Below are 128,444 nucleotides of genomic sequence, written 5' to 3' on the forward strand. Positions count from 1 at the left end.
CCACAGGCTATTATTGTCTACCCTTTTATCACGATAAATGATGTTTATTGTAGCATCCCTAGTCCAGACTAAGACCAGCTCAAGATCTGGAGATGGGTCCCACTGCTCCTGACAGTTTTAACCCAGAGACACGGAGGGATGGGTCAAATGCAGAGGACAAACTAAACGGGAGGATTAGACACCAAATTGATTAAATAACTTGTAATATAATAATATTAATATAATCAGGTTAACAACTGACAACTAGAAATAAACTAGACATTGCATAACACTGCATTTAGCTCAAAATGGCTGGAGGTCCAACACTTATGTAAACACAGAGTCGCTCATCATTCACGTTAAGAGCAGGGGAGCCCTCAGAGACTGCAGCAGTGACCAACCCAATGACCTCCACATGACAAAGGACTGTGGGCCTGAAGGGTATTAGAAACATGTGAAATATTTCATGCTTGAGTCTACAGTGCAATTACTGATTAAACCATGAAAATTACACCTAAATAAAAAGGGTAAACAATTAGAACTAAAAATATGGATTTGATGGATTTGGATTAAAATAGAAAACGGCCCTATGGAGACACAGGATGGACCTCTGACACACAGGGAGGGCATTTGACATATAGGGCCATTTCAGAACATATTTGTAGAGGGCAAATTACAGGGTTAGTGGCTTTTACACAGAATAAGACCCCATGGAGACACAGACACATTAAGTTCTCAAATAGGACAATATGTTACCTGAAAGACTGCAGCCTAGATTGGTTTATTAAGACGTTACGACCATTTAAACTGCCATTTAAGGTTAATTCAGACCTATAAAGCAGAATTGTAACCAAGTAGGGTTGTCAAAAGTATCAAATAACAGACACTGATCAATTCTGTAACTAGTATCAAAACTAGATCTTCATTTGAGCAGGTATTGCTACTAAAAAAGTCACATTCACAGGACAGAAATGAAGCTTTCATGAATAGCTTTAGAATGATATTGAGCTGTATCAGAACAAGTATAAGAGCACATAGTCTAGTATATGCCCATGATAATATAAAAGAAAGTATGATTCAATGTTGAAAATCATGTTCTGTTGTCTAAAGAAAGATTTTTATTACAACTGTGGTATCAGAATCAGTACTGAATGTCGAGTCTATTCCTTAATATCAAACCCAAGTTGAAATTTACCGGAAATAAACTGCGAGCAAAAGTGCAGCTAAAACCAGGGCTGAAACAGGAGAGATCTATGGACAGAATCAGGTCACTGGGTTAGGAACGTTCAGGGGAATTTTGAACTAAACTGAAGATTGAATCAAGGACTAGAGCTGAAACTAATTACACAGGTATGGTAGAGAACGACATTTGAACAATACGTTACTATGGGAACTACCAACAATAGAGAGAGAAAGTGTTCACAAGGCAGTATAGAGATCGTAGTTGTGCTAAATTAAGTGACTATATCATCTATAATAAGAATAGGCTGCCCTACTAGTAAATTAAAGAAAGGGTATTGACTTTTTGAAGCTTTCTTCCTTGTTGTCAGTCATAAAAAAATATCAAAGGCCATCCATGCATGTTTGAGCAATTTAACGCTCTAATGACGTTACGTGTTAGTTACGTGTTAACAATTAATAACCTAAATAATAACCCCTCTTTAACTAGCTTTTATATTTATGGAGTGAATATTACTCTCAGGTTTTATGATCGTGGAAAAACACAGCAAAGGTACAAAGAGACAGAACATACAGGTAGTACCAGGTGTAATTTTAGTGCTGGTTTAGAAAAAAGGTGACCAACCCTTATGATGACATCGTAAAAATGATGTAAGCGTTGGTCAGAGATTTGAATTACATGAAATACTAAATAGATAAAGGTTGCTTGTGTAACTTTTCCATGAATTGTCCACTATTAGACAGAGTTTTTATTGCTCTGCCTGGAATTTTACACCATATGACATTAATCTGATCCATCTTACATTTATTGAATTACAAGTGGAAGTTTTATTGCTTGGAGATCCCTTGTAAAAGCATGGGGATTCCATCTGCTTCTGTCCATGTAGATGAAAGTTTAATGCCAAACTTTGGAACATTCCAAGCAAACAAGATCCTCCACCAGAAAAGTTACACGGTGCACCTTTAAAAAAAAAATGGAATCATTAAATAAACAAAAATGTCTCAGAACTAAAGGGGGTGCATGAACTGTGAAATGATTAATGGATTTTAACTTTTATACGGAATAGTGATTAATGCTATAGTATATTACATTAACGATCCAGAACAAAACAGGGATCATCTCAACAAAGCCTTATTACCAAACTTTGAAAAGGACCCACCCACTTCTTTACCAGTGTTAAACTACAAAAAAACTGCAGATTTTGATGTTTGTGAAGTCGTTTTATTGCAGAAAACGTTGGGCATTTGTTAAACGAGTTAAACCGCTGCGTAATTTACCCTGGGAGTGAGTAGTTGAGTTGAATGGGGGAGTCGCCTGTAGTTTTAGTTCATTTCACACCTCCACACTTTAACGCTTATTAAACGCTCCGGAACATTAAAATACGCCCGCTACCAGATTAGATCCAACCCGCATTAGCTTCATCTCTCCCCGGGGAACGAAACTCAATCCGACCGGGGCCTGCGGTGGCTCCCTCCGTGAGAAAAATCCCAGCTCTCCGCGGCTCTACCTTTTTCCAATTCCGATTAGCAGCTAGTGTTAGCCGCTAGCCTAGCATTCCCATAGCACTCCGAGCTAAAAAAGACGCGACCAGGGCGTAAAAAGCGCAGAATTCCCGCTTTGATTTGCGTTGTTTTGAGTGGGAATATTGGAGTTTAGGCTGAGAAATAAAGACAAGACTGTTAAAATAGATGCACAATGTCACAGCTCCAGTTCAAACGCATTCCCCAACCCACCTTTTAACATGGTCGCTCCCACAGCCACAATCCACGGAGCGAAGCAGAGCGCATTCCCGTCTCCAAAAACGCACAAAATCCACGCTTACATCCAGTAGCTCCGTGTCTTTAGCGTCTTTTCGTGAGATCCAGGCTGGAGGTAGAGGGTAGAGGCGGGTCTCTCGGTAGTTGTCCCGGGTTTAGGGTGTATTCTGCGGGCTTGGAGTGATCGGACTGGGCTGGTATGCGCTGTAAGCCGAAACCTGGCCGTGTGCGTCGGAGAGAGAGGGGAGAGAGGGGGAGACGAGCGCCCTCCCTCCGCGCAGATCCAGCCGAAATGGCGACACTCCGGTTTAATTTGCCCCCCCTTGGCCAATAGTTTATTTCAACACACTTTCTATGTATAATATGTACTAAATAATGTAAAAAAGTCAAAGTATTACGCATTTATTCCATGCAAAACCATATACAATGGTACATGACGCAATACTTTTTTAAAGTATGTTGTAGTACAGAAAAAAATTCCATCTCTCATCTCAGTAAGACAGTTATTTTTACTAACACAACTTGTAGTGTGAACTGCATTTTTCAAGAATAATTTGTTAATTTTGTAAGTTTTATTAGCATAAAATTAATTATCATAAAAGATATAAGCTATGACAAAATAAAAAATAAGGCATGTATTATAAATAATGTTTTAAAAAATTACTCAAATGAATTAAAAATTTAGGCTACGTATTGGCTGTGGAAGCTTTTTTTTTTTTTAACGTTATAATGTTTCCTCATGACAGTCCCTGGAGTTGTGTTTTAGTTTGTTCACTGTTTTTCACAGCTTCTCTCAAATGAAAAACATCCTGTTCCACCGTGTGATGTCATGGAGTAATACAGGAAGTGCTCCACTGTGTTTTTAAACTCCTTACACCTTCACTAGAATCATTTGGATAATTTTATCCCTGGAATGGCCAGTCTCTACTAAATAAAAGGTAAAAGGAGCTGTTAACTTGAAAACTACTTCATGACATGACAAGGTGGAAAAAAGCATTTTAAGATTTGGAGATGTTAACAAACTAATAATAAAGGGTTACTGAAACATGCGAATGACACAAAACATAACTCCAGGTATGTTTTTGAAGAGGTAACAGCATTATAACATAACTAAAAGCTCACAGGAGTCATTTTTGTGTAATATGAGACCTTTATTAGATATTTTAGAGCTAAAGCTAAAGTTAAAACCTTGGAGAAGTGAATTACGATCCCATTTTATCCGTATTATCCAGAGAAAGTGTATTATTTTTAAACTGTTCACAAAGGGAGGGGGCAGATTTTGGCAGTGGGTAACTTTCATGGCACAACACCAGTCCCTCCCAGCCCCTCACACCCACCCACGCCTCCTCTTCTCCGGCTGTCCATCCTGCCCCTGGTCCCTGCCATGGCTGGATCATATGTCGTTATGTAAATAGTTGCTTCAGGCTTGAATAGCGCATAGACAATAAGGGCACACAGCTAAAGAAGTCACTCATCTCTTGGGTAATGTTATATTCACTGGTTAAAAAAGCTCTGTTACTGTAAACCTACTGAGGACACTATCTGTCAGCTCGGACAAAAGATTACTGTCACAGCTTTTAATTAATAAAGTATTAAGAATGAGCAAGTCTAAACATTTACTATTGTAAAAAATTAGGCTACAGTACACAAGGCTAAATGAGGTATAATAAAAAATTAAAAAATAGGCCCACATTATACATTATAATGGTTTATAAATGTGATATGCATGAGTAGACCCCCAGAATTCATATTAATTTGCACTTTGAGGAAAATTACAAAGAAATAAGATTTACTTGATGTTTTATTAAAGGTCCTATATTACACAAAATGAAATCTTGTGAGTTTTAAGCCATGCCATGTTGTTATCTCATCAAAAACAGACCTGAATTTGTGTTTTGTGTTTGTCTGTCTACATTTCCAAAGCTCAAAATGCTCTGTTCCATTTTGTGATGTCACTAAGCAATACTTTTAGTCCAATGAGATTCAGTTGGTCTTCTGATATTTTATGTTATTAGATTCTTTTTTCGGACCAAGAGTTTGTTTTCATACCTGACAGTTTCGACTGCTCACTAGCGCTCTTCCTCCGAGTGGTCACGTGATGTTGCTGTGACGTGTCCGGTCATCTGATTTATAAAGGTTTTAGCGCTGTCTTCCTAAACAGTACAGAAAACTCAGTCAACTACTCGCCCACCTGAAAGACAAAATAGAACCAGAGCATAAAAGTAATGTCAGATATGAAATACCCTGCATGTCCTGCAACAAAACATACACTGGGGAAACAGGGAGGGCGTTCAGAACACGGAAAAAAGGAGCACAGAACAGAATGCGAGAAGGAAACAGCGAAGGTGTGAACACGAGCAACAAAACACAATGCAGAACAGGAACAACTTAAATTGTTCATCTCTGACCACTGTAAAAGAGAAAACCACATTATGGACTGGCATGGAGCAAACATCACTGGGACAGAGGCAAACAAACATCGCCGCTGGATTAAAGAGGCAATTGAAATACAGAAATGTGCCCACGGGACGATAAACCGGGACGAGGGGCCTTTTTTACTCTCACACACCTGGGATAGTGTCCTGAGGAAGTTGGACTGCAATGGCGCTGTCGTCCTGCCTCCACCGGTAGGAAGATGGCGCCTATTTAAATCAGATGACCGACATGTCACAGCAACATCACATGATCACACTGAGGAAGAGCGCTAGTGAGCAGTTGAAACTGTCAGATGTGAAAACAAACTCTTGGTCTGAAAAAAGCACCTAATAACATAAAATATGCTTTACCTTTCGTTCAGTATAGACTGACAAATCCAGGGCTGAAATGATGATGATTAGTGAAGATGTATAGAGTTTAAAACACAGTGAAGCACTTCCTGTATTACCACATGACATCACAAGATGGAACAGTTTTCAGAGTGTTTTCAGTTTGTGAGAAGAACTCATGTTTAATACACAAACATGCAGGGTTTGTGTGTTAAACATGTGTGACTGAAACAAAACACACCTCCAGGTATGAGTGTGATGAAGAAACAGCATTATAACAGAGATCAGAAAATAGAATAATATGGGACCTTTAAATATAGAATTTAAACATGTTATTGAACCTTTAATACAATTTAGTACTGCATATTCTCCCCTGTTCCATTTCAATTTGAAAACTTCTTGGAACTTCTCAAAAATAAAATGTATTATCCTTCATTGTCTAAGCGCTCGTCTGGTCCCAGTGATTGTGGTGAAGAGGCTGTACTCTCCCATTTTTCTCTGATGAAAATTATGGCAGTGCTCAGTGAGAAGAACGTAATTAAACCGTTTCAAACCTAATTTCACCACTCAGAGCTCAGAGCCAGAAGAGCAGAGTCGGGGGAGCAGACAGAAGCAGAGGAGGGTCAGAGGAGCAGAGGATGAAGAGGAGAGGGTCAGATGGGGCAGAAGAGGATAGGAGAGGAGAAGAAGAGAGGGTCAGATGGAACAGAGGATGTAGAGAAGAGGGTTAATGGAGCAGTGGATACAAAGGAAAGGGTCAGAGGGAGCAGGGGATGAAGAGGAGAGGGTCAGATGGATTAATAAAGCCAAATTTTTTTTCTTTTCCAACATTTTACTTGGAGATCATTAGTGCAAACCCCAGTGCCAAACATGTAACATTTCTGAGCTGTTTAGGAGCTAATTGGAGCTGGTGGTTGGTGTGTGACAGAGGATGCTGAGAAGAGGAAAATCTTGCTCTGTCAGGATTTTAACAGAATCAGAGCGCAACGTGAAAAAGGAGCAAAGTGTGAGCGAGGCAGAAACATGGAGCTGCTGAGGATGCAACGCCCCGGGCTGCAAATCTGAAATACTACAACTCCCACAATGCAACAGGAAACTGGGGCAAGCTCTGCTCCAACTGACCCTCTGCTTTTCATCCTCTGACCCTCGCCTCTGCTCCTCTGCTCCATCTGACCCTCTCCTTTACTCCACTGCTCCATCTGGCTCTCTCATCTTCTCTTCCTCTGACCCTCTCCTCTGCATCTTCTGTTCCATCTGACCCTCTCCTTTTCATCCTCTGACCTTCTCCTCTTCATCCTATGCTCCATCTGACCCTCTCCTCTGCATCTTCTGTTCCATCTGACCCTCTCCTCTGCTTCTCTGGCCCATCTGGCCCTTCTCCTCTGCTCCTCTGCTCCATCTGACCTTCTCCTCTGCTCCTCTGCTCCATCTGACCCTCTCTTCTTCATCATCTGCTCCATCTGGTTCTCTTCTCTGCATTCTCTACTCCTCTAGCCTCTCCTCTTCATCCTCTGCTCCAACTGACCCTCTCCTCCACTCCTCCGCTCCATCTAACCCTCTCCTCTGCTCCTCTGCTCCATCTGACCCTCTCCTCTGCTCCTCTGCTCCATCTGACTGTCTCCTCTCCCTCCTCTGCTCCTCCATCCCAACTAAATATTTTGTGATATCATCTGAAACAATTCTATCTAAATACACAGAATACACATCTGAATGCAATTTAACATTATTTTAACTCTAGAATATGCCCAGATTATTGGTTAAATCTACACCTCAAATGTCCTTTCTCCCAGTCTCCTGTCTTCAGCTGTCTCTTATTCCCCGTGGTGCAGGTTAAATTTAGCCTGAGTCCACTTTCAGAGGCTGCAGGTTTCCTCTCATTAAAATCTCTCTCAGGGGAATCTCCATTGATCCACAACCAAACTGGAAATACAGTGTCCACACCGCGCCAATACTCGCTCCAATTATAACACCGTCTATCAAGACCTGGTTTAGGCCTGTTTAGTCCTGGGTTAGTACTGGTTTAGTCTTAGGTCAGAGCTGGGTTTGTCTGGGGTCGTCCTGTAGTTTTAAGGTAGTTCTTGTTTAGTACAAGTTTAGTCTTGGTTTAGAACTGGTTTAGTCCTGATTTAGTCTTGGTTTGTATTGGTGCCATCCTGGTTTAGTCCTGGTATAATCCTGTTGAGTCCTGCGTCATTAGTATTTTATTTTTCACCCAGTTTAGTCCTGATTTAGTTCTGGATTAGACTGGTTACTACTAGTACGTGGTTTTGTTCTTGGTCTGGGTCAGTTCTTGTTTAATTCTGTTTTAGTCTCTTTTAATTTTAAAAGGCTCTAAAACAATTTAAACAAATATATAAAACTAAAATTATAGAGAAATATAGAGAAATACAGTAAATCATATTTTACCCCATCAAACCTACAGATTAACTGTAACCCCTAATTATATTTATATATTTAAGAGGATAATATAAACCAATAGGTATAAAAATTAACATGTACAGGGTCAGTGTGTGTGTGTGTGTGTGTGTGTGTGTGTGTGTGTGTGTGTGTGTGTATGAACATTAACATATATTTGGATTGTGTTCTGTATTGTGTAAGTGTACACTATAACATTTAGGACATTTTCTTTCCTGCTCTCATAAAAGAGGATTTTTTTTTTTTTTTTTTCTGTAAATAGTTCTGCCATCTTGTATCCTATTCTATACATTAATAGGGTTTGGCAAAACAAGTGTTAAACTTCAGCCTAAACCCCTTTGGTCTACAGAATAACTTTATTTATATGCACTAACTGCATAATTTGTTTTGTTATGTGTTTTTTTGTTTTGTTAAATCATTGTTACATGATGCATGATTATGTTAATTGACCGAAGAAAATAACTACTACTACTACTACTACTACTACTACTACTACTACTACTACTACTACTACTACTAGTCCAGTTTGTTTTCATTCTTGGTTTTCCTGTATTTAGTCCTATGTTAAAATCCTACTTTAGTCCAAATGTAGAGCTAGTTTAGTCCAGTTATTTCTCTTCTGTCCTGTTTTAAGTTTGATCCTGATTTAGACTCCAGATTTTGGTTCTTTACTTGTTGATTTATTTCGTCATGACGGTATTTATGACAACTGGAAATCCAAAAAGGAAACAAAAAACATTTAAGATGATTCATTTGACAAAACAAAAACGAAGAAAAGTAGGACTAAACCAGGACTAAACCAGGACTAAACCAGTGCTAAACCAGCTCTGAACCAGGACAAAATCAGAACTAACTCAGGACTATATAAGACCCCCCAGGCCTGGACTAAACTCGGACTCTCTGATGTTTTTGTTTAGAGCAGAGCCTCAGTTTCCTCTGCAGATAAACTTAATCAGACGATGACAGCGCTAACCTACAAATGAACTTCCTGTTTGAGACCGGCGTCGGCCAATCAGAGAACAGCTTTTCTAAAAACTGCTTCAAAGACGGTTGTTCTGAAACTGTGATGAGAACCAGGCACGTCAACTCTATAAATACTATAAACTACATAAAACCCGCACTGTGTAATTTTTCTGGTTTCTGGATTAATGAGTGGAACATCTGAAGACATTTTGAGTTAACAGTACTCAATAATTTTGGCTATATTTTGGGTTCACAGAGATGTATTTTTTTATGTTAAGAAAATACCATAAAAAACATAAAAAGCATTTTTACTGTGACCAGGGTTGCCTCTCCACAGACCTGACTTGTAGCTTGGTCTGGTGGCATCATCTTCTTCTCCTTCCTCTATAGAGATGGAGGAGTTTAATGAGGAACTTTCCAGGTAAAGCAATAATATGCATAGAGATAAAGAGGTGACAAACCCTAGAAAAGTAATAATGGAGCTTCAGTGAATAATGCTAAAAAAACAAAAAACAAAAACGTTGCTTAGATGGCAGTCACAAGAAAGTCATGGGTTCAACTCTGCCCGGGTCATTCTGTGTGGAGTTACATGTTCTCATTTTATTGTTGTAATTATCCTAATGACATGAGTCATTTATTTATTTATGAGTAATAATTTGTTTTCTTTGTATTTTTTAGCTGAGCTGCCATGTCTTGTGGACCTGGTTTTTGTTGGTAACCCCCTGGAAGAGAAGCCGAAGGAAACTGGATGGAGGAGGTGACAAAGAAACTCCCCAACTTAAAGAAACTGGATGGTAAGAAGAAATTTTGGTAACACTTTATAATAACTACACCTTATTTAGCCTTAATAAAACATGAACAAAGACTTAATTAATAATGATTCATGCTTAGTAACTACTTAATTAGTACCTGAATTAGCACTTAACTTGCACTTAATTTGCCTGTGCTGGAAATAGTTACTCATAAGTATTTCTTACTTAATTACTCATGAACTAACCATTTGTGTGTGCATTTGTAAATGTATACTTAAGTTCAAATTTGAGCATTTATTAATGATTAGTAAGCCATGAGAGAATGATTTACTAGTAATGCATTATTATTTCTCTGGAATTTGACCAACCTTAACAAATGCTTAATAAACATAATCTGTCTTCACTTTAGAAAAGCTCTCAGAAAGACTTAACTAACAGATAACAGCTGCCTGAATGATCATTGCATTGCATTATTAGTAAATCATTCTCTCATAACTTACTAATCATTAATAAATGCTCAAATGTGAACTTAAAAATTACTTAAAGTGAGTAACATAATCTGAATACTTTGGATTACTTGATATTGTCATGTTTTTTTTTTTAAATGACATGAATGTAGCAACCACATCCTGAAAATTCTTGTTTGTTTTCTTCAAATTGGCTGTTGAGCCCAAGTCTCCATGAACAGGCAAGTGTCTGTTGTAGAGAAGCAAAGACAAAGATGTTTTATCTGCTAAACTACACAAAAAGGCCAGTCTTTCCTTAACCAGATTAAAAATATTATTGATAGAGAAATGCTTTCTATATGAGATCACTGCTGCCTTAAATTACTGCCACCCTACTGTTTAGACCTGGTTTAGACCTGGTTTAGACCTGGTTTAGTCCTGGTTTGGACCTGGTTTAGTCCTGGTTTAGACCTGGTTTAGACCTGGTTTAGTCCTGGTTTAGACCTGGTTTAGACCTGGTTTAGTCCTGGTTTAGTCCTGGTTTAGACCTGGTTTAGACCTGGTTTAGACCTGGTTTAGACCTGGTTTAGTCCTGGTTTAGACCTGGTTTTAGTCCTGGTTTTAGTTCTGGTTGAGTCCTGGTTTTAGCCCTGGTTTAGTCCTGTTTTAGTCCTGGTTTTAGACCTGGTTTAGACATGGTTTAGTCCTGGTTTTTGTCCTGGCTTTAGTTCTGGTTTAGTCTTGTTTTAGTCCTGGTTTTAGACCTGGTTTAGACATGGTTTAGTCCTTGTTTTAGTCCTGGTTTTAGTTCTGGTTCAGTCCTGGTTTTAGTCCTGGTTTTAGTCCTGGTTTTAATCCTGGTATTAGTCCTGGTTAAGTCCTGGTTTTAGACCTGGTTTAGTCCTGGTTTAGTCCTGGTTTAGACCTGGTTTAGTCCTGGTTTAGTCCTGGTTTTAGTCCTGGTTTAGTCCTGGTTTAGTCCTGGTTTAGACCTTGTTTAGTCCTGGTTTAGTCCTGGTTTAGTCCTGGTTTTAGTCCTGGTATTAGTCCTGGTTTAGCCCAAAATGTGAAAACAGGAAAATACTGCCGTGTAATCAACTTATTTCAACAAAGTAACTGTAATCCAATTACCACTCACTGAAATGGTAACTGTAACTGAATACAGTTACTCATAAATTGTACTCTGATTACGTAACGCCGGTACACATAATCCGGTACTCCCCAACACTGTCTGCAGATCATTTAGCCCAGTAGCACTGAAAGATGGGTCAAATGCAGAGAATCAATTTCCCTCACAAGAGATGAATAAAATAAACCTTAACCTTATCACCTTACCAACCCTCATATTATCAGTCTGTCTGTTTTGATGACATTTGAGTTTATTAAGTTCAGGCAAGAAAGTGAAACTAGGTCAGACTCAAATTCATGAATATTAATATCTCTGTATTAATCATGACGGTTTTTATCAACTGACTTTAAAATGCAGATCCATGCTGAAGTTTGACGGTAAAGAAACAAGATACAAGATATGTTCCTCCTGTCTCTCACCCACAACCTCCACACTGACACAGGAGACAGGCTAACCACTCTGCCACTGTTGTGATGCTGTAAAAAAAAAAAAAAAAGCATGTTTCAGTAAAAGATGAAGGAGAAAGCTTCAGGCGCCAATTAAACCTGACTGTTTCCATGGAGACACAGGTGGGGCAAAAATCACTTCATGAAATATTACTGAGAATTTATCATTACATACCATATATAGGCTCTATATATGAGTGTGTATGAAAAGAAAAAGAAATACTCCAGTACTTTATTTAAGACTTGGGATAAAAAACATAAATAAAATAACATGGTAGCAAGGTTGAATTTTACACTGAAAATATGAATTCTTTCAGCTTAGATTTAGTTAAAGGTGGACTATGTAACTTTTTGGTTTAGCTCTACCTTAAATACATTAAATTACAGGTGGTTTTATTGCCAGAAAATACCTATAAACAGGCATGAAAATAGAAAGCTTTAATACTATACAATAAAACATTCCAGACAAAGCAATAACGTTTCCATGGAGAAAAGAATGTTGTTGGACCCGCCACCAGAAAAGTTACACAATGCGCCTTTAATAAATTTGTTCCAAAACGCACATTTCACAAACAGAGATGGCAAAAAAGATTTGTACTTTTGTCTCTACACTCAACCCTTTAAGAATAAGTTGAAAGATTTAAGTTTAAGGTTGGCTCTAAAATTGAGGAAGTGAAAAATGAGGTGAAGAAAAATCCAAGCGACTTCTTTTTTATTTCTGTCATAAATAATTCATGCTGCTCCGTCTGTGTCTCTGTCCTCAGGTAAAACTCATGCAAAACGACCACTCGGGAGTTTCACCAATTTCACAAATCTGTTTCCCGCTCATCATTTTTTTGTATTTCTGGATTTTTATTCAAGTTTCATAAAAAAAAATATTCAAGAAGCAAAAGACAAAATACATCAAGGACCTGAAGAGTCAAAATGTTAAGACTGCAACCAAATAATGCTGAGCTCATAAGAAAAACATATTGGATTTATACAGTTCTGTTTAGACACCAAATGTGCTTTACTGTGCAATATTCCTTTACTCCACACTCGGTGGAGTAAGATATAACCATAGCTGCCCTGGGACAGAAGTGAGGCTGCCAGTCCGCAGCATCAGCCCTTCCCACCACCAACACACACGCTACATTCATGCTAGGGTGGATGAAGTGTCTGGTTTAAGGACATAACAACAGTTTGAACATGTCCTGTGTCCATGATACATCACCTGTGACATTACAGACATCACAGGATTCCATAGTGATTCTTGTGGGAGTGAACACAGCTCAGACTTCTTCAGTTTGAAGCAAACCTTTGTCGAAGACGCAGTTCAGAACAAGACAACATTTCAGCAGACACTTTACTCTCTCTATTCCACTGCACGCATGCAGCTTTAACATGACCGCTCAGAGTTACATACCCATCATCAAACGGCTGTACAGTCTGCCCAGTCTGCCACAAAACCTGGATCTGTCTGTGGACTTCTCAGAGTCCACCAGGGCACCGACCCCTGCCCCATCTTCACTATTCGAGCTTCAGTCGGGACCTTCAGCGAAGAAGCACGAGGACCCAAAAGGAAAGAGAGAAGAAAGTGATCAGGGCCTGTGTCACGGTGCTAAAGCAGCTGGAGATGCACGAGGGGAACCGTGGATATGCCGACAGCAGCCTCCCGCCCCACAGCCGTCCGGACTTTGGTTTGGGCAAAGACCATGCACTCACCTGTCCGAGCTGCTCATGACCCGCAAATTCCTGCTTGTCCAGTATCACCTGCTGGAGGCCACGGTGACTGATGCTCAGAGGGCCTTCTCCATGGAGGTGTCCCTGGACCATTATACTGCTGTGGGCAAAGTGGGCTTCAAGAAAGAGGCCAGGAGGAGAGTGACTGCAGCTCTGCTCTTTTTGATGAGATGCACAGTCCCAGAGGAGGAGCTGATCCCATCTGCTCCTTAGATCATGGCAGAACCTGCTCCTGAACCAAAGAACTCTCTGGAGACTCCAAACCAAAGAGCTTCGGTCCAACAGAGCAGAGCTCCGCCTGCTTACAACCCTCCAGATTTTCGTCTGGAGAAGGACCCCAGCACACATCTGTCTGAGCTGCAGATGATCAGCAGACAGAAGGCCCCTGAGTACCACCTGGTGAACAGCAGCTGGGTGTTCACTACGGAGGTGACTCTGGACCAGTACACCTCCTCTGGCTCTGGATGCTCAAAGAAGGAGGCCAAAAGGAATGCATCCACTGCACTGCTCCTCATAACGAGATTTATAGTCCCAGAAATTGACTTTCTCAAGGAGAAACCAGAGGAATCCACTCCAGATGAGCATTCAGAGGGACAGTCCCTTGAAAGAAGATCCAGTGAAGGCAGAAGGTTCAGAGACACAGCAAACTCCAGACCGGGACAACCAAAAGGAGAGACACAGTCCACAGACCATAGCTGAAAACAATGTTTCAGAGCAGACATCAGAGGAGAGTCATAGCTCTCATGGACCTGACAAAGACACTTCAGCTCAGACTGTAATGGAAGAATGAGACAAATATTTCGGAAACAGTTATTTCTGAATGATGTCTTTTCCTCGCATCTAAAAAAAGGAGGAGGACCAGAACCCAGAAAACCTTGGACTTCCAGAGAGCATTCAAAACCTGGAAGTTTCTCAGAGTCCAAGGGAGACGCCAAAGCCAGGAGACCCAGAACATGAGGAGCTCAAAAGTCCAATGGAGATACAAAAATCAGAAGACTGTAACAAAGAGGAACATCTAGAAATTAACGCGACAGCAGAAGATCTTAATTCAACTCAAGAATCCACTGAGGTTCCTGAGACTAGAGCTCCAGAGATGGTTTCTGAGGAGGACCGGGAAGAAGGCATTTTACTGGAAAGTCGAAGTCCAGACTCTGTTCCAGAACTGGTCCAGTTTGAGGTCCTGCAGATATCTGACCAAAGAGCTCCAGAGACAGATGGAACTTCTGGCGAGGAGCAAAATATGACATCAGAAGTTCCAGAAGAATGTCATGAACGATCTAAACATTAATCTAAATGCCTTCATGAACCAGCCCAGAACTGGACTGACACAATACTTTTCACAATGGGACAAGTCCAAAAAGAGGTTCTCTTAGACAGCACCCCGTATCCTTTAAGAGAACTCTGGTAAAGAAGGGTCAAAGGTTATCATCTGGAGACTTTTGGAGTTGAGATGTTTCAACTCCTCTGAAGCTCATCTGAAGTTCGAAGTTCTCCTGCCCTGAGCGGTGTTAGTCCAGCCTAATCCAGGTCCTTCAAATTAAAAATGACAAATGGAAGTTTAAGCATTTCCATTTCAAAAACTGACGAAACCTGCAGCTCCTACCACAGATCATTCAAACGAGGATTACACTGACTCACTTAAGGACACAATGCCTTTATTTAACTGCATTCAAAAAATAATAATTCTTAGTCAAATCATTGTTATTACGTTTTTCTTTCTCTCTCTATTAAAGCCCCCTGCATACATGGTTTTAAGGTACATTTTAAGCACTTGGACTCCTGAATTTAAATAGACGCCAGATAGATTAGTTGACACAGAACTAAGCTAATGCTTCAAAAAATCTAAAATACGTACTTAACCATCACAAGGACTGACAAAGACACGTAATACAGTATTTCTGCTTTAAATGCCAAACTGTGGAACATTCTAATCAAAAAAGTTACTTACCTTTATATGTGCATTGGGTAACTTTTCTGGTGGAGGGTCCTTCAAATGCTTTTCTTCACGAAGGTGTCATTGCTTTGTCTGGAATGTTTCACAGTATAGTATTAAACCTTTTTACCTTCATGGAGACTAAACCAGGGCAAGTTACAGGTCAGATCTGTCTGCATGCCTGTTTTTCTAGGTATTTTTGAGTAGTAAAATCACCTCTAATTGAATCAATGTAAGGTAGAGCTGTTTAATGTCATAGAGAACATTTTAGGCTCTGTATTCACATCAAAATATATTACATTAGCGTGGCACATACTTTGTCACCTCTACCTGTATTTTGTTGTGATTCGACCTAAGAAATAATATTTTTCTCCAAGTACAACTGGCTATACTTCATTTTCTATCCTACTGGCTCGGTATTAGAAAAAAATACTAGGGACATAGCCTATATTTTTTGTACCATTGCACCCTCTGCTGGCGAGTTTGGAACTGCACCACGTCACAAACGGGGTATCAAAATTTGAGTGAAAAAACATGAATTAACATAAATAACCGTGAGTATACAAAATATATAGTTAACAAAGTGTATGAATACTTTAGTACTGTGGTACATGTACAGGTTTTCAGTGTGTGAGTTTGTCGAACTATATCATTTTATCCACTTTTTGTCCTCCTTCGAATCATTTCTTATTTAGAACAACAGTAGAAATAATGTAGTCCACTTTTAAACCTGCTTTAAACCTAGAATAGTCCTGTACTGGTTTAGGACATAGACTTGTTGCCCAGTGAAATAAAAAAAAAAAAGTTAATTCTCTCATGACTATATTTTAAGTCTTTTCACTCAAATAATTTTCAGCAGAGTTTTTGTATTAATAATTTATTTTTTTACACATACTGTAAACAGACAAAGTGGTCTTTTGTGCATCATAGCGGCTGTGTTTCATCTTCATGCTTATTTTTTCATATTTAGTTAAAAATAAAAATAATTAATGAGCTAAGTAAATCAGGGTCATGAATGAAGCTGTTTTAGCCTCTGCACGACAGCAGCTGCCAGCCTCTTATACGCCTCGGCCTGAAACACAAAATGGTGTCATTATTTTAAAACATGTGAGATTTTGTCAACAGAATCTAGGGCTGCAAGATTAACAGCAATCTAGACTTGAAATCACAATTTGAATGGATGCAATGAGGAAATCACAAAGGCTGCATTTTTTAAGTACGATTATTTCCTCCACAGACAACAAACTCTCCTTCTTATTCTGCATAAATCATCTAACCCTGTAGTTTAGATCTGTATAAACATATTCTGAAATGTAAGTCTTGTATTAGTTTGTCAGTTCAGATTTCAGTGTTTTGTCAATTACTCAGGACGTGTTTAAAATGTGAACTTGTGCAACCCTAACAATATCTGATCAATGGTGAGAAAGTACAGATTTATTGATTTTATTTGTTAATATGAGAATGAATCCAAACCTCAGGACTGTCCGGAGCAGACACCACCACAGGTTTTCCACTATCTGAAGTCTCTCTGATGCTCAGATGGAGAGGGACATCACCTGAATGTAAAAATAAAAGATTAACTTGGGTATTTGTCCGATTTGATTTTAAATACAAGATAGAATATAGTAATAATGATAGGCTCCACAAGTGGGTCATTGTTGATTCACTTCACACTAGGTTGTGTTAAGATACTCCTGTAGCCACAGCTGCCCTGGGGCAGACCATCGGCCCCTCAGACAACTGTCAATCACTCACTCCCACATCACTTTCATGCTATGCAAGATGGATTGCCAAAGAACACAACAACAGACAAGCGGGAATTGATCATCCAGTCTTTGGGTATGAGTGGTCTAACCATTGATCCTAGTTCCAATCATGAGCGTGCAAGTGTGGACTGAATGAATAATGACTGTGCACTCTGAGAGGCTTGTCTGGATAATAAAGACCAATACAAATGTTAGAGGCTGTATAATTACCAAGGAAATGCACGCCCATAGACAGAGCGAGGTTCTTGGCTCCGTCTGAACCGAAGATGTGAGTTTGATGGAGACAGTTTGGACACTGGAACACACTCATGTTCTGCACCAAACCAATCACCTGCAGGGGGAGCCAAGGAGGTGTTAAAGCCTTAAAGACTTACTATAAGTGGCAAGCACAAAAGAACTAAATCATGTTTCCCAGGTCAGACATCAGTACATGAAGTCTCACCGGAACATGGACTTTGTTAAACATTTCTGCTCCTCGTCGAGCATCCAACAGTGCGATGTCCTGAGGAGTGGACACAATCACTGCTCCTGAAAAGTAAAAAATATATGCAACATGATCAAATCCAACAAAAATGATCACTTTTACTGTATTTTATTCCCACGGAAAAACTAACCAGCCACAGGCACATTCTGAGAGATGGACAGCTGCACGTCCCCTGTTCCTGGAGGCATGTCCACCACCAGGAAATCCAGCTCCCCCCAGTCCACCTGAACAATGGAACACAAGATTTATTTATAATTAGAACTTCACTTTCAATAGTTTTTACAAGACCAGACAACACAGAGACTTTAAAACCAATTGACAGTACAGTATAGAATAGTTAAATGTGTTGTGGGTACAAAACAGTTTTTGACACACAAACCACACTTGCAAGCTTGGGTCTTATGAGGCAGTTACAACATTTTTTTTTTTTAATCTAAAGGCTGAATGAGGAGAAATGTTATACAGAAAAGGTTTCTTGTGTGCCCAAAAAACATAAAATAATGGTTATAAAAGTGAAATTCTGCTCTTAGAGCTTAGAGCTGTGGTACCCATTATCAAATCCTATAAGGAGGAATTATGTATTTAAAACGTGTCCCTATCTCTCACAAACCCTTAATTCTCATGCATTATTCCCAGATTTAAAGCTTTGATTTTACCTGTAGATGGCAGATTGTGAAACCTTTTCCCCTCCCCTCACCTGGCCCCTCCCCCCTCTCTGGTCTTCTGTCTATCAGAGAGTAGTAGATAGCATCTAGTGGTGATATGTGAGAATGCAAAATGGCTGGGTTGGCTGATCTAATTACAGATGAGTTTCAAAATTTGTACCTGTCTGAGCAGCTTCTCAATGGCTGACATCACCATGAGACCTCTCCACACGATTGGAGCCATTTCATCCACCAGGAAACCCATGGACATACTACAACAGGAGAGAGTCTTATATAAACCAATAATACATTCAATATCTGTATTTTATATCTGAAAGCATGAGCAGAGTGTATTTGAGCATGAATTCATAAAAAATCTCTATAGGTACTTTTATTACAACTTAGTATTACAAAGACGTTTTTATATGACCCGTGCAATTTTCAATATCCGAGTAGAGGTGGGCATTATATCAAATACCCTCAATGTAGCTTTGAAGATATAACATTTTTTAAGAGTATAACATTCATAATAATTAAATCTTTCAAAATGTTACAAAAGAGTTGATTAAATATAAAATGGAACTTGTTTTACGATCTCTTTAAAAATGTGAAAAATTGTTTTTAAGTGTCTAAACTCACCAGGGAATGCCATAGTTCATGAGAGGGATCATCAGATTGTCTGGAAAACAGGATTCACTTGTGTTTTAATCTTCTGATGTATAATCTGTTCAGATGAATTAACTATGAAGCACTTACTGTCTGTGAGGTCTGGGCTCCCCTTCAGATTCATCAGTTTGGGAATTGAGGGGCCGTAAACATCAGCATCCAACAAGCCAACGGATTTAGACTGAAAGATGAAGAGGAAGTGGTTTTGTTGCTCATTAATGAAAATATACAACAGAAAAATGTCAAGATGTGTTATGACAATCCAATGTCCTGATGAACAAAATCTAAAACTTTTAATCCAGTACTTACTTTTTCTGGAAGTTGTGTGGGTGTAATTGCCCTAATTGTGAATCAAATCATAAAAATATTACTTTTAACTTTTGTGACATTAATTACCACAACAAAACTTAGAATATTAATAAAATTTGCTCAAAATCAATCTATTTATTTACTTATTAAGTTATTCAGTTATTTACTATTACTAATACTCATGGACTAGTGAACTTTTGTGTCCAAAAAGTTAATACAGTGCTGCCATTTTAACAAATATTATGTATAAATGTATGTGCCGACTGAAACATGGGGATTTTATTGTACTAATATTGGTTACAGTGCCATCTGCTACACTTCTCAGCTGTGGAAACACTGGCATAGTCGTCTCTTTGTATTTTTATATTGCCTGTCTGTTATTCTTTGATAAAGATATCTATCCATCTGTTACACTCACCGAATCATTTGCAGAAAGTCCCAGTGCCAGATTAACTATAGAAACAAAAAAAATCAAACATTATAAAAAATATTGTACATATGAATAAATAAAACATATCATTTTAGTAACAATAACAGTGTTAACCTGCTGTGGTGGACTTGCCCACTCCTCCCTTCCCTGAAGCCACAAGGATGATCTGTTTGACCCCAGAGATGGGCTTCTGTTTGGGGAGACCTCGAGCCATCTGCTGCCTCTGCCGCTCCTGCAGAGTCTTACTGTCCACAGAACGCTTTAATACAAAAAACAGGAGGGTAAGGGAAGTCTAGGAAGGACAGGCCATGGTGCTATAGGTAGAAGACAAATGAGACACAAATTTCACAAGATAAGATAAGATAAAGCCCACAAGAACAAAACAACTTATAATAAATAAAGCAATAATATAATAATAATATTGTAAATCATCCTGAATAGCTGATAGAGTACAGTCCACTGACTCATAGGTTTGTGGGCTGATCTCTGCACCCTCTAGTGCGGCATGCATTTGTGTCTTTGAGCAAGACTATGTGAAGAACTCCTTAATGTACAGCTCTTTTAATTCCCAATGAAGGCAAATACATAGTTTTTTTTTTTTTTTAATCTAAGCTAATGGCTGACTCGATTCCTATTTTATCTTTAGTCACTACTAGCCTCTTAAGGCTAATGGATTTTTTGCATACTTAGCTTTATATTTTGTCAGAGTAAGTAAGTATTAAGATGAGTAACAGTAAGTATTAAGATGACCACATATAACCAAACAGTACAACTATATGGTCAACATAATCATGTTCATCTCACATTGTTTACATTATTTGCAAGCGCTTTTATTCTGACAACTTCCGTTTTCTCTGTGGCTAACGCTAATGGCTAACTCTGCTCTGAATCTACCGTAAAACCGTGATTTTATCCACATTTAAGCCGTTTTCCCACCTGCCATCGTATCGATTGAACACAGCACCCAGGGACGTGTTGGATTTCAGGTCCAGCTCGTACAACCGAAACTTTATTCACCGATAATTTCAGAAAATGTGACAATCTGCTGTAAGTGAAATGCGCCATGTTTAATCAGGCTCACGGGGATGTCCAATGCGCATGCGTAAGATTTGAGGTTCACGAACAAGCTATAAATATTATATTATATATTAATAATAATGCTTATTATTATTTTACTTATTATTTTTATAGCCCTCAGATAAACTAAACAAAAATATATTATATAAACTATAAATTGTTCAAATAGAATGCAAATGAGTACAACAAATGTACGTGGAGTTCTGTTACACGCAAAACAAAACTATATTACAAAAAATCAAAACAAACCTCACTCAAATAGCATAAATAAATAATAGCAATAATTGGTGACGTAGGGTTTGTTTGGACGTAACGCGGAAGTAAATACGCACTCTTTCTCTTTTTCTCACATGCACCTGAGACAGCGGTCAGATCCTGGTTAAAATCGGACAGAGCTGGAGGTAAAAGTGGAATCATGTCGGAGAAAGAAGCTCCGGTGGCTCGCACGGTGCTGCAGCAGTGTCTCCGGGCGTCGCTGATGGTCAAACCCGCCGAAGAGGGCTCTGAGGCGGAGTACGTGCAGGTCAGAACCGCTCAGGATCCAAGAATGGATGGATCAGGGATGTATTCACATTTGGCACTGGCTCTTCTTTATCATGTAATCAGTGAATAGCGGTCACAAGCCAGATTTAATAGATTTATTACGTTGCCTGTGGCTATTTTGTGTTTAAGTGTTTTGATTATTATGAATTAGGTTTTAGTCCAAACATTAGAAGGAAAAAATGTTTAGATATATGCAATCCTATAATTCAGAGTGATGGTTGAGAATAGATGCATTAAGCATGTCCATATTGTTACGATCATACCAAATCCACTAAAAAACTTCTCACTGTATTGCCATATTATGTAAATTCTTCATATGATTCATATGAAAATTAACAATACACTTTTTGAATTGAATTGAAATGTTCATGTTAAAGAGATTGAGATTAAACTATTATGACATCTCTCCCTCAGATTGACAAAGGAATGGTGATCTACATTTGTTTCTTCAAAGGAGCCACTGATGAAATCCTGCCAAAGATGGGTCAGTAAAAATAATACTATCACTCTGAATCACTCTCTCAGTGTCTAATTTAAAGCAAAGTTATTTGAAAAAATTTTACCAATAGTCTGGATTGACAGTCTAAACAGAGTTTAATAAAATATATAAAATCACACTTATTTATTTCTCCTCTCTCTCAGTGTCGACTCTCCTGAACATACGCCTTAGTGAGTCATCATCGGGGAAGATGGTGTCCATTTTGGATCTTCCTGGGAATTTACTGATCGTCCCCCAGGCGACTTTAGGGGGAAGAGCCAAAGGAAAAGCCATGCAATATCACAACAACATCAACAAAGAGGACGGACTACGACTGTATGAGGCGTTTGTGGCACTGTGCGAAACACAATTTGCCTCAAAAGAAAATGTTCTAGTAAAACATGGGACTTATGGAAACAGACAGGTCCTTAAACTGGACACGAACGGGCCTTACACGCACATCATGGAATTTTGAGTGGAGAGGAGTCTATTTTTAAAAAAAAAATTTACCAGGAAAGTCCCATTGAGATCACTAATCCGTTTTTCAAGTGAGTCCTGGAGAAGAAAGCAGCACAGTACCAGCAGACACGTAGACAATCACAAGAATATGTTGGTTAAAAAAGGGACAATATTTTGCTATTTTCTGATTGGTATAATGTTGTTTCCTCATCACAAGCATACCTGTAGTTGTGTTTTGTGTTATTCACACACTTAACACACAAATTCTGCATTCTCAATTAGCAAAAACTCTGTTCATGCCAACATGTGACCTCATTAAGTGGTAATACAGGAAGTGCACCACTGTGCTTTTAAACCCCATACACCTTCACTAGAATAATTTAGATTATTTCAACCCTGGAATTTCCCATCTCTTCTGAAATGAAGGTAAAAGGAGCTGTTAACTTGAAAACTGCTTCATGACATCACAAGGTAGAACAGAGCATTTTGAGGTTTAGAGATGTAGACAGACTAATAATAAAGGGTTACTCAAACGTGTGTGAATGAAACAAAACAACGCTGGGTATGTTTTTGAAGAGGTAACAACATTCTAACATAGTTTCTTTTACTTGACCAGTTTCTGTATGAATGTACTGTACAAAAAATAGCACTAAATCTTGAGATTGTCTAAAAGAAATGAATGACATGCTTATATCTAATAATAAAATACATGTTTGGTGATTTTTGTAAAATGTTGTGGTTATCTGTCTTTATGGAAATAGTTTTGCATGACACACAGAACTACACCAGAATGGAATCAGAACTAAACCAGGTCCTAACCAGGTCTAAACTAGGATTAAAACCAGTTTTACACCACAGCTTTATAAAGCTGTTATCATTTTTTGGATTGTAATCTTTTAAAATTGAGGACTAAATGTTCACTTGCATCTAATGTCTTCTGCACTAAAGAGCCATTATGAAAAGACAATCTGTCATAATGTACAATCCATAATATTATTTTAATTATCATATCTACTTTGTTTATGGTAGACTCATTTCATGCACAAAGTGGGTCTAAGGTCTATTATTATAATTTTTTTAAAGCTATGCTTACTAATAAAGAAACTACAATATATGAGGTTACGTTAACATCTTTCAGTCAATTTGTCTAAATGATAACAACAATTAATAACTAAAATTACAATGTAAACAACAACTATTTTGGTGCATTTTTCTCCTCTCCTCCGTGTCTGTAGATGGCATCAGTCCCAGTTCAGTCAAAGGAACTGTGCAGACGGAGCTCAGCGTGTTGGGGTTACGTTAGCTTCTGCAACCTGCACCAAACACGACTCTAGTAAAATTAACCCAGATGACAACAGGGCAGGTTCCTGTTTACATATATTTTAGCGCAATTAAAGCACGACAACTGAATTTAACGGCTTAATTCATTTTTATTATCTTTTATTCTTCATTATCATTAGGTTAAATCTTCAAGAAAAAATTACGAAACAGAAAATAAAGTATTTTAATGTATTTTGTTTGAATTAAAGGCACATTTTACTTTTATTTTGATGGCCTCATTTCCGGTTAGTACTTGTTAACCTTTGTTAACTTTACATGCATTTGTAGCTTGATCAACTTTAAGCACAATTTAGCCTCGATTTTCTGTCTAAAAATGCCGCTTTGGACTAGTTTTAGCTAGTTAAAGATGTTGTCCATGAAATTAACCTGGTTGTGTGAATAGTTGAGGTTAAAAAATTGCGCAAATAAAGTCAGTTTTTAGGGGAAAGTTGGCGACGGTGTTACGGAGATTTTTGTGGACCGATCGATCATGTTCTAACGGTGGGAATGGCTTCAACACCTTTTACTCATGATCAATCTGAGCATGTTTACTCTCTAAAATATATGTTTCAAAATACCAAAAAATCTTGACCAAAAAGAAATATTGCTCAGATTCATGTTGTAAACGAAGAGGCTAAATTTTGCTGTAAACACTACTGAAAATCATCTTGGTTCATAACATTTCATTTGGGATGTGAAGTTGGTTAAAATAATGTAAAGTTTTAAATGGGCTTTAGCATTCTCAGACATTTTGAGTGTGAAATTGAACAAATTCTGCAAGTATTTTTTATAGTAAACTGTTTTAAGATTAGAAATTGTGTTTGTAAATCCAAAATTAGATTAAATCTAATTTGAACACAACAACAGAATATAAAATGGAATCAGAATCCAAATTTGTGCATTCTGTGACATAAAAGTAATAATAATGTGGTAAATTAATGTCTATAATTTTGAAAATTAATTTAATTTGTTAAGGAATAGGCTTGATACTCAATACTGATTCCTATACCACATCGATAATAAAAACACTCTTTCTTTAGAAAATAGAATGTGATTTCCAACATTAAATAACAAGAATTTCTTTTATATTTCCAGGTGGTCTTGTATCCATGTAATCCCTCAGTGGTCCAGGTAGGTTCCATATTGGTCCATGGATGTATACTAGTCTATGTGCTCTTATACTTGTTCTGATGCAGCTCAAGATCATTCTAAAGCTATTCAGGAAAGGTTTATTTCTGTCCTGTGAATGTGACTTTTTTAGTATTGATATTTGCTCAAATTAGTATCTAGTTTCCAATACTGGTTTTAGTATCAGTTAGTATTAGATTTTCAATACTTTCAATGTTTTTATGTACCTGAAAAAGCATAAAACCCTAAGCTCAAATGAATATTGTTTGGGTTTATCTTTTTCAGATGCCTTCCTTTGACATTTTAAACCGCGTGGAGCTGTATTTACGAAAAAGAAAATTTCATCCCGAGACCACAGCTGCGCAGCGATATGTGGCCCGGAAAGCCAGCAAGCACTTCATATATAAAGGTTCGTGTTTGAAAAAGGGAAACTGTTAAAGAGTTTTTCAAATGATGTATAGATGCTTCTTTGTATTATTATTATTATTATTATGAAAGAATGAGAGCCTCGCACATCAGTTACTAGAGATGGGTGCGTTGGAGGAGAGGGAGCAGCCCAAGAACATGGAGAAAAATCCCGCACACCGTCTTTTGCAATTTAAATTTAGGACAAATCGTGCAATGTTTCGGCACTAGGCCTTTGTCAGGCAAAACGTTTTGCCTGACAAAGGCCTAGTGTTTGTCCTAATAAATTTCACTATTTGCAAGTAAGACGGTGTGCGGCATTTTTCTCCATATTATTATTATTATTACAAACGGTATTTCTCAAAGTGTATTTCTCACGGGAAAACCAACTCCTTATTAACTGTTATCTTCTGCAAGGACAGTCCTCCCTATGCACATTCCTTCCTACACCTCAGCAGCTGGCACACACAAACACAATACACACTTTTATTCTCTGTGTTTTTCACTGTGATAGAAAAATGTAACCGCCCATTTATTCTTGTAACCTGTGTGATTCAATAAATACATGGCGTTGGACGGTGACTCTTCGGCAGTTAAGAGCTGTAGCAGCGCCTCTGTCCCTCGCCGCAAGTAAAAACCTGAATTCTGCCTTCTGAGTTTCTTTGTGTTAATATCTCTGTTATTTTCTGACAGAAACCCACAACTTCCTTACTAAGAGGAGGAGACAGAATAACCACTCTGCTGCTTGTGTTTCAGATGGGTGCCTGTTGCGTAAGTACAGAGGGCGCCTCCTACAGGCCGTGATGAGTGAGGAGCAGGTGCGGGAAATCATGGTCCAGTTCCACGACAACAATAACCATGCAGGGAGAGTACGCATGGTCCGGGAGATCATGGTGAGGATGGAACTAGAAAAATAAAAAAAGCTTTACTCTAGGTTTACAGTGGTCTAAAATAGTGGTATAAACCATTGCTGTGTTTTTTCTGGGATTTAGAATACTTCTTCAATACTTTACAAGCATGATTGACAGGTGGGTATGCCAGTCAAGGACACACATGGCCAGCTTTATCAAAACAAATATGGCTGCTAATGAGGAAAAAAGAAAATACAAAAAAATCACAGAAAAACATGGCTGATTTCTGCAAAATCCATGAACAAAGTGCTTAACTGTTAATCTCAAGTGAGAGAAATGTGATTTTGTTTGTAAATGATGGTGACCAATGAGCTCCTTTGTTTTACATCCATCACTGAAATAAACAAATCTGATTGGATGATCATGTTTGGTTCGCTGACCAGACTGATATCCCTCTATATAGAAATAGAGAGAGGTAGTCTGGATTTGCCAAGCAAGCTTACATTATGGTGATAATGATACTGATTATCTGTAATGTGTGTTTTGTGTCTGTGTATTAGTCATATTGTTGTCTCTCCTCAGTCCATGTATTACTGGGTGGGGGTGACGGACATGGTTAAAGATTACATAAAGCGCTGTGATGCGTGTAAAGAGAGAAGAGCTCCAGAGGCCTCAGAGGTGGTGCAGTACTGTTTGGCCTATGGCTGCGACGGATCCAGCTACATCTACCCAGAGCTCACCTTCCACAAGTCAGTATATTACTACTACTGCTACTATAACTACTACTATATTATCATTAATATTACTACTACTACTACTACTATTATAACTACTACTATATTATCACGACTACTACTACTACTACTACTATTTCAGTAGCTGACTAGAAAGCCTTGTTTTTTGAAAATGCTAAATGCAAAGCTGTTAGTGTCATTCTTTCATCACGTGAAGCTCAATACTTAACTTTATTTGTTCCAAAATGGGGATATTGCAGTGTTGCAAAGAAAGTACCAGATGATGTGTACAGTGTTTCCCACATTAGACAGTTTGCATCCCCCCCATGGTCATGAAATGAATTCATGTTCTATTTGTAAAATGATGACACAACACAAATGTAAAATTCCAGTGTAGAGTATAAGGCTACAATCTCCTCTCTCCAGGTTCCCTAAACCCGGGGAGCAGAGACAGCGTTGGCTGGTGGTTGCTCAGAGAGACGAGGGCTCGGTCAGAAAAGGCTCCAGACTTTGCTCCAGACACTTTGAACCCGACTGTTTCTTTATGAACGAAGAGGGACACAAGGAGCTGAGGCCAGACGCAGTGCCCACCATCATTGGGGTTTCCAAACAGGTGGGCTTACAGAGAGGGGATTATCTGACTTTTTTTGTGTTTACTCATTGAAAACATGTATAGTTGTAAATAATGAAATAATCCTTTTGTTTGAGTTTTTCTTCCTCCTGTCCCCAGACGTCAGACTCAGAAGAGCCTCTGTTCCACCCCTCGTCTCTGGAGGACCTCTTAACCTGTGCCGCGGCCACAGCAGAGGTGTGTCCGGTGGGCTTCAGCTCGGAGCAGAGTGACCCTCCCCTCCAGGAGCACCAGTACAGCCTCAGAGTCCCAGAACGCCATCCGAGAGAGGCCCCAGACCCAGTGCAGGAGTCCAGGCAGAGTGCTTCATTCACCACATACAACCACATTGCCAGGTAAGGACTGAAGCAGGACAGAACCCAAGACTAAGACCAGGTTTGAAGGACTCTTGTCCTCTTCTATTTTTACTGCACAGAGCACTAATTAAATAAAATGGATATACATAATGAAGTATAAAATATTCAAATCAAAACTGCATCCTTTTCTGCTGCAGGTATCTGAGCCACAGGATTCTTCCTCAACAAAGCAAAAAGAGAAAGGGCTCTTTGAGGAGGATGGCCAAGCGCTTCACTCTCATTGGTCAGTCACTGTTACATCATCATTCTTACATAATAAATCCATTTGAATTTTATTACAGTTATAATATGATGTTTTTCAGATGGAGTCCTCTACTACAACCTGCGCTCTCCTCCGGTCAGGGTCCCCCGCAGCAGAGAGGAGGTCTGGACCAATTCACGCTGAAGATTCTATTAGGCACAGTGTCTTAAATTGGTTCCTCTTGTGTTTTTAGGTTAATGCGATCCTGCAGCAGTTCCACGATAACGGCGGTCACTATGGACACGGCACCTGTTTTAAAGCCATTGTGAGACATTATTACTGGTACTCCATGAGCAGAGACCTGTCGTGTTGGATCTCCCGCTGTCCCACCTGCCTCAGCCGATCTAAGAGGAAGTGGCTCCGCTGCAGCATCATGACCTGCACCAACTGCTGTGGGCCCGTGGAGAGGAAGCTGGGGCTCACCTTCCACAAGTATGAACCTTTGAACTGAAACTTTGAACAGTCTAACAACAGTCTGTACTCGGGCTCAGGTTCTTAAGTATGAAGGTTTAAAGGTGCACTATGTAACTTTGTGGTTAGGAGTCCGTCACCTGAGGATCTAGGTTTGGCTCTGGGTCATCTGTGCTTTATTGCGAGTTTGCTTGTTCTCCCTGTGTCTGGGTGGGGTTCCTCTCGGATCTCTGGTTTCCTCCATCAACCTAAAGCATGCACAATAGGCCAAATGCTCCAGCTAAGGCAGTCCTGAACAAGATTAGCTCAAGATCTGGAGATGGGTCCCACTTTTGATGATCTCAAAATTATTCAAATCAGGAAAGAATAATTGCTGTTGTACCCTTGAGCAAGATACATTTGGTTATCTTCAAGAGACTTTAATACTTGCAGTCTTTGTGACATCCACCCCCCTCTCTCTCTCTGTAGTTTCCCCATGGACAGCCCCCCTCTGCTGGCTCGCTGGCTGAAGGCGGCGGGGCGTCCTCACTGGTACCCTCACCTCTGGTCCTCTGTCTGCTCTGTTCACTTCACTGAGGACTGCTTTGACCGCTCAGGGGGCAGAGAGGTGCTGAAGCCAGACGCAGTGCCCACCATCAAGACCCACGGAGATGAGGCGGTAAGAACCAGATACCGGGACTGAACCAGAACTAGGCAAGGACTGCACCATCATTGAACCAGGACTGAACCAGGATTAAACCAGGACTAAACCAGGACTAGACGTGGACTCAACCAGGTTTTAACTAGAAGCTTAACAAGGACTGGACTGAATTAGGACTCAACCACGACCAAACAAGGGCTAAACCAGAACTAAACTATAACTAAGCAAGGACTAGACCAGGGTTGATGGTTAGACAACTTTTAGATCAAAGTTTGGTTGAAAATTAACTTTGAGACTAAACCCAAACTTGGACTAAACCAGGACTTAAATTAAATGGTTCATGTTGGACTTGGTGAAGAATTAGATTTATTTAACCTGTTGTTGTGTTTTGTGATCAGATCCAGGGTCTGAACGAGAGTCAAAATGCTGCAGAGGCGGACGAGGATCAGGAGGTAAAGTCAAATAAAATGGATGAAAACATTTCCCTGTTGTAAAGCCTGACACAGTTTGGTTTTTTGTTTGAAGGATGCGTTTTTTGCCAAATACGACGCCGTGGAGCTGTACATCTCCACTAGGACCTACCCCCCTGGACTCACCTATGTCGAAAAGAACACCTTCAGGAGGTTCTGCAAGAAGTATTTTGTCAAAGGTTTGGATCAATCATGGAGATGTGTTTGATTTGAACAGAAGAGCTTATAAGAAATGGACCCCATCTCTTCATAGGGGAATTTCACAGTAGCACAGTGGATTGTAGAAGACGTTAGTTGAACAAATTGGGAAAAATATCTAATTACAATATTTTATGATTGCAATTATATTTGCAATTTATGTTTTAATAGTATGATTCTGTTCAAAGTTCACATTGTAAATGCATCCAGAAGAATTGACAAAAATGACTGAAATATGAACTAACAAAAACAAGAATCACAATTCAGAACATATTTGTACAGATCTAAACTACAGGGTCAGCTGTTTTTATGCAAAATAAGACATTGGGTTTTTTTTGTTTGTGAAGGAAATTAAATTAATATACTTAAAAAATTTGCAGCCATTGTAATTTGCTAATTGTGTCCATTCAAATTGCAATTTCAATTTGACTGTCATTAATCTTGCAGCATAATTACCATGTTTTTATTGCTAAAAATGGCCAAACAAGATTTTTTAACCCATGTCTATAACTTAGTCTTCATTTTGGGGGTAAGTGAAAACCAAAGATTCTGAGCACTCAAGTCTCAAATGTAGGAAAATACAGGATTACTCAAACATGCAGGAATCAAATAATAACTTATTAAATAAATTATGAGAGAAGGCAACTATAGCTTGATTAAGGGCTCATAAAAGTGAAATTAATAGTACCTTTTCTGCTGTTCAACTCTGAGAACTGTCACACATGACTTGAGCAGTAAAGTTATATGTTGAATTGTTGTATTTTCAGATGGTGTTCTTCATATTCGGGTGAGAGATCGCGCAGTGCCAGTGCTCAGGAACAGACAACAGGTGAATGAGGCTCTGAGGGAATATCACGATGAACTCAACCACCTGGAGGTCAACAAGTGTCTGAGGCTACTCAACGAGAGGTCAGAGAATACTACTACTATGTCTCTTAATACTACTACTACTATTACTACTGCACCTACTACTGCTGCTGACGCTGCTGCCACTGCTACTGCTACTACTGTTAATACAACTATTACTATTACTGCTATTACTACTGCTACTACTGCTACTACAGGTAATACTGCTAGTATGATAACATGATATACTCAACAACCTGGAGGCCAAAAGTTGTTACTGGCACTACCACTATTACTCCTACTCATAGTACCACTGCTAGTAATGCTGTTATTATTACTTCTACTACCACAATTGCGGATAAAATTGGTAATCAATACAAAAATACTCATTACTTCTACTGCTGAAAGAAAATATACCATAGTGTAAAACATGAAACTGCTACTGCATGTTTATATTTTTAAGCTCTTGTTTCCTCTCTGATATTTTGAGAAACTGGGTTAATAATTAACATGTATACAACACAATAATTGTCTAATATTTTCTTATGATTTCATCTTGTGTGACAGATGTAACTGGAGAACGATGCGCTCAGACATCACTCAGTGGATCAGTAAATGTGTAGTGTGTCGTCTGAAAAACAAACCTAAAATTCCTCCTGTTCAGAAACAAGACGGAGACAAGAAGCTGAGGCCTCAACTCAGCAAACACAGGTACAAAACAGGGTGGTAAAGGTGCACTGTGTAACTTTCTGGTGAGGGAGATATTAAAGCTTTGCCTGCAATGTTACACTGTATGACATTCCACTTATCTGTTTTTCAAGCATTAAATTACAGGTGTTTTTATTGGTCAAAAATACCTTGAAAAATAAAAATTGTTACTGTCACCTCTGCACACATATCACGGTTTGTCTCCATTGAGATATGGAATTGCACCACCATATGAAGACTGCTCTATGTCAAAATCAAATATGGATTTTAATGATAATAACAATTTTGCAACATCTGTATTATTCACAAATACTAAAGGAAGGACCAATATTTTGTGCTGAAAGTTAGATTCTATTGTATAAAAACGTTTGTGCACCATGTAACTTTTCTGCCATTTGTTTCCATGGAAATCGATAAGCTAAATGCCATACTTTGGAACATTCCCGGCAAAACAATAAAGCACTCCTCCAGAAAAGTTACATAGTTCAACTTTAATCATTGTGGTATCAATATTGGTACTGAGAATCGAATTTGAGTTCAAATTTTTGTATAATGACAAAGTTACACCCTTTAGCTGTTTATAAATCAGTGGGAGCTCATGTTACAGTTTAAGATTTAAGATGTTTTATTTAATATCGTTAAAAATTTCCTGTAATCATGTGTTCATAGGGCACACAGTGATTCAGAGGAGGAAGAGGAGGATGAAAACATAAGCGATGGAAGCGAAACTGAGTCTGACACAGAAATAAAAGTGAGTTTCGATGTTTGCTGTAGAAACCTGTCTTCTCTTCTCAGTATACAGTATTTTGATTTATCTTCTGTTTTTGATTCAGGTGCAGAGGGTTCAACCAAAGCCTCAAAAGCAAGTTCAGGTCCAAGTCAAGACCCCAGTCCAGTCTCAAACTAAAGTCAGGGTTCCTGCTCAGAATCAAGTCCCAAACAAAGTCCAAACTCCAATAGAAACTCCAAATTCCAAAGTGCATATTCAGGTCCAGAATCAGGTCCAAACTCAAATCCCAACCCAAATCCTGTCTCAAGTCCAGATTCAGTCACAGACCCAAGTCCCAACCCAAGTTCTGTCTCAAGTCCAGACTCAATCACAGACCCAAGTCCCAACCCAAGTTCTGTCTCAAGTCCAGACTCAATCACAGACCCATGTCCCAACCCAAGTTCTGTCTCAAGTCCAGACTCAATCACAGACCCAAGTCCCAACCCAAGTCCTTTCTCAAGTTCAGACCCAAGTACAGACTCCAGTCCAGGTCCCAATCCTGGTCCACCTTGGCCCTCCTTTAAACCTTCAGTCTGGAGGCCCCATTCTCCTGACCCCGAACACGCTCATGACCCAGATCTGGGGACAGGAGCAGAACCCGACCAGCACCAGCACTAAAGCAGTGACACAGGGGAAACAGGCCAAACAGAGCAAGGTGAGGTTCTCAAAATCTAGTGTCGCCCATAAAATAAGACACTGTTAGACTTGTTGTAAACAATTGAAATTTCAGAGCTTCTAACCATATTTTAACCAACTTTTATTCCATACCGATTGTTTTGAATGTAGAGATGCTAATGAACGATAAGCTCTGATGATATTTATGAGCTGATAAGGAGGGCAAATACTCATTATTTTCTCCAAATGATATAATTAGAATTTTCCACAAACTCATTCACATTGTTTTACTATGAAGTGGACACTGAACAAAATTCTTTCTTATTCAGGTTGTAATTAAAGTTCTTTACATTTTTAGGCAGCTGGTTGACCCATCTAAAACATTGGTAGAGATTTAAAGCAGATAAAATGGCAAACTAGATAATTATATCTCTATATATCTTGACAGACCCAACTGAAGTTACAGTGCTTTCAATGTAACAATAAGGCTGGGTATCATTAGGAAGTTGCTGTGCTATGATACATACCTCTACATACCTATCTCAATACAGTGCACTTTTGATTCGATTCCATATATTTAAAAACTATTTGATACTGTTCAATAAAAATAATAGCTAAATAATGGCTGTGATACTAAAAGTCTGTGCAAAGTGAATATGATAATATATTATAATAATATATAAACACACCCATTTTAATCATCACAGCAGTGAATATGTCAAATGTGTTGCATAAACAAGTTTCTTTCCTATAAACAAGCAACAAAACTGTAGCGTTGTAACAAAATAATTTAGCAAAATATGCCAAAAATTACTCTTGGTGATATATCGATACAGCAGCGCCCGATATCGACACTATATCGTCACATTAAACAATATGATATACCCATATTTTTGCACCCTGCTGTGTAACAAAAGTTACAATGCAAAAATTAACAAAAACATAAATGGAAAAACTTTTCATACTTGTCATACTTTCAAGTCTGTAATGTAAGTGTATGATGTCACATATGACCTTACATTTCTTGTTTTTGTTACAGAAGGAAAAATCGGAAATCCAAATGGTGAATCCGAACACGATGAACTACCAGCACGAGGAGCAGGTGCAGACGAGTCGGGGCAGACAGCAGGTCCTCATGCAGAGGGTGGAAGTGTCCCACACAGAGGTGATCCAGGCCTCTCCCTCTGAGGACACACACAAACAGGTGGGGCAGAAAAAAACAGGTGGGGCAGAAATCAGTAACTCAGGAGGTTTTTAGTTTGATGGTAATCACAATTGATGTGTGAGGATTTTCCTTATATATTTCTTCAAATTGTTAAAGAGGGGGTATTCAGTTTTATAATTACTAAATAACTAGACTTTTCTCTAAAACAACTATCACGTTATCATTCATTTTTTGACACGTCTGATCTCTTATTTATCAGAGCGCCCAGAGTCCGCAGAGACCCACACACAGTAGCAGAGGGCGCCCTCTGAAGAGAAAGTTCTTCCCAGATGAGGAGGTACCAGTGAAAAAGGTGCAGAGGGAGAGTGTGGAGCCTGTGGTCTCCAGTTCCAAACCAGAGTGTGCAACACAGAGTCCACAGAGACAGACAGCGCAGAGGGACAAGAAGAGAGCAGACAGGTACAACCTCCCATAATGTACATTTATGAGAGAAATACTGTGCTGTTTTTATGATTATCAATTACAAAATGAAGTCTTATGTGTTATGTAATAAAAAAAAAAAAAAAATATTTTATTTTATTTTTTTTAGCCTTCTCTGTTAAAACGATATTACCACATCAAAAACATCCCTGAAGAAGTTTTAGATGTCATTCATGTATGTTTGAGTAAATAAGCATTCTCTCCCGGGCCCTATTCAGACCTTCCTTATGATTAGCAGCACGAGCCTGTACAAGGCTCTGCCCACAAGCCTACATCAGCCATGATGTAATGCAGTGTGCAGTAGTTTCATTCATGAACTGTCACTCTGAAAATAATTTTAATTTTCAGAACAATAAATCGTAACATGGTTATCTTATATGTCAGCAGTTAATACCCCCATGGAAGTGTAATACCCTCTTTCATCCATCATTATTCAGGCTTATTGTATTGATTGATTATATGTCATTAAATAACAGAAAAAACATAATATGTTCACTGCATTTGAAACAATTTGAGATGAAACAATCAGAATGAGTTTTATGAAGGTGTCTGGACATAAAACACACAGAGCAGCTTCAGACTTCAACTCTAGGGATTTTTTTTGAGGACAGGATAAAAGTTGGTTTTGCGGAATAAAGAAGGTTTGTCACATATCTGATGTATTTGTGTGACCTGTTCTTGTCTTTCCTTGTATTGCTTGTGCTGCCTCTACTGACAGTGAGCATTCCCTGGAGGCTCGTGTAGTGGTGCAGCAGTGCAGCCGCGCCAGAGTCAAAACCCGAGCTGGAGTCGACGGAACAGAGTCACAGTATGCACAGGTCAGTGGAGGGAGACAGTGAAAAAAGTTTTGAACTGTTTAAGCGCTGTTTAGAACAAAATTACACCCCGCTTATTTGACATTTCATCAAAATATGTACTTCAGAACTACCAAATAATGTGTATAATGTGTGAAATGTGTTCAGATCGGAGAAGGCCTCGTGGTTTACGTGTGTTTCTTTGAAGGAGCCACAGATGACACCACTCAGAGAATAGGTGAGAACTAAAAATATGGTTTTACTGGGGTCACAGAGCAGCACGAGGGTCAGTATTCCATTCAACTGGTTTATATTCAAGTGTCAAGCACCATTCAACTGAGAGCTGACATCCTGAGTTGAGTGGGCGAAACCAGAGTGCCTGCCAGGCAGAACTCCACACAGAATGTCCAGGAGTTAAACCAGAAACTTTCTTGCATGAGTGGCATCTACCTTGCCACAACAAACATCTAGCAGTCATTCCCAACCTTGGGGTTGGGACCCAAATTTAGGCCCCCCCTCGTCAGGATTCGTACGGGGCCCCCTAGGTTTTTTAGAAAAGAGAGCCAAACACACTAAACACAATTATGTGAATGTTAATGAAGAGATAGCATGTTATTTGCTTGTTAAAGTATTTTATGCCAGATGCGTTTGGTTTTATAACATCTGTCAGGTTTAAGCCCACCTAAACATTGTAAAAACAAGAAGAAAGACAAGAGATTAATATCGTTTTCTCATGAGGAGGACGGACAGAGAGTGCATTTACCGTTACAGTCTCTACCCGCTCTGATGCACTCTCTGCGTCTCCTCTTTTTATTGTCATAAGAGGGTCCCTAGTTACAATGGGTGTTTCTCTAAATGGGAGGGGTTGAAAACAGCAAAAAACAGTAGAAACACCAGACATGATTTCATCGTGCAAATATGTATATCAACAGCAGGTGGCGGATAAGGTGTAGCATCTTCAGGAACAGTGCCTCCCCTCCTTTCTGCCAACCTTGAGAGCTGTCCTCTTTCCCAGCAAGAGCTGAATAAGTCATTGTTTTCGCGGTGTGCAGAGTGGGTGACAGGTCACTGCATAGCTATTAAGCACAAAACATTATTCACACAAAAACAATACATAGAAAATATGGGATAACATATACAATTATTCTAACACATCTTTATTAACCGTAAAAGTAATTATATTTTTCTTATCTTTCCTCTCCTTAAGACAGTAGGTTATCAGGAGAATGATGTGGGGGGCACTGGGAGCAAAAGGTTGGGAATCATCAGTCTAGCACATCTGTGCTGATTTTATGCTCAAGTATAAAACAGGTTTTAGTTTTGAAATGGAAAAGTCAATGTAATAATCATAACCATGTAGCCGCTTCTTGTGAAAAATAGTGAATTTGATTGTTCTTCTGTTCCTCTCTCTCTCGCGCTCTCTCTCTCTCTCTCTCTGTCACACTTTCTCTCATAGCGGACTCCATCATGAACACTCGTTTCTTCCGCACTTCACTCCGTCGGCAGATCTGTTCTGTGCTGGACCTGCCTGGCTCTGTGCTGCTGGTGCCTCAGGAGTCTCTGGGGTTTGAACCAGGGCCTCGTCGGAGCATGCAGAGCAGAGGTGTGAGCGAGGCTTGGGTGGGCAAACAGCTCTTCTCCAGCCTCTACCTCCACTGCACCCATCTGCTGTGTGCCAGGGCGACAGGAGGGGGCACCGTGGAGCAGGGGCTGTACGGGCAGAGGCAGGAGATTGAGATAACCTCCACAGAACCAATGAGCCACGTCCTGGAGTTTTAACCACTGCCAACAGCAAGACAACCTGGAGCAGAGTCAAAACCCACAAATGTTTCCCTGATCATTTCTATTAGTGACGACGTCCATTCTCCTGCTGTATAGTTTTTGTATGTATGAAACACACACTGAAGTCTTAATGCCCTCTCATTTCCCCATATCCCTGTGTGTCAGATGCCCTTCCATTCCTATAATCCTGTAGCGTTAGACTAAGATGGGGGCAGGCCAAATATCTTTAGTTAATATTGTGGTGATTCAGATGCCCTCCCAGATGTTGTGGTGTGGTTGGATAAATACAGGACAGGTCATTGTCACTGATAGAAATTATCAGGGGAAAAAAACATTTGTGGATTTTTCTTTTGGAGATTTCTGATGAAAATACCAGAGAAGGTATCTACTTTTTATGGGAGAGAGACTTAGAGCATATTCTACCACACTAATTGGATATTTAGGAGCAGGTGAGCATGTAGTCTTCAAAGTTAATGTGTTTGAAGCAGGAAAAAGCTATAATTTGGTTAAATCTTAAAATAAATGGTTTAAATTATAGTTTGAAAATACTTAATGCATTATTGTTCTGGTCTTTTCTTTAATAATATTGAACTATCATGAAAGTTAATAATATATATTTTTTTACAATAAATTGTATTGATTCAAAAATATTTTCAAGAAAATTATGAAAATGTACTGATGTATTGAGTTCTGTAACTACAACAATAGTCAAATGTAATTTCTCCTTTCAGTTTATTCCAGTACTGCTCTGATACACTTCCCTGGATGTATATTTGTATTGTGTTGTACATTGAAGACACTTAAACATGTAAGATAAAATTACATTTATTTTAAAACGAAAACGGCTATTGAGTGCTTTCAGTTTGACAGAGGCAATGCATTTTTACAGTTACAGTATTATTTTAAATGTTTTTGTTTATGACTGGCATTGTCACATTTACTCTCTACATTTTACATTTGATCGTGTAATTAATCTAAGAGCTACAACTTTACTCCTTTGGAGGTAGCCTTAAATATAGGATTCAACCACCCCAAACCGAAGGTGTCCCACTTTTTGATTTAGAAAATCTGGTCACCCTATCATTACCTAATCAGGCCCATACAGCCTATGATCAGACCTGACAGTTTCAAGCAGCAAAGGAAAGTAAGAACATTCACAACAAGAGCAATACCCACAAACTCAACCAAGTGTGGTCCAGAGGTAACATTAAATATGGATAGATCGAGGTATGGACACGATAACGGAGTTGGGAAGAAACTGAATACATGTACCGAAAGTACGTATTTTGAACACTAATTTTGAGTAACTATTCTGGTACATTTCAGAATACATTGTTCTCATTGGCCCATCTAAAAGAATATGTAAATTAAATTTAAATTTTAAAATTACATTTTAATTTAGGGATTCAGTATTCTGTAACTACATTTTCAAAGTATTCTTCCCATAATTCTTCCCATTCTGAAAGACTCAAAAAATATAAATTGGTAACTGTGAACAATAATCTCATAAATTATTTCATACTTAATATAATGCTTCCTACAGTTAAAGTGCAAAATATTCTGCTCAGTAACCTTGAATGATGAATGCTACTTAGTTTTAGTTTTTAAGACGTCTTCAACCAAACTAACTTTTGTCCAGTCGACAAACTGAATTCTCTCCTCTTGGATTGTATCTCGACGACTGAGGGAGTCTTTATAGTTGGACAATACTAAAAGCTTTACTAAGACTCTCAGAAACTCTCAGCTAGACGCTTGTAGACTGATGTTTTTTGCCTGTGTGTCACTCTTATAGTGAGAATCCATACTGTTGCATCTTTAAAGGAACTGTAGAATGATCTCCGTGCCTCTGCGCCTGTTTTTTTTTTTTTCACTGACTACAATGCTCTTTCGTAGAAATCAACACAACACTGTTATCATTACTATCAGTGTAATAGTTGCTCTCCAGCTCCGCGTGGGTAGGTGGCGGTGTGTCTCCATGTCTCCGGCCCCAGAGCGGAAAGCGTCGGTGCTGTGGCCCGAAGCCCCGGAAAGGCTCGGCCCGGCTCGGCCCCGATGGAGGAGCTGCCGCCTGAAGTAGTGGTTCACATCCTGAGCTTTTTAAATACGGCGGACAAACACTCGGTCCGCTGCTGCTGCCGCTCTCTGCAGCTCCTCTCAGACCACCCGGCTCTGTGGCGCCAGTACACGGTCTTCCTCACCGACCTGCGCCGCTACACCTACGGCTTCTGGGACACGCTGAGCCGCCGCAGGATCACCAGAGTCGCGGTACGGTCCGGAGCTTATGTGCAAATGGGAAAATGTGCTGATTTTTAGGCGTTCTAGACCAAATGCTAAATGAAATATAATTTTAAATAATCTTGGCTCAATTTGAATTGGGAAAGTGAGGGGAAAGAGCTTTTGAAATTCCAGAAGTTTCGCCTCATGTGACGTAAACAACGAGCGATCTGGAGCTGTGCCTGTGCGCACATGGAAATGTGTCGATTCTTTGGGTTCTAGTCTAAATGTTAAATCATAAAATAAATATTTTTTTCTCTTTAAGTTTGTACATGGTTGTTTAATTCAAGTTTATTAACGCTAATGTTAAAGCGGGGATATTTCTATCAGATATGAACTTCTTACACATAATACTTACCAGTATATTACCATGTCACCTTTTAATATTTTGAAAATCCTATATTCGCCGAAAATAATGTATTAACATGTTAATACCTCCCTTTGCTCTCCATCTTACATTACTCCCCCTTCAGAGCACTATTGCAACACAATCAGTGTACATTGCACTAATGAAATAACTTCACATTGCATCAAGTTGTTGTGTACAGTTCTGTATGACTTTTTGTATATTTAATGAGTATTGTCACGTGGAAGAATGGCTGAAATAGGCTTGCGAGCAGAGCCTGGCACAGAATCCTACAGCTAACTGTAAGGAGGGTTCACATAGGGCCCGGGAGAGGTCACTAGATTACACAGACATACATGGATGACATCTAAGACCTCTTCAAGCATGCTTTTGATGAGGGAACAACATTATAACATGGTAGAAAGCTTAAAAGAAATTGATTTTGCATAATACTCCCTCTTGAAATTCTAGGGAGAAGAGGTGGTTTTCCAGTCTAGATTTAAACTGTTCTTGATTGTTCTGTTTTAGGTCCGTCACCTTCGCCGTAAAGAGTGGCGTCGCCTGATCACATTCCTGCCATCTTTAACCGCCATCGTGTTTGTGGACGGAGGGCGGCTCTACAGAGAGAAGTACCTGGTGAATCTGTCGCGTTTCCCGGACCTCCGAGATTTGGGAGTCCGGAACGCCACGTGGGAAGAGCGCATGCTGAGCTGGAGCCTGGCTGACCAGCTAAGAGAGGTACAGGGAGATATATTAATATATTAATGGACATAGCTAACTTGCTGACCACTGCATTTCAAATAGGAAGTGAGCATGGGCGTGCTTCCAGCTCCACTGACTCTGTTACCAATTGACTTTACACTGAAAAATGTTCATCCCTGTCTCTGTAACTGCTACAGTGGTGGTTTGGTCCTAAAAATGCTTCTGTTTACATGCTCTACATGATCCTGGTGTTTTTATTTCACTATTTTGTCCATAAATAATTTCCTATTCCTAATATGGAACTCTGCTCCAAAGTCCCCCTTAACTGCAAGCCTCTGTGAGCTTCATCTGACTGGAGCCGAACACTATGGGTGACACCACACTACCTTAATCATCTTTTTTTTTATAGTCTTATGGGGAAAACTAGAGTGTTAAAAAGGTTCATATTGTACTAAACTTTTTTTGTTTTGTTTTTATCCTATAGCTGGGTTTCTGATGACATCACAACATTCTATTGGCCCATAAAATCTGATGCGCATGTGGGCAGCTACAATTAATATTGTTAAAATGCAGATTTTTTTGTAAAATGGCAAATTGTCAAACATACTCAAACATGCTGTAGATCTAAATACAACTGTGAGTAAGATAATAATAAGAGTCCATCACGCACTCTGCTCTCATCAGCGTGATATGCATTTCAAGTTTGCTGATTAACCAGAACCAGGAGTACCCAAGTTTTGTCTATTTGCCTGCATTAGAATGTCCAAACTAAATAATCTCTCTTGAAACCCCGATCTCTCTCTCTCCCTCAGCGCCTGACCCACTTGAGTGTGTGTAACGTCCGTCTCCCTTGGCCTGTTGAGTTCATCTCTGCTGCATCTCGTCTCATAAACCTGCGCTCGCTGCTGTTCCACCAACATGCCGAAGGGCTAGGGGGCGCCACCATCCGGCCGGTGCCCTGCTTAGCCTTCCATAAATTGCTACAGAATCTGACCCATCTGCAGTACCTGTCCTGGGGCATGAAGGGAGAGCCACCGGAGCCTCTGGAGGAGGACTACTTCTGCCCTCCAGATCCACAGCTTACAGACGGTAGTCCTATACACATGCTTTTACTGTGAATACTTAAAAGGCTGTGTATATAGAAAAAGGCTTTCTAAACATTACACATCTACCCACTGAGAAACAAAAATGTAATGATTTTATAGAATTTGTTTTGGTTCTCAAGCTGGATGAGCTCCTCAGTTTGGGTTGCCAGATCCAACAGCTAGAACCAACTTACAATTATTAAACCCCAGAGAACTTAGAGGGTAAAGAAATGTATGCATCATGTGCTCATAGGATTAACCTGCAGATGGAGGACAGGCTCACATTTTTTGTCTTTCTCAGGCCCTGCCTCATGTGAAAGCTCAGAACCTTGTGAGCTGCAGAGGCTGCAGTAGCTCAGACTCATGACTCATGGCTCCAGGTGCTGGGGTTTAGGGAGAGACATTTTAGGCATAAAACAACTGGATGTCAGCATTGACACCCAAATGAGAGACTCATCTGAAGCTCATTCTGCTTTCTGACTGGATAATTGTCTTAAACCAAAGCACACATTTTTAACATTAACTTTGCATCATGTCCAATGTTTTTGTAACTAAGAATAAATCAGTATTGCCATTGCTAGCAGAAAGAGCTATTTGATTTGAACGCTTTTACTTCATATTTAGGGACACTTTTGAATGTCTATGAAATCAAAAATCCAAATTGTACATACATTTCCTTTTTAAAAAAGTGTCCTCTTTCTGTGTGCATCTCCCTAGAGGATGAGTGGCGTTATGGTGGCCCCGCCCTCACTTCTCTGGAGCTGGTGGATTACCCAGAGGCCATCCTCCCTGAGAGCGCTTTGGAGCATCTGTCATCTCTGAGATCTCTCACCGTCAGATACAAGTCCATCCACCAGGGACTCGAGTGCAGACTCAAGCACTGGCTCTCCCCTCTCACACAGCTGCAGGACCTCACCATCGCAGGTAACGGACCAGGGACCAGGGACCAGGGACCAGGGACCAGGGACCAGGGACCAGGGACGTGTTTTTAATGCTTACAGATGCATTGAAAACTGACAGCAGAAACAGTAGCCACATTTGCAGACTCACCTGTAGTTGTATGCGTAGCCACATCAGCAGTCTGTCTTACCTGTTGCTTGTTCTTTGTTTGCAGGAGGCCATGCAATCTCAAACTACGCGTGCTCCATCCCCCCCACAGTGACCCGGCTCACGCTGCGTTTGAGCCTGACGCTGAAGGACATGGAGATCATCGCGCCCAGAGTCCCAGGCCTCACGCATCTCGACATAGAACAGAACCGCTCCAGTGGCTCCCTCTGCAGGCGGATCCCAGCTCTGTTTCCCCACCTCCGGTCGCTGCGGTTACGGTCAGTGCACACAGGGTTAACATGCAAAGAGTCTGCTGAGTGAATTTATATTCCAGATAAACAAATTTTGTTAGCAATTTACAAAAGCGAAAATTTGTAAACTTCACTATAACTTGACATTAATATGGTCTGTACTATACTTAAAAAGCTTAATACTGGTTATCGGCAACAGCAACAGGCCAGATATTGGTATCGGCCAAGGAAAAAAAAAGTTCTACACTCTCCATCAGGTGCGCGAGGGTTCATTGTTGTGAAATTTAATATAGTCTATGTGAGTAAAACACGTTCTTTGCTGCAGGTTTTTGCGCCGTGAGCCGGAGAAGGATCTGCTGAACCTGCACCGTCTGCAGCACCTGGAGAGACTGGACCTGTTTGTGCACCGTTGTTGTCTGAATGGGAAGTACTGGCCTACACCCTTCGTCAAGACTCTAATTGAACAACTGCAAGAACTCACCCAGAACAGAGTGAAAGTCTGCACCCAGAGGCCCCCGAGAGACATGCTCCGAGACTGTGACTGTGTGTATGAGGACCACTAAGGAGGAGGGGCAAAGTATGCACCTGTACTCAAGGGGAGGGGTCTAAGACTCACCTGTACAGGGGATGAGGGACTAAGACTCCCTTGTCACAGCTGTACTGAGGAGGAGGGGCCTATAGTGTACCTGTAATGAAGGGGCGTGGCCTAAGACTCCCCTATACAGAGGAGGAAGTCACTTAGACTCACCTGCACTGAGAGGGAGGAGCTAAGATGCACTTGTACTAAGGGGGAGGGGCCTAAGACTCCCCTCTACAGAGAGGGCAGGCCAAACACTCTCTTGCCACACCTTGAATGAAGAGGGAGGAGCTTGAAGTGCACCTGTACTTAGTCCGAGGAACTTAAGTTGCATTTGTACAAAGCACTTTTGCTGAACTGGAAAATACTTTATTTTTTTGTAGATATTTAGTTGGCTAAATGGAATTCTCATTTGTTTGATTTTAAGAGAATGTTTGCACTTCACAGCTCTCAAAAGTATAAGTATTTCTTTGGGCTGAATAAAATCACATGCATCTTCTGGCACATCGCCCACTCCTATCTGGACCATTGAAAATCACCAAGTAATTAAAACATTTATTTGCTTTTACTTTAAGTTTTAAAGGTGCTTTTTGGAATAAAGCTGCATTATGGTTATTTAGTTACTGCATAGCTGGTTAGCCTCTGTTGAGCGTTTTTAACATTTTTAATATTTTATTTAGTGAAAATAAATGGGAAATTTACTTCCAGAACCAGTGAAGACTTCGAAGTGGCTGGGTCTGTTTAACTCCATACTTAGAATTGCCTGTCTGTGAACATTTGTCCAGAATCCAATTCTGGATGTAAAATCCCAATTTTTTTTTTTGTAGATTTGTTTGGAAGCTCTGTAATATTGTTTTTGTATAGTTTAAAAAAAAAAAAAAAGCAATGTGAAAATATAAGTTAAGTTGGATCAAGGGTAATTCATTTTAATTTAAAAAGTAAATCTGAAACATAATATTGTGCCCTTTTTTCTATTTTTTTTTGGGAAAATTTATGGGCAAATTTAATTTTTTTTTTTTTTTTTTTACTTTCAGAATCTGAGCTCTGTGGGGCTATAGAGATGCTGTATTGTCACTTTTTGACTGAGAAATTTAATGATAAAGTTCCAAATATCATTGAATGTGGTCAGACTGATTATCTGCTGTTGTCATAATACCAGCTCTATTTTGATACTAATGAATGAATGAATGGACTCCATACTAAATTGGATACTACGATCATAATAAACATTATTTAGATAACAGAATGTAATTTTCAACATTAAATAGTAGTTCTTTTTTATATTTCCATGTGGCCTTATATCCTTCTTGTCCTTGTAGGTTCCATAGTGGTCCATGGGTGTAAACTCGTCTATGTGCTCTATTTGTTCTGATACAAGATCATTCTAAAACTATTCAGGAGAGGTTCAATTCTGTCCTGTGAATGGGACTTGAGTATCAATAGTATCTGATTTGATACTTTTGACAGCCCTACTGTGAATTTGGATTTGTCATAAAATACATGTTTACAAAAGTACTATACATTTCTTATATTTAAGTCATTTTTTTTCTGAAACTACTCAAGGGTAGATTCTTGAAGTACAGCCTGGTGGTTGTAGTCCACACCTCACGGCAAGATGCTCCCTGGTTTGATTCCCAGATTGTTTGGAGTTTGTGTGTTCAAATGCAGGTTTAACCCAGAGACACTGGAGAATGTGATTAAGTGCAGAATGTTTTGCATAAAAACAGAAGCAATTTTGATTTGTTACATTTAATAATTTTATTTAAATCATCATAAATTAAAGTTTATTATTAAACAAACCCGCCCTTCAAACCTAAGCCGTGCTGATTGGTCAGTCCATATGTGAGATTCTGGTCCTTCAAAATTTCTTCGAAAAGGTTTACAAAAATATATCAAATACAGTTGTCCTGCATTAGGGGCCACAGTGGCTCAGTCAGTGCCCTCAGTGAAGAGGGCTGACGATTCAATTCTCACTGTATCCATCTCAGTTTATCTGCATTTATGCCAGATTTTAAAATGTAATTTTCTAATTAATTACTGCATTTAGACTAATTTAACATTTGGTTTGGATTAGCAGACAGGAGCAACGCTAGACACACTTGGTGATGCTTCTAACCTTTTCCATGGGAAAAATCAAATCCAGACTTATCTCTGTATTTTTTCTTGTTTCTATTGGATTTGTTCATTTCGGTGATGCATGTGAGTCATCAGCCACCTATCACTAATAACTTCTCTCACCACAGATTAACAGAGTTTAATGCTTCGTTCTTTGAATCTGCAGAAATCTGTAATGTTTTTAAATTACATTTTTCTTTTTTCCTTGTTAGCAGCCATATTTGCTTTGATACAAACAGACCATGCAGACATTTTATCTGTTTGCCACTTTAGCTTGGCTTTATCATTCATAAAAGAAAGAAATGCTCCTGTCTGCGTCTCCAAATATTTGAATATGAATTAAAACGTCTTCAAGATTACAGCCTCACCCCCTCAGAAAGGAACTTTTAGATTAATAAAACATAAAAATATTGCTATGGAAGACATTCATAACCCTTTTCCCCCATATGTACAATTTTAGACTTTTTATTTTCCACAGTTGTAAACATTCTATCCACCTCCAGCAAAATAGGGCAAACAACAGCGTCCTTTAGTGTTCCATCAGTGTCAGTAGTCATTTTAAAGGCAGATCTGGTAAAGAGCTTTGTTCATAAATCCCATAGTCAGGCCATAATACATGTTTTTGAATGTTTGTAATCCTTCGGTTGACTCCTGCACAAAAACATATTTATTTCAATAGATTGCGTTCATGTTATAGAATTAGATGATGTAATTTCAGATGGAGGGCAGGGGCCTATATAACTCAATGGGAGATTTCCTGTTTTTGAAAGAAATCTGGAAATTTCTGATTCACAAATGTTGAATCTCATTATTTGTTAAAGGTACACTGCGCAACTTTTCTGGTGGGAGGGCCCATCTCCATGGAGATGTTTTTGCATTGCCTGGAATATAACATTAAACTTATCCATCTAGCATTTATTCATTACGGTTGTTTCTATAGCTCAGAAATACAGTAATTCTCTCTGGGAATACGGACGACAGTCCACAGATCTGACCTGTAAATTAGCAAAGTTATTTCCCTTGAAACACGCGGGTTTAATCTCTAGACTTTGATTCTAGACAAAGCAAAAACATCTCCATAAAAACAAAGCAAGTGGCGGACCATCCACCAGAAAAGTTATTCAGTTGACCTAAGGACTTGCTCCACAAACGTATGTCTTAAAGTTCTTTCAACTGAAAATCATGTATGTGGGGTTGAGTAATGGGACCACTTTATGAATCTATTGTGAAAAAAAAAAATCACTTTTGTTTATTTATTCTGACAGTGAAGATGATGAATTTTGTGTCAGTTTTTGTTTGATGTGGATAGCCCCAGTAATTACAGATATGCACCTTATACCAGGTCAACAAATTTGCAATCTGACAGTTACACAACAAACTCCACCTGAGGATCCTGACCCGTCTCCAGCTCAGTTTTAAAATATAGAGATTCTACAATGTGCTGATATCACATGAACGTAATCTATTGAACCGTGGAAATGCCCCTCTTCACTGGAATTTCAACCTCAACAGCAGAATGCGAGATTCCAAGTTATTACCGAAAAGGAGAGGTTTCCAGATTACTGTTGGATATAAAACGTGAAAAATACAATGTTGAAAAAAGCCTAAAATGGGAACTTTATTGTCTTTAGTTTAAATTAGTTTCTATGGCGAAAAAGTTAAGATAATCCATCCAATGACAAAGTAGAAGAGGAAAACGGGGTAGACCACCAGTGCTTTGCGATTGGGAGGTTGGCTGTCTGCAAGGAAAGCAGTTGACGCGAATGTGGACCACCCAAAGGAGGCACCGACCACTAGGAGGCGCACTGCGAAGCTCACGGCGTTGTTGGCCAGGAGGAGGACAAGGCGGCAGACGACTAAAGCTGCAGTGAGGGGCATTATGCAGTAACCAAGGACACACAGGCTCTGGAAGAATGACAGCGTGCCACCGAGGAGCTTTGAGTTTAAGGTGATGACGATGGAGCCGACCCACACAATCACAAACACCTGAGGGGAGGAAAGAGTATGAGAAACAGAGACATATAAAATAACCATAATCCAGGTGGAACAGGTGGGGGGAGGCGGAGGAGGAGATGGGACAGGAGAGGAGAGCCATCCAAAAGGCAAATGTTCAACCTGATAATTTGAATTAGTGACTAGACCCAAGAACTCACTGTATAATAACAAAAATCTGTATTAACTATATTTTAGCTGCCTCCATCTGTATTAAATATTATTGCCCTGACTCTTAATGAAATCATTTTGACTTTTCTCACTGACTTTTTGTGGATAGGAAAGACGTCTCTGATTGTGCTTTTCTCCCAACTGGATTGCAATAAAACATGGCATTAAAACTTAGCTCAGCTGAAAACCAGAATTAAGTCTGGACTAGAACAGAACCAAACCCAGGATCAAACCAAGGCAAGTGATGATGAACCTGTTGGAATCCAGGACTAAACCAGGCTCAGGACCCCATAACTATTTCTTACCTCTGCAAACTGTGGCCCTCCCTGGTCCTGTGTGTCAGATGCCCCTCCCTGCAGCAGTAGAGCAAGAGTCACACAGAGCAGCAGAGGCCCCCACAGGTCCCAGTCTCTGAGCAGCGCCGAGCTTCTCTTCGGATACAACACATGGACGAACTTATTCCCCACAGCTCTTAGGTCTCTCAGAACAGTCTCCTTCACGGGCTCATCCAGAGTCGACAGCTCCTCGTCTCGTCTGGAAGTAAAAAAATATGGAATTTAACACTTCTAAAAAACTGGCAGAGCAGCAGTTAATAGAAGTCTTTTTAGTTTAGTTTAGGACCTTGGGGGGCAGACCCTGTGTCATTGGAAACAGGGAAATATGCAAATTTCCACCTGTTGTCTTTGGGCAGGTTGATGTTTTAGTTCACAAGGGCATAGTTGTCATGGAAAAGGTATACTGTGTAATTTGGGAGTCTGCATTCTGCTTGTTACCATGCCAAGGTTCAGGTCAATTTATTTATTTATTTTTTTAATGAGATTTTTATTAGATACAAAAACACATGCATTATATGCAAGATTTATAAGTTTAATGCCATACAGTGAAAAATTCTGGGCATAGTAAAAACATCACCCTGGTGGCATACTCTCCATTATAAAAGTTACATAGTGCAGCTTTAATAGACATTTAGAAAGAAACGGGTTATGATTCTTCTTGGACAAATACTAGTTTCTGTCTCACATGTTCCAGTTGTGTTTAATTTAGTTTTGAATAAAACAAGATCTGAGTGGTCACATTCCTTGCATAACTATGCAATGTCTGCGTTTCTGACTTGTTGGGTGGGACAATGTTATTAACTGTTATTACAAATACATTACTAGTGACATATTTGGACTGAGGAACTGTACATCAGATAACATGGTTTGTAGACCCTCGTAGCCTTTATTGAATAGTCTTAATTTTTCAACTGTCCCTCCATGTCAGCCAAAATTCTTGCTTAAAATGCATCATTCTTGGCTGTCTTATGTTACTGGGTTGAAACTGTATACTCATTATAGCGTTCCAATATCAGTAAAGACAACAGTTCATGCGTTTGGGGAGGGCTAACACAGTAGATTAGCATTACTCTCTGTAGCTTCTCCCTTTGTTTCTCCACAAATAAACAAGTACAACTTGTCCCGGATTGTTAATACTTTTATAGTTGGTCCTTGATAAGCATAAGACTTTACCTGGATGTCCCCACTGGCACTGAGATGTCCCCTTCCACAGCAATGTCCTCGGATATGGACACATCTGCGAGACCTGCGAACGGCTTGCTAGCATCGTCCGCCATCTTATTTAACAACGTTTAAACCCAGTATTCTGTCAAATCTACGAAATATCAAGCATTTAGTTGAATTATCTTTGGGTAAGTTGTCGATAAATGGACGGAGAGAAGGAAAAAAGGCGGATAAACCCGTAGATCTGGTGCAGAAACTCTATCTCCACGTCAGCGGGGCAGGCTGCTGTTTACTGCCGCAGGAGAGCAACGCACATCCGGATTACAGTTTAAAAGACACATGGGAACAACATGGAAGTATAATCAAATATAATGGATTAATGGACACAACACAGAAACCATAAGTGTTGGAAAGAAATACGTATTTTAAAAGTAAAGTTTGGCTTGTATAAAATTATGTTATTAAAATTATACTTGTAAAATAGAATCTAAACACATTTTCTTCATAAATAAATACATTTAAAGTTGTGACTATCAGTGAACCAGCAAATATTTATTAATTAATAGTTACACTGTATTTTACATGTACTTGGTAATTTACAATATTTATTTGTTTGTTTGTTTTAATAAATACATTTTATTAAGCATAAAACTAATGTTTAGAATGTCATAAATATTTGCCCAAACTTTTATTTAAGCGTTTGAATCTCTCCTCTGTCTCCTTCTGATGACGCAATAATCCAGCGTCTATGGTCGTGAGTCTGTCGTTTGTTTACATCATGCGTTTATCCACTTTTACAAGATAAAACACCACATTTATTGTTTATTGTGTAAAATGTGGTCGTGTGGGGGCTTAAAGTTATTCCGAACGCTTTACTCTGATCGTGTGCTGATTTTAATGTTGTAAATCTGTTAAAAGATGAATCCGTTTCGGAAACTGGTGAGAAAGGATTGTGATGAGCTCCTGAACCGCTTCCAGCAAACGGAGTCCGTGCGCTTCGAGACGTTCACTGAAATCTGGAGGGACATGAAGTTTGAGCAGATTTTCTAGTGAGTTTATTACATTTTATTTTACAGTATCAAAACACTTGACCAGCTTTATAAGATTTGATGTAACACCAAATTATAATAAGGTGAAGAACTTAGAACTACCATACAAAATAACAATAAAGTGATCATATCTTTGAAACCATGTAGAAACCTACAACAAAATCAAACGACGTTGTACCATCTTGAAACTGAAAAGTCTGACAAATTTCTATTTCTAAATGTTCATATCTTTGGACAAAATTTAGTTGTGATTATGATATTGATTATGGCGTAAGTTTATGGAGCCCTTCACTTACAGTGATCAGTTTCAACATTTGTGTAAGTAGTGTCTTTGTCTACTTTGTATTCCTGTCCTCCATCAAAACGTTGATATCAGACAATGGCAAAAGGACAAACTAATTTTGTCAGTCTTACACTGACAAATTGCGGCACTGCAATTTTGTTGCTTATTCATTATCACGTTTTGCCATTTTATCAAATTATCATTATCATATCAAATGCGAGGGACCATGCGATTCCCAGCCCTACAATATATAGATTACTATCATCCTATTGTGATATTATTATATCATGGCATTGATATCAGACATTGACATGGCCCATGCAGCTTCTTAAACTGAGATGAACCCTTTCGTCTTGTTTTCAGTGGTACTGCGAGACACAATAACCGATTATTCACTCGTCTGGTTTTGGACACAGCCTACGAGTTCCTGCTTCCTCCGTTCACTTTTCAGATCCGAGTGGGTGGGCTCTACCTTCTGTATGCTCTGTTCCACTCTCAGACTGCAAGTCCTCCAGAAATGGTTAAAAATATGCACACAATATACCCATCTAACCCTCTCCTCTGCATCCATGCCCTATCAATTTTGATATGTTTTGTTTCAGATCCGTTTGGCTCTGAAGGACTGGGAGGAAATTCTGAAATTTGAGAAAGATTCTTTAGGAGCTAAACATTATGACGTGGTTTATATCCTGAAAAAACTCTTGAAGATGAAAGCATTTGTCTTCACTGCAATGCCCCGACTGGTGAGTTACTCCAATCTATTACATCCACCAAAATCTGTGCTTTCCAAGTGAATAACTCACACAGCTTATTAATGAAACTTTAAAAAGGTCCAATTCTGTTATCAGATTTATTTTTCAGTATTGATACTTGTATAAATGAGTATGTTCTCAATGCTAGTTTTGTTGTTAGTTGTTACAGTACTTTTCTTGCTGTCAGACTCATGTACGAAACTATGTGTATTTGCAGCTTGTGTTTGAGAGGAAGAAGACGACTCAGATGTCTCCAGTCTGTGAGAACTTCATGGAGCGGCCCTCAGCTCCTCAGACTCTCATCAGTAACAACCTGCTTGAGGTAAACATAGTAATGCTATGGTTTTTACTACTTAAATATGTGCATTGAAGTAGCTAGGTGTCACTGTTTCCTGATAGGGCACTGCCTAGTGCTGCAATCATGCAGAGGTCATGTCACATAGTGCACAGTCATCTAATTTTGTCACAAGGAGAGTAAACATTTGTAATTATAGTCCGAATAAACAATAACTCAGTAGCTCCAAATATTGATGTTAGATTAATGTTGTATGATAAAAGATTTAAGGCACTGTGCAAAATTTCATATTCAAATAAAATTAGTAAAGCATTGAGCTTTGAGTTTTTACTTAATCTTTTACTCTCAAAGTCATTGAACCTTCTCACTTACTCCCACAGTCTGCACTGAGGTTGACTTATAGTTACATCAAATTCAAAATACCTCTTATTTCAGCTGTTTAATAATATTTTTTTAATGTTGTTTTTCAGGAGATGTCAAATGTCCACAGGCTTTATGAAAAGCTGAAGTCTTCAGTCTGTCCTCAGTCTGATTCCAGTCTGAGTCTGGTCCATTCAGACTTGACCCAAAACCTCCAAGAGACCGTGCTGGACTTCTACAAGTGGCAAAAGAACAAGGTATAGTTTTAGTCAGCCTCACTCTGACAAATTACAGTGTTCTGTTATGCATAAAAAGTTGTTTAAAAAATGTTTAAAATGTATAATTCACTAGTCTTTATAATTCTTAAGTTTCGCTTGTGTATGGTGTCATCTAGTGGACACCTTTGAAATTGCACGCAGAGCACGTACTAAATCGAACTTTATTGCTGGTAACGGTTGTGAACAGCAGACATGACAGCATGCAGTTGCTTTCTGAGTCGGCAGTTTTTTTTATTTTGAGGTTGCATCACCGTTACCTTTTCAAGCGTCATTAAATCTGCTTAAAGACAACCACGTCTGCAGAGTCGTTGATGTGAGAGAAGAGTTATCACCATAGTTACCGTTACGGCACATACAGCACTGCAATTTTGTTGCTTATTCAATATCATGTTTTGCCATTTTGTGAAATGACTATTATCATATCTTCCATAATGTGAGGGACCATGTAATTCCCAGCCCTGTTGATTACTACCATCATATTGTGATATTATATCATGGGCAATGTATTGAACTGTAAGAGACCTGTGATTTTGAGTTCCATTCTGCAGTACTGTGAGCCTCCACCAATATTATAATCATACTGCAAGGGGAATATGTATTGAACAGAATCTACTTTTTAAATGATTAACCTTTTGTTTTTTTAAATGTAGAATGTTTCTTTTCAGGGTTCAGGGTCGAGTCGAGATGAAGACAGCGGAGAGGGACCTTCCACTCAACAGGAGGTCAGAATTCTTTCTCAGTTTGGAAAAAGCAAAACCAAATTTAAAGATCCTATTTGCATCATTTGGGTTTAACTGCTTTTGAACACATAAGCCATTGTATTTCATATTATGGTCACTACCTAAACCTCAGCACCTGTAGCCTGTGAATCAGAGCTAGTGCAGCCTCTGCAGCTCAGGGAGGGAATTCTGGAGGTTCTGAGCTTCACATGAGGCATGTCCATATACCAAGAATGAGAAAAAGTTGTGTGTGTCCTCTATCTGCAGATTAAGGTTTAAATGTAATTGTAAAACCTATTTTAAATGGGAAGATGTGCAGGATACGCACAGGTCCTTTAATGTTACCCATGTCCTCTGCAGAGTTCCAGAAGAGCAGATCTTTTGGCATCCATCAAGTCCAAAGCATATGGACAGGCAGCAGAGGTGAGAGTGGCCTATTCAAACCTATAAACCCTAACATGACAAAATCACCTTTGTTTTATTTAAAATTTAAAACATTTTATTTCTTTCAGGCATCGAAGTCTCGACGGCATCGTGTGGTAGAGGTAGATCATGTGACCAAACCAGAACCAGGCTCCGCCCCCTCAACTCGTTATGAAAGAATTAAACGGAAAACTCTGAAATACAGGGCCACCAAAAACGTCCAAGTGTCAGGTGAGAGAAACTTTGGATTTACAGTATACTGTCCTAGTGTTGTCTTAGTTTAGTCCCTGGTTCAGTTCTGGTTTAGTCCTACTTTAGTTCTTGGTTTAGTCCTGGTTTACTCATTTATTTACTCCTGGTTTTAGTCCTTAGCTCAGTCCTTAGCTCAGTCCTGGTTCGGTCCTGGTTCAGTCCTGGCTTATTTTTTTCTGTTTTTCAGGGGACGTGTGGAAACATGCTTTTTCTAAAACTAGAATTAATCATCTCACTGCTCGGGATAATGGTAAAAAAAAACAACTACTCTATATATAAAATATGTATCCTTATACCATGTCTTTGCACTTTATTTAAGTAACGTTTTTGTTCCAGAAAAGCCTCCTCGACGCTTCAAGAAATTCAAATGGAAAATCGAAGACGACTGAAATTCAGCTGTTATATTGTATTTAATGCATATAAATGTGGTGTTGTTTTATTTTTTTACCCTGCTTTTATACAGAAAAATAGGCTGTAAAACCACAAATGATGAACACACACAAAAACACACATTGATGTGTAATTTGCATGAAATTAAAAATTTTTAAGCTTGATTCTTATTTTAACATGGTGGGTTTTTTTTTGTTTTTTTGTTTTTTGTTTTTTTTTTTGTTCTGGTTTGCTTTTTAGTCCATGTTAAGATCTGGTTTAGACCTAGTTTAGTCCTGGTTGCCAAATGCTGTAGATTTCTTTTATAATAATAAATCATTTCTCTTTGGTTAGCTATTGGCTCTATTTATGTGTAATTTAACTCAATTCCACAAAGGTAATATTGGTTTATTATGTGTTTAAAAAAATGGAAATGTAGAGGAAATGACCAGGTGCAGCATATTATTGCTTCCATAGGCATGTAATGACTGAATGAAAGAGACTTATTGCAGAAGTTATAGCAAAAAATAAGTAAAAGTATAAGTTATATTGATAAAACTGAGTTCTCAGGTAGATTTTGCTGTGGAACTGTGAAATTCCAGATTTGCTGACCTGGTTTATAGTTATTAATGCATCTGTAATTACTGGGCCTATCCACATGAAACAAAGTCTACAGTCTATAGACTTTTAAACACACAAGCAAGATGGTTGTCAGGTGAAAAAATTTATTTGAAAAACAGTGAATCCCCCACAGAATGAAGTTGAATTATAGAATCTCGTAAATAGAACATTTTTTAACCCAGGCTTAGTCTGATTTTCACAAAGTTTTATTCTGACTTTCAAAATGTAGATGATTGAGTTGATTTGTGGTTTATATCACTGTATTTACTGCAATTACTTGCCATACTGTGGAACAAAGGAACATTTCCATGGAAACATAAGGTTCTCCTCCTTTTGAGTCCTATGAGTCAGGTTTGTGGAGATGCAAACCTGCCCAAACTAAAGACGTTTTACTGCTTTTGTCAGTGCAATGAACACAGCCAAATGAAAGCACGTGCTTTTATTTGATCTATTTATTTGCAAAAAATGACATATTTTGGCTTTAAATATAATATTATTTGAGGGCTTCAACATCAGTGAGTCTGCTCTTCATCTAAAACTGAATTCTAAAATTTGGTGAACAAAAGTTGTTTCTTAGCCCAGTTTGAGTGTGATTTTGCCCCGTTTTTATCCAGTTTAGCCTTATCTCCCCGGTCCTCCCCCGGTCCTTGCCTCTCCCATCCTCGCGTCTCCGGAGCTCCTCTCGCGGACAGGCGGAGGCACCGGAGGCTGCAGCGGGAGACACAGGGATGCTACACCGCTCCAAAGCCGCTGTGTTCGGCCGTGAGAGCAGCCATGGCCTCGGACAGTGAGTACTACCTCCAACACACGGCATACACAGAATTTCAACCATTTTTATCATGATTTATCCAACAAAAATGACCGAAAAATGCGTTTAAATCCGCCGTTCTCTGGCGTTGTTGGTGCGCGATCTCCTGGCCTATTTTATTACGAGCCAATGATGCAGCAGGTTATCGATAAATAATCTGTATGTTAATAAGGATCGCGAGGCTTTGGTAATGATTTAAATAGATGTGTTTGGGAATTGTGCGTAATTATAATGGTATTTCCTCGACGCGTGGTGTAATTCAGGGTATGTTGGGTTTGCAGATAACCCACAACTGATATCTTCCCTTGGCCTAGATTTGAACTTGGCGTTGCAACTGGTTCAGTCCTGGTTTAGTCCCTGGTTTAGTCCCTGGTTTAGACTTGTTCAGTCCTGGTTTAGTCCTGGTTTAGTCCTGGTTTACTCTCAATCTTGGTGCATTGCTGCTTTAGCCTTATTTTAGTCCTGGTTCATTTGTGGCTTAGTGTTGGTTAAAAGGTACACTATGTAACTTTTGCGATCTACCACCTGCTTGTCCTCGTCGATATGCAGCTTTATCTGGAATGTTCCATAGTACAGCATTAAAGCCCCTATTAGGCTTTGTTCTGATCTTTGTTCTGTTATTGTGTATGTCTGTAGACCTGAAGTTGGATTTTGTTTCATTCACACATTTTTAACACACTCTTTTCCACCTTGTGATGTCATGTGGTAATAAAGGAAGTGCTCCACCATGTTTTTAAACACCATACACCTTCATTATTTTTTATTTATTTGGATATCTTCATTTATTTGGATATTTCAACCCTGGAATTGCCAATTGCTACTGAACAAAAGGTAAAAGGAGCTGGTCACTTGAAAACTACAGCTTCATGACATCACAAGGTGGAACAGAGCATTTTGAGCTTTGGAGATGTAGACAGACTAATAATAAAAAGAGTTACTCAAACATGTGTGAATGAAACAAAAGACAACTCCAGATGTTTTGATGAGAGTACAGCATCATAGTGTGGATTAAAGCTCACAAGAATACATTTTGAGTAATATTAGACCTTTCAACTTTTATCTATAATATGATGCTCATGGAGACAAGCAGGTGGTGGACCCTTCGCACAGTCCTTCCACGGTCACATATTCCAGCTGTAAATTAGCGCAATAGTCTAAATTGATCTGAATTGTATATTTTGATTGATTGTATCGAGGATTTTTTTAGTTTCAAATTGTCATTGAAAGTTTAAAATACCATTACAGAGACGCAGCAGGCTTGTAATAATGGTGACCAAAAATAAAAAAGAATGAAAAATCTATCAACTGTGGACATAGTGAGGCCAGATAAACATCAGCCAATAGATAACGAGGCTGCCTCATTTTCTATTGGCTGTTAGGGTGTCAATCAAACTCCCTACGTTTCTAGTGTAACTGACTCGCAGCACCCGGGGATTATGTGGTTTATGCAGCAATTCTGAGAGGCTTTTTCAAACTGTAGCTTCCTTGTAATTCACACAAAGCAGACGAGAATCCATGACCAGTTCGCCGCAAAAGAAAGTCAGTTTTTGAGGTCTCTGAAAGAAGAAGAGAAGGGGAAAAGGAGCAAAGCCAAACTGAGGTGATTCTTGGAGATTGCTTCCAGCGATTGTGTGACTGAAGCAAATTATCGCTAAATTATTTCTAGACATGTCACTTCAACAGTAATTTTGAACTCGCACTGACTGTAAACAAGCGTGATTTCTAGAGTAAGGAGGCAGGAGGAGGTGTTTCTACTGAGGGAGGTGGACAACATTCCCAACATTTGAAAAAAGGACCGTCGCTGTATTTCTATTTCCTTAAAAAATCCTCTATACAACCTTTAAATAAATGCTGCTGGAACATGCACAATAAACTGGGTTACCATGTTTAATCCAGAGACACTGAAGGATGGGTCAAATGCAGAGGAGACATTTTTGTAATAGCTGCAAAGTTTGGGGGAAAAGTGACTGATTAGATTTACGATTTGTTTTAATTTAGGATTCTGTTCAAAGTTCACATTTTAAAGACCAGAATTGACAAAAACACTGAATTCTGAACTGACAAACATACAAACTAATACAAGAATCACATTTCAGAACATGCTTGTACAGATCTAAACTACAGGGTGAACAGTTTTTATGCAGAATAAGACCAGAGATTTTGTTGTTTGTAGAGGAAATTATTCAGAAATTGCAGACGTTGTGATTTGCTGATTGCATCCATTCAAATTGTGATTTCGATTTGATTGTGAATTGACCTTGCAGCCCTATTGTAATGTGATTTTGTACCTTATTTTATGCTAAAAACTAGATCTTATCTTAGCAGTAATCTCATATAAAATGTTATCTTTCGGACTTGCTGAACATTTCTTCCTGTTCCTTCCTCTTTGTTTAAACACAGTCTAATCCAGATCAAACTTCACTGTGTCCTTTGTGTTTTTTACTGGCGTTTGAACCACGCCTCCCTCTCTGGAAGCAGGAAAGACTCAAGCTAATGTTAACAACAACTAAAGCTGAGTGACATGTAAGAGACAACATTCAGACCAGAGACCAGGACTAGGATCTAAACAATGATTCAGGACTGGAGTCGGATCTAAACCATGACTCAGGACTGGAGCACGTCTCCCCTTCTGAAAACAGGAAAGTCTAACGCTAATACAAATAGTGCTGAGTGACACATGAGAGTCAACATCCAAACCACAGACCAGGATCTCAACCAGAGACCAGGACTAGACCAGAGACCAGGACCTCAACCATGTCTTAGAACTGGACCGCATCTCCTCTTCTGAAAACAGGAAAGTGTAAAGTTAAAACAACTAATGCTGAGTGATACCTGAGCGTTAACATCCAGACCAGAGACCAGAACTGGACCAAGATCTAAACCAGATCAGAGACTGGACCAGAAACCAGGTCTGAACCAGAGGCTAGGACCTCTACTGGACCAGGATGTAAACCAGGACCAAAGACCGGGCACGCCTCCTCCTCTGTGAACAGGAAAGTCTGAAGTTAATGAGAAAACAACCAGAGCTGAGTGACAGCTGCAAGAGCCAACATCCAGACCAGAGAGCAGGACTGGACCAGGATCCAGACCAGGATCTAAGACAGGATTACAACTAGGACTCAGGACTAGACCCAGATCTCAACTGGAAACAGAGACCAAGGACTAAAATTTAACTAATAAATTCATTTAAAATGCCCGATCGGTGATGGAGGTTGGAGAGAAAGCTGAAACTCAGTGTAAGTTTTGAAGTTTAAATTTAATCTGTGCTTTAGACCTGTTTTAGTCCTGGTTTAGTTCTGTCCTAGCTAAGTTCTGGTATATTCCTTTGTCTTTGGTCTTGTTTAACTCTCTTCGACTGATTCCTTGGTTAGTTCGAATTGAACTTTTACTTTTTATCACTTATGTTACTCCTGTTAGAGTTGTCAAAAGAAAACATGATACTAAACTATATTAAAACTAGTATCAAAACTAGATACTAATTTGAGTAGGTATTGGTACTAAAGTCACATTCATACATCAAAAATGAACCTTTCCTGAATGTCTTTAGAATGATGTTGAGCTGTATCAGAACAAATATAAGCGAGCATAAACTAGTGTACACCCATGGACCATTGGGGGATTATACACATTATACACAAGACCACATGGGAATAGAAAAGAAACTACTAAGATTTAACATTGGGAATCATATTCTAAGTTTTTGTGGTATCAGAATCAGTCTTGATTATCGAGTCTATTTCTTAGTATCCAAATAAAGTATCTGGACAAGACTAGTTCACATTAGTTTGATCCTGGTTTGATCCTGGTTAGTCTCGGTCACACAGTTCTAGTCTGTTTCCAAGATTCACGTCAATGTTTATTCTCTAAATTCTGTTTGTTTTAAGCAAGATACAGATAAGATCAGATGTAGTCAACTGTAATACTGAGTACAAGCACAAGAGGGCACTCCTGCTTCATGCATGAATGTAACTTGAGTGCCTGTAGTTAAAAGGCTTCCTGTTGCTCTGTGTGTCAGATGCCCTCCCATCCTGCTGTATCCCTGTAGTCTTAGTTTGTTAGGGTTACTGTTAAGGGCAAGTCAAATGTTTCTACAGATGTTGTGGTGAGTCAGATTCCCTCCCAGATGTTATGGTGTGTTTGGATAAATACAGCGAGAGAATGAACCTTGTCACTAATTGTGCTTTAATAATCTTGACATCATACATTCTCATCATACTGTGAGAAGGCTCGCCTTCCCATATATCTGACCTGTAATTTGTCTGGTGATGTTACCTGCTTGTCTTACTAGAGATGGATAAGTTTAATGTCAGACTGTGAAACATTATAGGCACTGCAATAACATCTCCATGGAGACATTCGGCAATAAGACTGGTAGAATTTAGATTTTTTTCTGACAAACATTGCAATTGTGATTAGACTTGTGATTTATGATTGAATAAAAAGGATTTTGTTCGAATTTCACATTTTCCAGAATAACTGACAAAAAAAGACTTGACCAATACAAGAATCACATTTCAGAACATGCTTGTATCTAAACTACAGGGTTAGCATTTTTTATACAGAATAAGACAAGACATTTTCTTAGTGGAGGAAATGATACTTAAAGTTGCATTGTGTAACTTTTCTGATGGAGGGTCTGTCACCTGCTTGTTTCTATGGCTATGTCATTGCTTTGCCTAGAATGTTACACAGTATGTCATTAAACAGTTCAATCTTACATTTATTCAATTACAGGTGGTTTTAAAGCTCAAAAATACCTAGAAAAATAGACATTCTGACTATGAGTGGGGTCGCTGCTCCACAGATCTTATCGCAGGTAACTTGGACTCAAATGCAACACAATCGTGCAGACAAAGGCTTAATTGAATAACAGAAAGTATCCTTTAACAGGTAATGATAAATATGTTTATACAGTATTTAATAAATCAGACTGACAACAACAAAGGAGTATATGATGTCAAACGTGAACAAAAATATCATTTAGAAACTGGGAAATAAACACAGAAGCAGGTATGGCCAACAAGGAAATAAATCAGAATTGCACTAAATGCAAACAACAGGGTATAGAGATACAGAGGTTCAGGGAAAGCTTGACTCCATGTCTTGACAGGTTGACAATCTGGTAAAGACTGAATGAGCAGAGGGAGTATATATAGACTGGCCTGGGCTGATTACGGAATGAGGGGCAGCTGCAGGTAAAGGAGGGAGGTAACAAAAGGAGGACCGGAAGAGACTGAGAAATGGAACTGAACTGGGGAAAACATGTAAACAAAAAGGCAGAACTGTGACAGATCTGACCTGTAACTTTAAGTTTAAGACACAGCAAAAAAGCATTTGATGGACCCTACACCAGAAAAGTTACACAATGCACCTTTAAAAATTGTAATCTTGGTGATTTGCTTTAAATGGTGATTTCAGTCTGATTGCCATTTATCTTGTAGCGCTACTAGTCAGATTAATTATGAAAGTGTAGAAAACTTTATTTATCCCTGAGGGACAATTCTGTTTGCAGTCACAGACTACAACATAAAAAAACACACACATTTCCCACAGGTCAGGTGCTCGTATAATTATGGGCATCAGAGCTGAGCATTAGTGCAAATGAGGCATAAGGTGCAAAAGCCAGATACAAAACAGAACAACAACATTAGAACAGTAAACAACAGGATAAAAACGACACTTGGCTCTGTCTATTTCTCTTCTGTGTTTAGGAGCCGAACGACAGAGGGAATAAAGGAATTTGCAAATCTATTTGTTTTCCTGCTGGGGGCAAGGTCTCCCAGAGTACATAAGGGAGAATCTGTTGACCCAAATGACCTTGACCTCTGTGAACGCTGACCTCTGTAACTGCCTCTGTTTTGTATTTCTTTTGCAGTGTTCTTATGAGTTTTCCTGGTCTCTCCTCGTCCTCTGCGTTCCTCCATCTCTGTTGACGTTTTTGTTGTGGTTTACTTGTTGTTTATCTGTGAGGCTGTCTGCTGGTCTGGTCTGGTCACTGTGTTGTCCTCTGTCCACTCGTGTTGCCAGTCACTCCAGAGGCTCTGGGCTTCCTCTCCGCTGTCGGCATCTTCATCATCGCGCTGGCCCTCCTCTTCCTCTTCATCAACAAGAAGCTCTGTTTCTCTGAGGTGGGGGGACTGCCCTGCCTCGAGCCCCGGGGCCAGAGACGCAAGAGGAATCGAACTGGCAACCGCTCCACACTGGGTAAGAGTCAAGCAAAACATTATTTCTAACACACTTTAAAAAATAACACAGTTGACCAGAGAGCAGTACACAACTAGAATTATAAACAGACACATAAAAACACACCAGACACTAAAAAGTCAACATTTATCACAGTGAAACGCAAAACTGAACAGGTGAGTTTTAAAAGATGATTTAAAAAACGAAAGTGACTTATTGAAAAGTGTGTAATGTACAAAGGCACCTGTGTTCCAGAGTTTTGGATCCATGAAGTATTGGGTGGGTTCATGTGACATCAGCACATGGGAGAATCTGCACTGATTTTGCAGCTGATGTCATCAACGTTCCCTGACGGTGTGATGTTGCCCGCGTGTGAACTTCCTATTCAGAATGCGGCTAGAGCGTCAACTCTGTCCATTCATACAGTGTATATGGTCTATAGTTTTAGTCCAAGCTTCTTTGTCTGTGAAGCAGGTTTTCTTTACAGTGGCCGTCATCATTGTCATAGATCTCTGACGTGGGGATCAGGAGATATGTTTTCTTCTATTCTCCTTTGGACAAACAGTACAAAGACAATCGAACATCTTGTCTGTACGTTTGCACCACAGCCCCCCCCACAGTGTCTGGATACACACAGAACAGTCACAGCAGGATCTGAAGTGGCATTGGCTCTATTATGACAACAGGAGGGTATTTTGGCTTGTGGTTTGGCTTGTGGTTTGGCTTGCGGACTACATGTAAACTTTATTTCTATCTTATTTACTTAGTTACAAAGGCAAGGCAAGTTTATTTATATAGCACAATTAGTACACAAAGTAATTCAAAGTGCTTTACAGAATAAGAACTACATTAAAATCACAATATCAACAAATCAAAACAAAAGTAATCATCAGGAATTTAACATTATGAGAGAAGTGAGAGGAGTGTGGAATAAAAACCTTTCAGTCATATACACAGCTAAAAAGAACCATTTTGAGTCTGGATTTAAACCTTATCAATGCATGTCACATTAATGAAACAGAGAAACAGACTTCTCAAACTTGGATTACTTTTATGATTACACACAGGATTTTAATATATGAGCATTCAACTCTAGAATATGAAAATAAACTTGAAAAAGGTATCAAAAATAATCCTGAGCTCCACGAGAAGGCAGCCTCCACAACAAACTCAATCAAAGACCATTTCCATAGTAAACAAAAAAAGCCCTGATCTTGCCAATGAATACACGTGGATTTAGGAAACACAGAATGCCTGAAAATACCACCTAATGACATCATCTGGTGTAACAGAGTATTGTGAGCTCTGCAAAGGGAGACATAACTGCAGGATTACTGAAACATGTGTGACTGAAACAAAACAACTCCAGGGATGTTTCTGAGTAGAACACTACATTAAAGCCCCACTGTGGAACAATTATTAAGAGAAATTATATATATTTTTAACTTGTGGTCTTTATTTAAACACTGCAGTGACATATGAGGTTTGTGTTTCGTCTTTTTGTTTGACCAAAGTGTGTCCGTAGGAGGGGCCTCATAGTTACAAACATTTCAAAGCAAACATTCACCACTCTGAGCCTAAAAGGTAAGACCTGGTTTAGTCCTGGTTTAAACCTAGTTTAGTCTTTTTTTAGTCACTGTTTAGTCCTGATTTAGACCTGGTTTATTCTTGATTTAGTCCTGGTTTAGGCCTGCTATTGTCCTATTTTACTTTAGACCTGGCTTAGTCCTGATTTAGATCTAGTTTTGTATTATTTTAGACCTGGTTTAGTTCTGGTTTAGTCCTGCTTTAGTCCAGTTTTGAGGATTGTACTTTATATTTACCTGTTTTAGACCACATTAAGTCCTGGTTTAGTCCTGGTTTAGACCTGCTATAGTCCTAGTTTATTTAAGACCTGGGTAAGTCCTGGTTTAGTGCTGTTTTATATTGTTTTAGCCCTGGATAGTTCTTGTTTAGTCGTAAAGATTAACCTGGATTAGACATATATTGTTTGAAAATTTCATCAGTGGACTTGGAGTCCGGATTAGTCCTAATTCACTCCTGGTTTAGTCCTGGTTTAGTCCTGCTTCAGACCTGGTTCAGTCCTTGTTCAGTCCTGATTTAGTCCTGGTTCAGTCCTGGTTTAGTCCTGGTTCAGTCCTGGTTCAGTCCTGGTTTAGTCCTGGTTCAGTCCTGGTTTAGACCTGGTTTAGTCCTAGTTTAGTCCCGGTTTATTCCTGGTTCAGTCCTGGTTTAATCCTGCTTTAGTCCTGTTTTAGTTCTACAAAATAGTCAATTATATTTCAAATCAGCTCCTACAGTCAGTCTCATTTTTGCATTTACAGGAAATCACCTTTTTTCAGTGTCGTTCTTCCTTCAAATGGGTTCATGTTTTTCCTGTTGTAGCGTCCAGTCAGACGAAGATCCTCGTAAGTCTGTCCGAACAGTCTGTGGTTCAATTCCAGTTCTAACCTCTGGACACTGTTGTTGTGTCCTTGGGCAAAACACTTCAGTAGTTCCTGCAGGGTTTGTCTACATGGGTGTGAGAGTGTGTGTTTTAAGGGAGAGAGAGAACGAATGGAAATTGCTGTCATGAAAATAGACAGAAGAAACATAGTCTATTGATAGATTTTAATGCCATACTGTGGAGCATTCCCAATAATATCTCCATGGCGACAAGCAGATTGCAGAGCTCTTAATAGAAAAGTTACACAGTGCAGCTTTAAAGGTTTGAAACACCACAACTATGACGATGATAAATGACCGAAGAAATAAGATAACAATCTAACTAATTGACTGTTTGAGGTGCTTGGTCCCACTGTATGATGTCATAAGGTGGTGCTCCTCTGTGTTTTTAAAGTCCATACACACAAAACAAGGCTAAACAATAGATAAATAAGCACTGATAACATGTAATTTACGTCATAGGGTAGTGTTGCCTATTTCTGATGCATTTCTAACTTGACTTTTTGTTTCATTCCTGATTTTTCCCCAGTTTTTCCTTGTCTTCATCCCTGATTTTTCCCTGATTTTGTCCTGTTTTTCCAGTGAAGACTTTTGGGAACGAGGAGGACGATTATGGCTCCAGTTCGTCAGACAGCGAGGCGGAAATCCTGAAGCAGTTTGAGATCTCTGTGTCCCGATCCCAGAGCTTTAAAAACTCTGCAGCGGCTAACGTGGGGGCTAGCGTAGTGGCTAGCGTGGGAGCTAATGTTGCTAACTCTGAATTAACGCAGTCACAGTCGCAAAAGTCCCTGAACAAAAGACACAGATTCTCCAGACTGTCTGACCACGAAGAGGCAAGCACTGAGCCCTCTGACATGGAAGGTAAGAGACAATACTGGTTTAGCCCTGGTTTAGACCTGGTTTAGACCTGGTTTAGACCTGGTTTAGACCTGGTTTAAACCTGGTTTAGACCTGGTTTAAACCTGGTTTAAACCTGGTTTTTTGACCTGGTTTAGACCTGGTTTTGATCTGATTCAGACCTGGTTTAGATTTGGTTTTGACCTGATTTAGACCTGACTTAGACCTGGTTTTGACTTTGTTTTGACTTGGTTTAGACCTGGTTTTGAGCTGATTTAGATCTGGTTTAGACCTGGTTTAGATCTGGTTTAGACTTGGTTTAGACTTGATTTACATCTGGTTTAGACCTGGTTTAGACCTGGTTTAGATCTGGTTTAGACTTGGTTAAGACTTGGTTTTGACCTGATTTAGTCCTGGTTTTGACTTGGTTTTAGACCTGGTTTTGAGCTGATTTAGATCTGATTTAGACCTGGTTTAGACTTGATTTAGATCTGGTTTAGACTTGGTTTAGACCTGGTTTAGACCTGGTTTAGACTTGGTTTTCACCTGATTTAGACCTGACTTAGACCTGGTTTAGGCCTGATCCAGACCTGGTTTTGACTTAGTTTTGACTTGGTGTAATTCTTGTTTGGTCCTGGTTTAGACCTGTCTCAGTCATGGCTTTACATCTGCTTTAGTCTGTTATCTTGGTTTATTGCTGGTCCAGACTTTGTGTAGTACTTACTTAGTCCAAATAAAGTCCCGGTTGACTCAGTCCTGGTTTAGATCTGGTTTAGTCCTTGTCAGTGTTTGTCTCTTTCAAAACCACTAAACAGTACCTAGAATCCTTCAGGGTCAGTGCGTCCAAACCCATTTTATTCTCAGTGTGATTGTTTCTCACGCGGCGATGAGTCAGGATGCGGTTACCATGGAGATCCCGGGATGCTGTTTCCATGGCGATCTCTGTTCTCAGCGTGCGTTCATATAAACAAAGAAAGGATGGTTTTATTAGAGGAGGATGGAGGCGATTACTGGCTCATTTACCACAAGATTACACCACGAAGAACACATTAAGTCCTGGTTTAGTCTTGAGTTAGATTGATTTAGTCCTCAATTAGTCCAATTTGAGACCAGGTTTCAGTTTAGAAAAAAGATTAACATTTGATAGAGACATCTGAACTTTTACCTAATCCAAGTATCCCATGTATTTCAGAACATGTTTGTAGAGGTCTAAACTACCGGGTTAGCAGCAAAATCATCGATCAAATCTGCCTTCTATGTTTTCATTTAAAACATACATTTTGTCCTTGGTGTTACTGCAATATTTGTTTGAAAATAAGTTTGTTGTTGTTAATTATTACCTAACCAATACTTAGTGATATATTGTGGAGCCCTAATTACAATAAGTTAAAGCCACAGTATGTAACTTTTGCCAAAAATAGACTAAGCTAAAATCAGGTTTTCATTTTGATTGTGTTTTTCACTAAAAATCATAGTAAGCATCTTTACTATGAGCGGGCTTACATCTCCACGAACCAGACATGCATCGATTGTGCCCGGTGTGTGCCCGGTGTATGTCCGGTGTGTGCCCGGTGTATGTCCGGTGTGTGCCCGGTGTATGTCCGGTGTGTGCCCGTATGTCCGGTGTATGTCCGGTGTGTGCCCTGTGTGTGCCCGGTGTATGTCCGGTGTGTGCCCGGTGTATGTCCGGTGTGTGCCCGGTGTATGTCCGGTGTGTGCCCGGTGTGTGCCGGTGTGTGCCCGGTGTATGTCCGGTGTGTGCCCGATGTATGTCCGGTGTGTGCCCGGTGTGTGCCCTGGTGTATGTCCGGTGTATGTCCGGTGTGTGCCCGGTGTGTGCCCGGTGTATGTCCGGTGTGTGCCCGGTGTGTGCCTGGTGCACGTTCATAGAAAATAATGAAACTGTGTGTGCGTCACCTCTTCCTGCTTGTCTCCATGGAAATGTTGCTTGACTATAATTTTCCACAGTATGACATAGATGGTATCTGTCTCTATGGAGAATGTTCCGAAGTATGGTTTTAATATTCTTTTTCCATGGAGTCATGCAGGTGATGTACCACCTCAAGAAAGTTGCACTTTGTTGCTTTAAATTGTGAATAATCATATTGCATTTGTTAAATTTCTGTACTTTCTTTTCCAGACTCGGCTCCTCAGACCCAAGACCCCCTCTCTGCAGCCGCAGAAGAGACCCAGACCAGGACTAGTACCAGGTCTCAGTCCAAGAGGAGCAAAGGGTCCGCACAGGAAGACCAAATCAGTCTAAACCGGTCCAACCCAGACCAAACCACCCTGAGTCAGTCCAGATCTAACCTGAACCGGTCTAACCAGAGTTCAAGTCCGAGTGCTGTGAGACAGGAAGCAGACGGGAGCGAGGACTTAGAGCTGCAAACCCCTGGAGACAGATGATGACAGCTCCTCCACATGGAGCCCAGAGGTACTGCAAGTATCAGAACTATTTTAGTGCTCATTAAAAATCATTTGATGAAGCTTAAGCCACAACAGAGGACAGGGCCTGATATTTCTCATCAGTGTGCACAGTTCTTAGGCTCTTTCCACTCTCTCCACTCTTTCCTGCTCTGTCAAATGAATGACACAGAAAACACATGTTCACAGTCTGAGTGTTTTGACGGTAAAATTTGCTTTTGGGAGATGTTTGGGATTCTATGTAACCTGTTTTGCAAATGTCAAATTTCAATGAAGTGTATCAGAATAGTAAAGGAACTGTACCTGATTTCTTCTTTTTAAAAACTGAACATCTCCAAACCTCAGAACTCTCTGTTCCACCCTATGATGTCATGAAGTGGTAGATTTAAAGTTAACAGCTCCTTTTACCTTTAGTTTAGTAGAGATTGGAAATTGCAGGGCTGAATTTCTCCAAATAATTCTAGTGAATAGAAAACACAATGGGGCACTTGAGTGTTTTCTGTTTGAGAGAAAAACAGTTAGAGGGCCTATATCAGCAGGGTTTGTGTGTTAAAAATGTGTGAATGAAACAAAACACAACTCCGGGTCTGTTTGTGATGAGGAAACAACATTAGAACACAGATCAGAAAATAACATAATATAGGTCCATTAAGTTCATAGTCTCTGCAGCCTCTGGAGTCAGAAGTATTACAGCGTGTTGGTTTTATCTCTGTGTAAATATAAAATGTTTAACAATGGTGTTGTTCAGATCTGCCTCAGGGACAATACAGTTTCAGCAGGAATTACTGTGCAAATAATTGCACCTCTGATATTACATTATGAGAAGCCCCACTTTAATAAGAAGAGTTATATAATCTTTGCCTATTGCCTTAAATGAGATTGAACAGGCTCCCAGATTTCTTCATTCTGTTTTTAAAGCACAGTAGCAAACAGATGATAAACAAAACAAATACATTTTCGTGACCACAGAAAACAGAAGTCCACACAAATTTGACATTATATTTCTAGATCTTAAAGGTCCCATATTGCACTATTTTTTGAACTGTTATAATGTAGTCATCACAAACAGACCTGGAGTTGTGTTTGTTTCTTTCACACATGTTTAACACACAAACTCTGCATATTTAGTCATATAAGTTGTTCTCTCAAACAGAAAACACACATACAGGACTGAGACTGGGACCAGACCTGGACAAGAACAAGACAAGATCAGGGCTGAGACTGGGACTAGGACTGAGACCAGTTTAGACCTGGTTTAGGCCTGTTTTAATCCTGGTTTAATTCTGGTTTAGTCCTGGTTTAGTCCTGCTTCAGTCCCTATGTAGTGCAAAAGTGTTGGTTTTGGAGACAAATAATGAAGAAAATAGTTGTTTTCATTTTCTTATTTTTGGTTTTACTTTGAAAAACAAATGAACGAATGATACATGGATTCTTCATCTTCCCCCTTTCTAACTGGTCAACCCCTTCCCCCAGCTCTCTATAAATTGCACTGCAAATTGGTTTTGCTGCATGCACATTGCAAGTTGTGTCAAGGCGCACATATTTGAAACTGCTGGGACACATTTGAAAAGTTGCAGTTGCTGAGTTGTGGTGGTACCTGTTATTATAGCTGGCACTCTATTCATGCAAATATCAATCTACACATTTATTCATATTTTTCTCCCGTGTGTGTAAATATTTTCTACAAGAGAAAATTTCAATCCACAATTGTACACATTTTTTTCAAGCACTCGTGTGTTTTTTTTCCACCGTGGCTGCAAATTTGCAACATATCTATCTTTGAACTCCACACACCACTAGAATCATTTGGATAATTTCAGCCATGGAATTACCAATCTTTTCTGAACAAAAGGTAAAAGGAGTTGTTAACTTGAAAAATACCATCACATGACATCACAAGGTGGAGCAGAGCATTTTGAGCTTTGGAGATGTAGACAGACTAATAATAAAGAGTTATTCAAACATGTGTGAAAGAAACAAAACTTAACTATACGCTGCCTGTGTCCAACCAGGAAGTAAAATTATAATCATGTCTCTCCTCTTACAGCAGGAGCAGCCCCCAGTCCTGGATCTCCCTCTGGACCTCTCCTCGTCTCCTCGTTTACCTGTGTCTAAGTGTGCAGACTTGATCTTAAACCTGGACTATTCCTCAGACCTGGAGCGAGTCTCGGTGTTGGTTCTTGGAGTCCGAGATCTGCCTGATAAAACCAGAACCGGAATGGATTCCTGGCAGATCCACATGGTCCTACTGCCCGCCAAGAAGCAGAGACACAAGAGCTCCGTGCAGAAAGGGGACAGTCCAGATTTTAATGAGACGTTCAGGTAAGAACCAGGGACGAGATGAGGGCCTGAACTAGTACTGAGGCAGGACCAAACCCGGACTAAACCAGGACTAAACCATGATTAAACCAGGACTAAAGCAGGACCAAACCAAGACTGAAGAAGAACCAAACATGGACTAAACCATCACTAAACCAGGACTAAACTAGAACCAAAGCAGAACCAAAACCAGACTAAACTGGGACTAAACCAGGAGTAAAACCAGTTCTGAACCAGTACTGAACCAAGAGCAAAACTGGACTAAACCAGGACTGAACTAGGGCTAAACCAGGACCAAACTTTGGCCTAAACCAGGACTGAACCCATGTTTAACCAGGACTAAATCTGTGTGTATTTGTGTCCAGGTTTAATCGTATTGAGCCCAGTGACCTCCACGTCTCGGCGCTGCGCTTCCGGCTCTATGCTCTAGGGGGCAGAATGTCCAGAGAGAGAATGATGGGAGAAAAGATCCTCAGGCTTTCAGAGCTGGACCCAGAAGGAGGGACTCTATCAACCACTCTGCTACTGCAGCCCAGGAGTAATATAAAGGTACTAGACCTCCAGCTAAGATCCTGACCAGGACTAGCTCAAGATCAAGACTAAACTGGGACTATAACAGGGAGGGACTAAACCAAGGGCAGAACTTGGACTTAAGCAGAACTAAAACAGATCTAAGCGAGGGCTAAATCTGTATGAAACCAGGACTGATGCAAATCTAAATCAGGATTTAAACAGGATTTATCCAGGACTGAAACAGACAGACAGAAACCGGGACTAAACCAGGACTAAACCGGGTCTAACCCAGGTCCTTTGCTTCCAGAGTATGGGCTCGCAGATGTCCCTCTCCCCAGACAGTGCCTCCTCTACCCAGTCTCTGACACATGGAGGCGCTCCGGAGCTGTTACTGGGCCTGTCCTACAACGCCACGACGGGACGCATGTCGGTGGAGGTGGTGAAAGGGAGCCATTTTAGGAACCTCAGTCTCAATCGACCCCCAGGTACAAACACTCAAACACTCATTCACTATCTTATTATTAAACAAATAGATGTGTTTTACTATTAGTCCCATGAACATTAACAATACAGACTTACAAATCCTCTCTCTGTAACTGCTGCTGTCAGGCTTGTCAGTTTGGTCTTAAAATGTTCATAACCCGCTCTGCATGATCCTGGTGTTTTTATTACTTTATTTGGTCCGTAAATCAATTCCGATTCCTAGTATGGAACTTGGCTCCAAATTCTCTCCTATAACTCCCATCCTCGGTGAGCTTCATTTGACTGGAGCTGGATGCTATGGGTGATGTCACAATCCCTTAGTTCACTTCTTTATTCACCTTATTCTTTATTCTTCCCCGTCAACTTTTGTCTTAATGTTCCTAAACCGTGCTTTCTTTTGGTGGGAAACAGGGATCCCATTCTTGTCAGTCGAGTATCTGAGAAAAGTTTAGTTGACATTAAGTGCACTGTTTCTCTGGAGGCTTTAAAACGGCTTTATCGTCCATATTCAGCTGTTATAATTGGTCCATAAGTCTATGATCACAACTGAACCTGGTTTGCAGTGGTGATGTTTTCAATATTAACATTTTTACATACACCGTGATGCATTTGGCTGGTGTGAACCCAACTGTTCACTAGAAGTCCGTTGTCATGGAAACAGATTTGTGATCTATTGATGCCTCTCACGTTGCTCATGGTGTCTGGGGTGAATGATGCTCGGTGCATGTGAACAGACCTAAAGGTAAAGTTAACTTAGAATTTATTGATCCACAAGGGAAATGATTTGGACCCAGGAGCTCACACATCACAATATAATATAATAACTAAGAGCAAAAATATAAATAGTAGTAATAATACATTCTAAATAAGTAGCAAACAAGCAAGAGAGTGGCGACAAAGGCAGGCAGAATTATATAAATGTATATGTACAAGTAAAATAAAATATGTCAGATGTATACAAGAGGTCATAAGGAAAACAATGCAAAGATGAAATGATGATTGACAGAACTGAATCGAGTGCCACTGACAGAGCGCAGGAACATCTGTGAAAAGGACCTTAAATATTTGTGTATTTTTCAGACACTTACGCGCGTCTGTCTCTGCTGAACTCTGTGGGGCAGGAGATCTCTCGCTGTAAAACCTCTGTGCGCCGTGGACAGCCCAACCCTGTGTACAAAGAGACATTTATGTTCCAGGTAATAAACCAGGACTAAAACAGGTTTAAACCAGGACTAAAACGGGACTAAGCCAGGATTAAAACAGGACTAAAACAGGACTAAACCAGGACTAAAACAGGATTTAACCAGGACTAAACCAGGACTGAACCAGGATTAAAACAAGACTAAAACAGGATTAAACCAGGATTAAAACAGGACTAAATCAGGACTAAAACAGGTCTAAAACAGAACTAAAACAGGACTAAACCAGAACTAAATCAGGCCCAAACCAGGGCTAAACCAGAACCAAATCAAGACTAAACCAGCACTAAACCAAGACTAAATCAGGACTAAAATGAGACTAAATCAGGACTAAGCAATAACTAAACCAGGACTGAACCAAGGCTAGACCAGGATTAACACAGGACTAAACCAGTACAAAACCAGGTCTAAATCAGGACTAAATCAGGACTGAACAAGGGTTAAACTAGAACTAAACAAGAAGTAACCCAGGACTAAACCAGGACTAAACCGAACTAAACCAGGGCTGTACCAGGGCTAAACCAGAATTGAACCAGGACTAAACCAGAACTACACCAGAAGTAAACCAGTACAAAACCAGGTATAACTGGGGAAAAAACAGGTCTAAACTACGTCTAAATCAGGACCGAACCAGGACTGAACCAAGATTGAACTAGGATTTAACCAGGACTAAACCAGGATTAAACCAAGACTGAACCAGGATTAAATGAGAACTAAACCAGGAGTAAACCAGAACTAAACCAGGATTACAACAGAACTAAACCAGTACAAAGCTAGGGCTAAACTTGGACAAAACCAGAACAAAACCAGAACAAAACCAGGACAAAACCAGGTCTAAACCAGGACTAAATCAGACTCCACTTGCACTAAACCTGCACTAGCATCTATCCACCTCCCTGAGACCTGTACTGACCCAGTGTTTGCTGCAGGTGGCGCTCTTCCAGCTGTCGGATGTGACTTTGCTGGTGTCTGTGTTTAATCGGCGGAGCATGAAGAAGCAGATGGTGGGCTGGGTCGCTCTGGGTCAGAACAGCAGCGGAGAAGAAGAGCAGAGCCACTGGACTGACATGAGAGAGGCTAAAGGACAGCAGGTGTGCAGGTGGCACGCTCTGCTCGAGGGTTAAACCTGATGCCCTCCCAGACCACCTCCTCGGAGCATGAAGAGGAGGACAATGGTGGGCTGGGTCAGAACCATAATCTGTATATATGGATGGACATAGGTCACCCGCTAGCCGCCATGTTGTAAACAGGAAGTAAGCATGGGGGCTCTTGGCTCTTCTTCTGGCTCCATCGCCCCAGTTCACTTTGTATTGAAAAAACGTGTCCCCCCGCTCTGTCTTTGCTGCTGTCAGGCTCCATTTTGGTCTTAAAATATTCATTTTAACCCGCTCTACGTGATCCTGGGGGTTTTATTCCACAATTTTGTCCGGAATCCAAGATATGAACATTGATAACAGAACAATCGGGCACTTTCTTTCCTCGAGGTCACTCCTGCTAGCATTTGCAGCAAGTTTTGATTGACAGCCTTGCTAAACTAACCTTCAACCGTCCCGCTTCTGAATGGCTCTTTGGTTGCCATGATAAACTCACTCAGAATTCAAAATATGGAACTCGGCTCCAAATTCACTTTAGCTGCCAGCCTCGATGAGCTTCATTTAACTGGAGCCGAACGCTGTGAGTGACGTCACACTCACTTAGTCCAATTCTTTAAACCTTTATATCTCTATGATCAGAACAGCAGCAGAGAGGCGGAGCCACTGGAAAGACATGAGAGAAACTAGTGCACAACAAGTCTGCAGGTTGCACGTCACATGAGGATTAAACCTGATGCCCTCCCAGCCCACCACAACATGGAACTGATAAGAGAGGCTGATCATCTCTGCTTGCGGCTGTATTCTTAGTATTGCACTCTTTAGTGATTTATGTTTTAAAATCAGGATTCAGATCATTCATTCATCAGGATTCACATTTGTTTCATATTTTGATCTTTTTATGCTTTATGCTCTAATGGAAGGATCACAAAGTTGGACTGAAATGTGAGAGCAGCTTTGACTCTTTCACGATAGACACAAACTCAGGAGCTTGGGTTTCCATTATTCTTAAATGCCACATTGAAAGATGCTTCCAATTATATGAAATCTGACAATTTAAAGTTTTCAGTTTGTAGAAATGTAAAGTACAGGGCACACAGCACAACGAAGGCTGCAAAATAATGTCTTAATTCTTTAATTGATTTATTTATTTTCTTACAAAGGTAGAAATGAACCAAAAAAGCCACAATTTACTAATATGTGTGTGTGTGTGGAGCAGAGGGAGCTGCAGCAGAGTAAACAAAGGGAGTATCAACTTTTTTTTTTACATTATAATGAGTGTAAATCCGAAGTAGTTTTGCATTGGCAGTTTCAGAATCATAGAGTGTACAGTTTACATGAACAGAGGCCAAAGGCACAAAAAATCAGCCAGTTCTTCACAATCTGCCCTGAATGTGACAGAAAATTTAACATGAACACGGCTGGAGTTTTGTTACTGAAGTTTAACATGATTGGCTGATAAAGTCACATGACCACCTCTCACAATGTTTAGTTTTTCCAATTATATTCAAGGTAATCTTTCTGGTGGAGAGTCGGCTTGTCTCCATGGAGATATTATTGCCTTGCCTGGAATTTTCCACAGTGCCTTCTAAAAACATGGATTCTGACTGGGCTCGCCTCTCCACAGATTTGACCTGTAACGCAGTAATGCCATACTGTGGAACATTTCAGGAAAGCAATTACAGCTCCGTGGAGACAAGCAGGTGGCAGACACTCCCTCACAAATAGTAGTTTAACTTTAAACGACTTGTGGTTTCTTAATCTTACATGTCAAAAAACAGATTAGATTATATTTAGGATTGGAGTAGTTTCCCCATGTGGACAGTGGTGTTGTACCTGCACATGTCTTCATGCATGAGGCCTGTATATAAGTACATTTTATATTTTTAGGAGACGATTTATGGATGTTTAAATATATTTGATATTTTAAATGGTGCATGAAGTTAAAGTCAAAGTGCCTGTCAAACTATTGGAACGAACATATCAAAACTCACCACCAAACGACTCGGACTGTGGCAGAGTAGCCTCTCCTCCTCTCAGTGACGAGGTTGTGGGTTAGACTCTTGATCTCTGAGTGGAGTCCCCAGTTTAGTCCTGATTTAGTCTTGGTTTAGTCTCGGTTTAGCCCTGGTGTAGTTCAGGTTTAATTCCCTGGTTTAAAATTTGTGTAATCCCTGGTTTAGTCCCCATTTAGTCATGGTCTAGTCCTGGTTTAGACCCTGGTTTAGTCTTGTTTTAGTCCTGGTTTAGCCCTAGTTTAGTCCTGGTTTAGTTCGAGTTTAGTCCCTGGTTTAAAACTTGTGTAATTCCTGGTTTAGTCCCCATTTAGTCATGGTCTAATCCCTGGTTTAGTCCTGGTTTAGTCCCTGGTTTAGTCCTGGTTTAGTCCCTGGTTTAGTTCTGGTTTAGTCCCTGGTTTAGTCCTGGTTTAGTCTTGTTTTAGTCCTGGTTTAGCCCTAGTTTAGTCCTGGTTTAGTCCCCATTTAGTCATGGTCTGTTCCTGGTTTAGTCCCTGGTTTAGTCCTGGTTTAGTCCTGGTTTAGTCCCTGGTTTAGTCCCTGGTTTAGTCCTGGTTTAGTCCCTGGTTTAGTCCTGATTTAGTCCCTGGTTTAGTCTTGGTTTAGTCTTGGTTTAGTCCCTGATTTAGTCCCGGTTTAGTCTTGTTTTAGTCCCTGGTTTAATCCTGGTCTAGTCCTGATTTAGTCCCTGATTTAGTCCCTGGTTTAGTCCCTGGTTTAATCCAGGTTTAGTCCCTGGTTTAGTCCTGGTTTAGTCCTGGTTTAGTCCCTGATTTAGTCCCTGGTTTAGACCCCGGTTTAGTCCTGATTTAGTCCTGATTTACTCCTGGTTGAGTTTTAGGTTTGAGTCGTTTGGTGGATTCTGAAGTTTTTTGCATGAAACTTTCTCAGTGTTTCTGAATGCTGCTGTTCACTGCATGAACCAATGGACCTGCATGGACTCAACTGGCAAGACTTAGACCGGATTTAGACCCGGTTTAGATATGGGTTTATTCCGTGTTTTAGACCCAGGGTGTGGTATAGGATGTTGGCCCCGTGGTGAGGTGACACTGGGGTCAACATACCATATAGTATGTTGACCCCGGGGTCAGAATCCTATTATGATATATTGAACCCCCCATGAAAATCTTTATTTTATTAATAAAGAACTTGAATTCTATAGAAAAACTTTGAATATTAATACTATATCTGCAAATGAAACCATATTGACATATTTTAAAGTGTTTTTTGAAGAACTCAGATGCATTTTTATGTTGATTATAACTTTTGAATATTAAAAATGACTTTGTTGTTTAAACACATATTTAACTGAAAATGCGATAAGTAGTTCAAAGTGATGTCTAATGACTTGGAATCTTGTTAAAATAGACAGGTCTGATCAATAAAGATCAATAGAGTAGTTCAGTAGATGATAGGAGAAGATTTGTTAAATGGTTTCTGTAATCAATAACTTCACTTAAAATTACATGTGGATTATCTGAACAGAGCAAACTAAACACCAGAGCAATGTCAAATACAATATAAAAAGTGACAAGATTGCTCTGTATATGCAATTTTAACAATACGCTACATTTACACAAAATACCAAGTCGTTCTCCATCAAAACATTTCTTAAATTATCTTAAAAGAAAGTGAATATGTAGTAATATATAATAAAAGTAAATGACATAAGAAATAATGATCAGATAAGTAACTACTAAAGAAAAAAGTAAGGGGAGTCCAAATCTTATTGGGGGGTCAAAATACTATCTCACACCGGTTTAGACCTGGTCTAGTCCGTCTTTTGAGCCCTGTGTGGTTAAACTGAAGCACCTTTTGTACTGAGTCTGTTGTTGCAAATAAAAAGCACAAATATCAAATGTTACTTTCCTGTTTAGGTTTTTATTCTTTTAACTATATTATAACCATCATTGTCTCTTTAGTGTGAATGAGATGTGTGTGTTTGTGCTGGAAGAGGCTGATGGTGCAGATTAGCAGCCTCTCATCTATCAGTCTGTCCCAGGGCAGCTGTGGCTACAATAGTGTCTTAAAGCTCTGTATAAGACTAATGCATTTTTATTATTCTCTGCATAATTTCTCTTCCTCTGAAGGTTCCATTTCTTTAACTGTTAACCACTGATGTGTCTGAGTTGTCATTCTTACATAAGTTGTAATTAGTCTAAGTGATTATTCATTTTATTGATTAACCGTGTAATCCCCAATAGTCCAGTTTTGCCTGACAGATTCCATCTGTGTTTTAGACTTAGACTGAGAGATAGTAGCAGTCCCAGTTTATTGATCCCTTCTGGTTTAATCCCGGTTTAGTCCTGCTTTAAACTTGCTTTAGTCCTGGTTTAGTCCTTGTTTAGATCTGTTTTAGTCCTGTGTTAGTCCTACTTGTGTCCTGCTTTAGTCCTGCTTTAGTCCTGCTTTAGTCCTGCTTTAGTCCTACTTTAGTCCTGTTTTAGTCCTGTTTCAGTCCTGGTTTAGATCTGTTTCAGTCCTGCTTTAGTCCTGCTTTAGTCCTGCTTGTGTTCTGTTTTAGTCCTAGATTAGTCCTGCTTTAGTCCTCGTTTAATCTGTTTTAGTCCTGCTTTAGTCCTGTTTTAGTCCTGGTATAGATCTGGTTTAGTCCTGCTTTAGTCCTGTTTTAGTCCTGCTTTAGTCCTGCTTGTGTCCTGTTTTGGTGCTGGTTTAGATCTGTTTTAGTCCTGTTTTAGTCCTGCTTTAGTCCTGGTTTAGTTCTAGGTTACATCTGCTTTAGTCCTGCTTTAGTCCTGTTTTAGTCCTGTTTTAATCCTGTTTTAGTTCTGTTTTAATCCTGTTTTAGTTCTGTTTTAATCCTGTTTTAGTTCTGTTTTAGTCTTGTTTTAGTCCTGGTTGAGTCCTGATTTAGTCCTGATTGAGTACTGGTTTAGTCCTGCTTTAATCCATGTTTATTTCAATCTTTTGTATTCATTCATGTATTGTATTTACCATCCCTGAATGCTTGTCTCTGATTGGTCCGTCTCTGCTGTATAGGCTTCTGTTTCTTAGCAACATCCTCCTCTCCTGGCTCCGAATCGACCAATCACAGCCCACCGTGGCCTGAACCACCCAATCAGAGCGCAGCGAGGAGAGGGCTGTTGCTGTGATGCTCAAAGAGAGGGTTTTCCTTCCTTCAAAACAGACCAGGGACAAAAACTGGACTAAAACGGGCGAAAACCAAGACCAGAACCAAGACTAGCACTGGACCTAAACTAGACTTAAACAGGATCAAAAAGCAGCATCTATAACAGTACAACAATCTAAACCTATAACTGAACCACATAGAGGATCATAACCGGACTGAAGCCAGACCGAAACCTGGACCAAAGACCAAACCAAGACCAAGCTGAACTGGATTTAAACCGGTCTTAAACTGGACTTAAGCTGCAGGACCTCAGAGCTGGAGATAGAGAGCTGGAACCAAAACATTTGTGCTTTTAAGGTAAGAAATTCTGCATATAAATACATTTTTAAAGATGAATTTTATTACACTGAAATTTTGAGTGAATGTAAAATTGCTACACTGGAAAATATATAGTTATTATTTTTTTATTTTTATGTTTTAAGCAAAAAGACAAACACTTCTGCTACAATTAAATCAAATATTGACCAAATTATTCTCATATTTTTATGTTTTTTATGTTCCTAATTGTAAAGCAAGTAGGTCTGCAAATTGAACGACTTTGAATGTGACGTTTTTACAATTTAAAGGTGCACTGCGTAACTTTTCTGATGAGGAGGAGAGTCTGCAAATGACTTGTCTCCATGGAGATGTTGGTTCTTTGCCAGGAATGTTTCACAGTATGGCATTAGACTATCCAAGTAGCGTGCATTTATTCAATTACAGATGTTTTAACTGTTCAAAAACTACATTGAAAAACTCCTCCTCTTCACAGATCTGACGTGTTACTTGGCCTGGTACTGTCATGTGTTTTTCTCTATGCATGTTCTGTTTAATGCCATACTGTGAAATATTTCTGCTGCCACAAAATCAAATCTTGACTTATGCTCTGTTTTGTACACAGATTTTAAAACCAATTTGTTAATGAATTATTTCTGTGTTTTAAACTAGTTCTGTTCTGCATGATTAGGGATTCCTCTGTCATTTCTGAGCACATGAGAGGTGAAGCTGTTTAAATGAGGCTAAAATCAATAACTGCAAGATTCAAAACTTGAGATGTATTTGAAAGAACGAAATCTGAGCAATGAAATGATCAGTTTACAACATCGAAACTAGAATCCCGTGCTGTGAGAACATGTTTGTAGAGTCTAAACTACAGGCTTCTATGCAGACTAAGACTCCATGGAGACACAGGGAGGGCATCTGACACACAAGGAGCATTTAGGTTTAAACATGGTCATGTCAAAACTGTGCATCTTTCCAAGTCAGTTCCTGTTTTTTTTTTTGTTTTTTTTGTTTTTTTTGTTAAAGCCGCACTGCGTAATTTCACCATTTGCTCGTCTCTTTGGAAATGTTACTGCTTGTCTGTATTTCTCTAGATTTTCCACAATATAGCATTAAACGTATCTATCTCCACGGTAACAATCAGGAAACACCACCACGCCAAGCTGTGAATATTAAATTATAAGTCAGATCTGTGGAGAGGCGATCCTGCTCACAGTAAGAATACATGTTTTTCAAATGGATTTCTGTTATTATATAAATACATGATCGATACAGTATGTCATTAATGCCATACTGCGGAACATCACAGGCAAAACGATCACGTCACCACGGAAGCAAACAGGTGCAAAAGTTACACGGTGCAGCTTTATTGTCTCGTCGTCTTCTTTTGGCTCGAGTTTGATCTGAGCATGAGTCACGTTCAGAGGCGTCTGTGTTTCGTAACGTTTGACAATCAGGGACATTTATGCAACACTTTATTTACATAAACTATTCACACCACAGGGAGCCAGGAGGAGGGGAGGGCATCTGACACACAGGGACAGGAGGATGGTTTAGTCCTGGTTTAGTGCCTGGTTTAGTCCCACATATAGATATAAGAAAACAGGAGGGCATCTGACACACAAGGATACAAAAAGATGGTTTAGTCCTTGGTTTAGTCCCTGGTGCAGACCTGGTTTAGTCCTAGTTTAGTCCTGGTTTAGTCTTGCTTTAGTGCCTGGTATAGTCCTGATTTAGTCCTGGTTTGGTCTTGGTTTAATCCTTGTTTAATGCCTGGTTTAGTCCTTGTTGAGTCCTGGTTTAGTCCTGGTTTTGTCCTTGCTTAGTCCTAAATTAGTCCTAGTTTAGTGCTTGTTTAGTCCTTATTTAGTCCTGGTTTAATCCTGGTTTAGACCTGGTCTAGTCTTGGTTTAGTCCTTGTTTAGTCCTGGGTTAGTCCTGGTTCAGTCCTTGTTTAGTCTCACATAGGGATATAAGAAAACGGGAGGGCATCTGACATACAAGGATACATGAGGATGGTTTAGTCCCTGATTTCGTCCTGGTTTGGTCCTGACTTTGTCCCTGGTTTTATACTGTAGCAGGATGGGAGGGCATCTGACACATTTCCTTCTGTCCACAGCTGTTTCCTGTCGGAGGCTCTTGACCATTTAAGGACGTCGAAAGTCGCTTATTTTAAGAGGAAATATGCAGAAGAAGAGCTGCCCCCAGCGCTGCCGGCTTACCTACACAAAGTAAGGTCAAATCAGGCTAAAACGATAACTGCTGGATTCAGTCGTTACATTACTTTATTATTAGACAAATGTGTCCTCTGCATTTGAACCATCCTCTAGTGTGTCTGGGTGAAAGTGCAAAGGACAGTTTAGACTAATTTCTCTAAAACATTAGATTTAAAGACCCTATATTGCGTTAAATGGATTCTTGTGAGCTTTAAATCATTTTATAAGATTGTTACCTCCTCAAAAACAAACCTGGAGTTGCTTTATTATTAGTCTGTCTACATCTCTAAAGCTCAAAATGTTCTGTTCCACCTTGTGATGTCATGAGGCGATGGTTTTCGAGCTCCTTTTTTACTTTTTGTTCAGTAGAGATCGGCAATTCCAGATCTGAAATTATTCAAATGATTCTAGTGAAGGTGTGTGGAGTTTATAAACACAGTGGAGCACTTCCTGTATCACCACATGACATCACAAGGTGGAACAAGGAGTGTTTTCAGTTTGAGAGAAGAACTATATGTCAGGTAGTGCGAAGATTGGCTCCAAAAGACCCAGAGTCGAAGCAGTATTAAACGGGTTTTAATGAATCCAAAAGACTTGCAAAACACAGAAACATCCACAGAACAGAAAGACAATCTGACAAATGGGGAAGACAAGCCACAGACTAAAAAGGGGAGCTAATGGAACACAGGTGCAGCACATTAGGGCGGGGCAGTAATCAAAGGCGGGAACACAAGAGGAGGAAGTAAATCTGCAACAGAAAACAGGGTAAGTAATAACAAAATAAAAGGGAACAAACAGGACATGACACTATAAGCAGGGTTTGTGTGTTAAACATGTGTGAATGAAACAAAACACAAGTCCGGGCCAGTTTTTGAGGAGGAAACATTCTATTAGATCACCCAGTGTAATAATATAGGACTTTTAAGTTTACTCAAACATGCTCTCCAAATCTAACATCACATTGCAGAGTGGTTCTTGTAGTATTTTTCTTCTGCTCTTGAAGTCCTTGAGTTTAGATCTACAGCTTATTCACTCATTACTCTGTCTCTCTTCCTTCAACAACAGAGCGTGCAGTTTCCATGACAACACCATCGCATTTAACAAAAGACTAAACCGAGAACCAGGGATTAACTGATTTATGGAAACAGTGTATCAGAGTATTTAGGGCAAACAAGAGTGAGATATAAAATCAGTATAAAGAAAGAGGGTCAAAGGAGCAGACGAGGAGAGGAGAAGTGACAAATATTCAGCACAGGTACATCCCACCAAACTAAAGTCAGAAAAACACGAAATCCTTCATGTTAGAGTCACAACTGAGCCTGTGTCTCCAGGGGCTTCACCTGCAGATAGAGACACATACATTGTCTCATTCTCAGTTTATGGCCAGACCTCATTTAAAACTCAGAACCTCCAGAATTCCCTCCCTGAGCTGCAGAGGCTGCACTAGCGCTGACTCATGACTAGTGCAGGTGCTGGGGTTTAGGAGTGACCCTTCAGATCAGAGATGCTTTATGTTTAAACAACTGGAGTTCAGCTGTATTTGAATGCAGTTCCTTAAAGTGTTTTTCCCCCGTCTGTAGCACCTGATCCTGTCCGAGGACCGTGGCTGTATTTTGGCCTTGTCTCTGGAGAAGTTGAGGTTTCTGATGGATCCAGAAGTTTATCTGCGCCGCGCGGTTCTGATCCAAAACCTGCTCCGGAAAATCCACCTGGAACCAGCCCTGAGTGAGAGAGAGGAGGGGCGAGCGAGACCCGGAGCCAGACCCGGAGAGAGACCTGGACCCAGCACGAGTCCCAGGTCCGGGCCCGGGTCCAGTCTTGGCTCTGGTCCTGGTCTAAACCCGGGACCCAACAGGAAGAGACTGAAAGGAGTTCTGACGGACTTCCAACCGCAGACTGTGCTGGTGTACGACAATGGATGAATATGTTTAGTTTGGATTTGTTTCTTTTATTGCCTGTTATCAACAAGGTTTCGTCCTGATTTAGTCCAGGTTTAGTCCTGATTTAGTTCTGGTTAAAACCTTTAGTTTTGGGACAGGACATACACAAGTCATGTTAGACATAGACATATAAGGTGGAGAGTGGACAAGTTATTTTATATCCATGGGTTTCAGAATGTCAGAAATTGGGACTGTTATCATAGTGATTACAATTTCAAGATTTCATTATATATTTAATATTTAAATAAATAAACAACAATAATAATGTAATTAAATATTTTCAAATATCTTTTGAATGGGAAAATGTCTATAAAATATTGGATATAACAAAAATCTGAAACCATGAATAAAACAAAATACCTGAAAAAACAGTGTTACTTTTGACACAAAAAATTACAATTATATTTGTAAATTCATCCAAATGAATTCACTCATATTTTGTTTTTTTCAGCAGAATCGTGACATTGATTAAATTATTTCTGTGACATGTTTCAGATCCGATCAAATTATTTTGACTGTAACTCTTCAACTCTCGTCTGAAGGATTTTGGTGTTATTTATTTCTTGTCTTCACTGATTGTCGTTTAGTGCTTTGACAGTGTGTTATGCATCAAAGGCATTCTACCTTTGTGTCCTTGGGCAAGACACCTTGACTGTTTCATTCTTTTCAGAGTGACTCGTTTCCTCTGCCTCTCTCTTCACTGCCTTTTTCTGCTCAGAATCAAAAAAATGTGAAATTTTCAGGGAATTTCAAAATAGTTTGTTGAACTTTTATGCAATTTAGTTTTATTTTTTTACATTTTCTTTCCACATTTGATGAACACTTTACGTCTATAAGTTTATTTAAAAAGAAAAGCTTTGGCTCCCTCTGCTGGTGAAAAATATGGAACCATTTCTCTATATGCTTTGGTGAATTTGGTCTCTTGTTTGTAATAGTCTATATTGTATTTTTTGCTTTGCTTTTCTTTAAAAATGTATTGAATGTTTACAACTCTCGCCTCACAACAAGAAGGTTCCTGGTTTGATTCCTGGAGCCAGAGGAGTTTGCATGTTCTCCTCATTCAACCAAAAGTCAAGCAGCAAAACAGACGGTTGAACTTAAAGGTGCATCGTGTAACTTTTTGGTTGGGGGTCTGTCACCTGCTTGTTTCTATGGAGATGTCATTGCTCTGTCTAGAATGTTCCACAGTGTTACATTAAACAGCTCTACTTTACAGGTGGTTTTATAACTCAAAATGATCTCGAAAAACAAACATTCTGACTGTGAGCGAGGTCACATCTCCGCAGATCTGACCTGTAACTTGGTCTGGTTTGGACTCCATGAAGATAGAAAGGTTTAATGCCATACTGTAAAACATTGCAGATCAGCAATAACATCTCCATGGAGAAAAGCGTTTGACAGACCCTCCACCAGAAAAGTTACACAATGCACCTTTAAATAAAAAGCTACAACTCTTGCAATGGAAAGAAAATATTTTCATGAATGTATTTGAAAGCATTTTAAATTTAAAACTGTATTTCCAAATGTTTAAAAATAAATTATATCATCCTACATTTGTTTTTGTTCATTTTGTAACAACTTCAGACGGCCATTGAGCCAGGGAGTCTAACCCACAACCTCCTTTACTCAGACAGGATACCCACCACAGCAACACAGGGAGAATGAGCAATAAAGAAATATTGTCTGGACTTTATCACAAAACAGATTTAATTTAATATCTCTTTATTTTTTAAAATAATTAAACATTTGTATTTCTCCAACCCTTTTTGTGTGTGTTTTTTTTTCTTGGTTTTTGCAGTTTTTGAAATCATAAATTGTACATTTGGGCCGCTCTAAGCACACATTAAATTTGCTGCAAAAAAAGAGGAAGAAATCAGACAGAAATGGACAGACAGAGACCACCCTCCCACTACGAAAATATAGACCCGAAATGCTCCAAGAACTCAAAGAAAACTCAACAGGAAGTGAAGAGCTAAGGCGCTAAAACAGACTGATGCTAAAGACGCCACCGTGGAAACGAATGGAAGCCAATGAGAGACAGAGGGCTCACGAGGACCAAACCGGGACTAAACCAGGTCTAAACCAGGTCTAAACCAGGTCTAAAGCAGGACTAAACCAGGTCTAAACCAGGGCTAAACCAGGACTAGACCAAGACTAAATCAGGGCAAAACCAGGGTTCAATTCAGGTCTGAACCAGGGATTAAACCAGACCTAGACCAAAAATAAATCTGAACACGGCCAAGACTACTCAAGGTCAGGTCTAGACCAGAACTACACCAAGTCTAGACAAAAACTAGACAAGGCCTAAACCAGGACATAAACCAAGAGATAAACCAAGAGTTAACCTGGACTAAACCAAGTCTAAACCACAACATAGACCAGGACTAGACCAGGGCTAAACCTGAATGTGGCCAAGACTAACCAAGGTCTAAAGCCAGATCTAATCCAGGTTTAGACCAGAAGTAAACCAAGTCTAGACCAAGACTAAAGTAAACACAGAGGTAAATACATACTTGATTATGACACATCGTGGTTTAAACCAGGGCTAAACCAAAACTAAATTAGGATTAGACAAAGGACTAAACCAGATCTAAACCAGGCCTAGGCCAAAACTCATCGAGGTCTAGGGACTAAACTAGATCTTAAAGAGGATTTAGCCAGGACTAAACTGGGTTTAAACATAAACTAAAGCAGGATTAGACCAGTGACTAAACCAAACCTGAAAACAGACAAATCTTCAGGGACTATAACTACATTATAATGGATTAGTTACCCATAATCAGACCAAACTAAAAGATTAATCAACATTATAGGAATGAAAAAACAAGACTAAACCAGGACTAAAAGCTCAGACTAAACCAGGCCTTAAATCTTGGACTAAACCAGGTCTAAACCCTGTTTTAAACCAGGTACACAATTTCAGACAAAACCAGGTCTGATTTAGGATTTAACCCCGTCTAAACCAGAGACTTTTAAATCAAGTTATTAGTGAATTACTTCAACAGCTTTTTGCCCTATTCTTCCATAACACCTTTTAACTTCGAAACCTGTTTTTAATTCAGCACCATTTAAAGTATTTATAATGACAATAACATGATGAAGCCCGTATGTTTGTCTCTCTCATTGACTTCCATCCATTTTTATCCAACATGGCCACAGCCTCTCCTCTTTCATTTCTATACAAACTTCTACAATACGACTTAAACTGACTTAAACTGGCATTTATCAGCGAACACGTCCGAGTCTGGAGGTTGAATACTGTGAAGAATAGCGCCCCCCTTAGGCAGTTCATTGCACCACAGTTGAATGGAGTTTGGAAAATGTAGGCAGTTTGTACCAGTGCCAGACTGATACAGAAACTAAGCCAAGTTTTGGGTTTTCAATGAAGCAGCTTTTGTGGGGAAAAAAATATTTAAAGTTTACAAATTCATGCCCAAAACTGACACCCACAAGAAGATAAATGTGAAATTGTGGTTTAGCAAAACACAGTAATGGCGTCTTTTCTTGTACTCTGTTCCAGTTAGACCAATGTACATTACTGGGATTTACATTAGCTAAAATGTGAACTTTACATTTTACCTTTTGTCGAATGTGTTCAGGAAAAATATTCAAATGTTTAATTTTGCAGGTTGTGATGGTAAAATAATACAAGATTTGTCATTCCATTCTTATCAACTTCAACATCAGGAATAGTCTTCATGCTTTCAGATTTAACAGTTTTAAAAGTGAAGTCGGACTGAAATTACAAATTGAAATTGAGTATTTGTTATTGCTTCACAGACAAACTGAAAACTTGGCCTATGATGAAAAACAGGTAGAACTGTAATTATGTGAATGATTTTTTTTTTAGCAGTTTTAAGACAAAAAGATGAGAAATAAAAAGGTGAACCAGGTCTAAAGAAGACGGAGTCTGTTTACATGCAACAAGTCTATGTTTTGTCAAAACTTTGGACCAAAAGCATCTTTTCAAGAATTAAATAAAAATTCCAAGTTTAGTGTTTAGTGTGTTTAGAATTTAAGACATTTGCCAGTGATGTTTCTATTAAAAATGGTCAAAAATTAGGGGCCTTTTCAGAGAAGAGGTGGAGTTAGTCTTGGTATAATCCTGGTTCAGTTCAGACCCAGTTTAGTCCTGGTTCGGTCTGAGTTTAACATTCATTAAAAGCATAATTCTTAATGAAAAAAGTGTTCACTTTGCTTAAGACAAAAAATATTTCAGATTTTCATTGTTGGCCAATTTGCAAATGACACATTATTTCCATAAAAGTCATCTTTAAAAATTATCCAAAATGTAAATTAATTTTGCATGTAAACGGACTCCAGCCAAGTGTTTTCTATCTGTAGTGTTATTCTGAAAGGACACAGGAAGTGAAGGGTGAAAGCAAAAATCTAAACAGGAGCATTAACTAATATTATCCCGCCAAAATAACAGCCCCTTCCCACAAAAGTCTATTTCCACTTTTTATCTCTTTTATTATTGTCATTTTTGTATTGTTTTCGCAATAATATTATCAGCTTTAACGGGAGAAACAGAAAAAAAAACAGAAAAAAATAATTATTTACAGTGACTGGGAAGGTCTCATTCACCCACGTCATGGTAAAACTAAGGTATTCCAGGAAGTATGTGTCCAAATGCAGGCTTTTAATGTGAAAATCCAGCAATGTAAACCTTCAAATTAAAAGCCCACACTGGGACGCCTACTTCCAAGCTACTTTAGTAATTATTTACAGTGCTTTTACTTTGAAATAATGATAGCTAAACAAAAAAGTGATGGTTCTACGGTAAATAAAGTCGCACAAAACACAAAAAAAAAAAAATCAAAATTATTAAGAAAAAACAGCTTTGACTCGACTCCCGATTCTTGGAGAAGGAGGAGCAGAACAAAATGGCGGTCGTCGTCGTTGCCGGGGAAACGGGAGGAGGAGGAAGTGGAGGGGGCGGGACAGGAAGTGACGTAAGGTTCGTTAAGTGGGGATAATGGCGTCGCTCCGAAGGCCGCGTTTTAGCTCCAAGTCCTCCAGCTTCTTCCACAGCTCCTCACGCTCCTTCTCCTTCTTCTTCTCACTGGAAACAAAGAGGAAAAATATATATAGTGTTCATGTTCTAGAATTTCATACCATAATTTCAGATAGAGGGCATGTCAACATTCCCTGGGGGTGTGATGCCAACTGTAAGCACTGCTCTGTCTGAGGCTTTTGTTTTATTGTTGTTTTGTTTGAACACTATCTGGCCAAAAGGAGCTGGAACTACAACAGGTGAGATGCTTTGTGCTGTTAAACAAGTCTCTCACACATAAAATTACAGTCAAAACAGTTTTTCAGTGAGTCACTCTCACCTTTTTGTTGAAAATCAAACTCCTAAACAGGACCATGAACACTGCTGAAAATGTGCTGTTTGTATTTTTTCCTTGGATTTTCAGATTATCTTAAAACATTTTTGACAATGTTTGCTGCTGCGTGCATTGTGTCATTGTGGTAACTGCTGAACATTTCACCATACACATACATGCAGAACACCTCTAGAGTGACGTCACTGCAAAATATCAATATAACTCTATGGGGAATTCACTGTTTTTGAAAGAAATCTCCAAACTTCCACAAATGCTGAACCTTCTCATCATTTGTTTAAGATTGGCTCCACAAACTTGTCATTTTAATCTTATGTCTTAAAGTCCTTTCAGATGACAACAATCACCTCTTTGGAGTTGAATAATGACACCACTTTCCAAAGCTATAGTGAAAAAAATTCATTTGCCTTTTGTTTGTTTATTCTGACAGAGAAGATGTTGAACTTTGCACCAGTTTTTGTTTCGTGAGATCCAGTAATTACAAAGATATGAACCATAAACCAGGTCAACAAATCTGCAATCTGACAGTTCCACAGAAAACTCCACCTGTATTTTGACCTATCTCCAGCTCACTTTAAACTACAGGGATTCTAATGTTGTGATACAGATGTTAAATAGTGGTTGTGTCCTCACCGCTGGCGGTCTGATTTGTAGGTGGCTGTGAGTTCATCAAATAAAGTACTGTTCATCTCCATAAAGGCCTTCAGGACGTTGTACACCAGCGCCACGATCGCTCTGAGAGAAACACAAGAGAGAAGAGGTTTCAAACTATAATAAGCAAATATAAAATGCAATACAGTTCGTAGAATTAAAAACACCAGCTCTACAATCGCTCCGAAACAAAAGAGCTCAAGAAAAAAAAAGGAGAAAGGTTTAAAACTGAAAAAACAAAACAACTAAACACAGTTGATAGAAGTAAATATCAGTCAGAGAAAGAGGCCAAATGGTCAAATATTAGATGTATACAGCACTTTTCCAGACACTCAAAGTCACTTTACTCTTACAGTTTGGTACATTATTCATTCACACTCTGTGGTGGAAAGGCGCTATTGTAGCCACAGCTGCCCTGGGGCGACTGACAGAAGCAAAGCTGCCACCATCAGCCCCACCAACCACCAACACACACACAGCACATCTTGGACTCAAATAGTACAGACTGCATCATTTCTGTACCACTTTCTGTTGTTGTGCTGTGGCATAGCTCAACAACACAAAAAACAAAAACTATATCATAAAGAAACTGTATCACATTTACAGGCACAACAATAGTACGGACTGACTGTGAAACCTGGTCAGTAGTGTTTAATAGTCATTTGGAGTGAGTATTGTGTGTTGTAATAGTTAGTAGTAGTAGTATTTGCAGTACTTACGGGTTCCAGTGCTCTTTGCTGATGCGGTACAGGCTGGAGAACATTATGGGCAGGATGACGCTGGAGTTTTCTTCGATCAGACTCATGATATACTCATTATTCCAGTAGTACAGGGCCCGCTCTGCCACCTACAGCACCCAGGGAAAACAGGGAATACTCAATAAACAACTACTAAAATAATTGTTAGTTGCAGCCCCAGATTGATGTTGCGATAGTACTTGGTATCAGGAAAACAGAAAACACTGGTATCTAACTAGTTTATACCCCCCTGGTTTGCGTGTACTTTTATTGTGAAAGGGTGTTACCTGGAAGTGCGGGCTGGACACACATCTGGAGATCTGTTTGAAAAGTGGCTCCTGGATTTTTACGAACTGTGTGGGTTCAATAACGTCCAGAATCTCCTCCAACTCCCCCAAAAACATCACCTACGAAAAAAATATGACAGATTTAACACTCTGTATCATCTGACGTGCTTCTCTACATCCTCTGCTCCATCTGACCCTCTCTTTTCCTCCCTCTGGCCCTCCCCTCTGCATTGTAACCATATCCAAAAATGTTTCTCACCTCTTTTTGACTGCAGGTTTTTGGCCAGAACTTGAGTAATCCTCTGATCACCTGAAACACAAATACACAGTAGTTAGTATTTACATGAAACTAAATTCTAAACCCTTTTTCTGCTGTATGCCAGTTTTAGTAATTCACTGGTTAAGGAAAAACAAAAGTTAGCAGAATTATTCAGAAAGATACTCACTGGTTCTGTTAATGTGGGGTCTTTCTCTAGGAACTGTACAATGCAATACGCCAACTGTGAAAAGAGAGAGAGGAGTTAGAACTGAAGAGAGCTGCCACAAAGACTAAAATTATAACTAAACGTCTGGACATTATCACAAGTCAATTCATTAAAAAGGGACAAGTGAGACAAAATGGATCAGAAATAGTTTGTTAATAAGAGAAAACTAAAAGCTAAGTTATGAGAAGCCCTCCAGACTACAATAACGTTGCCTAAACTTGGGGTGAGCATTATATATTGGTGATATTGTAGAGTTTACAATAAGATTGATTTACACATGTTGTTAAATTCCAGTGTTTTTCCAGTGTATGGTGTTAGAATGCAGTTAGGACAGGTGAGTGCGGTGTCAGGTGTAGACTCCCCTGTACTGTTATTTTTGAGTGTGTTCTTACAGTTTGTAGGTCAGTATGTGGCTTTACCTGTACAGCAGTGTTTTTACAGAGCTCTCACCTGCGCTGATATATTCTTGTTAGGGGTGTAACGATATCCAAGTCTCATGATACGATATCGTCACGGTATGAACCTCACGGTACGATATTTATTGCGATATCGTGGGAAGGCTCATGATGTGGTGGGGAGGCTCACGATTAGGGATGTAACAATATCCAAATCTCTCAGAACGATATTTTCATGATACACATCTCACGGCACAATTTTTATCGCGATATTTTGTGGAGGCTGAAGAAAACTGTGAATATGCTTCTTTTTCCTCTTAAAAAAAAGTGTTTACAACTGTTATTTCTTCATGTAGTCTGCACTGAAACGGAGCAAAGGATCATGGTCTATGTAGTTCTCTGTGTCTTTTTTTTAGCTGTTGCTGCACCTTAACTCTTCATTTAAGCAATCATTTAATTCATTTAATTCGATATATTGTGATGGTCCACGATATTATTGTGAGAACTTTGACGATAAGATATCACGATATTTTGGTTATTGTTACATCCCTAATTCTTGTATTATTCTTTTTTTTATAGTGTACAGGTGAGTAGATTTTCACCTGTTACAGTTTACAGAAGTTAATTTATGAACTTAATACAATTCTACATACATTGTGACCCTCACTGTTTCTAAATCTTTATATTGGTAATGGTAAATATTGCCCTTCACCAGAAAAGTTACATAGTTGTGTTTGAGTAATCCTTTATTATTATGTCTGGCTCCAAAGCTCAAAATGCTCTGTTCCACCTTGTGATGTCAGTAGAAATTGGCAATTGCAGGGCTGGCATTCTCCATATGATTCTAGTGAAGGTGTACGCAATTTAAAAATATAATGGAGCACTTCCTGTACTACCACATGACATCACAAGGTGGAAAAAGTGGTTTCTGTCTGAGAGAAGAGCTCAGCCTAAATATGCAGGGTTTTTGTGTAAAACGTGCGTGACTGAAACAAAACAACTCCAGGTCAGTTTGTGATAAGGAAACACTAATAGAACAGTTGAGAAAATAGGGAAATATAGGCCCATTAAAATAATTAGTTGACAGAAAGGTGTCTCTGTAAATGCCGTGTTGTTTTGCGAGGATAAGAAACAGCTGCTCTGAGCCATAAACATCAGGAAATCAGGATTAATCATTAAACTGTCTGTAAATATGTACCAAAACAAAGTGACCTTCAAGACACAACACACCAGGACCAAACCAGAACTAAACCAGGACTGAACCAGGGACTGAACCAGGACATAAACCATGGTAATTTATCATAATTGTAGACAAACATCTACAAAAACCTAGTCTAGTCTGCCAGGGTAAAGTGGGTTTCTAGATACTTGATAAATGTCTGTCTGTTTTTAATTGTGCTATAATTACAACAAAAATATGAATACATTTTCATTGGCTAGAAACATTTTTGGAAGCGGCTTTCTCCATTGAGCCCAAAAATAATTGGTTATAATGTTGTGGAGGATTAGTCTTACCTACGCTATTATATTCCAGCGTTTTTACAGTGTATCATGGTGGAATGCAATAAGTACAGGCGGTAGAGTCTGGAATAAAGTAAACTCACCTGTGTGGTTAAATAGTTTTTACAGTGTACAGGTGTTCATAGCCTCACCTGTGCCGTTATAGTTTTACCTGCTATTATATAACCTCAGTGTACAGGTATTTTAGTTTACTGTTTAATACTTATGTTTTTACTCTGTTCAGGTGTGTATGGGGCCACCTGTGCTGCTATACATCTGTGTGTTTTTACAGTGTACAGGTGTGTATGGTGTCACCTGTGCAGTAGTGATTTTAGTGTACAGGTGTGTATGGCGTCACCTGTGCTGTTATACATCTGTGTATTTTTACAGTGTACAGGTATTTATGGCATCACCTGTGCTGTTATGCATCTGTGTGGTTTTACAGTGTACAGGTGTGTATGGCGTCACCTGCGCTGTTATGCATGTGTTTTTACAGTGTACAGGTGTGCATGGTGTCACCTGCGCTGTTCTACATCTGTATGTTTTTACAGTGTACAGGTGTCAGGTACAGGCTCACCTCTGTTGTTATTGTTTTACAGTGTACAGGTGAGTCTAGTATCAGGTATAGACTCACCTGAGCTCTTGTAGTCCTGTGTACAGCTAAGTATGTGGACTGACTTGTGCCGTTTTGTACTTGTGTTTTTATAGTGAGTATATGGCCTGTGAAGCACATCTCACCTGTGTGTGGAAGAGAGATAGGCTCTACTGTGTGGTCAGACAGATACATGTGATCATGGTCTCACCTGTCCTGATATCTACCTGTTTATTTTTTACAGTGTACAGGTGTGTATAGACTCACCTGTGCTGTTATACCTGTGTTTTTAACAGTATACAGGTGTGTATAGATTTACCATTGTGTGGAAGAGGGATAGGCTCTGGACAGTGTGGTCATACACACACGTGTGATAATAGTCTCACCTGAGCTGTTAAAAAGTCTGTGCAGGTGTATACAGACTCACCTGTGCTGTTATACCTGTGTTTATTAACAGTGTACAGCTGTGTAGAGATTTACCTGTGCTGTTATACCTGTGTTTATTAAAAGTGTACAGGTGTGTAGAGATTTACTTGTGCTGTTATACCACTGTTTTTTTTAACAGTGTACAGGTGTATATAGACTCACCTGTGCGTGGAAGAGGGACAGGCTCCGCACTGTGTGGAGGGGAATCAACACTTTGACGAGGAACTGTTTGTGTTCAGCTTTCAGCGGCAGAGCAAAGCCGTTTATTATACTGTGAAACAAAACAATATATAATACATAACTTTACTTAAACTGAAAAACAAAACAACATAACTTTATTTAAACAGCTTTATTTTTACTTTTTGTCTGTGTCTAATAGAGTTACAGGGTATCCCCAGGTTTGACTACCCCAAATTTAAGACTTTTTTAAGACCTTTTTAAGACCACTTAAATGAAAATTAAGACCAACATCGCACCCATTATGCGAGCGGAAAACACCAGATCCAAATCTAATAAATGATCAACCAACTACGGTACTACATCTAGAACTTAAGAGCCACTGTGGACTAAACCTACACTTCCCCATGATCCATCCGTCTTCCTCCACTCTACTGATTGTTTACTAATTGCCGCCGTCACAAACCAAAGTATTATTTGCGCATACTCCAAATTAGACGTTTATTCATGTAATTTCACGTTGTTGTTTTTTTTTCCTCCCTCCATTTAACATCGCACTGCAGACCGGTTGAGTATACAGAAAAATAGCCTAATGAAATTTAAGACATTTGTGAAAAAATAAGTCTTGAACAACATAATTTAAGACTTTTTAAGGCCTTAATTTAGGAACATGAAATTTTAACTTTTTAAGACTTTTAAGACCCCACGGCTACCCTGAGTTAAACAATGTTGAAGTCTTAGACACAAACAGGGACTACTGCAGAGAGCACCCCACAGTATGAGACTGACCTGCCCAGGATCTCCAGCAGCTCTGCCACTCCATTGAAGTGCTCCGTCTCATAAACAAAACTGAAAGAAAAAACATCAGCAGAGAGTTAGAGACAAGACCAAAATAAAATCACACAAGTCAGATAAAATGTAGCGTTAATCAAGATATTACATAACACATGCATTCCAAAAGGGCAACTTAACATATAGAGGTGGATGGGTGGGCGATATGGAAAATAAATCACAATTTTCTTAGAGCTAGATCACAGTTTACATTTCGTACTTTTCTATTGAGTTTAAGAGACAAATAAAGTAATCTGCTTCTTCTGAAAGAGCACGCCTCACTGTGAATGTTTAAATACAAATCAACATATCACAATATGACAATGTGTCCAAAATGGCAGATTGTGACAGGAATGAGTTCACGATTCTCGATTTTTATCACCATATCACCCTGCTCTAACCACAGTTAAATCAATTTAAATGCTCACAAATAGCAAAACGCAAAGACACAATTTCCTCTACAGACAAGTGCAGCAAGTCATGCTCAAGGACACAGCAACAGTGTGAAGTGGCTAAGGTGAGCTTCACACCATCAAATTTCTCTGCTTACATGTCTGATATCAAGGAAGAGAAAAAGACCAAGAGCCCAGTGAATAATCTTTTCCAATGTCACAATATCCTGTCATAACCAGTTACACAGCAGAAACTAGAGTGGGAAATGGGGGTGAAAGTGTACTGCCCAGAGACACAATAGGATTCAAACCAGCAACCAGGTTCACTGCTTAGGTCTTACTTATACCCCGAGAGAAAGCTTTACATTAACGATGAATAAAGTATAAAAGCGTAACTGTTTGGACTCACCGTAGAAAAATATTGTTGATCTGTTTTCGTATAAAAGCCCTCAGTCCCAGGAATTTCCCGTAGATTCTATGCAACACTGTTTTCAGGTAGTCCCTCTCCCGCGGGTCCTCACTGTCGAACAACTCCAACAGCTGAGAACACAAAGAAGCAAGAGTCAAAAACTGAAAATCAACACAAAATAAGCAAGAGATACACACAGAACACAGGGATCTCTTACTGACAGAAGCATTACTACAAGGGCAGGAACAAGATTTTGAAATAATTTACAATAATCGGCTCTTGTTATAAAGTAATTTTCATCATCTGCTTTTAATAGCCTAAATGCATCATATGCTTTAAACACACAGGCCTACTGAAACACCCGTGTATATTCCCACATGCATCACTACTGATTATTACAATATACTCATTATACAATACTATACTAATATTATTCAAATGATTCGACAAAAACTGGACCTGCTCCTCTGTTATGTCTGCCTGTTTTCTTTTTCAATAATTGCAACAAAGCCAACAGCAGTTTATTGCACTACTGAAATTGTCTTTTGATTGTACACAGGGACATTATTGACAGGAAAAGTTCATAAATCCTTCAATCCAAAGTTAAACTACCACATTTATGCAACTCTAGGCACAGTCACAGATGCCCTCTGGCTGACTGATGCAAGCGTAGCTGCCAAAGGGCACAAAAACAGTCTGAGATGCCTGGGACTCACCTGTAGGACAAACTTCTGGTCTATGTACTTTTTGGCAATGCTCGGCTGAAACTCCTGACTCTCCAGGAACCGGATGAAGAACTCGTAAACCAGCTGCAGAAAAGAAAAAAGCATTAACAAAACTATTACATATATGAAAAAAGCATTCAAATCAGGTTTAAAAGCTATTTCTGATCCAGTCCCTGGTCTAGTCTACGGCTCAGTCCCTGGTCGAGTCTCCAGTCCAGTCTGGTCCAGTACCTGTAGATGGGGCCATGAGGCCTCCAGAGTGGGCTCGTCCTCTTCGGGGTCGAACTCGTTGCTGTCGCTTGGAGGAAGAGTCCGGAAAATGTTGTGAGAAACCTACAGAGACAGAGACAGAGTCAAAGACAGAGACAGAGACAGGGTTCAGTCAAATAAATTACAAACAATTAAAGATTTATGAAGGCATTTAATGGAAATATGCACCTCACAGACATTTGTGCTATTTTTATTTGACTTTCCATATATATTATTTATGCTTCTCCTGTATTTTTTCTTGTGACTTTCATGTGAAGCACTTTGGTCACTGAAGCTGTTTTAAATGTGCTATATAAATAAACTTGAATTTTGACGTGTGCGTTGGACCGTACCATCTTGACGACCTCGGGGTAGGCCTGCTCTTGTATGTGTATGTATATACATATTAGTGTGTTGGACCGTACCATCTTGACGACCTCGGGGTAGGCCTGCTCCGTGAGGTAGCCGCGGCTGACAGTGACGTAGTCCACGAGCTCGTTGAGGGTGGAGCGTTTGTACTCCTTCATCTTGAGGTCGGACAGAGTGTCCATGAAGTCAAACACTGTACAACACTGCTGCAGCTTCTTCAGGAACAGCTCAGGCTGCTCCGGGGCCGGCACGTCTGAGGACAGGGACAGAGAAAGGGTTAAAGCCAGGAAGCAATTTAAAATCAGTACAGCGGGTCATTTTCTAACAGGTCTGAAGAAGAGGAGGAGAGATTTTGGTAATAATTTTAGCACTACGGAGGAGGAGAGGGGAGGAAGCCAAACCTTGTCAAAGCCTGATCCTGTCAGCTCTCTGAAGCTAAGCAGGGCCTGGTCTGGTTAGTAGTTGTATGGGAGACCACTGAAAATTCCAGTGCCTCACCACAGTGTTGGTGGTGGTTAGAAGAGCCAATGGCACCGAATTGGCAGCCTCACTTCAGTCAGTCTGCCCCAGGGCAGTTGTGTCTATAATAGTATCTCACCACAGGGTGTGAGTGAATAATGCATGAAACTGTAAAGTGACTTTGAGTGTCTGAAAAAGTGCTGTATCAGACTAATTCATTATTATTAGAGCCCGACCGATATATCGGTTGGCCGATATTATCGGCTGATATGGGCAACTTTAGGCATATCGGCTATCGGCCGATATGTTTGCTGATAGGGGCCGATATTTCACGTGGGTATGTTATACCTCGTTATAAAGCTTAGACTCTCTACATTCTGTTCATTTAATCCAATTTACAGACAGATAAATGTCCTAATATGTGGCTCCACATCAGTATTTATCTATGTAGTCATTTGTCTGTGTGTCCATACTGTCCCTGAACACACCACAGAGTCGCGTCATTCACGTGTGTTTGTTTACACCTGCAGACACAGATCCAAACAGAGATCATTTTCTTTTTACGGACAATCGGTTTGAGTCTGAATTAAAAGGACATTTATTAGTGCAGATTTGTGATGTGGGAGGAGCCTGTATGAGCGGTGAGTGTTGGAAATATGTCGACCCTGAAGCTAGTTTTTGTCATTCGTTATGGGTTAGCTGCTGTAGCTCCCGCACATAAACAGACTGTTTTCTATTGGTCTGTTCTAAAGTGACTATATTGGCCGTATATTTGCTACTGGACCTGCACTGATATGTAAATGAGCTGTGAATAGACGTGTGAATTATGACATTTGCGCATATAATTAATTACTGCAGCGCGCACGTATTTACGGCTAAAGGCTAATAGCGCTACTTTCTTTACTAGTTATGGGTCCGTCGCGAACGAAATGACTCTTAGAACCGGCTCTTTGAAGGGAACGACGGGAGCCTGATCCTTATTGGGAGCCGTGTTTTCTCTTTTTCTCACTTTTTTTCTCTTCACGCCGCGTGCAGACTCGTGGTTTGACAGCGGCAGCGGCTCAAAACGAAACTTGTGAGAAATTTGCGTGTACGTAGGATTAAAAAAAATAAAAATTAAAAAAAACGAGCATATTTGACTGTAGTTTAGCATAAAATAAATAAGTCCCGGTTTAGTCCTTTTTCAGTCCTGGTTTAGACCTGGTTCAGTCCTGATTCAGTCCTGCTTTAGACGTGCTTTAGTCCTGCTTGCAACAAAACAATCTGAAGAGCCACTTGGGAGCCAAAAGAACCAGCAGCTTTTAGTGAGCCGAGCCAAAAGAGCCGGTTCTCTAAAAAGAACTGGAATACCCATCACTAGTGTCTAGAATGTGATGCAAAAATGCCATTAAGCCAACCTACTGTCTGTAAATATGATGTAAAGAGGCAGAATAACAATAAATGTTGCCTAAATAAACCCAATTTAAAATCCACCAGAGCCAAACCTAAGTTTTTTAAAACAATTCAACATTTACAGTGAATTTTTACATCACTAAATATATCGCCGATTATATCGGCTATCGGCAGCGCCAACTCCCATTATATCGGTTTCATATCGGCCACAGCAAAATCCATATCGGTCGGGCTCTAATTATTATTATTATTAATAAAATCAGTAGAACGAGTTTTCCAACAAGTCTGTCAGGAGGAAGCACGAGGGCTGGTAATATATAGATATATAGAAAACTTCCCCTTTTTACTGTCTTAAAATGGGGTACTGGTTTAATTCTACAACAAGTGATTTTTTTTTTTTTGGACCTGCTGATGTACAGTAAGTCAAAGACCAATGATGGTCATCTCTTAGTAATACTAAATTCTGTCTAAAGCAGTTAACTGTTACTACAACAAACTGGAGTGTTCTTCAAATCTAAACCAAGATCCTTTAAACCAGAACACCCAGACACAGGGAGAACATGCAAACTCCATACAGATAAGTCCAGGATATTCTAAATTCACCAAATTCAGTGTTAAATGCCTAACAGTCTTAACATGCACAGAAGCCATATATAGTCCTGTTTCATGCATTCACTTTTCATACACTCTTTGTTTTGACTCTGTCCATCTCCTCTCTCACTCTCAAGTCTTTGAACTGAGCAGCTTAAATGTTACATAACAGAGCCAGGGTTTCCCACAGCGCCTGAACTCACCATGACCTGAGGAGGGCGCTACGAGTCCCACAAGCCCTGGACTCAGCAGGGGGTAAAGTCCTGGTCAAGTCCTGGTCTAGTCCTGGTCTAGTAATTGTGCATGTTATTGTTTAGTCCCTGGTTTAGTCTGGTTTTAGACCTTGGATAACTAGACTAGGGTAAGCAACTTTTACAACATGCAGCACAACAGAATCATGCAGTTATAACTGAATGTAATTTAATGGCAGAAATGTTGACATTTAAAGATTTATAGATTTAAAAACACCACAGGACATTTCCAGACTTTTACATGTGAGGTCACAAAACTGGGAATTTCAAAATGGCATTTTTTATGTAGCTTTGAGGGAGTGCATGTCATTTTGTGTTCTTTAAAATAAACATGTTAAAGAGTAAAAAAAACAACCAAAAAACTAAACATGCATGTCCCTGGTGTATAGATGGTGTCAGATGTTCTGCGTTGAACCCGTTTCACTCAGAGACAGTGGGTTAGGTCTAATCAGATTTAATCAGGCTTCAGTTCCTGTGGTTCAGACTTGCACCTCTTAAACACAGGGCTGAAGTTCATTAGAGTAATGAGCCAATTAAAACCAGGGGGTGGGGCCATTCAGAGCAGAGACAACATGAGGCTACACTAATGCAAACCACAGAGAGGCCATTGTGGACTGTTGACGTGAGATGTTTAAAGGGCCCATATTACACTATTTTCTGATCTGTTATAATGTTGTGAGGTCTTCTCTCTAACAGAAAACACTCTGTTCCACCTGGAGATGTCATGTGGTAATACAAGAACTGCTCCACTGTGCACTGTCCAACTTCATACACCTTCACTAGAATCATTTGGATGATTTCAGCCCTGGAATGACCAATCTCTACTGAAGAAATAAGGTACAAAGGAGCTGTTAATTGAAAACTACCGCTTCATGACATCAGAAGGTGGAGCAGAGCATTTTGAGCTTTGAAGACTAATAATAGAGGATTACTCAAATATGTGTGAATGAAACAAAACACAGCTCCAGGTCTGGTTTTGATGAGGCAACAATATTATAATATGGCTAAGAGCTCACAAGAATCTGTTTTCTTTAACACAGGTCTTTTACTGATTAGGCACAACGTTGTAAAATAGTATTGACAAAATTGTCATTGGGGCTGGGCCATATGGATAAAAAAACAAAATATTTGAAAGATTCTTTTTGACAGCTTCTTTATTGGTACTTTGCATGCTGGGGCTGTTCTACATGAATCTCTATGGTGGAATGTTCAATAGTTACCATGGCGACACAATGCGTATACTAGTACACATTGATTTTGAACAAAAAAAGATGAGAGTGACTAACTGAGAAAACTGTTGGCTAATGGTAGCTCGCTTGTGACTAATTTGATGTGTGAGCGACTTGTTTAACAACACAAATCATCTCACCTGTTGTAGTTCCAGCTAAACCAGCTCTTTAAAGTCAGATTGTGATAAAATAAAGCCCAGATTAAAGTTTAACAAAGCCTCAGACAGAGCAGGGCTTACAGGAAATGTTGATGACATCAGCTGCAAAGTCGACTGTAGATTACATACTGGATATTCTAATTTGACAAACTTTTAAAACAATCTTTAATAAGAGCTTTGTCAATTTCTACGTACAGTTAGACCTGTCACATACATATTAATACAGGTAATAACATTTAAAACTATAATAAGGAAACTACTTGACATTGACACAGTAATCCTAAATGTACAATATTGTTAAAAAATACAAGCCACAATATATGAATAAATAACAGAAAATCTGAACTTTAAAAGGTGCATTGTGTAAAGTTTCTGCTGAAGAATCTGTCATCTGCTTGTTTCCATGAACAGGTGGTTTTATAGCTCAGAAAAACAGGCATTCTGACTGTGAGCGGGGTTGCCTCTCCACAGCTCTAACCTGTAACTTGGTCTGGTTTGGTCTGCATGAAAATAGAAAAGCTTACTTGCATACTGTGAAACATTCCAGACAAAGTAATAACATCTCCATGGAGAAAAGCATTTGACGGAGCCACCACCAGAAAAGTTACACAATGCACCTTTAAACTAACGCAAAGAGCTCATGCATTTCAGAGCACGTTTGCAGAGGTCTATACAACAGAGTTAGCAGTTTTTACACATAATTAGACCCTCTATGGAGACACAGGGAGGGCATCTGACACACAGGGACATTTCGTTTTCCACAGAGGACAGGAGAATACTGCAGCGTTGGGATTAGCTAACTGGCACCATTCACATTTTGATGTAATTAACCTTTGCAGACTATAGTATTTCTGTTTTAGCATCTTGTTCTAGAGCGGAGCAGTGGAGTAGTGGATCTGAAACAGGATCTGATGAGCTGATTTTAGATTTGGGGATTTCCCTCTCTCTCTCCAGAGCGCCGAGGTCAATAAACTGTACACAATATTTACTACAGACACACAAACCACATTAGTATTATGGAGAGGAGAGGCCTGTCCGGATACTAGAAGGCGACGTCTGCTTCTGTATTCAAACATCAGTCAATAAAATAGTGCAACTGCAACTGTATTTAAAACACTCTGGATGACCAAAGTACTACAGAACATAATTAAAAACAATAAAACAACCTATATATAAAAGCAGACCCTAATAAAAACAAAAAAAATTAAATGTCAACATCTCAAACTGTGTGGAAGGCCAAAGTGATAAAGTGCGTTTTAAGAAGAGATTTAAAAACAGGTCCAAAAGAGGCCTGTCTAATGTCAGTATTAGGGATGTAACAATTAGGGGTGTGCAAAAATATTGAAATATCGATATATCGTATCGCTTAATGTGATGATACAGTATCGATATCGTGGGCTGCTGTATCGATATATCACCAAGAGTACTTTTTGGTATATTTTACTAAATTATTTTGTTACAGTGCTACAGTTTTGTTGCTTGTTTAGTGGAAGGAAACTTTTTTATGCGACACATTTGACATTTTCACTGTTTTGATGAATACAATGTTTGTGTTTCATATGAACTTGGCACAAAAACTGGTTTAACAAAGACTTTTAGTATCACACACATGATTTAGTCTTTATTTTTATTGAACAGTATTGAATCGATTTGAAATATATCATATTGAATCGAAAGCTCACTGTATCGAGATATGTATCGTATCGTGGCCTACGTATCGAGGTATGTATCGCACCGTCAATTTCATAATGATACCCAGCCCTAGTAACAATAACAAAATATCGTAGTATCGTATCAATAAAACTCTCACATTAATATCGTAGCCTGTTACATTATATCGAATTATAAGGTCCTTTGCTTAAAAATATTTAGAAAAGAGGAAACTACATAGACCATGATCCTTTGCTTTATTTCAGTGCAGGTTAAATGATAAAATATCTTTTATTAAGAACTTTTAAATCTTAATTCTCTGGATTATGACAGTAATGATTCACACGGAAGTCTTTTCAATTAATTTTAAAAGAGAAAAGGATCATATTCACAATTCTGTTAGCTTCTCCAAAATATTGCAATAAGTATTGTATCATGAGATGCATATTGTGAAAATATTCTACCATCTGATTTGGATATTGCTGCATCCCTAGTAAATACAATGGTGGGAATGGGGGTTGTGCATCAGTCATCTGTGATACTGGAGGATTTGTGGTTTTGGAGGAAAAATGCTACAGATATTTGGGCCATGTGTCAGTCCCGGTTTGTCCTCAGTGCCTCAGATCTTTCTTTTTGACTCATGAGTGGAAAAAATGTATGTACATCCCAGATAAATACATGTTATTATTGTTTTTTAGGAAAGTTGTAAGTGAATCTGTAAACTGTTCACTAAATCTCAACATAAACTGCAACTGTACAATAGATTTTAATGCTTAATATCGGTATCGGCAATGGCTGGCTCTAGGCCACAACCACAAGACAAATCTCTGATATTGGCTCAAAAAAAAAATCTATGCTGGACCATCCCGAAATAAAACAACCATAAGAAATAAAACACATCATTGAATTTAAAGGTGCATTGTGTAGCTTTTCTGGTGGAGGGTTTGTCAAATGCCATCCATGTCTAGAATGTTTTACAGTATGGTATTAAAACTTCTCTATCTTCATGGAGACCAAACCAGCCCAAGTTACAGGTCAGATCTGTGCAGATGTGACTCCGCTGACAGTCAGAATGCCTGTTTTCTAGGTATTTTTACCTCCGCCAAGGAGGTTATGTTTTTGCCGGCGTTTGTCTGTTTGTTTGTTTGTTTGTCTGTTAGCAACATAACTCAAAAAGTTATGGAGCGATTTTGATGAAATTTTCAGGATTTGTTGGAAATGTGAAAAGGAAGAACTGATTTCATTTTGGGGGTGATCTGGAAGAAATCCTGGATTCTGGATCACTTTGAAATTTTAGTTGACATTGTGGTAAATGGGGCCAAAAATTTAGTTTCTCAATATCTCGGTTAATTATTGACCAAACCCCATGAAATTTGACTCAGGGATGGACAATGGGATCCTCTTTCATATTCCAAAGGCTGATCCCGATCTGATCCAGAAGACTGATTTTATCGCAATTTATATAAAAAATGGGGGTAGTCCTTGGCGGAGGTCTGCGCTCTCTGAGTGCTTTTCTAGTTTAAGATTTAAAACCACCTGTAGCTGTATAAATGTAAGGTAGAGCTGTTTAATGTCATACTGCGGAACATTCCAGGTAGAGACATATTCATAGAAACAAGAGGTGACAGACCCCCAACCAAAAAGTTACATAGTGCACTTTTAAGGTCCACTGTCTGATAATTACACAATATTCACAGATTTCACAGTTTTAATGAAACTTTTGTCTGTGAAATCTCAGACACAACAGTGATAGAAGCATACAGGCAGGAAACCCAAAACTCCAGGAAGAACAGTTGATAGCTAAGGTCAGTTAAATACAATCAATCGATGAATCTGCCCAGGGACTACAGGTGGAAATTAACACTGGTGCTACAACCTGGTACAAAGCATCTCTCCTGTTAAGGTTAATGTAAAAATTGTGCGCTGTCCCTGTCTCATTAAAGAAATAAATAAATACACTCAATATAGAGAATGTTGCTTTTAATATGCAAACTGTGAATTCTGACTGTAAAATTTCTGTTGCACTGACACATCTCAAGACTATCAAAACATATCAAAGAGCTATTTTTAATCACCATCACCAATCAAAACTAATGCCTTAGGGCTGCCAAAATTAGGGATGGGCTTGATTAGTCGATTAATCGATAATTGATCATTAAGAATTTCGTCGATTACGTTCATTTTAATCGACAAACCGAATGTAGGTTGCTGTGCGTAGCGTAGGGTGACCAAACAGGGGTCTGTACATGTAGCTCTCTGCACTCAGAAGGAGCGAGACACAAACAGTCGGTCAGTTTGCAATGTGTTGAAGTACAAATGTGTATTTAACGATGACTTGTACAAAAGAATTCCATGCTTTCTGTTGCGTTCGGGACAAGTGTGAGGCCATGTGCATAGAGCACAAAGCAAGCAAATATGTTTCAGTGTCCAGTGGGAAAAAGCACCAGGACACCGAAAACATGAAAAATCTTTGCCAGGTGAGAGTCGCGCAATGTCGATGACGAGTCCCCACCTCCCACCCCCCGTACGGTGTCCTGGTTTTGACAAACGCAAATATGGTCACACTAACCTGTATTCCACTGAGTCGTGCCGCATCAGTGCACAAGAGCAGTTTTTTTTCCTTCACTTAGTTTATGCAAATGAGCCATGCGGTTAAGTTTCATTTCTGTGAGAGTTGCGCAAAGCTTATAATCTCAAAAGGGCTGATGTGGCTCTAGAATGGTTAGAGTTTATATGTCATAAAGTTGAATTTATTTATGCAGCTTAGTAGTGCAGATAGTAATAATAATGATGATCAATTTTAATATAAAAAACGTTAATGATTAATCGATAATCGATCATTAATTCTCCCGACGATTGATTAAGAAAATTTTATCAAATGCCCATCCCTAGCCACAATAACACATTTTGAAGTATGATACATAATAATTATTTGGGATAGGACAAGATCTCGTACCAAAAGATAGAAACAAAATTGCAACAAAATTGTGCACACATGAGAAAAATGATCTTGGGAGATTTTTTTCCCCACTGACTTTATCTTTGGTTTGGACAAAAAAGAATTAAGAACTAGCAAGTTATATAATTTGAGAAGAGGTAGTTCCAAAAAGCAGTACCACAATGACTGCTAAAGTATTACATAAAATAAATAACAATAGTGAAGTTATGAAATGGATTGCACTACCCGTTTATTACAAATTATGCACAAATCTCATCTTGTCTCGTTCTCATGGACCTGATCTCGTGATATGTCTCGTCCTACTCCTTGTAATTATCACATGCCTAAAATGTTGTTGTTGTTAATCATGTTGTTTTGATTAAGCATAAACCAACCGAACACCAAGGCCCTACTGAACCGCAGAGCCTCTGGTTAGTGGGAGAATCGCCGTCTGGGTCACTGTTGTCAAATATAAACATAACCATCAGTACAGAAGCGTTTCTATAAAAGGTTCAACCAGGACATCCCATTGGCACATATTTCCTATCTGGATTTTCCTCTCCCTCTTCCTCCTCTCCCCCACTGTCTCCCCCTGCCATCTGTCTCCATCTTTCTGTCTCCCTTCTCCCCTCTGTCCATCACTCACTTTATCTCCTCTAGCTCCACTCTCATCCATCCTTTCTCCTCAGTCATTTTCTCGCCCCCCTCCTCTCCTCTCTTCTTCTCTGTCAGTGATGTTGTGTGATAGCTCTCCCTCTCTTGTCTCTCTCACCTTTCCTCTTTCTCCTCCCATTTCGTGTGTCCTCTCTGATGTTGTGACAGCTCTCCCTCTCCGTCTTGTCTCTCCCCTCTTCCTTTCATTTTCACTCTTTTCGCTATCTTCTCTCTCATCCTCTCTCCTTCCCTCACCTCTCTCTCCTTCCTGATGTTGTGACAGCTCTCAATCCCTCTTGTCTATCTCCTCTCTCTCCTCCTCTCTCTCCTCTTCAAACCCCTCTACTCTTACCCTTTCTCTCCAGTCCCCTCTCCTCTCCCTCCTTCCCTCCCCTCTCTCCTCCCTGATGTTGTGACAGCTCTCGATCCCTCTCTTGTTTATCTCCTCTCCTCTGCTCTCTCCTCCCTTCCCCTTTCCTCTCTCTCCTCTCCTCCCTTCCCCTCTCCAATGTTGTGACAGTTCTCCCTCTCTTGTCTCTCTCCGCCACCCTCCCTCTTTCCTCTCCCTCTCTCCTCTCCTCCCTTTCCCTCTCTTCTCTCCTCTCCTCCCCTCCTCTCCCTCTCCTCTCTCTCCTCCCTTCTACCTCCTCTCTCCTCCCCTCCTCCTCCCCTCCGTCTCTGATGTTGTGTGACAGCTGCAGCAGATGTTCGGTCTAATCCTGGTTTATGTAACTCGGGCTCGGAGCCGAAGTCTGACTCAGGACAGTGAACATGACACAGACGGGGGACACTTGTGTTTACAAACCCGCAGACGCTCGCACAAAGGCTCCAGGACAATCATACTGTTCTAATACGACCATCACAACATCACGTTTTACTGTTATGATTACTGCGAGAACATACGTCACAATTTTACAGTGACTGACGTGTAACAAAATCTAATCTAATCTGTTAAATATTTACATCACTCAGCTCTATTGCCTATTCATACAAAGAAAAAAGTTTTAAGATAACAAGTAAACTCAGGACAAATTGCAAACAAAAGGAATTTAAAGTGTGTATAATGACTGATGATGGTTTTGATGATTCTCCAGTTTTGACTTCATTTGGTGGGATAAATATAATGTTGTTGTAAATATATTATTATTATATTTACACCAATAAAGAAACAATCTGTGAAGAACGGTGCAAAAATAGGTTGAAAATGACAGGAAGTAGAGAACTCTGTTTTAGAGAGTCCCATATTGATGTCGTCACACTGGGAGAATTCTGTCCAAAAGTGTTTTCTTAAATTTTTATTTGTCAAATCATATTATCTGTATACATTAGAGGTATTTTGGCCCAGTGTACCATAGGTTGCAAGTAAGTAGGGATGTAACGATATCCAAATCTCACGGTACGTTATTATCATGATATGCATCTCACGGTACAATATTTATTGCGATATTTTGAATATAATTGTAGGCAGGACACTTTTTTGCATTTAAAATACCTTGACAAGATTATGGTGTGAATAATTTCCATCATAATCCCAAGAATTCAGTAAAAAACATATTTCTTCATGCTGTCTGTGCTGAAATGAATCATGGGATATGTAGTTCCTGTAGGTGTTACTATTGTAAATCCATTCATTTAAGCAAAGGAACTTGTGATTCGATATATAGTGACAGCCCACGATATTATTGTGAGACTTTTGACGATACGATATCATGATATTTCGGTTACTGTTACATCCCTACAAGTAACAGTTATGGAATTCCCTACTGTGATGTCATATTTCCAACCAGAAAGTAACATTTTAAATCTAAAAATTGCCAAACTGCGAATGAACTTCTCAAACATTTGGTAAAATCTAAAACATAAGAGTGCTTTAGTCAAATTTAAACAGCATGTTTTCAGGAGCCTGTAATCAATACAAGCGTTCATGGTCCTGCTTAGGAGTTAGATTTTCAAGAAAAAGGTGAGAGTGACTAACTGAAAAACTGTTGGTTAATTCTAGCTCACTTGCTGTTGTAGTTCCAGCTAAGTAATTTCTTTATGGTCAGATTGTGTTAAAACAAATTGCAGATTAAAACGTAACTTAACAACCGAGCTTCAGACAGAGCAGTTAGAATCACACCCCCAGAAAATGTTCATGACTTCAGATGTAAAGTCAGTATTAATAGCTTTTGCCATTGATAACTGATTTCCGTGTGTGTCACATGCCCTCCCTGTGCCTCCACTGGGTTTTATTCTGTGTAAAAGCTTCAAACACTGTAGTTTAGACCCCTAACAAACATGTTCTGAAATACATGGGATTCTTGGATTACTTTAAAGTTCAGATTCCAGTCTCAAATGCCAATTCTCCTGGGCGTGCGCGTTTAAAATGTGAACTTTGAACTGAATCCGACCATTAAAACATAAAAATGGCTAATTGAATCATGCAGCTCTAATGTCAAATATGAAAATCAACTTTGAGGACTCCTGTCATGTGAATTTAAGAGCAACTACCAAAACATTACATGTATTTAACATCATTGAGCATGTTAAAAATGTGCAGAATTCTACTATTAAATCATAAAACGCAAACTTTTCAATGGGGCTGCAACATCGCAACTGAATTTGAATAAACTTTGAAAACTCTTGTCATGTGAATTTAAAGGTGCATTGCGTAACTTTTCTGGTGGAGGCTCTGTCAAATGCTTTTTTCCATGAGGACGGTATTGCTTTGTCTGCAATGTTTCACAGTATGGCATTAAACCTTTCTATCTATATTCTATCTACATGGAGACCAACTTACAGACCAAGTTACAGGTCAGATCTGTGGAGAAGCGACCCCACTCACAGTCAAAATGCCTGTGTTTTTGAGCTATAAAAGCATCCATAGCTATAAAAGCATCCTGTCCATAGAAAGAAGCAGGTGACTGATTCCCCACCAGAAACGTTACACAATGCACCTTTTAAAGATCCTTCTCACAGTCAGAATGCCTGTTTTTCTTGGTATTTTTGAGCTGTGAAACCACTTGTAATTGAATAAATGTAAGGTAGAGGTTTTAATGTCATACTGTGGAACATTCCAGGTAGAGACATATCCATAGAAACAAGCAGGTGACAGACCCTTCACCAGAAAATGTATAAAACAACCAAAACATGAAAAAGAAGGAGGAGGCATCAGGGAATCTGATAGCAAAAAACATTGTCTGCATTTAACCTTGCTGTAGGGTTGTCAAAAGTATTCAAACTAAAACTAGATACTAAAACTAGAATTGAAATTAAATTAACCTTTCTTGAATAGCTTTAGAACGATGTTGAGCTGTATCAGAACAAGTATAAGAGCACATAGACTAGTGTACACCCATGGACGACTATGACCCTACCTGCACCACTGAGGGATTACACACTAGTACTATTATTTAATGGCCACGCTTGAATGATATTTTAATTCTGAATTCATTGTTCTGAATTAAATTTGTTCGAAATTCAAATATTCTCCTCTATGTTTACATGGAAATATTAATTCTGAAATAAGTTTTACATGGAAAACGTGTTAAATGGTCTTTATTTAATTCCACTCAGCGTCTGGGGGCGGGGAAGGATTCTGATTGGACAGAGACACCAACGTATTTACATCGACCAGAAGAAAACACACACTTCAGCTGCTACCGGCTTTTTTATCATCTCGGTTTGTTGTTACGCCACGGACACAAACGTGATCCAAACTTTTTTTGCAGTCATTCTGACACTAGGGAGAACTGCGAAAAAAGAAGGGAGGAAGAAGACAAACCGAGTCAACGGCTGCTCTACCTCAGCCCACTCCCGCATCCCGCTCACAAATCCAAAGAGATGTGGATGAAAGTCTGAAGTCAGGATTGGTGGAACCGGATCGTCTGGATCATGTCAGAATGGCGACACAACGAGCATGTGCTGAACGACAGGATTATTTTTAAGAAGAAGAAACATGAAACATAATCGAGGAATAAATTCATTCAGCTTCAAAATCAGAATAATCCACCCACTTACTTCAGAATTATGTTTAATTCTGAAAAAATAATTTTCATTAGGAGTTAAATGTTTACATGGTCTTTTTAAAGCGGAATTAATTTTCATTCAGAATTTAATTATTTTTATTGGGAATTAAAGCTCTTATGTAAACATGGCAAATGTTGAAAATCATATTCTATTGTCTAAAGAAAGTGTTTTATTATCATTGTGGTATCAGAATCAGTATCGAGAATGGAGTCGATTCTTTAGTATCAAAATCAACTTGGACATTTTAGTATCATGACAACACTAGTAAGAACCACCAAAACATTGTCTGCATTTAACCTCCGTGTGTTACGAGCCTCTCTCTGATCTATCTCCAAGCAAACTTTTTCCATTCTCTTTTTGAAAACACTTCTTCTCTTACCCCATGGTCCATTTTAAGTACAGCCTCTCGCAGATGACAGCAGCTAGGCTAACTTTAGCTGCAACCCCATTCAACAGTCACAGAGCAGCTAAGAGCGGCTAACTGCTAACGCCGACCGCAGAATTCACACTTTGGTCACACTTACGGCTACGCTACGCCTCCCTGGCTGGTTATCGGGGTGCGGGTAGATTGTTCGATTCCTCCGTCATTAGGGGCTGCTTGAGGGCTCTGGGGTATCCGCTAAAGGAGTGCCGAAGTTGGGGAGTACATGTGCCGGAGAGGGGGGCGGTCTGGAGGTGTTGTGGAGGGGGAAAAGTGTAAGAGGACACCGACAAGATCGAGTTGCGTTTTGAAGGAAGAGAGAAGGAGAGAAAGAAGGAGGGAGAGAAGGAAAGAGAGAAAAGGAGAGTAAAAGAGAGCGAGAAGAGAAAGAGAGAGAGAGAGGGAGGGGGTAAAGGAGTGAGGGTGAGAGAGAGGAGAGAGAGAAGGAGGGAGAAAAAGGAACGAGAGTGACAGAAATGGGGCGGAGAGGGGAGGGTGAGAAAAAGTAAGAAGAGAAAGAAAAAAGAAAGAAGAACATAGTAGGTTGAAAGAGTGAGTGAGCGAGAGAGCATAGAGAGATTGAGGAGCGTGAGAAGGGGAGAGAAGAGAAATAGGTAAAGGAAAGGAGGAGAGAGCGAAGAAAAAGAAGAGAAAGATGAAAACAAGGAGGAGAGAGAAAATTATGGGAGAGAGGAGGATGTTATGAAGACAGGAAAGAGACAGAGACAAGAAAAAAGAAACATGACAAAAATGAGAGAAAGACTTAAAGAGTGAGGGAAATAAATTAGAGAGAAACCGGAAGGAGGGAAGGAGGAAGAGTGGGAGAGAGAGAGAGAAAAAGGGGGCGAGGAGGAGGGGTATTGTATAAGGAGCTATGTTTAAAGTCTATTTTCTGCAGCGCTGTTTTAAACCGAGACTGAGACAGAACAGATGGAGCTGTGTAACTGTCGACTTGCAGATACAATACTGTGTTTAAAGAAGACTCATCACAACAGAAGCAAACGGGAATCTGCACATAAACAATCTAACACCTCGGAGGGATTTCAAGTCTCTGTGGAGGATTTTTTACGATTTGAAAACCTGAAAAGCAAAACTAGTTCATTGTAAACAGTTTGCAGTGGTCCGGAGTTATTCCTCATGTACCTAATGCATTCTGAGCATCCTAATTATTCAGTTTAGAAGCTCTTTTCATAACCTTCACAGACCAGCAACGCTAACAACTACTAGCATGCTAAAGGTGCACTTCCTGGTCACTGGACAGTAAAACAGTTCAGAATTTGATGCACACAGCGGACTTATTTTGACATCAAGAGCAAGACAGACTTTTGTTAATGCACTTTGCAACTAAACTTTTTTCTATGACAATGACAAAGAAATCTCGAATCTTGAAATACAAAAAAATCAGGAACAGTGGAACAGTTAATGCAACGTGCTAACTGTGCAGTTTAGATCCCAACATGTTCTGAAATGTGGATGCAAGAACAATATTTGCAAGAAAAGTCTGAATTCAAGCTTATGCAAGATTATGAAAAAATTGAAATTGAAATTGTAATTTCATTTTAAAGGTGCATTATGTAACTTTTTATATGCTGTTGGTAGTGAAAACAGGAACTGAATGACACTATGATGTCTTGGAAATAGGTGATTAAAGATTAAGATGCACAAATCACTCGAAATTAGGGATGGGCATGATTAATCGATTAATCGATAATTGATCATTAAGAATTTCATCGATTACGTTAATTTTAATCGACAAACTGAATGTAGGTTGCTGCGCGTAGCGTGACCAAACAGGGGTCTGTACATGTAGCTCTCTGCACTCAGAAGGAGCGAGACACAAACAGTCGGTCAGTCTGCAGCGTACCGAAGCACAAATGCGTATTTAACGATGATTTGTACAAGAAATTCCACGCTTTCCGTTGCGTTCGGGACAAGTGGGAGTCCATGTGCACAGTGTACAAAGCAGCACATATGTTTCGGTGTCCAGTGGGAAAAAGCTTTACCAGGTAAGAGTCGCTCAATGTCGATGACGAGTCCCCACCTCCCACCCCCCGTACGGTGTCCTGGTTTTGACAAACGCAAATATGGACACACTAACCTGTATTCCACTGAATCATGTCTTTTAATCCGACAGAAATTGACCACATCAGCGCACAAGAGCTGTATTTTTATCTTCGCTGAGTTTATGCAAATTAGCGATGCGGTTTTAAGTTTCATTTCTGTGAGAGTTGCGCAAAACTGAATTAAACACATTATAATGTCAAACGGATTGATGTGGCTCTAGAGTCATTAAGGTTTATATGTCGTAAAGTTGAATTTATTTATGCAGATTAGTAGTGCAGATAGTAATAATAATGATGATCATTTTAATACAAAAACGTTAATGATTAATCGATAATCGATTGTTAATTCTTCTGACGATCGATTAAGAAAATTTCATTGAATGCCCATCCCTACTCGAAATACACCTTTAAGTGAGTAAATGGTAAAGGGAAACAACTAGAACATTTTGCAGAATAGGTCTGATTTAAACAGTGTTGTAGTGCTCTTACTCAGATTTTGGGATGTCACAAAACAACACACTGGATATTGACATTTTGCATCTTCCAAACAAGAATAACAACATTATCTATTTTTGGATATCTCTGCCATGATATCCTCATACTCATAGAACTATAGTTACAGGTAACTGACATGTCTCATCCCAAAGCACAACGAGGTGACTCACTCCACGCAAATGTTTTACAATGATACAGAAGCGCGCTGCACAAAAGAGGGATTTATCAGTAATATCTTTAAATGATACACTGTATTTGAGCTCAGATTGTTCACTCCTGAGCTGTAGTGTTGTGTCAGATTACATAAGTCTCTATATTTACATTCCTGTGTCTGCAGCTGTATGGTTCCTATGGCGACCACTCAGGCCTGAAACAGGCACTTTTATGCTCCTCCAACAAAAAAATACAAAGACCTCTAAAAGCACAAATATTACCGGGGGCTTGGGTTAGTGTGAATAATCCTGATTATAGATGAATATAATCTTGATTTTAAAGTGACAGTTTAAATGGTTTAAAAGTTGATTCTGATCTGATTAAAATGAGCTGATTCATTCTGTCTGAACAGCAGGTCATTTAACGACACAGATCTCAAAGGGCAAACGAATAAAGTCATCTACTCTGACTCGTAGTAGTAATTGCAGTAGTAGCAGTAGAAGTGGTACCTGTAGTAGTAGAAGTGGTACCTGTAGTAGTAGTAGTAGTAGTAGTAGTAGTAGTAGTAGTAGTAGTAAGTAGTAATAGTAATAGTAATAGTAATAGTAATAGTAATAGTAATAGTAATAGTAATAGTAATAGTAATAGCAATAGCAACAGCAGTTCGTCCAGTACTCCCAGTCCAGGTTCTATGTACATATAATATTTGTTATTTTTGGTACCAGGTTAGGGACTTAACCTTTTCTGCAGGTGGCATGTAACCTGCATTATTCCATGAAAATAGAAAGTAAAATCCATACTTCGGAACATTCTTCATGGAGATATGTCAAATTGTGAAAGATTATAGCAACAGCAATGACACTTCCATGGAAACAAACAGCAGGAGGCCCTCCTCCATGCCCAATATGAGTCAGGTTTGAGGAGATGCAAGCCTGCTCACAGTAAGAACCATGTTTTTATGTTTTTGGTACAATAAAAACAACCAAAAGGAAAAAACTTGTGCCTATTTTTACATACTGTGGCTTTAACATGAGTATTATTTGTTTGGACATTATTCTCCCTCTGACCTTTGAGCAGGGCATATTTGATCTATATTATAATATGACCCCTCACCTTTGAAGATACAGGCCTTACCTGAACATATATTATCTATAGTAGAAAATAACAAATTTTAGCGGTATAGATCAAACCCTTACACATGTATATTTCATGTAGAATCCGTGTCTCACCTTTGAGCAGCGGCAGCGGCGTGAGCTCGATGGGTTTTCCCTGTGAGCGAAACTGGGAGGAGCTTTGGGAGCGTTTCTGTTTGGCTTTACGCACAGACTTCCTGGAGAAGCCGTCCACTTTATCCACAGAGGGCGCTGTGGTGGCTGCAGACGACATGGCCCTGGAGAGGAAACAGAAGGAGAGGTTAGGACTAAAGAACGAACCAGGACTGAGAGTCTCTGGATAAGCGGTACTAACAATAAGGTTCACCACTCGCTCTGTCAACCGTGATTTTGTGCATGTTCACTGGGTTCATGTGGAGTCACCACTTAGTGACTGATCACAGTGATGACAGAAAGTTTAATTGAATCATGGATAAATCAGAATAAAGCACAAACATGTTAAAGTAATAAATCACACATCAGTTTAGGGCTGAAGGATTCATCACAACTGAATCTAAGAGCCCTGATTTCTCTAAGAAAAACAAAGGATTCTGTCTTAAACTGCTAGGCCTGTGGTTTAGATCTGTACAAACATGTTAGATCTGAAACACATGTGATTCTTGTACCAGTTTATCAGTTCATATTATCAGTAATTTTGTCAACACTTGCAACACATGAACTTTGAACAAATTTAAAATCTAATCAATAACCGCACTGCTTTTCAGGAAAACCATATTTAGAAATATGAACCATTACATTTTAGAGTTTAAATCTTTACAGATTGTAACAGCATACATGTGATACAAGATGACTAAGAAATGCCTATATTCCACCAAGGAATCATCTGCATACTCTAAATATGGACAAATATCATTTCCACCTAAATAAATCTGAGTTCACTGCTATAAAAAATATACAATGTCACTTATGTTTTTAACCTGAAGGTTGTTGGTTTAAGTCCTGACTCCGGCACTTTGACTTTGTCTCTCACAACATGGCTTCAGTCCATCCAGTGTTTTGTTTTTTTCTTGGACATGTGAACCCTGATGACCTGATGTTCTAGTGGATGTGATTCTCAAATAAAGGCAAAGAGTTTGAGCATCAGAGTGGATGGAGAGAAGAGAGAGAGGGTTTTATTTGAAGAGGACCCTGAGGAGAGGACAGGGACTGTAAGGAGAGAGAGAGAGAGAGGAGAAAAACAGAAGAGGGGATAGAGGGAGAATGGAAAGAAGGGGAGAGAGGAGAGAGGAGAGAGAAGAGGGAGAGGGGGGTGGAAAAGAAAGTATGGAGTAATGGTGAGATACAGAAAGGAAAGGAGTGAAGGAGGAGAGGAAGAGGAGAGTGAGGAAGAATAAAGAGAGTGAAGTGAAAGAGGAGAGAGAAAGGAGAGAAGAAAGAAAGCATGGGGAAAGAGGTAAAGAAAGGGGGAGATGGAGAGAAAAAGGCAGAGGGAGAGAAAAAGGCAGAGAGAGAGAAAGAATGAAGGAGAGAGACATAAAAGAACTGAATGCTTGGGGCCACACTTAGATCACTATTCCAAACATCATACTCAGACAGATTCAGCACAGTGTCACTGTGTCTTTGGGCAAGACACTTCATCCTCCTCCTTTGTTTATGAAGGAGAGCTCCAAAGTGAGCAAAAGGGAAATCTCACGTGTCTTTGCAAATCACGACTGGAAAGGATACAATTAAACAAATCTCAAAGTCTGTCATTTTTGAAGTACCATAATTTATAAATAGTAGTAGTAGTAGTAGTAGTAGTAGTAGTAGTAGTGGCAGTACTTGTAGTATAGTTGTAGTAGTAGTAGTAGTGTAGTGGTATAGTAGTGGTAGAGTAGTATAGCAGTAATTGTAGCAGTATAACAGTAGTAGTAGCAGTATAACTGTAGTAGTAGCAGTAGTAGTAGTAGTAGTAGTAGTAGTAGTAGTAGGAAGTAGTAGTAGTAGTAGTATAGCTGTAATAGTTGTAATAGTAGTAGGAGTAATAGTATAGTAGTGGTATAGTAGTGTGTAATAGTGTATAATAATGTGTAGTTGTGTGTAGTAGTAGTAGTAGTAGTAGTAGTAGTAGTAGTAGTAGTAGTAGTAGTAGTAGTAGTAGTAGTAGTAGTAATAGTGTATAATAGAGTATAGTTGTGTGTAGTAGTAGTAGTAGTAGTGGTGGTAGTAGTAGTAGTGGTAGTAGTAGTAGTAGTAGTAGTAGTAGTAGTAGTAGTAGTAGTAGTAGTAGTAGTAGTAGTAGTAGTAGTAGTAGTAGTAGTAGTAGTAGTAGTAGTAGTAGTAGTAGTAGTAGTAGTAGTAGTAGTAGTAGTAGTAGTAGTAGTAGTAGTAGTAGTAGTAGTAGTAGTAGTAGTAGTAGTAGTAGTAGTAGTAGTAGTAGTAGTAGTAGTAGTAGTAGTAGTAGTAGTAGTAGTAGTAGTAGTAGTGGTAGTAGTAGTAGTAGTAGTAGTAGTAGTAGTAGTAGTAGTAGTAGTAGTAGTATAGTAGTGTAGTAGTAGTAGTTAGTAGTAGTGTATAATAGTGTATAATAGTGTGTAGTTGTGTGTAGTAGTAGGAGTAGTATCAGAAGTAGAAGTAGAAGTAGTAGTAGTAGTGGCAGTAGTAGTAGTAGTACGGTAGTAGTAGTACAGTAGTAGTAGTAGTAGTACAGTAGAAGTAGTAGTAGTAGTAATAGTGGTAGTAGATAGTCTGTATTTTTGCTGGGTCTCGTGTACATGTTGTAGTCCATGTTGTTGTTATTGTTGCTGTGTGTTCATCTGAACTCTTAAATCCAGGTGACAGTGACGCATTTGACCAGGGGCTGATAATCTGTGACGCTAATGTCCCGGGGCAATTAGCAGCTTCCTCTCAGCGCTAATGCTAAATGCTAACAGCTAAAGGCTAAAGGCTAAAGCTAAGGCTAAAGGCTAGCTACTGATTTACATGGGTCAGTGCAATCAGACATAATGCAAGAGACCAGAAGAAACCAAGAAACTATGGACTAAACAAGGAATAAACACGGATTTAACCAGGACAGAATCAGGGACTGAAGTAGGACTGAAACAGGACTGGACCAGGGACTAAAGAAGGACTAAACCAGGACTAAACTAGGCACTAAACCAGAACTGAACCAAAAGTAAACAATGACTAAACCAGGACTGAACAATAACTGAACCAAGGATTAAAGCAGAGGACTAAACCAAGACTAAACCAGGACCAAACCAAAACCAATCCAGGAGTGAACAATGACTGAACCAAGGACTAAATCAAGGACTAAAGCAGGTCTAAACCAAGACTAAACCAAGACTAAACCGGGGCGAACCAGGACCAAACAATGACTAAACCAAACCAGTACTGAACCACGACCGAACCACTACTGAACCAGGACTAAACCAGGACTAAACCATAACTAAACCATAACTAAAACAGGGACTAAACCAGGACTAAACAATGACTAAACCACGGACTGAAGCAGGTCTAGAAAAGGCAATTTAACTTTCCAGGCAAACTAATAACATCTCCATGGAGACAAGCAGGTGGCTCCAGAAAAGTTCTACACTGCGCCTTTAATCGTAGCTGTTTTTCACATTACAGTAAAATGAATCTACCTGAACTTATCCAGTTACCCAGTGCTCACAGCCGTTTTGTCCGATAAGGAAAGTTTATAGATCTTAAAGAGACATCATCTGCACAAAGGCCTTGATGAGAAACATGCTGTACAAAATGTTCTGTTCAAATCTGGCACCTGCGAGTTAGGGCTGCCAAAAAATAAAATCAATACCCGGATAGTGTGTTGTCAAAAGTATCAAAAATCAGATACTAACCGAAACTAAAACTACTACATCAAAACTAGATACTGATTTGAGCGGTTATCAATACTAAAGAGTTCCATTCACAGGACAGAAATGAAGCTTTCCTTAATAGTTTTAGAATGATGTTGAGCTGTATCAGAATAAGTATAAGAGCACATAGACTTTTATACGCCCATGGACCACTGTGGAACCTACCTGGACCACTGAGGGATTACACAGATTTAAGACCACATGGGAATAGAAAAGAAAGTACTTCAATTTAATGTTGAAAATTACATTCTGTTGTCTAAAGAACGTGTTTTTTATTATTTTATTTTGGTATCTGTTACAGTATTTAGTATCGAGTGTATTCCTTAGTATCAAAATTGAGTTAGAGATTTTAGTATTAAATCTAGATGCATATTTGGACAGGCAATAAGTGATACTGGACACTTTTTTTTTTATTGAACAAGTGGAAAAGGTTATAGCACAGAATCTATACCAACTGTGTGCATGTCACCAAATGAGTTTCACTACAAAGACATTAGAAAAGAACCGCAAATTGCCTTCTAATTGAAAGACAAAGAATTAAGAATTATTCAAGATGTAAGATCTATGAAGGACTGAACCAAAACAGGCCTTAAAGCAGGACTAAAGCAGGACTAATGCAGGACTAAAGCAGGACTAATGCAGGACTAAAGCAGGACTAAAGCAGGACTAAAGCAGGACTAAAGCAGGAATAAAGCAGGAATAAGAGACACCAATAGATATACAATGAACCAGAACTAAACCAGAACTAAACTCAGTCTAAACCAAGGTCTGAACAAAGAACAACAGACGCCAAGAGATCTGCAATGAACTAGGAATGAACTAGGACTAAACCAGAACTAAACCGGGTCTAAACCAGGTCTAGAAGTGGTCCTTACCCGCACAGAGGGACACAGGCGTCCCCCGTTACCACCATAGTCCAGCCCTGAGCGTTTGTTAAGAGTAAAATCCAGAAACGAAAGACAGAAGACAGAAGAGAGGAGGAGAAAAGGAGGAGGATTCAGGCTGCTGCTGCTCAGACTTACATAACAGGAGAGAGAGGGAACAGAGAGAGGGGAGGGAGGAGAGAGAGAGAAAGAGGGAGGGATTATGAGAGGAGAGAAAGAGGAAAGCGTAAAGAACCAAGTGTGCACAGATAAAGATGAGAAGAGGTTTAGTGTTTGGAGTTGTACAAATATAGTAAAACAGTTATATCTGTGTCACTGGAAGGTTTGAAGTTGCTGTTCTTTGTCACACTGAAGGTGCTCTATGTCACTTCTCTGATGCTTGTCTCCATGGAGATGTTATCGTTTTGCCTGGAATGTTACACAATATTGCCTTAACTGTATCCGCTTATATCACTGCATGAAATAAATGAATTGATTTATTTTCATGGCTTTATATTTGCATTGGACAAAAAAAGTCAACTTTGAGTTGCATCTCTTGAAAACCTGTAGTACCAAAAGGCAGGGCTCTTAAGCTGACTGTTCAGAGGGTTACACAGATCAACCTGGCCAGAGTTCTACACCCACTGCTCTATCTCACTGAAAAAACTCAGGACCAATGATTAGAGAGTTCAGACAAATGCTTCACACTGATTGGTCGAAGCATCACAACAGTGGAACAAGACAAAAGTCAAACTTGAGTTCAATCCAGTTGAGAGAAAAGCACAGACATCTTTCTCCACAAATGCACAAAGCTCTTCCCTCTGCACGACTGGCACAAACTAAATAAGTCTGTTTTTCTGATAAAATAGACCGAAGTATGTGTGTGCGTTGCCATGTTTGTTTTGGCAAAGCACACTGCTGCTCTGTGATTGGCCAGGCACAGGACCCATCAAATGATGCAAATGATTCAGCCGGAGCTGAACAAGACAGATTCTAAAGGGTTTGTGAACTCACAAAAATCACAAGAATTTATTGTGCTGCCAAGGCTATAGTACTGTAACAGCAAAAGAAATCTGGTCTTTTCTTGTTGACCCAATCTCGTGTCTCCTCTGTGAAAGTTTTGTCTCGTCCTATCCCTAAAAAAATATGACTGTAGAAGCAAAAGTCAGTCATTATAATTGAAGCTATAGGTTTAAGTGCAGGTCTATTCTTCTAAAGTCTGAGAGGAAGGGAGTGTTCAGGAAGTTCAACAGAAGGACCAGAACAACATGTGCCAAAACTGAAGGAGACATGATTCTATGGAAAATATCAGGAAATAATATGATTTAACCCTGGCTTTGTTTGGTATTTTATTTACATATCACACCTAAAATATGTTGGGAATGTAATTATCCTGCGCGTATAGTCCAAACATTTAGCTTAAAGGTAAACTGCCTCTGTGACTTTGCATCATGGAACTATAATAAAATCTGGAAGGTGAACCCAAGATGGCATTGTATTGTTTTCAATGGCCTAAGTTCACTGGCGCATGGGCCCAAAAATAATTTTCCGTTCCACATTACTTCCTCATGTACGGACTAGCTCCGCCCACTGTGTGACATCAGTAACGTGCATGGCATGGTCTGTTTTGACCAATTTGAGTGCTGGCCACTAGAGCAGAGCTAGCGTGGCCTCAGAGCGGCCTCAGAAGTTTATGGTGTGGAAACAGGAAAGATTCTGTAGGATTCTTGTCTTTGTGAAAGTTGTGAACACGGGCAGTTTGAATTAATCAAAAATGCATTGTGCTCTATGGGGAGAATTCCTTCTGGGCCCAAGCTCCCGGGAGCTGCAGTACCTGAAGCGGCCAGAGGGGAGTGTCTCACCCAGTTATTGTTATAGATCCATGATATGCATAAATAATGAAGCATTAGCATTAGTTAAAGGAAGGTGGCGAACCTACCAGAAACGTTAGTGCAATTTTAAACTGATGAACAGGCAGAATTCTTGCGCCTACAGTTTAAAGTCCATAGGAAGGTGCACATTTTTATGTCAAATTGAAGTAAAGCTCAAAGTTTACGTTTCTCTTCTATAAAAACATATTTGTTTAGATAAAAGATACAAAAATGTGTTGCATGACTGTAAATCTACCTTTAGCCTAAAGTCTCATAGAGCTGTAAGATTAATTATATGGGAATCTAAATCACAATTTGAATGGACGCAATTAGCCAATCACAAAGGCTGCAATTATTGAAGTGTCATAATTACATCTACAAACAACAAAATCTCCTGTCCTATTGCTTAACAACTAACCCTGAAGTCTAGATCTGTGCAAACATGTTCTGAAATGTCATTCTTGTGTTTGTCAGTTCAGATTTCAGTCTTTTTGTCAACTCCTCTGGACAGGTTTAAAACGTGAACTTTGAACACAGTCTTATTATTAAAACATAAATCTCAAATCTTATCACAATCACAATTCCTGTCAGAAAATCACAATTAGATATTTTCCCCCCAAACCCTTCGATGTTAGAGATACACTGACATATGGCCCATCCCTGCAGCTGTGAGCCCATAGTTTGCCCTGGTTTGTCCTGTGTCAGTCACACCAGGCTCAGGTATGACAAACATGCACTCACAACAACTGGAGCACAGGAAAACATTATTCAACGAAATATAAATAAAATTAGGGGTGTCAAATTATCGCGTTAATTGCGATTAATTAATTACAGTCATATTTAGCGCATTATGTTTTTTAATCGCGTTAATCTCATTTTTAATCTCTAACTTTAGTGTTTCTGTATGCGAGTTGCTTTATTATAAAACCTGTTTTTATGTGTTGTTGGGACAACAACAACACACACACACACAAAACACATTTATACATTTTTTTATTTCAGTAATTCCACTCATTGCCGGAAACCCACACAAAACGCGCGCAGTAAGAGCGACGTAAACGTCATGTTAACGTTGGCGGCGTCAGGCACAATGGACGAGGTCGAAGAGCCAGTAGAACAGAGCAGCAGTGCACAGCTAAAAACACATTCGTGTCTTGGAAATTATTCTCCCGACGTGAAATATAAAAGAAAATAAATATAAAATCACCTACAACTTAAATGTCACTGGTGAAAACAACCTGCATAGGCTCATGATGTCTGCACTACTGTCCTATAGTGACCTGCCACATGAGGGGACACACACACAAACACACACACACACACACACACACACACACACAAACACACAAACACACACCTTCATCATCGTCATTAACCTGAGAACGCGCGGACCACGTTTCCTTCCATAGTTACTGCGCGGACACCGACGTGCTCCCGTGAGCCGCGTGTGGCAGAACTAAAACCAGAATTAAAACCAGAACTAAAACCAGAACTAAAACCAGGTCTAAACCAGGTCTAAACCAGGTCTAAACCAGGTCTAAACCAGGACTAAACCAGGACTAAACCAGCACTAAACCAGAAATAACACCAGGACTAAAACCAGGATTAATCCATTCCAGGACTAAACTAGGACTAAAGTAGACTTGGACTCAACAACCAATTTGGAGAGATTTGTTAAACAATAAATGACTTTATAAAGTCACTTTTTTTGTTCTATATCAGTCTTTTGATCTGCCACAATAATGTAATAATGAATTTAAATGAAAATACCTCAAATTGAAGGCTTTTCTCAGCTATTTTTAGGTGAGATTAAAATGAGATTAATTAGATTAATTAATTACAGATCATAATTAATTAATCTCTCAATTTTTTTAATCGCATGACAGCACTAAATAAAATCAAAACAAAAACAAGCCATTTCAGTTCAACCTGCACTCCAAGAAAACTAAACCTAATGTTAAGTAAGTTTCTGTCACACTAAAGATCCTATATTATGCAAAATTGACTTGTGAGCTTTTAGTCATGACTTGTGTTTTGTTTCATTCACACATTCTAAGTAATCCTTCATTATCAGCCTATGAATGAATGAGTGAATGAAACAAACTCCTCCAGGTATGTTTGATGAGGAAACAACTTCATAACAAAGAAAGATAAAAAAAAACAAAACAAAACTGTGACCTCCCTACTTTTTATTCATTTGGTTGTGACTAGTTTTACAAGATTGCTTTTATTGTACAGTTGAGATACTGATACTTTGCAGCTGATGTCATCAACATTAACATCAGCTAAAGGCACTACTATGTCAGAAGCTCTATTAGACCTGAATCTGACCTTTATTTTAACACAGTCTGACCAGAAAGAGCTGACTTAGTTGGAACTACAACAGGTGAGATGATGTGTGCTGTTAAACAAGTCTCTCAAGTAACATTGCAGTCACAAAGTAGATAGTATTAGGCTACGTTTATATGGTGACGGTCTGTACAGAAGGCGCAAAAGTGGCGTTGTGTCTTAACTTTTTATTACGCGTTTAGATGAACGTTTTAGGGAAGAAATCTGCGTGCATTTTAGGGAAGAAATCTGCGTGCATATGGTGGCGCAAAAGTGTGTGGAATTGGATTGGGTATGCATGCCAGGCGGCTCGGTGGTGATGTATGTGATGTAAGCGCGTACGCAACGTGAGCAGATCTGAACAGAGTTTTGTGTCTTGGGCAGTGTAGACAGAAACGCCACAGCGAAGTATTCAGCTTTTCCACTCCGGAGGGTGGTTTTAGATTTTTGCATTTTTAAGCTCCATAAACACCGTCAGCGTCTAAATGAAAGGCACTTCAGATAAAATGTTTTGTTGTTTTTGCTTGCAAGTGTTCTCATGTAAACAGGCCCTTAGCCCAACATGTTTTCAGTTAGTCACTCGCACGTTCTTTGTTAAAAATCAGACTCTTAAACAGGACCATAAATGCTTGTATTGATCACAGGCTCCTGAAAATGTGCATTTTGTACTTTGAGTTTTCAGCCCAGTATCTTAAAGCTATTTTGTCAGTGTGTGCTAATGTGTTATAATATTGTGTCTCCATGGTATCTGCTGAACATTCCACCATAGAAATACATGTAGAAGACCCCCAGCATGATGTCACTGAAAATTATAATTAGAGCTCGAGATTGTGACGTCACACCTCATAGAATTTTCATTTAGCCTAATGTTAAACCAATGGAGATTTGAAAGATTTCCATACACTAGCCTTAGTGTACATTCAAAGGTTTTCTGACACTAAAGAGCTGTAGATACATTTAATAGTGGTGACGCAGCAGTTTACTGGCTCATTCCACCACCTTTTAACGTTGTTTGGCTAAAACATCTCTGAGTCTTACGCCACAAACATGTCGGATTTCCATGGCAGCCATTTGTTGACGTACCTATCTGAACTCTATTGTGAACAACTAATATCCCAAAGTGAATAAAAAGTTTTAGCTCTAGTTCTATCTTTGTCACACTGTAATTTTTAGACCCTACACATTTTTAATTAATGCATTATCTCAAGCAGTAGTTTCCTTATATTAAAGATCCTACATTATGCAAAATTGCTTAATGTTTTTGAGGAGGTGACAACATTATAACATGGCCCAGGTAAAGCTGCTTAAACAGAATGTGTTTTGCTTCATTCCCACATTAGACTATTAATAAAGAATTACTCAGTCTACATCTCCAACGCTCAAAATGCTCTGTTCCACCTTGTTATGTCATGTAATGGTAGTTTTCAAGTTAACACCTCCTTTTACCTTTGTTCAGTAGAGATTGGCAATCCCAGGGCTAAAATCATCCAAATGGTTCTAGTGAAGGTGCATGGAGTATAAAAACACAGTGGAACACTTCTATATTACCTCCTGACATCACAAGGTAGAACAAGGACTGTTTTCTGTTTGAGAGAAGAACCCAGCCAAAATGTGAAGGCTTTGTGTGTTAAACATGTATGAATGAAACAAAACAACTCCAGGGCTGTTTGTGATGACGAAACAACTTTATAAGATAGATCATGAAACAACTTTAATATTGGCCTTTTAAAATGGGACAACACGTTATTTGTACATGATGCATTCCAATGAAATTACTACTGTTTTTATAAGGCAAAGATTGTGAAATAAACTTGACAAACCAGTGGCACTTTCGCTTCAGTGTAAAGGACTTGTGAAAACATTAAACTGGTAACATAGTCCACAAAATCAACTGGTTAATGTTACAAAGCAAATTATTTTATCACAATGCTGACATTTCAAACTATTTCGATACTAAGGAATAGACTTGATACTCAATACCAATTCTGATACCATGATAAATAAAACACTTTCTTTAGACAATAGAATGTGATCTGCAGCATTAAATGGTAGTACTTTCTTTTCTATTCTCATGTGGTCTTGTATGTGTCTAATCCCTCAGTGGTGCAGGTAGGTTCCACAGTGGTCCATGGGCATATACTAGTCTATGTGCTCTTATATTTGTTCTGATACAGCTCAATATCATTCTAAACCTATTCAGGAATGGGACTTATTTAGTATTTATACCGGTTCACCTGTAGAATCTAATTTCAATACTAGTTTAATAATAATGAGTATCTGATTCTTGGTACTTTTGACAACCCCATTATCAATATTAATTTGTATTTTTTTTTTTTTTATAGTGGGAGACAGTGGCTCATAATTATAGACTTCACGGTTTGAGCTACCAGTGCATGTATTACCGTTGTGTCCTTGGGCAAGACACTCCACACCTTGTCTAGTTATGTGCAATGATGGGAATTTTCAGAAACATTTAAATCAGTGTCCCCCGGGGCAGCTGTGGCTTCGTAAGTATAAACTACCGCCATATGAAGGGAGTGGACGAATAATGGTCTTCCACAGTGCTTTCAGAATCTCGTGAAGAGCTATAAAATACTAGAGATTTAAAGCGCACTATGTAACTTTTCTGGTGGGGGGGGTATGTCACCATGGGGATGTTATGACTTTGCCTGGAATGTTCTACAATAATGTATCTCTTTTGTAACTGGTGTTTTTATTGCTCAAAATGACCTTGAAAAACATGCATTCTTAAGGTGACCAGGATCTCCTTTCCCCAGACCTGAACTTTAACTTGACCTGCTTGTCTCCGTGGAGATAGATACATTTCAGGCTACACTGTAAAACATTCCAGGCAAAGTAATGAGATCTCCATAGAGATTGAAAAGGTGGCGGACCCTGCAATAGTAAAGTTACATAGTACACCTTTAAGTTCCTCTTTTAATTGCACTGAATATAGATTTTGAGACCATTTTGAGACCATTTTTAGTCTTAATACTTAATACTGACCAACCTTTCCAAAGAGAAGAATATGGAAGCTCAACCTCACACTTCCTGGTTAAAAGTTCACATTTACAAAGTCACTTTCACTAAAGGTCAAAGTTCAATGTTGATAAGCGGGAGGGTAAGAGGGAAATAAATGTGAATCCTCCCTCCTGTGGGAATACAAAAGAGTATTTCAGATTAGGGTGGTATCGAAAATCACTAAATGTAGTATTGAAACTAGATACTCATTACAGCAGGAATCAAACTTTAAAAAGTCCCATTCACAGGACAGAAATGAACCTTTCCTGAAAAGCTTCAGAATGATCTTGAGCTGCATCAGAACAAATATAAGAGCACATAAACTAGTATACGCCCATGGACCACTATGGAACCTACAGGGATTACACAGATATAAAACCACATGATAATATAAATTAAAGTACTATACAGAAAATCACATTCTATTATCTAAAGAAAGAATATTTTTTGATCATCGTGATATCATAATAAATATTGTGCATCGAGTCTAACGCCTACTATCGAAAGCGTGAAATGTACCTTGTCAAATCTACAGTTGTCGCCTCCACGTCCTCTTACTAACCTGCGGCATGTAGTGATTTGTTTGTGGTTTCAAATTTGAATGTTTGATTTACACTCTGCTTCTAAAGAACTGTGTTTCCTCAACAAATAAACAAATTATTTTATACCAATCTATGTCTACAAGATCTAACAGTTCAATTTATGCAACAAGACTTATTCTTTCTCAATAGACTTGTGCGAAACAAACAAACACAGTACATTTTGTCATAGATCTCCTCAAGACTAGCAATAATGATGATTGCAACTTGGCAAGGGAATATCATATTGAATGTCCATATAGAATACATTTATATATTGGCAAGCAAAGCATTTCTGACCTCACCCACCCATTCACGACTTCAAAGCTAGCTTCAAATGCCAAATGCTATTTTACCAACACTAATTTTTGACACTGACATTAAATCTTAAGGCTAAAGATTAAGCACCTTGAAATATATATGGGTCTCTTACTGAAATGAGAGAATAGTCATATTGAGTCTAAATTTGAACCACCTAGAAGAGAAGCCATTTACCTTACACCAAACAATGTTATGTTATGATTTGATTATTATAGCATTTAAAGGGCCCATATTATGCTTTTTTCTGATCTGTTATAATGTTGTTTCCTCATCACAAACAGACCTGGAGTTATGTTTTGTTTCATTCACACATGTTTAATACACAAACCCGGGATATTTTGGCTCTCAAACAGAAAACACTGTTCCACCTTGAAATGTCAGGTGGTAACACATAAAGTGCTCCACTGTGTTTTTAAACTCCATACACCTTCACTAGAATCATTTGGATGATTTAGCCTTTGAACTGCCAGTCTCTACTGAACAAAAGGTAAAAGGTAGTTGTTAACTTGAAAACTACCGCTACATGACATCACAAGGTGGACCAGAACATTCTGAGCTTTGGAAATGAAGACAGACTAAAAATAAAGTGTTACTCATAGGTTTTTGAGGACTGTAACACGACTTAAAGCTCATGCTAGTCAATTTTACCTAATAAGGCCTTTTAGAATGTATTTTGAGGATGCAATGAATCAAATTAGATTGCATTACAGTTACTTAGTGAAATGTTATAAGTCTCGAATGTGAAATGAATGCATGCACGATGGCAGATAGGGGAATTAGGGTTTTTAAAAAGGGTATAATGTCAAAATGCTGGACAAATTGCATGCCACTGTCAAGATAATCCGCCATAAGGTGCACGAAGTCGCCATGTACTGGTGTGATCGTCCTACAAGACACGCAAGACTCCTATGCCATTTTAGGCACGCAGCTAAATGCATAGGTCTAACATTACACTTTATCACGTAAGATGCATGTACATGTTTCTACCACCAAAAAAGATAATTATAGTCTTAAATTATTAAATCAGTTTTACCTCACAAACGTTACTCTAATGTTGTGCCACATCTGGTTTTAGATCAGGAGCAGGGATCGTGAGAACTGTCCATGTTGGGCCTCCGAGATTCAAAACTTGACAGCGCCTCAGTGCGTTAGCTTAGCAACATTAGCTCCGATTCACGCCAACAATGTCCAATTTTATACTTTTACTGACAGACAGTTCACTTTTGGATGCGTATAAAATATCAAGGTGGGGTTGTTCAGTTGTTCGCGTCGGTTCTGATAGTACTAATTTTCGTTTTGTAGAGAAAATATTGTTTTTCTGACCTAGCTTGCGTTGATGCTAAGGCTATCGCGGGTTAGCTTTCCGATTAGCCACCTGAAGCTAACAAGCATTCAGAGCAACGGGTTTATTTGGAATCGCGACTAACGTAAACATTCCGCGCACTTATATTCAATTCCGCGCATGCTAAAACACTTGTAATTGTATATTAATCAAGTACTGAGAATAAATTATAGTGCATTCTTGTTTTTCACCGCCATTCTCATTGAACTTATTAAATAGATCTTAATGTGTTCGCTGTTATTGGAAATACTGCATAATTTAATGAACACATTTAGCCAGTCCTAAATAACCTATGCAAACTCTTACCAAACCGAGTAGTTTGAAAATGTGCACATTAAGACAGAGTTGTGGGATCAATAATTAGAGAATTGGTCAGGGCATGTCCACAGACTTACTACTACCCATTACTTATGCAACACAAACAGTAGTAAAAGCCGTGCGTAAAAGTGGTTGGCAGCGTGTGCCAGTGGAGCAGCTTTACCTGGGCTGGTTTGGGCGATCACCCATCATCCCAGGCAGATGTAAATCCAGGTGCTAGCAATGCTAATGCTACAGGCTGACAGACAGAGCAGGAGTCCCGAGCTGCAGCCGCGGTCTGTGGATGATGGTCCCAATCCGCTCCGAGCGCACGACCTTTCCTGGATCCTCTGTCTGTGGAGACGGAGGCAGAGGTTTGTGTCCTGTTGTTATTAAATCTAAACGTATGATTCCTCCAGCGCGGGGCAAACAGCAGATGTCTTTCCCGGAGCAACGCAGCGGCCTGGAGCAGCCAAACCCACGAGTAGCAGCACTGCAACAATCCTCAAACTCCCATAAAATTACAGCAAAATACGCGTAAACAAAGCCGCGGTCTATTCGCTATTACATTCCTGTTGCTG

The 128,444-nt window shown here is 39.3% G+C and overlaps 8 protein-coding genes across 11 annotated transcripts; 5 read left to right on the top strand and 3 right to left on the bottom strand.

The window, feature by feature from the left end:
* Positions 1-16,348: 16,348 nt before the first annotated feature.
* nubpl (nucleotide binding protein-like) lies at positions 16,349-20,871 on the bottom strand. Of its 2 annotated transcripts, none has more exons than XM_020916974.2 (11): positions 20,723-20,871; positions 19,901-20,045; positions 19,775-19,809; positions 19,138-19,228; positions 19,021-19,060; positions 18,563-18,653; positions 17,868-17,961; positions 17,696-17,781; positions 17,464-17,584; positions 16,961-17,043; positions 16,349-16,559 (listed from the first exon to the last, which is right to left on the bottom strand). In XM_020916974.2, exons 1-11 carry the CDS (start codon positions 20,849-20,851, stop codon positions 16,497-16,499), a joined length of 978 nt encoding a protein of 325 aa, XP_020772633.1. In that variant the 5' UTR covers positions 20,852-20,871; the 3' UTR covers positions 16,349-16,496. The 2 variants fall into 2 exon arrangements, with proteins under 2 accessions (XP_020772633.1, XP_055013397.1); XM_055157422.1 differs by having other exon boundaries at positions 19,138-19,387.
* Positions 20,872-21,180: 309 nt separating this feature from the next.
* dtd2 (D-aminoacyl-tRNA deacylase 2) lies at positions 21,181-23,074 on the top strand. Its single transcript, XM_020916978.2, has 3 exons — positions 21,181-21,386; positions 21,821-21,890; positions 22,049-23,074. The coding sequence occupies exons 1-3, from the start codon at positions 21,279-21,281 to the stop codon at positions 22,357-22,359; spliced, it is 489 nt and encodes a 162-aa protein (XP_020772637.1). The 5' UTR covers positions 21,181-21,278; the 3' UTR covers positions 22,360-23,074.
* Positions 23,075-23,938: 864 nt separating this feature from the next.
* On the top strand, positions 23,939-37,703 carry LOC110153086 (uncharacterized). Of its 2 annotated transcripts, XM_055161967.1 has the most exons (22): positions 23,939-24,164; positions 24,759-24,794; positions 25,077-25,200; positions 25,953-26,089; positions 26,630-26,796; positions 27,208-27,394; positions 27,512-27,747; positions 27,906-27,991; positions 28,071-28,132; positions 28,203-28,441; positions 28,889-29,078; positions 29,459-29,512; positions 29,586-29,709; positions 30,496-30,637; positions 31,142-31,285; positions 31,952-32,033; positions 32,116-32,706; positions 33,706-33,870; positions 34,091-34,290; positions 35,030-35,129; positions 35,274-35,343; positions 36,562-37,703. In XM_055161967.1, the coding sequence occupies exons 3-22, from the start codon at positions 25,077-25,079 to the stop codon at positions 36,882-36,884; spliced, it is 3,423 nt and encodes a 1,140-aa protein (XP_055017942.1). In that variant the 5' UTR covers positions 23,939-24,164; positions 24,759-24,794; the 3' UTR covers positions 36,885-37,703. The 2 variants fall into 2 exon arrangements, with proteins under 2 accessions (XP_055017942.1, XP_055017949.1); XM_055161974.1 differs by lacking the exon at positions 24,759-24,794.
* Positions 37,704-38,908: 1,205 nt separating this feature from the next.
* On the top strand, positions 38,909-44,685 carry im:7136021 (uncharacterized). Its single transcript, XM_055157437.1, has 6 exons — positions 38,909-39,152; positions 40,036-40,245; positions 41,022-41,298; positions 42,012-42,218; positions 42,409-42,619; positions 42,918-44,685. The coding sequence occupies exons 1-6, from the start codon at positions 38,940-38,942 to the stop codon at positions 43,153-43,155; spliced, it is 1,356 nt and encodes a 451-aa protein (XP_055013412.1). The 5' UTR covers positions 38,909-38,939; the 3' UTR covers positions 43,156-44,685.
* Positions 44,686-45,344: 659 nt separating this feature from the next.
* On the bottom strand, positions 45,345-49,308 carry yipf6 (Yip1 domain family, member 6). The gene is made up of 3 exons (XM_020916957.2): positions 48,956-49,308; positions 47,753-47,981; positions 45,345-47,270 (listed from the first exon to the last, which is right to left on the bottom strand). The coding sequence occupies exons 1-3, from the start codon at positions 49,057-49,059 to the stop codon at positions 46,929-46,931; spliced, it is 675 nt and encodes a 224-aa protein (XP_020772616.1). The 5' UTR covers positions 49,060-49,308; the 3' UTR covers positions 45,345-46,928.
* A 373-nt stretch (positions 49,309-49,681) lies between these two features.
* snapc1b (small nuclear RNA activating complex, polypeptide 1b) lies at positions 49,682-54,079 on the top strand. 2 transcript variants are annotated; one of them, XM_055157698.1, is made up of 10 exons: positions 49,682-49,995; positions 50,642-50,798; positions 50,881-51,021; positions 51,248-51,352; positions 51,796-51,942; positions 52,614-52,685; positions 53,043-53,105; positions 53,195-53,336; positions 53,545-53,607; positions 53,694-54,079. In XM_055157698.1, the coding sequence occupies exons 1-10, from the start codon at positions 49,865-49,867 to the stop codon at positions 53,744-53,746; spliced, it is 1,074 nt and encodes a 357-aa protein (XP_055013673.1). In that variant the 5' UTR covers positions 49,682-49,864; the 3' UTR covers positions 53,747-54,079. The 2 variants fall into 2 exon arrangements, with proteins under 2 accessions (XP_055013673.1, XP_020772638.2); XM_020916979.2 differs by having other exon boundaries at positions 52,629-52,685.
* Positions 54,080-57,685: 3,606 nt separating this feature from the next.
* syt16 (synaptotagmin XVI) lies at positions 57,686-75,862 on the top strand. Its single transcript, XM_055155468.1, has 9 exons — positions 57,686-58,391; positions 61,183-61,359; positions 64,366-64,644; positions 66,761-67,023; positions 69,092-69,366; positions 69,729-69,912; positions 70,184-70,361; positions 71,440-71,555; positions 72,488-75,862. The coding sequence occupies exons 1-9, from the start codon at positions 58,361-58,363 to the stop codon at positions 72,680-72,682; spliced, it is 1,698 nt and encodes a 565-aa protein (XP_055011443.1). The 5' UTR covers positions 57,686-58,360; the 3' UTR covers positions 72,683-75,862.
* An 8,062-nt stretch (positions 75,863-83,924) lies between these two features.
* On the bottom strand, positions 83,925-113,660 carry ppp2r5eb (protein phosphatase 2, regulatory subunit B', epsilon isoform b). The gene is made up of 13 exons (XM_020916940.2): positions 113,500-113,660; positions 95,865-96,061; positions 95,422-95,523; positions 95,182-95,274; positions 94,466-94,596; positions 93,623-93,682; positions 92,819-92,927; positions 89,705-89,758; positions 89,518-89,568; positions 89,259-89,378; positions 88,954-89,081; positions 88,217-88,318; positions 83,925-87,300 (listed from the first exon to the last, which is right to left on the bottom strand). Exons 1-13 carry the CDS (start codon positions 113,654-113,656, stop codon positions 87,201-87,203), a joined length of 1,404 nt encoding a protein of 467 aa, XP_020772599.2. The 5' UTR covers positions 113,657-113,660; the 3' UTR covers positions 83,925-87,200.
* Positions 113,661-128,444: the final 14,784 nt, after the last annotated feature.

Source organism: Boleophthalmus pectinirostris, unplaced genomic scaffold (genome assembly GCF_026225935.1).
Source record: "Boleophthalmus pectinirostris isolate CB_2022bp ecotype Guang Dong unplaced genomic scaffold, ASM2622593v1 HiC_scaffold_10, whole genome shotgun sequence".
In the NCBI taxonomy this organism is placed as follows: Eukaryota; Metazoa; Chordata; class Actinopteri; order Gobiiformes; family Gobiidae; genus Boleophthalmus; species Boleophthalmus pectinirostris.

Coding starts and splice junctions, on each gene's coding strand:
- syt16 (XM_055155468.1), top strand. CDS start 58,361: ATGGAGGTTGGAGAGAAAGCTGAAACTCAGT. Junction 58,392..61,182: donor AGAGAAAGCTGAAACTCAGT/GTAAGTTTTGAA, acceptor TCGTGTTGCCAG/TCACTCCAGAGGCTCTGGGC. Junction 69,913..70,183: donor AGCCCAGGAGTAATATAAAG/GTACTAGACCTC, acceptor CTTTGCTTCCAG/AGTATGGGCTCGCAGATGTC.
- ppp2r5eb (XM_020916940.2), bottom strand. CDS start 113,656: ATGTCGTCTGCAGCCACCACAGCGCCCTCTGTGGATAAAGTGGACGGC. Junction 94,597..95,181: donor ACCAGAAGTTTGTCCTACAG/GTGAGTCCCAGG, acceptor TTGTGTTCTCAG/CTGTTGGAGTTGTTCGACAG. Junction 89,759..92,818: donor TGTCCCTCTTCCACGCACAG/GTGAGTCTATAT, acceptor CTCTTTTCACAG/TTGGCGTATTGCATTGTACA.
- LOC110153086 (XM_055161967.1), top strand. CDS start 25,077: ATGCCTTCCTTTGACATTTTAAACCGCGTGGAGCTGTATTTACGAAAA. Junction 28,133..28,202: donor TCCCCCGCAGCAGAGAGGAG/GTCTGGACCAAT, acceptor TTGTGTTTTTAG/GTTAATGCGATCCTGCAGCA. Junction 29,079..29,458: donor AGACCCACGGAGATGAGGCG/GTAAGAACCAGA, acceptor TTTTGTGATCAG/ATCCAGGGTCTGAACGAGAG.
- im:7136021 (XM_055157437.1), top strand. CDS start 38,940: ATGGAGGAGCTGCCGCCTGAAGTAGTGGTTCACATCCTGAGCTTTTTA. Junction 39,153..40,035: donor GCAGGATCACCAGAGTCGCG/GTACGGTCCGGA, acceptor GTTCTGTTTTAG/GTCCGTCACCTTCGCCGTAA. Junction 42,620..42,917: donor CTCCGGTCGCTGCGGTTACG/GTCAGTGCACAC, acceptor TCTTTGCTGCAG/GTTTTTGCGCCGTGAGCCGG.
- dtd2 (XM_020916978.2), top strand. CDS start 21,279: ATGTCGGAGAAAGAAGCTCCGGTGGCTCGCACGGTGCTGCAGCAGTGT. Junction 21,387..21,820: donor CTGAGGCGGAGTACGTGCAG/GTCAGAACCGCT, acceptor TCTCTCCCTCAG/ATTGACAAAGGAATGGTGAT. Junction 21,891..22,048: donor TGAAATCCTGCCAAAGATGG/GTCAGTAAAAAT, acceptor CCTCTCTCTCAG/TGTCGACTCTCCTGAACATA.
- nubpl (XM_055157422.1), bottom strand. CDS start 20,851: ATGGCGCATTTCACTTACAGCAGATTGTCACATTTTCTGAAATTATCG. Junction 20,046..20,722: donor TTCAATCGATACGATGGCAG/GTGGGAAAACGG, acceptor TTTGTATTAAAG/CGTTCTGTGGACAGTAAGAC. Junction 17,585..17,695: donor TTAACAAAGTCCATGTTCCG/GTGAGACTTCAT, acceptor CTCCCCCTGCAG/GTGATTGGTTTGGTGCAGAA.
- yipf6 (XM_020916957.2), bottom strand. CDS start 49,059: ATGGCGGACGATGCTAGCAAGCCGTTCGCAGGTCTCGCAGATGTGTCC. Junction 47,982..48,955: donor GTGCCAGTGGGGACATCCAG/GTAAAGTCTTAT, acceptor TTTTACTTCCAG/ACGAGACGAGGAGCTGTCGA. Junction 47,271..47,752: donor GAGGGCCACAGTTTGCAGAG/GTAAGAAATAGT, acceptor TCCTCCCCTCAG/GTGTTTGTGATTGTGTGGGT.
- snapc1b (XM_055157698.1), top strand. CDS start 49,865: ATGAATCCGTTTCGGAAACTGGTGAGAAAGGATTGTGATGAGCTCCTG. Junction 49,996..50,641: donor AAGTTTGAGCAGATTTTCTA/GTGAGTTTATTA, acceptor TCTTGTTTTCAG/TGGTACTGCGAGACACAATA. Junction 52,686..53,042: donor GACCTTCCACTCAACAGGAG/GTCAGAATTCTT, acceptor TGTCCTCTGCAG/AGTTCCAGAAGAGCAGATCT.